Source organism: Podarcis erhardii (assembly GCF_964252035.2).
Source record: "Podarcis erhardii genome assembly, chromosome: 14".
In the NCBI taxonomy this organism is placed as follows: Eukaryota; Metazoa; Chordata; class Lepidosauria; order Squamata; family Lacertidae; genus Podarcis; species Podarcis erhardii.
The window spans coordinates 21,627,413-21,771,591 of record NC_138503.1 but is presented as its reverse complement, the minus strand read 5'-3'; the positions used below and the strand labels follow the sequence as shown (position 1 = coordinate 21,771,591).

The 144,179-nt window shown below is 44.6% G+C and overlaps 2 protein-coding genes across 3 annotated transcripts; both read left to right on the top strand.

The window, feature by feature from the left end:
- The first annotated feature begins 17,318 nt into the window (after positions 1-17,318).
- Positions 17,319-46,255, top strand: ALDH1A3 (aldehyde dehydrogenase 1 family member A3). Its single transcript, XM_081839039.1, has 13 exons — positions 17,319-17,507; positions 26,207-26,311; positions 30,606-30,746; positions 32,157-32,286; positions 33,219-33,280; positions 35,808-35,936; positions 36,230-36,343; positions 39,521-39,623; positions 40,742-40,926; positions 42,270-42,434; positions 43,796-43,953; positions 44,383-44,457; positions 44,910-46,255. The coding sequence occupies exons 1-13, from the start codon at positions 17,406-17,408 to the stop codon at positions 44,980-44,982; spliced, it is 1,542 nt and encodes a 513-aa protein (XP_081695165.1). The 5' UTR covers positions 17,319-17,405; the 3' UTR covers positions 44,983-46,255.
- A 15,430-nt stretch (positions 46,256-61,685) lies between these two features.
- On the top strand, positions 61,686-136,760 carry LRRK1 (leucine rich repeat kinase 1). Of its 2 annotated transcripts, none has more exons than XM_081838625.1 (33): positions 61,686-61,817; positions 79,582-79,745; positions 81,255-81,426; positions 83,390-83,569; positions 84,027-84,175; positions 84,988-85,214; positions 85,539-85,666; positions 86,793-86,956; positions 87,143-87,280; positions 90,782-90,894; positions 90,978-91,054; positions 94,061-94,190; positions 98,285-98,397; positions 99,404-99,618; positions 103,494-103,658; positions 104,890-105,062; positions 105,975-106,095; positions 108,249-108,408; positions 109,307-109,583; positions 115,075-115,246; positions 117,575-117,738; positions 118,122-118,261; positions 120,522-120,771; positions 121,477-121,643; positions 124,020-124,217; positions 124,364-124,641; positions 125,307-125,501; positions 127,758-127,909; positions 130,190-130,307; positions 130,796-130,912; positions 132,446-133,293; positions 134,800-134,901; positions 135,907-136,760. In XM_081838625.1, the coding sequence occupies exons 1-33, from the start codon at positions 61,751-61,753 to the stop codon at positions 136,082-136,084; spliced, it is 6,012 nt and encodes a 2,003-aa protein (XP_081694751.1). In that variant the 5' UTR covers positions 61,686-61,750; the 3' UTR covers positions 136,085-136,760. The 2 variants fall into 2 exon arrangements, with proteins under 2 accessions (XP_081694751.1, XP_081694752.1); XM_081838626.1 differs by lacking the exon at positions 61,686-61,817 and adding an exon at positions 64,937-65,105.
- Positions 136,761-144,179: the final 7,419 nt, after the last annotated feature.

Here is a 144,179-nt window from a genome sequence, read left to right as displayed (position 1 = left end):
AGCTCTGAGAATTGTAGCTCTGGAGACAGGGAAACAGGGGCTTCCTAACAACTCATAACAACCCATAGCAAAACTACAGTTCCCATAATTCTTTGAGGGAAGCCATGACTGCTTAAAGTGGTATAATAGCATTTTAAATGTGTGCTGTGAATGCTGTCATCATCCCGTGGCCACCTTGAAAGTAAGGTGAGCACACAAACAAAAAAACCTTGTGCCCCACTCATAAGAATTTCACCCACATACCAAAATAAATAAAAATCCTCCCTTTGATCATTATCAGATGTAATTCCAATTCCCATTAATTTCTTTTAACAAAATTTTATTGGTACTTAAACGAATGCAAATACAATAACTGTTAAACACTTATCCAGCAGTACAGCTAATGGTGTTTGTTTTATCCATTACAGTGGAACCTTGGTTCTTGAACGGCTTAGTTGATGAACAAATCGGCTCCTGAACGCCGCAATCCTGAAAGTAAGTGTTCCGGTTTTCAAACGTTTTTCGGAAGCCGAACATCCAATATGGCTGTTGGCTATTGTTTCTGGGGCACCTGCGCCAATCAGAAGGCACGCCTTGGTTTTCGAACATTTTGGGAGTTGAATAGACTTCCGGAAGGAATTGCGTTTGAGAACCAAGCTTCCACTGCATTTTGTTTCGTTTTCAAAAAAGAGGAAGAAAAAATACAGTGGGGGAGGACCAGCTATACTGAGCCTCCCCGGTCTATTCTTGGGCATGGCTTGGAAGACCTTCTGCAGCACCTTCAATGCCTATGAAGCCCAGGTTCAGACAGCAGCCTGTGAACTAGCCACAGTTGTCCCAATTGAGCTTGGGATTCCACATGTCTGGAAGTAGGCTTTCTACACCCCGATCCCTAGATGATGGAGAATTGCTTGCAAGTGGCTGCAGCTCCCACAGTTCCCCAGCCTGATCCAGCAGCTGTGGCTGGGCAATCAGCCCAGTAAACAAAGCTGGAATCCAGCTGTTCGGATGTTTGGGACAGGGAATAGGGGACAGAATCCAGCCCCCCTCTCCACCTCCTTCCTTCCCTGCCAAATGACCGATTTGTGGAATTTCAGGTCCTTTTAATAGGCTGCACTTGTTGAGGCCTGGCTGCTGTTTGCACACTCTACAGCAGCTGAGAAGACCACCATTTTTATTTTCTGCACTAAGCCCAGTGTCCTATTGCTCTGGAAGAGGAATTGTCCACCTTTTTTAAGCCTACGGGCAAACTTTCGAGTGATGGGCACCATCCCCTCTGGTCTCTCCCAGCGATTGCCACACACACACTGTAAATTCAAGATACACAAAGAGAAGAAGCACACAGACACATACTTCAGCTTTCCCAAGGATCTGAGTGACATAATTAACCCGAGCTCTGAAAAGCACAAAGGGGTGAAAGAGGAAGTGGGCAAGAGTGTCACCCTTCCCCGCTTCCTCCTTTGGCTCAATGTACTTTTTTCACTACCTCATGACCAAGGGGGCAGTGAATGGAGACTGGGGGGGGGGGACTAACAGGGGTTCATGGGCCCTAGAGGTAGACCTTGAGGATGCTATTGCACCCATGGGTGCCACATTAGTGCCACACGTTTCTGGGTCATGCTTAGAAATTAAAATGGCAGAGATTCCAGTCCTGTCTGCCCAGTACTCTGATGAGGTGTGAAATATACTCGGAGTCGAGAGTGGATTTCATGCTGTTTATTCAGCTCATAGTGGTGAGGAGGAATGAATGTTCCCCCAAAGTATCTGCTTTATATACATTATTTACACAATGGGCTGCACGTGATTGGCTAATTCCGGGATTCTCCTGTAGGCCAATCAGGTTGTGGATTCACTTCCATCTGGAGCTGCATTGGGTGGCTCCTGTGGACCAATCATGTTGCTGTATTGTTCTAGGACCAATCAGACTGCTGCATTCTGAATCCTATTGTTCTAGGACCAATCAGACTGCTGCATTTTGGATCCTATTGTTCTAGAACCAATCAGACTGCTGCATTTTGGATCCTATTCAACTCAGTACATAACAAGGTGTGTGTGTGTGAGAGAGAGAGAGAGAGACAAAGAGAGGGGGGAGGGAGGAGGGGGGAGGATTAACTGGGATCCAAAATCAGACATCAGCGGTAAGCCTTGCTGGGATGCTGAGGCCTGACAGTTGACCAAAAGTGCTACTTACTGATTCTGTCTTTTTAGCCCTGTATTTTTATAGGGCATGTTCCCTCCTCTGGGTTGTATCCAATGTTAGTCCTCCTCAGAGTAGAACCATTGAAGTTAATAGACATGAGTCACTTAGGTCGGTTTATTTTAATGGGCTTACTCTGAGTAGAACTTAGCCGGCTGCATCTGGACTCTGCCTCGTGCCCAGAACTGTGCGCACTAATCTCTGTCAAAATGTGTGTTAGAAGATGTTGCCCAATTCATATTGTCACAATTCTTTGAATGATACCATTTCAAACCAATGCTTACTTTTTAATTAGAGTTGAATTACGTTTTACTTCTTGACAGCTAATTAAAATCTATTAAAGGAAACCCTGGTCGCTAAAAAAGCCGTCGTTAAAACCAGTTGCTTTGAAAAATTATGCAAATCTGGAACTCATGAACTAAAATTGCACATATTCGTGCCTGTAATGAAAGTTCCCCTGCCCAACGCCCCAGACTGAGCCAACTTTGGGAAAGCTACACTATAAACCTGAAAATACTGCGGTTTTGCTAGAAAAAAGGAAAAGAAACACCAACACTGTCCCAAATTGCTGAAATAAGAATATTTTATATAAACTGTTACACCCAAAGGAAATACATGAAGACTTCTCCCCGGCCCCATGGCCAATTTTCCCAGTTCCCAGCCTCTGCCAGATTCATTTTAATGATGTGCTGCTTTGAGTGAAGGGAAGACCGCCGCTTAAAAGGTAACTGTGCTTGGTGACCCCTGCAACATCTCAGCTGGGAGTGAGGCCTCGCCCCTCCACACCTCTTCCCTCTTGGGGGGGAAATACTGCTTTTCCTTGCTGCAGTAAAATTGCTTTTGTGACGTCACCAGCCATGATACTAGTCCTCACTGTCCTCTCAAACCTATTTGCAGCCTTAGGAACCTCTATGTAAGGAAAGCAGGCCTGGGAGTGGGAAAAATATGAACGTGGGCATGTAGAACTCCCATCCAGTTACAGAATGGCCTATTCCCATTGCCACTTCCTGTTTGCCTTTAAACGCACACATGCAGGCAGACACGGACTGCTTGTTGGGTCAGCCACACCTCCATTCTTGACCCCTCTGTTTCTTCCATGGTGTTCAGGGCAGCGTATATGAGGTTGTCTCATTCCACCCTCATGACAATCCTAGGCTTCAATAGGATACTTAAACACATGCTTAAGAGCTCAGTCCAAACCCAGGCCACTACCCAGTGGGGCTGAACAGAGTGGGGGGGATGCACATCAGCTGAAGGAGTGGGGGAGGCAAATTACCATGCCAACCTGGAGCCGGTGCAGCGTACAGGCCTGGATGAGGCCACATGCTGCCTTGTGCCAGCACCTTGGGATCCAACGGATCGCAGGCTGGCACAGCTCCTCCCTCTCCTTGCCTTTGGAAAGTCCCTTGTAAAATGATCCTTGTAAAACAACAAATATTTTTTTTTTATATCTGACGAAAACAAAGAAAGCAATACAATAATTTGGAACTGTGTGTGAAAAAATAGTAGAAATAATAACACAATGAGTCTAATCAGAAGTCAAATGTGTTTCTTTTCTTTTCTTTTTTTTCCTTTCCCCCCTTTTTTCCTTTCTTCTTTTTCTTTTTCTCTCTCCCCCCTCCCCCTTCTTCTTCCTCTTCTTTTTTGTGCCTCCTTTCTTGGTCTTTCTCTTTTTGATTTGTTAAGAAAGAGATAAAGAGATAAAAGTGTAATATGAAAACTTCAGTAAGTTAAAAGTGATGTGTAATTTTTCTATTACTATTTATATATTGTTAAAACTGGTTAATTGTAATGAATTGATGTAGCAATTACTGTGGTCCCCCCCCCCCCATTCTTATTGTTGAATTCTAAATAAAGTTTTATTCTTTTTTTTTTAAAAAAAAGGAATGTTCCATTTTGGGGCTTTCCACTGGCTGCTCCTGCAAGAAATTGGTTCCAAGTTGCTCCTTGAAGTCTGGACACTCCAAAGTCATGGCCTGTGTGATTTTGGCCCTTGCACTGTGTCTTATTCATGTAGGCTATATTTGCATGTCCCATACCCATGTGAACATCTGGCACAGGTGCAGTAAGCATGCTAGGTGGTCAGGAAGAACAGGTGGGCACCAACTCCTCTCAGTGTAATGGGCTGGATTGTCCAAGAGTCACCGACTGATCTGGCTCTTTGTTTCCTTAAGGCGCCACACAACTAGGGATGGGAGAGGAATTCAGTTCAAGCTCAGGTGGGCCACAGGTTCCCTTAAGAATATTTCAGGTGTGTGTTTGTTTCTTTTACTTGAAACTTTTCCCCCCTCACCCTGCCTTTCCTAAAATTCTCAAGGCAGCTAAACAATTCAAGTACAGTGGTACTTCAGGTTACATATGCTTCAGGTTACAGATACTTCTGGTTACAGACTCTGTTAACCCAGGAATATTACCTCAGGTTAAGAACTTTGCTTCAGGATGAGAACAGAAATCGTGCTCCAGTGGCATGGCGGCAGCAGGAGGCCCCATTAGCTAAAGTGGTGCTTCAGGTTAAGAACAGTTTCAGGTTAAGTACGGACCTCCGGAACAAATTAAGTACTTAACCTGAGGTACCACTGTGTACTAGAAACGTGTGTGTTTGTGTGTGTATTTATATATTTTTTGGAACACACAAAAACCCAAACAAACGGCAACAGACCTTTCCCCCCTCTTCCCAGACATCCCCTCCTCATGTTGGTTTTGATGTTGGATATTATTTCATGCTTATTCTCAGCTGATGATGACTTAATTGGAATTTAATCGAGAGACAGTCGGGCGGCTGTGACTAGGTGACTGAAGCTGCCATCTGATCTTCAACAGCAAACGTGCGAAGTATAACTTCATCTGTACTGGAGATGGACTTTGATCAGATTGGGGTGTAGAAGGTGGAGACGCAGGATGAGAAAGTCAAAGCTGTCAGAGTCAACTCTGAAGTTTATCATTCCTATCATAGCACCATCTGCCAGGAGACAGGGCAAACATGTCAATTTCCATATCCCTCCGTCTTTACAGTCTTGTACGTTTTACAGTCTTATACGTTCAGCTCTCCACATTTCTACATCTGTTTGCAATTTTTTAAAAAAAGTTCTCATGAAAACCCATCAGCATTTTTGTGCAAATTTCTCCTACTACACATCATTTTATATGCAATTTTCTCTAAGATGCCTATTTTTGCAATTTCCCCCCATATTATAGAAGACATTAAGTGTTGTAAGTGCTCCTTTCTATAAACATGTAAGACCACACTCTGCCCTTTTGCTGAGTGGACACCCCAGGCAGCTGACCTGGGGCGGCATGAACTGGGAGCAAATAGCTGGTTACTTACAGAGCAATCCTACATTTTGTAGTCGCGGCAATCTGCTGAACAACCTCTGTATCCAAAGCACCCCTGGCCCGGGAGCGGGAGAACACAGAAAGAGAGTGGTGGAAGGCAAGGGAGAGCAATCTGGATCCGCTACTGCACTGGAGACAATAGAAGGGGAATTATTTATACTGTACCAGGTCCTATTGTGGCATTGTTTTCTCAGTCTTTTTAGTGTGGCAGCACCTGCACTTTGGGAACTCCCTGCTTATTTAAATCACTTATTTAAATCACTGTACCCTTTCTGTCAGGGACGCAGGTGGCGCTGTGGGTTAAACCACAGAGCCTAGGACTTGCTGATCAGAAGGTCGGCGGTTTGAATCCCTGCGACGGGGTGAGCTCCCATTGCTCGGTCCCGGCTCCTGCAAACCTAGCGGTTTGAAAGCACAAAGTGCAAGTAGATAAATAGGTACCGCTCCAGCGGGAAGGTAAATGGCGTTTCCATGTGCTGCTCTGGTTCGCCAGAAGCGGCTTAGTCATGCTGGCCACATGACCTGGAAGACAATCGCCGGCTCCCTCGGCCAATAAAGCGAGATGAGCGCTGCAACCCCAGAGTCGGTCACGACTGGACCTAATGGTCAGGGGTCCCTTTACCTTTACCTTTATACCCTTTCTGTCACCTGCTAAAAACATTGTTGCTTTGACAAGCCTACTGAGACTGGTAGAATACTGACCTGTGTTTCTTGCTTTGCACTTTCCTCTTTTTCTTCATTGTTGTTATTGCTATTATTTCGCCTAAATTAGTCGCGTCCCTTATTTTCAATGAGTCTACTCCGAGTAGGGCTAAGACTGGACACTAAGACTGTGTAAACCACTTAAAAGCTATGGCTGATTAAGTGGTGTGTAAGTCTTGTTAAATAAATCCAAATAAATAAGGAAACACCTGAGCTTGCGGTCATCAGCCTTCACCCCATCTACATGGTGGCAGTTAATTCTGGAAATGGAATACTGTAGCAACAAACAGTAGAGGAAAGAACTTCATTTTCAGAGTAACTGCTGGATTCTCTTATCAAAGAGGAATTTGCGTGGGAGAATCTCTTTCCAGTCTGTCCATCACTTTGGACCAGTGAACAGCTGCCCCGTGTGGTCAGCCAATGAACTGCAGGCAGCAGCTTCTTAGAGAGGTGCCTTCAGGCCCTGAACCAACTCCGACGCAGGCAAGCCATTGGCTGCTCCTGAGCAGCAAGAGATCTTCCTGTTGCTTGAGCTCTTCAGCCCCGATTGCTTGCCTGTCTGTGGCTAGTTCACCTTAGACTTCTGCTTACAACCTAGTTGTGACCTAATTGCCTTCTTGAACCAATATGCAAACTGAAACTAAACTACCCTTTGAAAACTGCGTTTATCTGAATTTTGCGGTGCAGTTCCTAACCAAGATGAACCAAAATGTGTATTTTAGGAGAATTTTGTGCTACAGTGTTGATGAATTTCCATTATAATTTTTTATTTTTTTAAAAAAAATTATTAATATTTGCAGATGATTATGGAAATGTGGAAAACTGAATCTGAGATTGAAAAAAGGGGGAACTAGTGCCACATCTGCACCCTATATTTAAAGTAGTGCTGAAGCACCAAGGCTTCTCCTGAAGAATCCTACTCACCTCACAGAGTTCCTTGGAAAAAGGGATTGACTGCTGAACCTGTCTGGGTATTGTAGCTCTGTCAGGAAAATAGGGGACTCCTGGTTACTCTCAGCACCCTGAGCAAACCGCAGTTGCCAGGATTCCTTGGTGGAAGCCATGACTGTTAAAGTAATATAATAATGCTCGAAATGTAGGGTTTGGATGTGACCTGAGAGAAACTGGATTTGACAGACTCATTTAATGTTAGTGACAAAGTCAATACCAAAATTTTACATCCAAATCTTTAAAAAATAGCCTTTCCTAAAAAGCATAAAGCAAAACCCTTGGACTTCCAAAAGTCTTCAGTGGGGCATGGCAACTGAAGAAATGCCATCTCCATCAAAACTCTCCACTCATGGTGAACAACTGTACCCATTTTCCATTGGACTCAACTTCCCCTGGCTTTTGTTTCCCTTCTGCCCCTCATTCTGCCACGGCTCAGTCTTGTCTGGTTGAACGCTCTGCTCATCTCCCGGCCGACCCCCTCCTCAAAGGCCCAGGGCTCTCCGAGACCCCTTCTCCCCTCGTTAGGGAAGTGTTAGGAAGTTGCTGAAGTGCGAAATGAGCCTGCAAAAACTCGTTGTCCTAATTAAACTTTGACAAGGAGAGTGACAAGAGGCATCCGAGGGGAAACAATGTGGGCAGTGTTTGGGAATCAGCCTTAAGCTGAGAAGGCCTTTGTCCCCGGAACAAAAGCACTTGTTTGCATGTGTTAAAGTCCATTAAACTTCATCAGGCCCAGGTGCAACCCCCTCCCCTCGCCCTGTCTCTCCCCACCCACCCAGTCTTCTTCAAGCCAAACCGCCGCACCTTCCGAGAGCCAAAGGCCCCAGAATCCTAACTTGGGAGACAGTTGGCAGGGCAGGCGAGAAGACCTCTCAGCTTCCTCAGGGGGCCGATATCAAAGTAAATATTTTGCTCTGAAATGAATTATTGTTGCTGTTTCCATCAGCCTGCTGCCTGGACGGTCAGGGTGAGGGGCACCGGCAGAGGACTTTGTTAATGAGGAGGAAGTGAGGGAAAACCTTCATTAACATGGGAGTAATATAATTGTTTAAAACCAGGGTGGGTGAGAGCAGAGAGGCCTGTGAGGGTGCACTGCAGCTTTTCATATGGGACTCTGGAATACAATTGTATGTGTGCGTGAGGAAAGTGGCTAGGGGAAAGTATTTCTCCTTCTCTCATAACACTAAGAACTTATGGACATCTAGTGAATGTTCAGAACTGATCAAAGAAAGGACCTCTTCTCCAGACTGCCACTAACTGAAGGATGGAAGCACTTGGTGCAATGAAGCAGGAAGGGCCTGAAGCAAGTTGTGCTATGTTTCGTTCATTTCTTTATTTTTATTATGACATTTATATCTCACTTTTCCTTCAAGGAGCTCAAGGTGGTGTGCATGGTTCTTCCCCCATCCATTTTATCCTCACAACAGCCCTGCAATGTAGGTCAGGTTATAAGGGGAATAAGAACATAAGCCTGCAGGATCAAGCTAGTGGCCCATCTAGTCCAGCAAGTTTTTCTCAAAATGGCCAACCCGATGCCTGTCAGAAGCCCGCATAACGCTGTTGTGCTCAGGTCCTCCTTGCACTAGAATTTGTCTAATCCTTTTTTAAAGCCATCCAAGTGCCTGGTCAACTCCCATCCTGAGTAACTGGCCCAGCTTCATGGCCGAGTGGGGATTTGAACCCTGGTCTCCCAAGTTGTAGCCTGACGCTCTAACCACTACGCCACCCTGGCTCTCAGACATACATACACACAGGTCTCAGATGGAAGGGGAGTGCCATACAGGGATGCCATTTTCACCAGCATCCCTGTGTTCCCTTTAAAGTATGGATGCAAATCCCATTGCATAAGCAGTTGGTTGAAAAAATATGCTCTGTTAGCCTTTGTGTAAACAACACAAGCAGAGAAGATGATGATTATGATTGCAAATTGTCCTGCCTTCCTGTCCTTCTCAGGACCTCCAATGTAGCTTGACAATTGTCTAAAAGAGGACTGGGGAAGCTGCAGCCCTCTAGATCAGCGTTTCCCAAATCTGGGTCTCTAGTTGTTTTGGGACTACAACTCCCATCATCCTTAGTTAGCAGGAGCAGTGGTCAGGGATGATGAACCTACCTAAATTGCACTTCCTGAAACGCTACATGAAGCACAGCAATCCTGCAAAATTCGGACAGGACTAAATTTTGTGGTGCTGTTCTCCAACCAAAGAATGTGTCTATATTAGGGAAAACAACATACCGAAATGCATTGTGTTGGGAGAAATTTCATACAACAATGTTTCTGAATCCAGATTTGATGAATTGGTCACATGGCACTTCTTAAGAGAGCCAGTGTGGTGCAGTAGAAAGCCTGTTGGATGAGAACCTGGGAGACCAGGGTTCAAATCCTCACTCAGCCACGAAGTTTACTGGGTGACTTTGGTCCAACCATTGCCCCTCAGCCTAGCCTATGTCACCAGATTGCTGTGGGGGTTAATTGAGAAGGGGGAGAACTGTGTACTTGAGATCCTTTGAGTAAAAAGATGGGATATAAATGCAAAAAATAACTAAAATTAAGGTACTCAAGGAAAGTGGTTGTAGCTCGGTGTTCCATGCCATAGGTCCCAGACTCAGTCTCTGGCTACAGGATCTCAGGTAAAAGGGTCTCCACACAGAGCAAGCAGGGGAGAACTCAACATCACAGAGTTTTGCCCTTTCGCTCAATGGGCACTACAGAACTGGCCATTTTAATGTATTTCAGACTTTGAGGTAGACATAGCTGAAAAGCAGTGACTGCTTCCAATGGTGCCTGGCACCCACTGAGACTAGTGGGGCAGAAAGCAGGGAAGTCAACAACAGGCCCACATGCACACCATACATTTAAAGCATTATGACATCACTTTAAACAGTCAGGGCTTCTTCCAAAGAATTCTTGGGGTGGTAGTTTGGTAGAGTGTTGAGAGTTCTTAGGGAACCCCCTTCCCATTTTCCTCACAGAGCTACAATGCCAGGAGTGGTTTATCAATCAATCCCTCTCCACAGAATTGTAGCTCTTTGAGGGGAATTGAAGTCACCAAACAATTCTTGAGGCCTTTCCCTGGTGCCCACAAAGCCTCTGAGCACCCCTTCCCCTTGCTTCCCCCTTGGTCAAGAGATGGTGAGAGTGGTTTTTTTATACCCTAGTGGTTAAGAGCGGTAGACTTGTAATCTGGTGAACTGGGTTCGATTCCCCGCTCCTCCACATGCAGCTGCTGGGTGACCTTGGGCTAGTCACACTTCTCTGAAGTCTCTCAGCCCCACTCACCTCACAGAGTGTTTGTTGTGGGGGAGGAAGGGAAAGGAGATTTTTAGCTGTTTTGAGACTCCTTAGGGTAGTGATAAAGCGGGATATCAAATCCAAACTCCTCCTCCTCCTCCTCTTCTTCTTCGTCAGGAGGAAGTTCGAAGAGCGTCTCTCTTTCCTACTTCATCTTTCAAGGCTCAGATTAATTCGGTTGGAAGTAGGCCAAAGAGCTGGTGCCCAGGAAATTTGGTAAAGAATCCAAATATACCCACAGGTTCAAAAAGGTTGACAACCCATGCATTACATCATTGACGGCCTGAAGGTATTTTCCCCCAAATGCATTCAGCATGTGACTTGCCATACTTTTCTGTGTATAAGACTATGTTTTTTTCTTTAAAAATCATGCTGGGGGTCGTCTTATACATGGGTAGTGCATAGGGTGGACATTTGATTGGCTGCTGCCACGGCTGTCAGCAGCTTCTGCAACTCTATGCCATCTCTCCCCCCCCCCATTTTCTTAAATTTGAGTCCCCCAAAATAGGGGGCGTCTTATACATGAGGGCGTCTTATAGACAGAAAAGTACGGTACTTGCCAAGTCTCCTGGTAAAAGACACTTGTGTGTGCTTTCAAGCTTGCATATCCCACACCTCTGCCCATGGCTAATGAAGGGGGCCAAATAAGAGCCTTTTGCCAAGTGTAGCAGCAACAGTTTGTTGTATGTGCTTGCCTCCTAAAGAATACATTGTTGAAGATAAGAATCCTACTCCCCGAGCGCCAAATGTGGTTTGAAAGAGACATCACTGCTTATGGTCTGTACCACTTTTACCACTGGCAAAAATAAACAAAAGAGGAAGAGAAAGGTCTGGCAGGTTTGCACTGTTTCAAAAACCTATGTAACCTGTTTGAACAGGGCCAGGAAAGGGGATAGAACAGCATGGAAATTTTTGATGCTTTCTCAAATAGCTTTCCACTCTCCTAAAAAATGATTGTCGTTCTCCAGTCTATATTGATGACTGCCCCTTTGCTAAGGGTAGCTTTTAGGTAGCAGCGAGAGGGGAGAAAGTAGGCGATAAATGCAAATGTGAGAGATGAGGACGAGATAAAACAAATGATTGCCTCACTTGCTACTGCTGCCACTTATTTGTTTCCAAAATGCCTTTGCTGCCTTTCTGAAATTCCATACTGATCTAGCATAGGAAGTTGCCTCCTTATAGCAGGTTACACCCACACCAAACCCAGTTTGGAGTCTTAGGTCCCATCCACACTGTAATTTAAAGCAGTTTCATGCCACTTTAAACAGTCAAGGCTTCCCTCATAGTATCCTAGGAACTGTAGTTTGTTGAAGCAGTTCACCTTCACAGTGCTACAGTTCCCAGCACGCTTAACAAACTGCAGTTCCCAAGATTCTTCATGACTGTTTAAGTGGTATAGTAGTGCTTTTAAGTACTTGTTGCAGGTGTGACCTGAGGGTGGGGGCTGACAACTGGAGAATAGAAAGCAGTGACTGGAAAAGGGAATGGGGAATGCCTTCAGATGTTTTCTAAAAGTCAGATAGTTGTTTATTTCCTTGACATCTGATGGGAGGGCATTCCACAGGGCGGGTGTTACTACTGAGAAGGCCCTCTGCCTGGTTCCCTGTAACCTCCCTTCTCACAGCAAGGGAACCGCCAGAAGGCCCTCGGAGCTGGACCTCAGTGTCCGGGCAGAACAATGGGGATGGAGACATGCCTTCAGGTATACTGGGCCGAGGCCGTTTAGGGTTTTAAAGGTCCTACTTTGAATTGTGCTCAGAAACGTACTGGGAGCCAGTGTGGTGTAGTGGTTAAGAGCAGTGAAGAGAAGTGATATGGGAATGCAAAAGATATGTTATAAGTTATAGGGATGTCAGAAAGAGAGGTAGAAGGAAGTCAAAGCTCACTTTGAGCAAATAAGATGTTGTGAAGATGTGTATTGAATTAAAATGAAATATGGAAAAACTCAATAAAAATTATGTGAAAAAAAAAGAGAAAAAAGAACAGTGAACTCATAATCTAGTGAACCGGGTTCACGTCTCCGCTCTTCCACATGCAGCTGCTGGGTGACCTTGGGCTAGTCACAATTCTATGACGTCTCTCAGCCTCACTCACCTCACAGAGTGTTTGTTGTGGGGGAGGAAGGGAAAGGAGATTGTTAGCCACTTTGAGACTCCTTAGGGTAGTGATAAAGCAGATATCAAATCCAAACTCTTCTTCTTCTTCTTCAATGTGGGTCTTATATGGTCTACCCACACAAAAAGACCCCAAATGGAGGAAGGACAACACACACCCAAAGAACAGGTCATTAAGGACTCAGCAAGCAAGTTCAGTGGGTATGAAATGCTGGCAGATTGAAACAGAAATGGAAAATGGGGGTGGGGTGGGGTGGGGGTGGAATAGAGAGGAGTGGGTGGAAAAGAAGCACTTCATGCTGCAACAATTTTGTCCTACTTGTAAATGAAGAAAAGGAAAGAGAATGTTGGGGAAAGGAATGCAGGAGAATGTTGGGAAGCCAAAGACAGTTAACAGAGTCTTCGCCCCACTTTTGATATCAGCTACAGGAAACATCCTAGATACTCTGGAACAAATCTTAAGAGTAAATATTGCATCCCTTACAAGGCAAGAAAATCGTCGTTTTCCAGACCAGGCAAATGACCAGGACATTCTTGAACACCTCTAGCCACTCCAGATGGGAAGTGGGGCTCGGGGAATTCCATATCCGTATCACATCCCAGCACCGAAATTACTGAGATTCCGAGAAATGGGAAGAAGAAAATAACAAATGCGACATAAACAAACAAACAAGGACATAATGAGGCATGCCTTCTCTGCAGAATCTCAGCTGTGCTTCCAAACACAAGTAGGGAGTAATCTTCCGTGAAACACAGTGAAATTTCCCAGCAAACTTACATTGGGTTGCATTGTTAATCATTCCAGCTTGTGAATCATACTCTCCCCCAACTGTACCTGTTCTAATAGGTACAATGGCTGCTTTTTCAGGTCTGGAAGCTTACTGGTGTGCAGTGAAACAGAACCTATTGCTGTGGGATCTCCCCTACAAGGGGTACTCCTCTGGCTGCCACAATGCAATCTCTTATACTGGAGGACTCCATCTCAACATGGCGACTGAATGCAGGATTCTGACCACTGGGGCCTGAGACCTTGCAACAACCATTTCTTTCATTTAAATTTAAATTTATATATATACACACACACACATATTAATTTCATAAAATTTATAACCCTCTTGTTTGTAAAACAACAACAACTACCTCTAAGAAGTTTACAAAAAGAATAAATTACCAGTAAAAAAAACCATTTAAAAACTATTTAAAACCTCTGCAAAACAATTAAAATCAGACATAAGCTAAAAGGTCGCCTCTGGCTTGTCTTTCATGCCAGGGTGCCTCAGAGCCGGTGCAGAGTGCTATTGGATTCATCACTGTGGCAGTAATTCCCAAACTGTGGGTTCAAACCTTTCATGTCCTCAAAGAGAACTGGTAGTGTGTGGTGAGAATTTGGTTAATTAAATACTGTAGTTAAAGAGTTATGTGGGCCAAAAGTGTCTGGACCTCCACAAAGAGGAAGCTGCCTGCTGGGTCTCTGCATGATTTATTGCCCTGAACAAGGTTCCTTCCATTTCTTTTCCCTTGGAGAAGATAGTTCTGTACCGTGTCTCTTTCAGGTGTGACAGGATCATGACAGCTGGCTTTATAATCTCTATATGAGCTTGGAGGCAAGTCCAGAGCGAGGACTCATGCAGAGGCATGGGGGCAGATTCCTTGAAGGGCAGACACTCAAAAAAGCTGCAATGTAAAAAGGTAAAGGACCCCTGGATGGTTAAGTCCAGTCAAAGGCGACTATGGGGTGTGGTGCTCATCTCGCTTTCAGGCCGAGGGAGCCGGCGTTTGTCCACAGACAACTTTCCAGGTCATGTGGCCAGCAGGACTAAAAGCAGATCATTCAGGGCTTCTGCAAACCTGAAGAGGAGGCTCCCTGTTGTGCCTCTGTATTATTCAACTGTGTTCCGATCAGATCCTTCCAATCATCTTTCACTGAGCAGAGTTAACTCTGTCATGTCCTTGCACCAGATTGTTCCACCATGCTTGATATGAAGCCAAATGACTTGCCTTAAGAAGTGACTGCCCCTCCTGCCCCGTTGTCTCTCTGCATGAGTCACTTGATGTCTAAGCTTGCTTATCAGGAGACACATTCAGATCAGTAACTTCCGCAGAAAAATAGGCAGTGGAGCAAGGGTTGCCCTAGACCAAATAATACCCCTTTCATTGTTCCTCTTCCATTTGTTCAACTGCCGAATACATTTTTAAAAGTTGCATTAAAAGCCCATTTCACAACTTTGACTCATAAATAATATGAAGAACAAGGTATCTCTGCCAAAAAAAATTAGCACACATAAATCTGACCACAATCACTTAGGCCCCTGCTGCTTTCTGAACAGGGAGTGAAGCTGTAAATTTCACATGAATCATCTTCATACATCATAAATGTTTAGTCAAGCATTGCCAGCTTCGCAAGCGAAGATGACTCCGGAAACTGTAACAGGATAATGTCTTTATTAGGATCAACCAAACCATTAGCAAATAGTGAGCAAGGTGTTGAGATCTGCAGGAATCTTGCAGAAGAGCTCTGGAACACTCAAAAAATTACTCATTCTTTTGTGACATCATGGATGGTCCTAATCAATCTATTGGCCTACTGTAGCTTTGAATCAACACACATTTTGCAGTAAATGTGAATTGTTGCCTTGCTTGTTTCAGCTGTTGAGTGGTTTGAGAGACTAGACCCACCAGACAAACCCACCCCAAATCTGACAGCCCAAGCAATTGCCAGGGTTGTTTGCATCGAAATCCGCCTTTGATTGGACTCCCGTGAGGGCAAAAGCAGCTTTCACTCTTAGATATTATAAAACTCAACAGATTTTAATCTTTATGGAGAAATAAGACTCTTACATACTCTAAATGTTGAGCAATTTTAATTTGGGGTGCATTGAAAAAAGTAACTCTCACATACTTAAAAATCAGTCTATTCTGAAATTTTGATATTTAAACTATCTTACACACTCTAACACTGCCATAGATTAACAGAATTGTAGAGATGGATGGGACCCCCAAAGGTCATCTAGGCCAACCCCCTACAATACAGGAGTCATAACTAAAGCATCCAAGATAGATGACCATCCATCCTCTGCTTAAAAAAGGAGAGTCTCCAACCTCCCAAGGGAGTCTGTTCCACTGTTCCACAGCTCTTCCTGATGTTTAGTTGCAATCTCCTTTCTTGTAACTTGAAGCCATTGGTTCGAGTCCTGCCCTCCAGAGCAGGAGAAAACAAGCTTGCTCCATCTTCCATGCGACAGCCCTTCAGATATTTGAAAATCAGCTCCTCTCAGTCGCCTCTTTTCCAGGCTCCTTCAACCGTTCCTCATAAGGCTTGCTTTCTTATACATTGCTACATGAGAGCAAGCCTTTTATCAAAACACAATCTTTCCTTCGAAGAATCCTGGGCGCCGTAGTCTACAGTTCCCACCAGCCCTTGGCACCCCAGAATTCTTTGAGGTGGGGCAAAATGTGCTTCGAATGTGCTTTACAGTATGCAGACCCCAAACTGCACCCGTAACGTACATTCAAAGCACACTGCCCTCCCCAAAGAATCCTGGGAACTGTAGTTTGGCATGGGTGTTGGGAATGGGGTAAACTACAGTTCCCATGATACTGGAGGTGGGGGGGAAGTAATGTGTTTTAAATCTATGGCGTGTACGTTTTCGACTCTCCCTCCCTGCTGATAGTGGCTGCAGAGGATCGCTCCCTGGGGCCCTACAGTAGAGCCGCGCTGTTGGTCCTGCTGGCCTGGGTGCAGGAGCATCCAGCTGGTGGGCCGAGCGCCAGAGTCGGGCGGGAGGGGCCCGAGGCGCGCCAAGCCCAGCCAAGCCAAGGCAAACAAGCCAGGCTTCCTTCGCGCTGCTCTTCCACGGCGAGAGGAGAGAGATGGACATTATGCACGCACGTTTTTGATTAGGAGGGGTTAATCTGATATGAGCTCATTCCATCGCGCTGCAGTGATCATAGGGGAGAAAAGGAGAACTTTAAACACACACACACACAAGCAGCAACATTATAGATGGATATGAAACGCTCTGCGTGGCAGTACAGCTGACCTCCTCGGAGGTTTGAGTTTTTTGAGACTGCGTGTGCTCATTTCTAAGGCAATTTTTAAAAAAACAAACACAAACGGGGACGGGGCTTCTTAACTCATTCCCAGCTCATCGAGCCTTTCCAGGAGGTTTTTTAAAACAATTACCTCCATTGTATTATTTTTGCAAGGGGTGGGGGGAGGTGGGGAAGAGAAAGAATGAAAAAATCTAGGGGGCTGCACAGCTGGGATAAATGAAACAGCTGCTGCTTCTTTGGAGAAAAAGGATACACACGTACACACATACATTGTATTTATTATATATGCACCAGCTGGCTGGGGCGGATGGGAGTTGTAGTACACAACCGCTGATGGGAGTTGTAGTAACACAACCCGGTTGGCAGAGGCTGATAGAGAAACAGAGACATTTTGTGTGTGTGTGCGCGCGCGCGCATGCACACACCATATATATATGTATATATACAAACACACCCCTTTCTGCTGAGGAAGCTGCAGCTGATCTTCCGCACCTGCTTGGGTCCCGCGCCTTGCACCCGGCGCCTTCTCTTCCTTCTTCCTTCCTTCCTTACCTGCCGCCTGTCAATTGCAGCCTCGGAGCGCCTGCATGGACCAGCAGCGGGGCGTGGCTTAGAGCCGCGCAGCCAATGGGAGCCATCGGCCCGGGACTCCCGCTGGAGGCTGAGAATTCATAAAGGCAAGCCCTGGGAAAGGCTTGCGCGAGCTCGGCTGCCTGTCACCCTGCCGAGGAGGACTCCGTCGGCTGCAAGGAAGAGGGAGACTACCCGCACCAAGGCATCCTGCGAGATGGCCGCAATCAATGGGGCCGTAGAAAACGGGCAGCCGGAGAAGAAAACGACCCCTCCGCTTCCTCACCCTATTAGGAACTTGGAGATCAAGTACACCAAGGTAAGTGGGCAGCGGTAGGTTTCTCTGTTCATGTTTGCGCTGTGTGGTTATCTCCTTCTCTGTCTACTTTTCTCTCCCTGGTGGGAGAACTAGAGGGATTTTAAAGTGAAATAAAGTCTCTAGTCCTTAGGAGGTCAATCTCTCTCTCTTCCTCCCGACCCCACAAAACCTGCTCAAAGGAGTAGACTAGAGAAGAATGCACACCTAAAAGTTGCTCCAGGATAAAAACCACAAAACACAGATGGCCCTGCATCTTACAGGGGGAAATGTAGAAAAGCTGACAGTAAAATGTTTAGGTTGCGATTTCCAAGAATTGTGTGTGTGTGTGTGAGTGAGTGTGTGTGTGTGAGAGAGAGAGAGAGAGAGAGAGAGAGAGAGAATCTGAGTTTGTTTTTAAATAAATATAGTGCATCTCAAGCATGCTGTGGGCAGCAAAAGCCGCATGAGATTACCTTGCCACTGTGCTCATTTTACAGCAGGGAAAACTGAAGGCTGGGAACTTGGAAGATTTGCCCTTGGTAACTTTGTAGCTAAGTGAGAATATCTTTTCTTCTTTAAAAGTATTCATGTGCTGTTTTTTCATAATATCAAAAGGGGCTCACAAACCAAATAACACAATAAGACATACACCAGTTTTACATTCCCATCCATCTATTTTTCCAGTTCCTCAGCAGTCAGTGTTTCAGGGCCGCTGAACATTCTGTCCTCATTGGGCAATCTTGGGCAGTTCCCCTGCTTCCTGGGGAATTTTTTCTTCTTCCAAAATGTACTTTTGTTAAACCCTGGGGTCTCCCTGAGCCTGCCAATGCCCTCTTGTGCGTGGATAACACTGTTTTGGCTGTACAAGCCACATCACTCATAGCCTGAACGCTTGAAGCTGAGGACATACCAGCTGAATAAACAACAAAAAACAGAAACATCGCAATAATGAAATCCATAGCCAGAGAGGAGAGCAGTTAACTTTCCAAAGGTTATATTTGGAAAGCTAGCAGAGATGAGGCCATGTATATTATGTTCCACAAGTCTGGGGCTTCTGCAGAAAAGGCCCTGCTCCTAGTGGAAGTTGACCTCACCTTCTCCTAGAAAAGGACTTCTGCAGTCATTGGAAAGTTTTGTAGCAAGGGGGGGGGGCTCATAGTGGAACAAGGTTTGCATGTCTAAAAGTTATTCAAAAAGTTCCCTTGGTTCTCCTTTAATGTATTTTATGGACATGACTAGATCCAGGTTCTTCCTGCACCTTGGTACCATAATATTGCTGCATTTCTAATAGTGTTCTGCTAATCCTTAAACCACCCCTGCAAGGTAGGTCGGTGTTATACCCTTATTGCAAATGGGGAGGGAGGCTGAAGATGTGAAATTAATGGCTTGTTTAACGCAAACTATTGATTGAAGTGTGATTTCAACTGGGGTACCACTCCATTGCACATAGTATTATTGCATACCTTCTGTTCAGTATGTGAATGATAGTGGCATTAGCCCACAGAGTCTGCCGGTGTGAGAATGAATGAAAGTGAAGCATCTCAAAGCATAGTAAAATTTCCGGGCGTTAATATTGGCTAGAAATTAGTAGAAGCAAAATGCTACCCTGCTTTTTACATTTTCTTCAAGAGGCTTGCTTGGAGTGATTGGTCCTGTAGCCATGTTGGAAGCAGAATGAATCGTATTTCATGTAAGTAATTATTTAAAATAATAATGAGCCAGTCCATCATTCACTATAGCCTATTCCTGTTCCTGTTCAGGACTCAGTTGAACAGCTGGGACTGCAAAGTTGAGCGCTTTCCCGTAGTGAATTGCATAGCTGTAGTATTACTCACTTTTAAAATAAGAATAATATTCAGCATATGATCTAGATTGCTGGTATTTTAGTCTGTGACAGGTTTTTGCATTTATGCAAATATCCTGCTGTATTTGACCACGAAAATGAAAACTGCATCTCCCAGTTACAACTTAGATTGACAGCAGGACACCGCCCCAGCAAAAATAGAACTCAGTTAGAAGAGTTTATTTGGCGACATTTCCAGCTCTTAAATTGTATAGAACGTCACTTTAAAGAAAAAAAAGACATGGAAATTGGAGGCATGATTAAAATTCAGTTGCAATGTTGCCTTGTTGAAATTTATAATTATTCCTTCTCGACGTATTTGTCTGAATATCTCGTCCCAAAGTAGTCTAAATCTGAGGTCCCAACAGAAAATAATACCTGAAATTGAGCTTACCCCTAATTAAGTAAAACAACATAAAGATGATGTTTAAAGTGCAAGGTTGCTGTGAATCTTCTGCTGAAAATTGCTAAGTGTGTATTTCTTTCTGTGCAATGTTAGGCAGCATGTGCAGCTAAAGTATAATCTCACTTATTTGAAAATGAAAGAATGCACGGATAATAAATGGAACATGTATACTTCCACCTATACAAAAATAAAGTGCATTAGTCATAAAACAGGGAAATTGATCAAGAAAGTTTAAAGAGTCTTTTGCACACATGCTTGGGAAATGTAGGAAGAAGGAGTGTGTTATTTGAAGATGGATTTAACTGTTATGCTAAGCAAGCTGTAGACTTTTACCACTAAAATTACTTTTAAAAAACCCAATTAGCTGTTTGGCCTCTATTGATGAACTAATCACTTTCAGTTACAATATCTACGCATTGCAGCCTTTAGTAAGGACTTTGAGTTGAGGGGGGGTGTCTCAGGCCTTTTAGGACTCCTTAGTAGAAGACTTCTGCCATATTATTAGCACATTCTCATGGCAAGTAATAGTCGGTCACATCCAGCCCTACCATTAGGTAAAATTAGGCAGCTAACTCAGGCAACTGAATTAGGGTATGATGAAAGTATAGTAAATTGTTGGGTCATTTTTTTTTTTATTATTCAGATTGGGTTGGCTTTTAAAACTTTTTTAAACTGGGGAATGAGGAGAGGAGCTTGGGGGATTTTTAGCTTCAAGTGCAAAAAAAAGGCCTTAGGGCCTTGTGAATACACCCTGCTTCTTCCACATCATCTTCATCCTCCTCTGAGTGACTCTGGAAAATTCCCACACTATATACCTTGCTTAGAGGTACCATTTGCTCTGTGTTGGGAAACAAAATGTTTTGCTAGGATTGCAGCCTTAACTGATCACTTTATTAAAGCTTGTGGGTCTTGCTTGCAAGCCTGGAGAGTTTGTGCCTCTCACAACTTGTGTTGGATCCTATAAGATGTGCATTGCAAAACGCAGCAGCCACATAAGATGTGAACAATGGCCTTATTTCCAGGAAAATGTTAAACTGCTTGCCTAGGGATTCGGAGAATCTGTCACTTTCAGTTTCTTAGGTCCAGTTCTCCACATTTCACAGCCGTTTGCGAATTTTCTTCTTAGAGAGCCCTCGTGAAAATTCACCAGCGTTTTAGTGCAAATTTCTACTATACACATTTGTATGCCGATTTGAAAAATGGTGCACATTTTTGCAAAGCAATGCTCCTTAATACATTTTTCTATGTGATTTTCACTAACGTGTGCATTTTTGTACACATTACGTGGCTGGAGAACGGCACTGCAAGGTTCAGAAAAGCGCTTGTTCCAAAAGATAGCTGCATTTCATAGAGTCATAGACATGCAGAGTTTGGATCGTGTATTTTTTCGTATCAGAAAGTAGAAATTGGGAAGGTTTGTCTTTAAATGTGAACTCAGTGGAGTTTGTCTGACATCCCTACTGTGGCCATAATGAAAGGAACTTCTCTTGCTTAACATAGGATCTTGGTGAGGAGACAGGTACGAATAGATGTTGTGTGCCTATATCTGTCTTTAAGGAGGCCTGCTTCTACACATACTCCTTAATGTACAGGCATATAGATATATACATAAATTTTAAAAACACTGACATTTTGGGTATCCATCCCAAAATGTGGAAAACAACAGATGTTGACCATCTCAAAAATCAAACAGAATGGATGAACGATACACATTATTTGGAAGAAGTATAGGATTCCATACACTCCAACATTTCTCCAGTGAAAACAGGGGCATCCTATTCCCTGATGATGATGATGATAAATTTTATTTATACCCCGCCCTCCCCAGCCAAGACCGGTCTCAGGGCGGCTAACACCAAATATAAAAACAATTGATTGAAATAGAGCTTTAAAAACAAGATTAAAATACAACATTTTATGTTGTATGATGATATTTTTTTTATTTATATTCCACCCATCTGACTGTGTTGCCCAGTCGATGTGGCTTCCAGCATACAGTGGTACCTTGGGTTACATACGCTTCAGGTTACATACGCTTCAGGTTACAGACTCTGCTAACCCATAAATAGTACCTCAGGTTAAGAACTTTGCTTCAGGATGAGAACAGAAATCGTGATCCGGCAGCATGGCGGCAGCAAGAGGCCCCATTAGCTAAAGTGGTGCTTCAGGTTAAGAACAGTTTCAGGTTAAGAACGGACCTCCGGAACGAATTAAGTTCTTAACCCGAGGTACCACTGTATATAAAAACCTAAGAAATCATTATACATAAAAAAAAACTTCCCTATACTGGACTGCCTTCAGATGTCTTCTAAATGTTGTATAGTTACTTATCTTCTTGGCTTGGGACTCACATAACTCCATACCCTCCAATGAAAATAGAGACATACTACCATACCTTCCAACATTTCTCTGATGGGGGAAAAGGGACACTTGGAGGGTCTGTGATTCCCATTGTGCCTGACTATTGCCTATGCCTTCTGGGCTTGATGGGAGTTGGAGCCCCACCATAGTGGGTGCCCCCAATCAGTTTATAACCACAAGACTGTCAGATCATGATGGTGATCAGTTACAGCTCCCCAAAACCATTCCATACTGTTCGTATATACCTCTGAATGAGTCAATCCCAAAACTGTTTCCTTGCAAGTATTATTATGGTGGTCTTACGTATTTAGAAAACACATCTATGTTAAATCCAAGTATGTAGAAAATGTGGAAGAAAGTAAGTGTAAATAGGAATGAGTTGGGCAAAGTTGTTTTCTAGAGTCTAGATAACAATCAGCAGCTGATTTTCAGGAAAAAAGTTTGTCTCCAATAAAGAAGAGGAATCCAGGAAGCTTGCATTAAATTTTAAGGGATGTTTCATCCATTATTTCATTTTTTTAAAAAAAAGATAGTAGATATCTAATGAACATTTTATAGGGTTATAGAAATCAGGAGCAAATGTGCTTAACATGCTTAATTCTCTCAAGTGTTTAAGGACATGGTATCTGAGCCTACCCAGGCTTTCTCAAGTACAAATTCCATCAAGGTCAATGGCGATTCCTGACAACTGAGGCTAGGATAGTGACCTCACCCTTCAAAGTGGTGTGTTTTTTTACTGCAAAGTGAATTTAAGGCATCTCTGCAAGTATTTGGTTCTGGTCTTGGATCTGTTCTACTAACACACACTCCAGTCCTAAAATTGATGCTGCAGCTACTTCAGGAAAAACGTGAATTTTGTCACCTTTTAAGGAAAGGCCTCGCCACCCTGCTTCGTGTTAGTGCTAGCCCTGACTTGGAATTGTGTGAACAGACATTTAAATTCATTGAGTTGATACATATTTGTTTGGATAGGTTTTCAAAGAGGTTCTTCTAAAATATTTGTGGCTTAAACAACTTTGGGCAAAGGAGGAAATGCAGTTCAGAACCAATAGTTAGAAGAAAGCAGAAGAGAATTATCAACAGGTGTTGAGAAATGGACTCTGTGTGATGCAATACTGTAGTAGCTCATCCCATTATGGGTAGCCCCCCACCCCGAACAACTGTAAAAACATCCGTGTGATTGCAAATAAGCTTTGATTAAAAACTGGGTCACTGGTATATTGCTGTTTTATGCTGATCTTTAAAAAAAATTAATTTGACAGTCATCCCCTCTGAATTGCTTTTTAACACAAATGTTTTTACAGTTGCCCAGTTAAAGCATTTCTGCAAGGGCTGTTTAACCAATTAATTGGTTTGTTAGATCAAAGCCCAGGCCTCTGAAAACATAACACAAATGGTTTTTTGGGATCATTTTTCTACCTCAAGCTAAATTCCAGCATATCTTGTGGTAGAAAAATGTCCCAAAACAAAGCCATGTGTGTTGTGTCAGAAGAAAGAAGGGTGTTTAAGTCTGTTTCCCTGGATCAGTTTTTGTTGGCGGGCAGGGAAGAGGGATGGAACTTTTTTTAAAAAAATCCTATAAGTTAACATTGGCAAACCAAAAGCAACAACAGCCCAGTGACAAAAAGTGGGATTTATTAGGATATTTTATTGCCACTGGCATTTTTGTATAAAAGAAAACTAAATGGCAAGTGGCTGAAATGTTGGGACAGCACTTGCATAGTAGTAAACAATATCCTAGAAGCACTCTTATCAGACTCCTGTGTGAATTGTGCAAATATAGTGCAGTAGTAGAGTAATTTACATTGCAGAGTCTCCTTACAGGGTTAATTTTATTTTTAATAAAATATTTGAATAAAAAGAGGCCCCAACAAATTGGGCACGGCACTTAATTTTTATTTTGTTTAATAAAATGTGAATGCCACTTAATTGTCAAAAGCGCTAAGGGCTTTACATTGCTTTACCCATATGCTTTTAGGTTGCAATCCCATGCACCTGAGAGTAAGTCCCATTGAACTCAATGGGCTTGCTTGTAGGTAGGCATATATAAGAGCTGTCCAGTCAATATGATTAGTCGATTTCTCTAATTGAGTAGCTGCTCTGTGTTTGTGGAAAACGTTTTGCAAAAATGTGACTATAGGGAGAAATTAGCACTAAAGTGCTGATTGCTTTCAATGAGGTCTTTAAAAAATAATAGCAAACTGATGTGGAACTTTAAGATTGGAACATCCCTTCCATGCCAACCTCTCTCAACTTTACAGTTCACTTTAAAAAAAGGTAAAGGACCCCTGACAATTAAGTCCAATTGCGAACGACTCTGGGGTTGCGGTGTTCATCTCGCTTTACTGGCCGAGGGAGCCGACGTTTGTCTGCAGACAGTTTTTCCAGGTCATGTGGCCAGCATGACTAAGCCACTTCTGGTGAAACCAGAGCAGCACATGGAAACAACGTTTACCTTCCCACTGGAGCGGTACCTGTTTAACTACTTGCACTTTGATGTGCTTTTGAATTGCTAGGTTGGAAGGAGCTGGGACCGAACAACGGGAGCTCACCCCGTTGTGGGGATTCGAACCGCCGACCTTCTGATTGGCAAGCCCAAGGCTCAGTGGTTAACACCACAGCGCCAGTTCACTTACCCATATGCTATAACAAAATAACACTTAGTGTGACATCCTTAACAAGCTGGGAAGCACAACTGGGTCAACACCAGATGTGGGGAACAGGTGTCCCAGCCCCCTCACTGTGTATAGGCTGATTCTTGGTAAGGTGGTTGTCTTAAGCACAGAACATGTTCCAGTCCCACAGCAGCTCCTGCCTTCTGGTTAATAAACCTTGTCCAGATCAGTTTGTGGTAATCATAGAATTGTAGCGTTAGAAGGGACCCTGAGGATCATCTATTCCAACCTGCTTCAATGCAGGAATATGCAACTTTCCCATTATGGGGTTTGAACCTGCAACCTTGGCATACGAAGTACCATGCTTTAACCAGCTGAGTTATCCAGGCAGAGTGCTTGACTTTAAAGGTAAGACAGATATCAATACCAAATGAATCAATCTAAATTTGAATGTTCACTGGCCTTTGCAGTTGACCAAAAGGTAGCACTTTAAGTTTGACGGGTACAGTGGTACCTCGGGTTAAGAACTTAATTCGTGTTGGAGGTTCGTTCTTAACCTGAAACTGTACTTAACCTGAAACACCACTTTAGCTAATGGGGCCTCCTGCTGCTGCCGTGCTGCCGGAGCACAATTTCTGTTCTCATCCTGAAGCAAAGTTCTTAACCCGAGGTACTATTTCTGGGTTAGCGGAGTCTGTAACCTGAAGCATCTGTAACCTGAAGTGTATGTAACCCGAGGTACCACTGTATATCCAAAGCAATGCCTGTGAAAATAATGCCAACAGGGGTGTGATCTGTTTGACTAGGCAGCAAAGATTCTTTAAGATGACACGTTAGATGAATATTCAGTATTTGATGAGTCTTTTTATGGTAAAATGTGCAGATGTTAGATGTTAGTGGGACTTGTCGGCTCAGTTATAATGTTTAAAATGAACATGTGAGCCTTTATAGTCCCCGTGAGGAGATCACGGCTTTTTTTAATGCTTCTCAGGCATTATTCCTGCCGCAAAGCAGCTTCAATCTCCTCTCTAGGCACCCACACTCTCACAGATTTACAGTAAACTGTGGTTTGACTTTGTGTTACATGTGAACTGGGTCAACATCTCCATTTGGACTGTATTGAGTGTGAATCTCCCACATGAGCTGAAAATGTTCATACTCCTACAACTTCCCATTGCAACATGCAGATTTGTACCTGGAAGTTGAATGTTTTGGTCCCTTGTGCTGCAAAGGTCCTGTCCTATGAAGGTCGTACATATTGACTTGGAGGGTAACTGCCTAGTAAGCAAGCAGAGGAGTGCAGTCTTACATTGCAACTGTGAGCCGGTATCAAGACTGCAAGAGGCAGCAGCACAATAAAATGCTCCTTCATTTTTTAAAAAATGAAAGGAAACAAAACGTAACAACCGTAACCTGCGCATGAAAAACATGCATGTTGGGGAGAAGATAAGCTTATTCTTCTCATGATGCAGAAACCTTTATTTTTCTCTTTTAGATATTTATTAACAATGAATGGCATGAATCAAAGAGTGGAAAGAAGTTCCCTACCTTTAGCCCTTCAAAGGCCGAGAAGATCTGTGACGTCGAAGAGGGGGACAAGGTTTGTTTCATTTCCTTCCTTGAACCTGGTTGTTGATAGCTACATTTTGGCAACGCAATTGAGCAATCAACCTGAGTTTGTTGTTGTTGTTTAGTCGTTTAGTCGTGTCCGACTCTTCGTGACCCCATGGACCAGAGCACGCCAGGCACTCCTGTCTCCACTGCCTCCCGCAGTTTGGTCAAACTCATGCTGGTAGCTTCGAGAACACTGTCCAACCATCTCATCCTCTGTTGTCCCCTTCTTCTTGTGCCTTCAATCCTTCCCAACATCCGGGTCTTTTCCAGGGAGTCTTCTCTTCTCATGAGGTGGCCAAAGTATTGGAGCCTCAGCTTCACGATCTGTCCTTCCAGTGAGCACTCAGGGCTGATTTCCTTAAGAATGGAGAGGTTTGATCTTCTTGCAGTCCATGGGACTCTCAAGAGTCTCAACCTGGGTTAGGCAGCCCAAACTCCAGCTTGCTCGCACAAACAAATAAGAAAAGGCATGATTGTGTTTCTTCATGACTTCTTTTTAGGTGTGTCTGATATGCATGCGACCACACACACATTGCGCTGAATCAAGAAGTGACCTGGAAACATCACAAAATGGGGAACGGGGTGGAATAGGGTGTTTGCAGGCTTTTTCAGCAGGTGTTCCAGTTATACGCAATTTCACACAAACATGCAGTAACCCAGAATGCCACCTTTGCGCAGACAGGGTGTTGCCTGTACTTGGTTCCACTTGAAATGGCAGAGTTCCTGTGACAGGGATAGGGTTCACTTTAAAGGGGTTTCTCCTGCTGCCAGATCTTCAAAATGGAGCAGGGCCTAAGGAAGGAAGAAGCCAGAACTGGCTTTCAACCCTCCCAGGAGGCGTGTGGAGGGGCACCATTAATCATTAAATACATTAAATTACCTATTATGTGACTAACATCAGTGACTGCTATTTGTATTTTTTGCACTGCGGACTCCATAATGGCTTGAGCTCATTTTGGGCATGCTTTTTTTTTTTTAAGGGGCTACCAGTTAGTGTGGAGTTGGGCACTGCAGGAGCTATGTCCTGATTTGTTTGCACACAACAGTTGTTGATCATTTGTTTTGATTTATTTGAAGAGAGAGAAAGAGAGAGATGCATTTATTTTAATGTCAAGTTGGCATACAGAGTTTTTATACATACATTCTATCAACAAAGTTAACAACATAGACTCTCATTTTGCATAACTAGCACCTAAATCTGATTAAAAAGGGGGAAAGTGACAAAAGGGGGGGGGAGAGAGAAGAAAGCTTCCCATTTTGTGCAGATTTTGTTTAATGGAAAGAGAGAGTGACCTCACATAAAAATGATTTACAGACGGGCAAAATAAAAGATTAAATAGGCTTGGTTTGTTTAGGTTTATGCCCTAAAGTGGGGAAAGAAGACTTTGCATCGCATCAAGCAACTGTTATCCTGCTGTTGCAGATTCCCATCGCTTTCCTTATCACAGAAAAACTGTTTGCTTTTTAAACAGAAATAGACTTCTGTGCAAGAAAGCCAAACCAATTTTACATGTGAAAAGGATCTAGGTATCTTAGTAGACCACAAGCTTAACATGAGTCAACAGGGTGATGAGGAGCAGCCCCCCCCCAAAAAAAACCTAATGCATCAGAAGTTTAGTGTCCTGATCAAGGGAATAAGAGTTCAAGTTCTATTCTGCCTTAGTTAAGCATGATTTGAATTGATTTTAGAATGTTGTGTTACTTTTATTGTTGTTAGCCGTTCTGAGCCTGGCTCCGGCTGGGGAGAGCGGGATATTTATTTATTTATTTATTTATTTATTTTATTTAAGCAAGCCCCAGCTAGAATACTGTATCCAGTTCTGAAAAGGATATTGGCAAGCTGGGATGTGTGCAGAGGATGACCAAGATGTTAAAGGGTCTGCAAAATAAAGCCGCCTGAGGAATGGTTGAGGGTGTTAGGTACATTTAGCCTGGACAAAAGAAAATTTAGAGGTGATAGGATATCCATCTTCAAATATCTAAAGGGGTGTCTCACGGAAGATGGAGCGAGCTTGTTTTCGGCTGCCCAGAGGGGATGACCAAAACCAATGGATTCAAATTGCAAGAAATGAAATTTTGAGAAAACATTAGGAAGAACTTTCTGGGAGTAAGAGTTGTTTGACATTATAATTGACTACCTGGGAAGGTGGTGGACTCTCCATCACTGGAGGTTTTTAAGCAGAGTTTGGATGGTCATCTGCCAGTGTTTCTTTAGCTTTGACTCCTGCATTGTAGGGGGTGGACTAGATGACTCCTGAGGTCCCTTCCAACTCTACAATTATATAATGGTGCATCCTGCATTGTTCAATAAGTGACATTCTGGAATTCCTCTTTGCCCACTGTCTTTTTATTAGGGATATGTACAGCATCTTTGAGAGATATACCCCCCACACCCACCCTGCAAATATTACACTGTTTTGCTTGCTGATTGACTTACGGCATTTTATTGTACTCTGTTGTACATTATATATTTACAAAAATATTGGTATACCACTGTGTCACGAAAAATCAAAGCAGTTTACAGCAATAAAAAACACAAAAGCATACAATAAAAACAACAGAAAGGTAAAAGCAGACACCAATTAACCATTGTGGAAGGACACATTCCTGCATAGACCAGGTGGAATAGAAAAGTTTTTCAGCAGGCATTTAATAGTGCCTGGTGACAGCTGTGAGGGATCTAGTCCTCCATTCACTAACCCCACACTTTAGCCTCATGTTTATGCCTCTGTATTGCAACATCCATGAAACATAACACTGATTAAGCACTGGGTGGGTTATGACTGGAATGTCTGCCCTACCCATAGAGTTTTCTTGTCTGTGCGGTTTTTTGCTTTGGGCCTCCTTCGTAGTCTTGTAACTGAGAGTTGATGTGGGCCTGACCTTTTCCGTTGAGGAACTTCAGCGGAGTGACTCCATTTCCGTAAATAATGACACTGCAGTATCTTGGACCACACAGAGGTATTCAAATAATCTTCTGGGAGCTATGAAGGTCAAACTTTTTAACCAAATGTAGTCACATGCCAGAGCAGGGATTGTTCACCTGCTGTGATTCTGCGAATGATGCTTTGAGAGTTGGAAGTGTATTTTGCTGGACGACCCAATCAATACGTTCACTGTTTTGAGTGGGTGGAAATATACTTCAGCTAGCCACTGAGGGCAGAAAAAGAATCTTCCAGTTCCCTCACCTAGAACATGATTTGGAAGAAACTTTCAGATAAATTTTCCTTTTTGAGGGTTTTCCCACAAACTGCTGGTGGATTTCAACGTTGCCTCCTTGACAACTCTTTCCAAATTTCTCTGCCCACAAATAGAGTGAAGGACTTTGAACATAGCCAACCAAATATGTATTTTAATATTGTTTATGGTGAAGAGGCCCTCAGTGGGCTTGCCCTGCCCCACTTCTGGTTCTCTCTGGGCCCATTGCTTTCTTCATCTGCTAGTATGAGCATCTAGTTTCGTGCAGAACTGAGCAAACTAAAAATTGTGCACATAGAGAATTTTCTTTTTTTTTCCTTAAAAGAATATTTGGCAAAATCCCTCTGTTGAATTTCACCACTCACAAATAGGGTGGACATTTCCATTTGATTCGCCTGTATTTGAAAACTTCAGAATAGGTTTGCCTGGTGCACCCCTACTATCTTCTAGGCCAGGAGTGGCTAAACCACAACCTCTGGGCTATATTGCCCCTCAGTGATTTTTGATTGCCTTCAAAACTCCCCCCCCCCCATTTGACTAGTTACCGTATTTTTCGCTCTATAGGACGCACCCGACCATAGGATGCACCTTGTTTTTGAGGGGGAGAACAAGAAAAAAAAATCTCCCCCTCTCTGCTCAGCGCCCCTTCAGCGAAGCGGCAGGAGAATCGGAGCCCCTTCAATTTCTCCTCCCGCTTGGCTGAAGGGGCGCTGCGCAGCTCTCCCTCTCTGCTGAAGCCAGGAGAGTCTTGCTCTCCCAGCTTCAGAAAAAGGAACCCAAAGCCTCCGGAGTGCAGCGGGAACTCGCTCTGCGCCCTGAAGGCTTCAGGCGGCTATCCCTGAAGCCAAGGCGCCTGCGTTCGCTCCATAGGATGCACAAACATTTCCCCTTAATTTTTGGAGGGGAAAAGGTGTGTCCTATAGAGCGAAAAATACGATAAACTCACATCAGCTTCAGACACTACAGCTGTGCTGGCTGTGGCTAATGGGAATTGTTGTCCAAAACATATGGAGGGCATTGGGCTATGGAAGCATCTAACAGTGTGTTCCTGTTTATTTTGTGTTTGGTCTTTTGTGTGGTAGCCTGATGTCGATAAAGCAGTAGAGGCAGCAAAAGCAGCCTTCCAAAGAGGATCTTTGTGGAGACAAATGGATGCTGTGAGCCGAGGAAGGCTCCTCAACAAGCTGGCTGACCTCATTGAGCGAGACAGAGTGGTGTTGGCGGTAAGTGATGTCTGTAGTGTGTCTGGTCTGGAGATTAAGGCAGAAAACATTAAGAGCCTACTTATGCTGCAATGCGTAAGCCATTGGATCTACAATACCAAGGGTGGCCAACATGTGCCCCCTACATGTAGTTGGACCTCAACCTTCCTCATTCCCAGCCAATAATCAGAGGTGATGGGAGATGCCTTCCAGCGACTTCTGGGAGGTTGTGGGTTGGCTTCCCAGTTCTTGGCTCTGTTTCAAAGGTTAGGCAACTTATGAGATTACAACTTTTCAGCTAACTTCCTTCCTTCATTTAGACCAGGTAGTAAACTCTAGGTTTCAGGAGAGAGTGGAATTAGTGAGGGGGAGTTGTGGAAACCTTTTTCCTTTACAGCCTGAAGAAACCTACCTATTAATGTATACACAAACTCAGAGTTATAGAATATTGCTTCTCTGTCATTGGAGACACATATACCTGAACAGGGATGGGGAACTTCTTGTTGTTGGACTTTAACTCCCATCCACCCTGACCGCTGGCCATGAGGACTGTGACTGATGGGAGTTGGAGTTGTCTGGAGGGCCACAGGTTCCCCATCCCTGAACTAAATGATGCTTTATTGAGATCCTCTAAAATATCACTTATCTGAAAATAGCATCAGTGTGTGGCCTTTTATGGCCTGAGGCAAAAGAGTAAATGATCCCCTCCCCAAGTAAAGGTTTACAGTAATCCAGACTAGCTATGTTACTTTGATACAAGACAGACAATACCACAAATGTCTCTCTGGGAGAGAAAAAAAATACAATAATAATAAATTCAATAACTACCAATTACTGCACATTCATGGCACCCAAATTGAGCCGCTTCACTCTGTCTAATGTTAGGGCCTACCCTGCAACTTTGGTCACCTACTGCTTCCACTGAAGGGGGGGGGATCTTCATGAGGATTAGACAATGGTAGTATGCAGAGATATGGAAGAAATTCAGTTCAGTTCACATTGAAAGGGGAACTGCTTAATTCACACTTGCCAAAACAATATGTGAAATGAAACGCAGCCATCTTTCAAAAATTGCAGTTCTCTGAATTTCTCCAGCCAAGTAATGTGTACAAAAAAGCAAATATGAAAGTGTGCATGAAAATGCACATCTTACTGAAAATAGTATACAAAATGCTTTATATTGTGGAAATTGCTTTGCATTTTAGGGGAAATTGCTTACAAATGACCATGTGTATATTTTAGGTGAAATTTGCACTAAAATACTGGTGAATTTCCAGAGGACTTGGGAGGGGGGGGAGTGAACTGATGTGGAAATGTAGATTGAATTTAAGATTGGAGGAATGATAAACCAAAATGGACAGGTTCACCCATCCCCAGTAATATACCCCCATAGCAAATAGAGTGGGGAATTGATATTTTGTTTCATTCCAGACCTTGGAAACAATGGACACAGGGAAACCATTTCTGCAAGCATTTTTCATTGACCTTGAAGGCTGCATAAAGACACTTAGATACTATGCTGGCTGGGCCGATAAAATTCAGGGGAAGACTATACCTGTGGGTAAGTTGGAGCTTGTGTCTTATACATGTAACTTCATAGGTCTGGCAAACAGAAGTAACCTGTAGTGAGGTTAGCCATGGCTAGCATATGGCTTTGGTTCACAGGAACAGTTCTCAGATTCCTTCCTCTTTGCCCTCGTTCACAGGAAACCATAATTTACCTATAAACCAGGATTAGAAATCCACTTCAGACAGGCTGCCTGAAGCCTACTGCTGACTGCCAAACCATAGTTTGGCCATATTGCTGGGTTTTCAGCTGCAATCTTCCTTTCATATGCTTAGGAGAGAGGTATAAAGAAGGGGCTGGTTCACACATAATATGAAGCTACTGTTTAAGAAGCCATAGTTTGTTCAAGCAAACATAGTGCTTATAGACTATGAAAATAACCCATGCCTTGTTTATCAAAAATTGGTTTTTCAACTACTCTTGCCTCCTGATTTTGTATTCTGGTCTGGGATGGAGTGGTCGAACAAACCATGGTTAAGGAAGGGTGCTTGGTTTACACATAACACCAAGTCTTAGTTAAAACAAACCAAGGTTCATAAGCAATGCTTCATCTTGATGTTTGTTGGCAGTAAACAAACCATAGTGAAGCCTCTGGACCAGATTTACATATAACGGTAAGCCATGGTTCTATAAACCATAGCTTAGTAACTCATGGTTTCGCATGATGTATGAACCAGGCTTAGTAATCCAGCCTTCTTTATTTTGGTGGGGAAACAGATGTAGGGTCCCAATCTGGTTGGGAGTACTGTACTGGTTTTATGGGTGCTATGGGTAGTAAACAGCAATTCCAAGGACAAAAAAGCCAGGGTGTGTGCTTTTTAGCATTAAAAATGCTTTCCCCAGCTGCATTGGATCTTTGATCCTATGGGATCATTCACATCACAACCATCATAGGTAGATGACCTGCATTCTCAAAACTTTTGCAGATGAAAACTTTGTCTGCTTCACCCGACATGAGCCTGTGGGGGTTTGTGGTGCCATTACACCGGTGAGTAGAATGTAGTCTTCTGCATTTCTGGGGAAGTATTCTGTACTGCCGACATCTTGATTTTTACCTGTTAAAGTGAATAATGTTAATGTATCCTTCAATATCAGAGATTTCAAGACAATCTAGCCAACACACTTACAAGTGGCTTTGAAGAATGGATAAATAAATAAAATCCTCATCTCCGCTCACAATGTCAAATGTGGCTGCTTGAGAAGTAAATTGGTTTCCTTTAAACTTCGAAACAAGTTGTGTTTCTCATTCTGGATCATAACCTTTCTCCCCAGAGGTTTAGGATACAAATGCCTTGCTTTTCCCAGTCTTGACACAGAGAGATCAAAATATTGGTGGTGGCCTGCTAGGTAACTGCCAGTGTATGGCCTGTTAACTGAGCCCTGAGCCCTAGTAAGGTCCTATTTCCTTTGTTCACAATTTTGGGTGTGTCCACTTCCACTTCCCTTCCATTGGAATATAGGAATCTGCTTTATGCAGAGTCAAGCCATGGACCCGTCTAGCTCAATTTTGTCTATACTGACTGGTAGTGACCTTCTAGGGCAGCCTTCCTCAACCTCGGTCCTCCAGATGTTTTTGGCCTACAACTCCCATGATCCCTAACTAGCAGGACCAGTGGTCAGAGATGATGGGAATTGTAGTCTCAAAACATCTGGAGGGCTGAGGTTGAGGAAGCCTGCTCTAGGGTTTCAGAAGGCCTATGTGGAGATGCTAGGAGGACTTTCTGCATGTAGATAGATGCTCTCCTACTGAACTACAGCCCTTACTTAGTAGCGGGAGAAGCTGCTGCGTTCTGAGCTGCAGGCGATATAAAGAGTCTAGTGCTAGGAGCTGCTTTTCCCGCATTAGGGAAAACTCCCAGCTAATTGCACCGCAGCTGAGACTTTGGAATGGCTGCGGCGCTACTCTGTCCCTTGCTTAGCATAATGGTTAATCCAGCGTATCATGGCCAATTCTGTTGATTATGCTGCTGGGGAAGATCACCACCCGCAATTAACTCTACTTAAATCTACAACAGGTATTTTTGTTGGCGGAAGATGCTTGTAACTAGGCTGAGAATGTTTACACAGCTGTTGGAATAAAATACCACTCTGGGATATTTCCTTACCACTGCTGGGAGGTGGCCAGTATAGTGTTAGACTAGACTAGGGTTGACATCTGATGTCTCCAGGAAAACAAATGCATAATTTCACTGGGTAGACTGGAGACTCTACTGAGGTTGAACTTATTTTTTGCCTCCCTTTGGCCAGATGAAAGGATTAGAAGGCGCTCCTAGCGATTGTGGAGAGATTTGATTCAGTTCACATTTGCAGCTGAATCGATTGAATTCGCACTTTCTGGAACAATATGAGAGCCTGAAACACAGCTATCCTTCACAATTTGCACTTATCTGAATTCTGCCTCAAAGATGGTTATTGGTGAAAATAATTTGCAAAAATGCACAATATTAGGGACAGCTACTTGCAAAGCTAAGTACGTTAGTCAAAACTGCATATAAAATGCATTAGAAGCACTCAAATGCTGATAGATTTTCATGGTGTGTGTTTTTAAATAAACTAATAAATAAATTGCAAATTGCTGCAAAATGTGGAGAACTGAAGATTGGAAAAATGAGAAATGGGGAGAACCAAAAATGACAGGTCCTTCCATCCATAGGAGCTACTAGTACTCCAACTAGTCTAGAAGAGTGGATTCAAACCAAGCAGGCCAAGGTTATTTCCCAGTTCTACCTAAGAACCAAGGCTATAAACCTGTGGTCCTCCCAGTGTTGCTGGACTACAACTCCTATCATCAATGGCCATGCTGAGTAGGGCTGATGAGAGGTGTCCAGCACTGAGATGATCACAGGTTTCCCAGCCCTTCTTTAAAAAGGGATTGTTAGGGATTGTGTCTGAAATGTTTATGCATGCAAATCATGTGTTCAGCTAAGGGAATCGAGACCTCTGTGGATTTATTTATTTTTAACATCACATTTCCATGTCGTCCTTTCACATAGTTGATCTATCTTTCCACCTATAGTTCCCTTCCTCTGTAGATTCCCTCTGGTCTTACAGAGCTGGGAAGATCTGCCTCACTTGCCCTTGATTAGGATTTTAAGAGCAGCTGCTCTGTGGTACTTGGCTATGATCTGCCAGCGTTACTGGTATAATTCTGTTTGTCTGTGTATATGCGGAGACAAGTAGCACTACAGCGACACCTGGGGACAGGATAAAGTATTACAACGTCAACAGAAAAGGCAACTACGTGTTCTGTCTTGAGAAGAATCACGGTTTTAATATAAAAAGGGGGGCCATAAGTACTTGACAAAGTATATAACAATATGTACATGTGTTACAAACTCAGCTTCAGTGTGCAGGAATTGCCAATGCTACTTAGGAGTGTGTGGGTTTTTTTGGAGGAAGAGGCTGTAATGACACAATTGTGAAGCCGCCTTCTGAATTCCTAGAACAAGAGACAAAGTATAGAAATGGTAGCAATGACATGCTCATAAGGTGAATGTCATGATCTTCTGTTTCAGTGGAACTTCCCATTGCTCATGTTGATTTGGAAGATGGCACCTGCTCTGTGTTGTGGAAACACCTTAGTTGTTAAACCTGCTGAGCAAACCCCACTTACTTCACTATACATTGGCTCTTTAGTCAAGGAGGTGAGTAATGTAGAAGCCAGCCAAATGAGCTTATGTGGCTTTACACACTCAGTGGGTGGGGGGAGACTTTTGAGACCCTTCCCTGTAATTCCAAAGGAATGGAGGTTTGATGACTGGCAAGGAGTGGATGTGCTCTTTGTGCTTAAATCATACATCCCAGTGGCACCCACTCACCCTAACAAAGGGCACAAATTCTCCTTTGCATGCCACCCCACTCCCATGCAATGAATGGAAGCCATGCCCTAATTTTTCTTATTCTGACTCTGGAATAAAAGATCTCCCCCCCCCCCCAGGCAGGATTTCCTCCAGGTGTGGTTAACATTGTGCCGGGATATGGTCCCACAGCTGGAGCTGCTATTTCTACGCATCCTAACATTGACAAAGTAGCTTTTACTGGGTCAACAGAGGTAGGTGATTTTCAACATTTGTGTTTGCCTCTCTTCTTGCCACTCTACAACCCCCAGTTAGTGAACTCTGGAAAGCACAGAAATTAAGCCTACATAGGATGCTTCCTGTCCCTTGACTGGCTCTCACCAGTATGTTTTGGAAGCGTTTTCTGAGGCCGGGTACACACTATACCTTTAAAGTACGTTCAAAGCATGCTATTTCCTTCAAATAATTCTGGGGACTGTAGTTCTACCCTTCAGAGTGTTACAATTTTCAGCAACCCTTAATAAGCTACAGTGCCCAGAATTCTTTGTGAGAAAGGATATGCTTTAAAAGTATAGTGTGAGAGCAGCTATAATTTTTGTTGGGTGGTGTGGCTTGCGAATAGGCAGGCTTTGCATTGCTGTATATGAATAGTTCTTGATGTAGCAACTTCGTATTCTCAACAAGGCAGTCTCAAGAAAAATGTTGAGTTCTGCATACTCTGTCTGCCATTTGCCAGAGAGTATCTCCTTAAATTGGGACGCGAGTGGCGCTGTGGGTTAAACCACAGAGCCTAGGACGTGCCGATCAGAAGGTCGGTGGTTCGAATTCCCGCGACGGAGTGAGCTCCCTTTGCTCGGTCCCTGCTCCTGCCAACCTAGCAGTTCAAAAGCACATCAAAGTGCAAGTAGATAAATAGGTGGGAAGGTAAATGGCGTTTCCGTGCACTGCTCTGGTTCGCCAGAAGCGGCTTCCGGAAGAGGCCAGCTGGGTCAAGCCAAAGGCCCATCCTAGTCCCTTGTCTTTCTAATAGCTAGATGCCAACGGGAAGCCCACAAACAGGACCTGAATGCAACAGCACTCTGCTCACCTGTGATTCCTGGCAGCTGGTACATTCCCTCCAACAGCAGAGGCATAACCCAGCTATTTAATGTCCATGAACTTATCTAATCCACTTTTAAAGCCATCACTACCTTTTATGGGTGGGCGTTCCCAACTTTAACTATGTGCTTTGTAAAGAAGTATTTTGTCTGTCCTGAATCTTCCAACATTCACTTGCTGGTCCCAAGTTTCTCATGAGCAGAGAAACAACTTCTCTCTGCCCATTTCTCCATAAAGGTAAAGGGTAAAGGAACCCTTGACCATTAGGTCCAGTCGTGACTGACTCTGGGGTTGCGGCGCTCATCTCGCTTTATTGGCCGAGGGAGCTGGCATACAGCTTCCAGGTCATGTGGCCAGCATGATTAAGCTGCTTCTGGCAAACCAGAGCAGCGCACGGAAACACTGTTTACCTTCCCGCTGGAGTGGTACCTACTTATCTACTTGCACTTTGACATGCTTTTGAACTTCTAGGTTGGCAGGAGCAGGGACTGAGCAATGAGAGCTCACCCCATCAGGGGGATTCGAACCGCCGACCTTCTGATCGGCAAGCCCTAGGCTCTGTGGTTTAACCCACAGCGCCACCCACATCCCTTCCATTTCTCCATACCTTCCACAGTTCTCTAGCATGCCCTCACCCCAATGTGTTTTGCTCTTGCGTGGTTTGTTCATACACCCACGTCACCCATGCAGCCCCCAATATGACATATATTTGCAAATTGCACCTTGCTTATATTCAGTCTAAACAGTGATTTCGTCAGATGCCACTTTAACAGAATCCCTGATCCACCCCGTGCATTCAATGTTTGTGGTTCAGAGCTTAATACCCTCCCTGGCGCACTGCCAGTGGCATCTGTGGTGGCATTCTCTGCATGCTTGATATGACCTTGTATAATTATGGTAAATTGCTGTCGGCACCGAAGGTCTCTCTCAAACGTCTAAGAGCCGGACAACTGAAGACCTTGGCATGTCACACCACCTACTGGTTGAGTTTGGCATGGCTCTTCCTGGTTCCTGCAATGGTTTGTGGACTATTCCATAGGGGAGCATAGGAAGCTGCCTTAGAATCATAGAACTGCAGAGTTGGAAGGGACCCTGAGGATCATCTAGTCTAAGGTTGCCATATTTAAAAAAGTGAAAATCCAGACAAAAATGTTTGTTTTTTGTTTGGTTGTTTGCTTTTTGCCAAAGTTGTTCAGCCTTTTATTTTTGTTTTGGCCAAAGTTGTTGAGCTTTTTATTGCAAAAACAAAAAACCCACCACCCTGTTTTTAAGCTATTTTTAAAGGAAATTTGCACACACAAAAATCATCACTTCTGACATGGGCTGCCATTTTAATCAATTTTCAAAAATTCCACCAGGACACCATTTTTGGTGGACAAATCCTGGCTATGTCCAGGAAATTCCAGATGTATGGCAGCCCTAATCTAGTCCAGTTGTCCTAAATGGGGATCGAACCTGTGACCGTAATGTTATCAGCACAATGCTCTAACCAACTTGTGCTATCCTTTAAATGGAGTCAGACCTGTCGGCCCACCTAGCTTAGTACCTTCCATGCTGACTGACAGTAGCTTTCCAGGATTTCAGGCAGGGTTCTGTCCCAACTTTAACTGGAGGTGCTGGAGATTGAATGTGGGACGTTCTGCATGCAAGGCAGATGCTCTACGAAAGCACAACGCTGTAAAGAGGTGTGTAGAGAAGAACAGATTAGGACACAGAGCTAGTGTGGGGTGCTGGCAAGGTTTCTCGTTGTGAGATGGACCCACATTTCTGAACCTTCACCAAACAGTTAACGCAACCAAGAAAAATCTCTGGCTTTTGTGCTACTTTTACCCACAACTGAGTAACTTGAGTCCTGTTCCTTTGCAGGTCTGCTTGAAAGATATCTCTACAGGGTTTGCAGCCTAGAAAATATTCTTAAGCTTACTTCCTTGGAAGGAAGTCCCATGGAATTTCATGGTGCTTCCTTCCAGTAGCCATGGGTAAGATGGCTTTGTAAGGGTGCTTCCAAAGGAGAACATAGTTTCTGTATTATTTAATAATAATAATAATAATAATAATAATAATAATAATAATAAATAAATAAATAATAATAATAATAATTGTATACCATAGATCTCAGGTGGTTCACAATAGAAAAACACAATATAAAAAACACAAAATACATACATAATAAAAACAACCCAATATTCCCTCCCTTCCTCAACATATTTTAAGAGGGCATCAGATGTCAATCAGCCAAAGGCCTGGTTATTTTAAACTCCTTCTGCTCCATTTCCACATGTGAGAAAAGGGTGATTTGCCTGTATTTCATGGCTGCTTTCTTCCTGGTGCAGGTTGGAAAGCTGATCAAAGAAGCCGCTTCGAAAAGTAACCTCAAGAGGGTGACGTTGGAGCTCGGTGGGAAAAATCCCTGTATTGTCTGTGCAGATGCTGACTGTGAGTGTGGCTGCTGCCAATAGTGCTAATATTGAAAGGGTCAAGCAGAAAGTCTGTACTGTGTTTGGAGAAGGCCTTGGAAGTGGGGGGGGGGGGATAGGGAAGACCAAATAATGAGACACTGTAAGCCAGTGACATAGCATGGGTTACCAGTGCCCGGGGCTGTGCAGAGGAGGGTAGGAGGGAGGGAAACAGATGGAGTACACATGCACATTCAACTGCAGGAGATCGCAGCCACAGAGATAAGAGTTATTCTGTTGTCTGGAGAGGTCACTTTTTGGTTTGCATGGAGAAGCCGTTTTCAGTGGAGCCCAGTGATGGAAGCACACAGCTATGTTGAGGCAGTACAGCTGTTGCTCCCCCCCCCAACAGTTTTGTGCCCTGGGCGACTACCACTGTGGCCTCTCCACGCTATGTCACTGGTGTAAGCAGTAGTGTAGTGGCAAATTCAGAAGTGCAGGGTTCCTTCACGATAGTCATAGCCACACCTTTCAAGGGTTATTCAATAATCTTATACCTATCTAATAAAAATTAGGGATGCATTTCAACAATCAATGCAGGTCTCTCTGTGTTGCCCTTCAGCTAAATCTACTATTTTCTGTGCACGTACATGGGTGAATGATTTAGAGTGTTCTAGTACCTTATTTTGGCAAGACTCAAGAAGTATTTTCCTTGAAGTTCCATTGTGTGAAACAGAACTTGCACACCGTTCTCCTGAAACTGAAGCACCTTATGTGTTCCTAAATGCTTTGCTCAGGAGCACACAGAATAACAACTCCTTGGTGTTCTTCCTGTTTGCCTTCTCCAGAGTGACCCTAGGAGCCTATCCTCAGTAGCTTGTTTCCTTTCACTCTGACTGTAATCAGCAAAGGGTGAGAAGACTTCTTCTCAGTGGCTCAAAAACTTGACACTGTGCTGTTTGGATGGCTCTAGGCCACCGGAGACAGAGACCTTACTGCAGAAACAGTAACAGTCTTTGACCCACTGCAACCCTGGACCACTGGATGTCCAACAGAGGTCACCATGTTGGCTGTAGGTAATGCAGAAACCAGTGAAATGGTCTGGCTTGCTTATAACAGCCTGCTTTTTCTCTCTTTGCATTCTTTCTGGCTTTCCAGTGGACTTGGCGGTGGACTGTGCCCACCAGGGTGTCTTTTTCAACCAAGGGCAGTGCTGCACAGCTGCCTCTCGAGTCTTTGTGGAAGAGCAGGTGTACCCAGAATTTGTCAAGCGCAGCGTGGAGTATGCAAAGAAGCGGCTTGTGGGGGACCCATTTGATGCCAAAACTGAACAAGGACCCCAGGTAAACTATTGTTTTAATTTTAAAAATGCCCATCTTTTGCTGCCTCCTTTCCTGAGGTGGAACAACAAATGGCAACTCCAAGTATCAGATATTCCGTTTCATCCAATAATTTAGGAAAGGCAGGCGAAACAGATAATGTCAGAGATAACTCAAGTGGAAAGTGGTCACTTTCAGCTCTAGGAATTATCCTGAAGGTATCTCGGTTAATTAGATGTCACATTATTAGATGTTAGGATATAATCTATGGTGCTAGTAAATCCTCTGGGGGAGATAAAAGTAAAATAACCCTCTTGATCCCCTTGACCATGCCCATTACATAACAAAAGATTATGCTTAATTATAAGTTCACAAAGATATTTCCCAGCGTGGTTAGAGGTGGTTGTTCACCCTCCAAGTTTAGTCCAGAAATGGCAACTCCACTTCCCAATTTAACTGGACTGGTCCTGGTTTTTATGGGTTGTATCCAAAGTATCACTAAGTGAAAGGTAAAGGTAAAGGTAAAGGGACCCCTGACAGTTAAGTCCAGTTGCGAACGACTGAGGTTGCAGCACTCATCTCGCTTTACAGCCCAAGGGAGCCGGCGTTTGTCCGCTCCAGACAGTTTTCCCAGGTCATGTGGCCAGCATGCGCTTCTGGCGCAATGGAATACTGACACCAGAGCAGCGCACGAAAATGCCGTTTACCTTCCCGCTGGAGTGGTACCTATTTATCTACTTGCACTTTGACGTGCTTTCGAACTGCTAGGTTGGCAGGAGCTGGGACTGAGCAAAGGAAGCTCACCCCATCATGGGGATTTGAACAGCTGATCTTTTGATCGGCAAGCCCAAGGCTCAGTGGCAGTATACTTGTTCCACCAGTGGGATGTTTTGCACCAGTGGAAGGCTGATGTGCAAGAGCAGGTTTCTGGTGATGTTGTCGTGCCATAGTCTATGTTACACAGCACATTTTTGTCAACCCAACTGTTGTGTTGTATTCTTCTGTTGTTGAATATTTAAAGTTGCCCGTGGTTTCCAGGAACCGGTATTCAGAAGCATTGCTGCCTCCAACTGTGGAAGGAAAACATAGCTGTCATGGCTAGTAGCTGACAACAGCCCTCTCCTCCACGAATTTGTCTAAGCCTCTTTCGATGCATACAAAAGTGTGTTGATCTGGAGAAAACTGCACTAAAATACTGATGGGGTTTTCATGAGGATTTTGTTAATAATTGCAAATTGGTGCAGAACTGTGAAGTGAATTTAAGATTAGGGGGAAAAATAGAAACTGAGAGAACAACAAAAACGACATATGCGTTGATCTCTGCCCACAACAACTGTGCTGCTTTCCTTTTCCCCCCTTTCTGACAGATTGACCAAAAACAGTTTGACAAAATCTTGGAGCTGATAGAAAGTGGCAAGAAAGAAGGAGCCAAGCTGGAGTGTGGTGGTTTAGCCATGGGAGACCGAGGCCTGTTCATAAAGCCAACCGTATTTTCAGAGGTCACAGACAACATGCGCATTGCTAAGGAGGAGGTACAGACATTTTTATTTTAAGACTGGACTGTCATGTTATAAATTTGGGGTGTTCATCTAGATGTCACCTTTGGGTTCCCCTCTGAGCCTGTGATTTTATATTTCTAGGGTGGAATTTCTGCACATGTAAACAGACCATTTTTTATTGTTTTTGCTAAAGTCATCAGCCAGACTCCTTCAGGTTAATTACTCTAGCCAAGAATCTTCAGGTAATATTTTCTGTGGAACACTTTGACCTAAGCTTAGCATAGCAAAGCCTGTTAAATACTGCCCTTGTTAAGTTAAACAAAGTGTTCCATAGAAACTATTATAGCTGAAGATTCTGGAAGGAATTTTGGACTGAAGGGAAGTGCAGTTTGCTGAGAATTGTTGGGAGACCGCGTTGATCATGGCAGCTACAATTTGAAGAGTTCCCTTGAAAGACGGATGGACTGTTGAATTGTTGTGTGAATTGTAGGCCCCGGGATTCTTTGGGAGAAGCCATGATTGCTTCAAATAGGATACTACTTCAAATGTCTAATGCCGCCTCAAGGTGGAAGAGGGGCTGGACATGGGGGGTGGGGCTGTAGAGGCCTCAGTCCAATGGAGTTGACATGTCTGTTAAGTAGCGCAGATGAAAAAACTTTCTGACAGTAAGAACTGTGGACTCTCCTTCCTTGGAGGTTTTTAAGCAGAGGTTGGGTGGCCATCTGTCATGGATGCTTTAGCTGAGATTCCTGCATTGCAGAGGTTTGGACCAGATGACTCTCAGGGTCTCTTCCAACTCTATGATTCTATGAAATAGAAGGTTCATTTTCCAGCTTATTTTACTTTATCCTCTTAGGATTTGTATGATATCTAAATGACTGACAATTGATTAGAATCAATATGATTGATTAGAATGGGTAAAGTATTAAATGTAACTGTGTATTACTGTAATACACTGCATTAAGCACATCTGTGAATTGATATCAAGACCATTACATAAAAATATGAAAAAGGAAATGGTTTTTGGAGGGGAGGAACCAAATTTGCGGATGTTCTTAGTGTGAGCCAAAGAAGGGACCTTCCTGTTGTCCCATTTCTCCCACTGCCAGATTTGTGACTTCTGCTGTTACTTTGGCTTGTGTCTCGCCTTATTTGTATCACTTCTCATTTTGAGCTCTGTAATATCAAACGAACGAGCCACCGTAAGAAGGAATAGGGATGTGGCGACCTGTCAAAGAGTTACGGCTGTTGTAAAATTGCGGCATTTCACATGCTCCATATCCCAAAAGGCACTAATGTCAAAGTAATCAGCAACTTTTATTTCAAAGGCAGGTGATCGATTCAACTAAACTCATTCATCAGTTGACGGCCCTGACTCTATAATGTGTTTGCAGATTTTCGGACCCGTGCAGCCCATAATGAAGTTCAAAAACATAGAAGAAGTGATAGAAAGAGCCAACAGCACAGAATATGGGCTTACAGCTGCTGTGTTTACAAAGAATTTGGATAGAGCCCTAACGCTGGCATCGGCACTGCAGTCTGGGACAGTCTGGTGAGATTTTTTTTTAACAAAAATTGCTCAATATTTAAGGTGGGCAAAACACTGCACTGACCTTTATGCCACCTTGCTCCTCTTCCTTTGTTATAGGCAGTGACCTCTATGTTGCTATGGGCAAAGAGGGTTGTGGGTGACTCATAGCTCAGTTGGTTAGAGCGTGGTCTGATAATGCCAAGGTTGCAGGTTCAACCCCCGTATGGGACAATTGCATATTCCTGCATTGAAGGGGGCTGGACTAGATGATCCTCAATGACCCTTCCAACTCTCTAATTCTATAAAGTGTCTTGCAGGCTTGGTTTACCACCCCTGCTTCACAGGGGTCTACTGAGCTGATGTATAAAGGCGCTTGGAGAATCTGAAATGTAATGTATGTTGCTAATATCTTTGCTTCTTAACGGGGCTGGCTTTCTTCCTCTCCAATAGGATCAACTGCTACAATTCCCTTTTTGCACAAGCTCCCTTTGGCGGCTTTAAAATGTCAGGAAACGGGAGAGAATTGTAAGTAGTTTTGTTTCTTTCGTTTTTTAAGGGGCCTTTTCATTTATTCATTTCTGAAGCCAGCTTGGGGAAAGCCTTAACTGTCGAAGTGCTATCCTTTAAATATATATATATATTCATTTTTCTTTTTCATCCATTACATACATCTCAGTTCCTTAATATTTATTATATATTCCTCCCTCCAGGGCTTCCCCCAACTTCCGCTTCTGGTTTGTTTCTCTTTTCACCCACTTTGCAATCTCCTAACAGAAAAAAGTTATGAATAACATAACATCAAGCTTAAAAACATAAAAATAAAAGTAAATACACTATAATATTTCACTAATAATGTGAAGGTTTATTTAAATAACTGTTAAGAGCTATCCTAATGCTTTAAATGTACAGCATGGCGCATGTGTCATGTGGAAGCACATACACTGAAACTTCAAAGATATTTCTCTCTCTTCTTGCAGAGGTGAATATGCTCTGACTGAATACACAGAGGTGAAAACGGTCACCATTAAACTGTCGCAGAAGACTCACTGAGTGAGGAATGCCACGAGACCTAAAACTCTGACGCTCTGAATGTTAATGTATAGTGGGGGGTGGGGGTTGCTTAAATCTCGCCAGGGGGAGGAAAGTAGCTAAACTCTTTAAAAAGCAAACCATCTATATAACATGTTCGGGTTCTTTAAAATTCCAACCACTTTGTTTAGACATTTGTTTCAGGCCAAAACGGATGCATGCTGAAGAGTCACAAAATAATGAATGTTGATACGCATGAGCCATGCTCTGCAGCCAGCCCTGCTCTACTGGCACCACATGCGCTTCAGTAGCAATTAGAGAGGCAACAAAAGGCCTTGCGGTCGGAAGCAATCCCTTCAAATCACACACGGCACTTGGTCCAAATTCTGCATCTTTGACATGTGCTTGGGGGCGGCTGTGGTTGTGTGGATGTGCGTGTTAGTTGATTCACCAGCATGGCTCCTCATAGGACCCTCTCTTCTGTTGTTGTTGTTGTTGTTGTTGTTGTTGTTGTTGTTGTTGTTGTAGTAGTAAGAAAAGGGATATAGGGCACACAGGACCCACTTATATGCCCAAGGAACTCACAGCTTACAGTGATTTCGCTTACGCAATTGCAACTTTATGCAGCTGGCGGGAAAATAAACAAATGCAGAGCCCCGAAAAGTGCTTTATAAGCCTCTCTGCCTTGCTTCCCAGGCCCTAGGAAGTTTGTGTGTATGAGCTCTGAGATGCTCCAAACAGGGATGGTTCCACCGGGGAGCAGGTCAGGGGGGTTCCTGACATTATGCAGTTATGTGGGGACCTCCAGAACCTAACCCTCACGTAATCTGCAAATTACCTATGCACCTTGTTCCCTAGCACAGCACCTACAGAGTCACAGATCCCTGATGTTTAATGCTGCATATAAAACAATGGGGCAAGAAAGTTTTTAGAACAAGGTGCTGAGGGCAAGGAATAAAAAGATTGGGCCACGCCCACACTGTATATTTCCCTCGTGTGGGGGCCTTGGACCCCACACTGTATATTTCCCTTGTCGCTTGTGAGAAAAGTCAGCTCAAAATTTCCTCCTTAGGAGATGGGGCTGGTTTTTTGTGGGTCCTTCCTCAGGCGGTTTGAGAAGACTTTGAGGATAAAATAGCCAGGCTTCAGCTGAAGTTTCAGCCTACGTGACAAGTCCGTAATTTCTGACCCGCTCATTTTGATGGACCACGTGCCTAAAGTGTGCACAAAATTAGAGGCCTTATTTGCATTTTTTTTACAGAGCTTCTGTAGTCAGGTCATTTTATTTTATTTTTTTAAAAAACCCTCTCCTTCCCCTTTGCTAACCCTGTGCACTGTATTGTGTGTGTGTTTGTGTGGAGCAAATGACTGCAGATTCTGAGTTTTGCAACTCCTCAATGTTGGGATAACTGCTGCATTACAAGCAAACCAAGGCTGCTGCCCTTGTACAGTTCTCTCCAATTTTTGCAAGGGGTTGCACAAGAGAATATACCACTGGATCCAGGCATGGCTGATCTTCTCGGCGAAATGGAGCATTGCCCCATACAAAACTGCAAACACTCTACCTGCTTGTCGTCTTACTGACAAGCAGCCCAAGGGGGAGAGATGTAAAACTGGCTATCAACTTCTTTCTCCTTGGTCTCAATGTTGCCCCCTTGTGGAACTTGGCAAGGGTGAGGATGTTGACAAAATTAGACTCAATTGGCTCTGGCTCCCCCTACTGTTGGGCTCCTTGTCTTCTGCCCTACCAGCCCCAATGAGCACCAGCCACTACTTACTGGATCAAGTAAAACTGGTGTGAAGCCTTTGGCTTGCAGACCCTCCTCCTTTGACCCATGAGATCCTTTTGGCCAAACCACTCCTACTTGCACTTCATCAGAGGCGGTACATGACATCAGGTGTAGGCTAGATAAAGATTTGGCTCTGGTATTTGGTAATCGCAGAGTGCGGGCTGGTTGTCAGGGGCTGTGGGGTGCTTTGCAAGGGGCATCCCAAGACCCTGAGAATCAGCTGATTGTGAAAGGAAAAGAGAGGCAAACAGTAAAACAAGGCTACATGGGGAGAATTTTGATTCAGTTTTTCGTTTAAAGATGAAGGTCCTAATTTGCACTTTCTGGAACCATACAAGAGCCGAAACAGGCCTCCTTTGAAATTTGCCAGTTCTCCAAGTTTTGTGATGCAGTTCTCAAGCAAAGGAATGTTTACAGAAATGAATCTGTTTGTGAAAATAGAGTATGGAAATGTATTATGTTAAGGGGGATTGCTTGCAAAAAGTGTGCATTAGTCAAAGCTGCAAAATGTATTTTATTTTGGAAAAAGCTGCATAAAAATGCCGATGCTGATGAATTTTAATGAGGATTAAGGCGAAAACAAACCACCACAATTACTGCAGAAAAGTGGAGAACTGAACTGAAAATTTGGAAAATGAGAAACGGAGCCACAAGTCCCTCACTTCAGCGATTATTAGTTGACCTGTCTGCTTCTTCTGAGTTTAAATCACTACAATCATCATGCCATTTGAGATTCTATTTTCTAGTGGCTGAGAATATATAATATATATTCATTCCAGATCAAGTTTTTTGACTTGTAACTACTTACTGTAACAGGGTTTCAAAAAGAAATTGTATACACTGAATTTTTCTACATTGGATTATTAAAAGCATCATTAGGCACTAATTGTAAAGTACAATCCAGTAGAGCCTTTATATTCTTTCATTGCATGTTAGTGCTTTTTTTTGTATGAAATATTACTTAAAATGTTTAAATATATAAATATATATATTTATAAATTAGAATGCAATTAATCTAATGTATTTTTAATTGCCATTTGTACATGGAAATGCTTTTTTTTTAAAAAAAAAGGGGGGTTCTCTCTCTTGTAATATTAGCTCTATAATTAAAATGTTATAATTTTGTGATATGGCTCAGAGTTATCTATATGAGATGATTTCCATAATGTTGAAACAGTTGAGCAAAATTTAAATTCTGGTGCCGGGTAAGGATGCCTGAACAATTTGATTTTTTCAAACTGATCTGCACCTCATAAGAACATAAAATTAAAACTTGTCCGCAACCAAAGGGAAAACAAAACGGTTTATGACACTTCACAGAAAATGCAAAAAGTATGGATTGGGAATGCCTCGTGTAAAACCTGATTTTGAGGCATTTCAATTGAAGCAGCTCTTAAATCTGGTCTGAAATTCATTGAGATACCTTGGGAGCAGGAATTAAAAACTGGGAAACCTGTCACATTTGGGTTCAGGATGAGATGCTATGGAAAGCATTGCTGGCATGTATTTTAGACCACCCAAGGTTCTGCTACACAGCCAAGAATAGGCAATACAAAACAATGGGCAAGAGCACAAATAGTCAGGGTGTGGGGACATCCTCCCAAGGGGGTGCCCAATTACTGAGGAAAATTTAAAGAAATAATGTTTCATCTAACTGGTTCCACATATGACAAATTTGTTTGCTTGCTCATTCATAACAAAAAAGGGCTCTGATCCCAAATGAAGTTGAAAACTTTAGGAATTAGATCTAAGATGGAGATAAAAGGCAAAGCTTCTCTACTTTGTAGGTCCCACTTGGAGCTGCAAATGGGCAACAGACAGCAGTTGACCTCTCCAGACAATGGAACTCTAGAATTGTAGAGTGGGAAGGGACCATGAGGGTCATTTAGTCCAACCCCCTGCAATGCAGGAATCTTTCCCCAATGTGGGGCTCAAACTCATGAGATTATTCACAGGGTTGAAGGGAGGTGAAGCACTGCCAGCTACTTATTGAAGAAGAAGAAGAGGAGGAGGAGGAGGAGGAGTTTGGATTTGATATCCCACCTTTCACTCCCTTTAAGGAGTCTCAAAGCGGCTAACATTCTCCTTTCCCTTCCTCCCCCACAACAAACACTCTGTGAGGTGAGTGAGGCTGAGAGACTTCAGAGAAGTGTGACTAGCCCAAGGTCACCCAGCAGCTGCATGTGGAGGAGCGGAGACACGAACCTGGTTCCCCAGATTACGAGACTACCGCTCTTAACCACTACACCACACTGGCTCTCAATTGGGAGCCAATTGTCCCAATTTTCTTTGCGGAGAAGTTAGACAAATGCAAATGTTATCCCCCATTTTCCAGCACGTCTGCCTTGAGGTGTTTGCAAACAAAACAATCTAGCATTGTATCAATCTTATGAAATTTAAAAACAAATCCCCCCCCACTTTCCTTATCGCAACAGGCAGGGGGCGGCTTTGTAGTGCAAGGACCCCGAACATCTTTCAGTGCACAACCAGCATTTATTTGAACGACATCCAAAACTGGCAACTGTCTGGAAAGGATTTACACACATATGAAAAAGAAAAGCGGTGAAAATGCTTTTTTAAAAAAAGTTTTGAAAAATACATTGAATTTGGCATAGCTCACTGTCGCCATCTAGCGTCTCATTTGTAATATTGCACTTCGCAAAACATTTGAAAACTTTTCGTTTGCAGCTGTGTAGCTGAGGACTACTGAACAACGAGAGGTATCAGAGTGCTTGGAAAGCCCCCTCCCCGCCCATTTGCAGAAAAGTACCCGCCCCTTAAAAGGACCTTTGGGGGCACAAATACAGAGAGGACTGTGAGCAGATTCGGAACTAGCCCCTGCAACTCCGCAGGGAGCTGCTGCTGCAGCCTCACCCTGCAGGACCGGGCTGCGCTTTCGCTTCCTCTAGACTGAGCGCGCTCTGGGCGCCGCTCCTCCCTGCTGCCTGGCGCGCCGCCGCAGGAGCCTCGGAGAGAGCAAAGACCCGCCTCGCCGCCTCCCTGCCCTGCCCACGCCCAGCGCCGATCGAGGAAGTTGCGACCGCCGCTAAGTCCGGACCCTGGAGAAGGAGGAACCCCCTACCCTCGCCGGTTAGCAGCAGCTACGCTTTTACGCGTGCGAGGAGAAGAGCAGGGGGGCTGCTTTCCCCAGGATAGCAGGTACGGACGCTCAGCCCCTTAAGTCCTCTCTGCACCCACCCACCTTTTTTTTTAATTTTTAGGTTGTTTCATCCTACCTCGTCGCCCCCCTCTCATTCAAGCAGAGCTGCACCGTGCAAAAAAACCAAAACTACCAAAAGAAGGGCGATGGAAGAGTCATTAAGAACGCGCTGCAAAGTTCATGGCAACTCCCTTTGCTCCCAGCAAAGCGTGCCTGGCGTTGCAGCTTTATTATGGAGGGACGCTGCTTATTTGTTTGTTTGTTTGTTTGTTTGTTTGTTTGCTTGCTTGTTTGCTTGCTTGCTTGCTTGCAAGGAGTTCCTGGGTAGGATTATGGTTTTTTGCATGGGCGGGATGTTTTTTCGCTTCAAGGAGGGAGGAGGACGCGGGCAGAGTTGCTGGAATGGGGGGACAGATTGCGCCCAGACCCGCAGCGCGCGTGTTGCTGGCTGCTGTTGCTTTCTCGTAAAATAATATTTTGCTCCGGCAAGGATCGGGTTTCCTTTGGCCGTTCTTCCACCTCGGTTTCTGTAACTTCGTTGTCTCCGCCCCCCCCCCCCCTCTCCGCTTTATTTCTTTTTCCACTTTTCCATCCAAGTTGGCCAGACGGGCGAGCTGTGTGCAACTTCTTGGAAAGTTAGGATGCTCTCCTTCTCCTCCCGCCCGCGCCCCACCCCCGCAACCAATCTGCACCCGAGGTGGCTTTGGATTCACACAGATAAGAGGGGAGAAAATTCCCCACCCTACCCCAAATCGCTTAGGTTTATGCCAGGGAAAGGCTTCATTTGCGTTTGTTCACGTCGGTCTCCCTGGACAAGTTCACGCAGGGAGAAGGCTATCAAGGCTACTAGCCATGATGGCAGTGTGATGGTGAACTGGAAAGTGCAGAAGAGGAGAGAGATGTATTGGGGCATCTGGTTGGCCGCTGTGAGAATAGGATGTTAGACTTCTAAGATAGGCTATTGGCCTGATCCGGAAGGCTTTTCTTAAGGTAAGGTATCTTTGCGGTGGGGGTGTTGATAAGTGCTGCATGTACAAGGTACGCTTTGTGTCTGTCAGCTTAGACCAGGGGTCAGCAAACTTTTTTCAGCAGGGGCCGGTCCACTGTCCCTCAGACCTTGTGGGGGGCCGGACTATATTTTGAAAATAAATAAATAAACAAACGAATTCCTATGCCCCACAAATAACCCAGAGATGCATTTTAAATAAAAGCACATGTTCTACTCATGTAAAAACACCAGGCAGGCCCCACAAATAACCCAGAGATGCATTTTAAATAAAAGCACATGTTCTACTCATGTAAAAACACCAGGCAGGCCCCACAAATAACCCAGAGATGCATTTTAAATAAAGGGACACATTCTACTCATGTAAAAACAATCTGATTCCCGGACCATCCGCAGGCCGGATTTAGAAGGCGATTGGGCCAGATCCGGCCCCCGGGTCTTAGTTTGCCTACCCATGGCTTAGACTGTCAACAGCTTCCCAATTTTATTTGCATGCCTCAATTTCATGTGCTGAATTTTGCCAGTGGCTGTTTCTTCGTCTGTTTCGTGGCAAGTACTTTTATCCCAATCTTCATTTGCGGGTGGGGGAAGACCCCAAAGTGGCTCTCAAAGTTCAGTCGTAAGACAGTGCTGTCATGTTGACATCCTAAAAGGAAAGGCACAAAAGGAAACGGGATTTGGAGGGAGAACGAAGGAAAGAAACTCAAGCACTCAGTTGCACTTTGGATTAGCTTGTTTTTGTAGTTTTAAAATTATCGTTTTCAGAGGCTGCTGCTACTGCTGTCTTGCTGGTGTGGAAGTGAGAGGGTTTACTCAACAGGTTTGACCAGAAGTATTTTTTTAATGCCTAAAACCTTGCCTTGTGCAACCTGATCAGACTATGGATATTTGCTCAATAATAGGCACTGCTGTGTTCAAGGGTTTTTTTACTCCCAGGTAAGTAAGTGTGCATTGGATCAAGGCCTTGATTATGATTAAATAACGGATAAACCACATAAGAAAAATGTAACAGTAAATGAGCCACAATAAGTTTTGTAGATACATTAAAACAAAAATAACATGTAGCATAGTACATGCTGGTGGTTTTCAGTTGTCCTCTTTTTCTGGGTATGTATCCAGTGAAGAGTAGAAGAATCAAAAAGTTTCCCACTGACTTGAGACAGCCAAATAGTATACATTGTAAGCTTCTTCCTGACATCATGGATTTTTGTTTGTGCTGGGATTTGGCAGCAGAGATGGGCAAATAGGTCAATTTCAGTTCCTCTGATTTTCTCATTTTCCCAGTCTTAAATTCGTTTCTCTGCAAATTCACATCACTTCACACTAAAATGCTGGTGAATTTTCATGGGACTGTTTTTTGTTTGTTTGTTTTAAGCAAATTCATCAGCATTTTTGTGTGAAGTTATCCAAATAAATAATAAGCACACTTTTGCAGAGCAATGTTCTGTAATATAATTCTTTGGTATGTTTCCCCACCTACAAATATATGCCTTTGTATGCACACTTTACACTGGTAGGTGCATTTTTGTACTTGGCTGAAGAGCTGCATTGCAAAATTAAGAGAAGCGTGAATTTCAAAGGATGGTCGTGTTTTGGTTCTCCTACTGTTTTGGAAAGTGCAAACAATAATAATAATAATATAATTTTTTATTTGTATCCCACCCTCCCCGGCCAAGGCTGGGTTCAGAGCGGCTAAACATCATAAAAACAACACAATATGCATTAAAACAGACATCGGTTAATTAAAATACATCTTAAAATTACTTCAGACAAGTTAAAATCTGGGCAAGTGACAATTATCAGGTTGGAATTGAGAGTGGTTAATACTTGCCAGGACCACTGATCATACAAGGACCTGTGAGCGGGTTGGGGGCCTCCTTTGGGCTTGTTTTATACAAAGGAAAGTACCGGTAAGTCAAACTGCATCCTGCCCAAAGCCCTGGCAGAACAGCTCCGTCTTGCAGGCCCTGCGGAAAGATGTCAAGTCCTGCAGGGCCCTGGTCTCTTGCGGGAGAGCGTTCCACCAGGCTGGGGCCACGGCCGAAAAGGCCCTGGCTCTAGTCGAGCCCAGTCTAATTTCCCTGGGGCCCGAGAATCATGGTCTTCCTTTACATAAGACCACAGGAAGAGCTGTGCTGGATCAGGCCAGAGCCCATCTGGTTCAGCTTCTTGTTCTCACAGAAGCCAACTAGATGCCTGTAGGGAGCATGCAAGCAAGCCTTTAAATTCTAACAGAATCCAATGTCTTTCCCATCCTTAGTGTGTATTTGTGTATTTTTAATCTCTTCAAACATGTGGTTCCTCATCCCTGCACCGTAGTCTAAAACAGTCCTGTTCAGGAAGTGGTATATTTGCATTTTTGAAGAACTAATGCTAGGTCAAAGCATTCAACCCAGGCTTTAAAAAAAGTATTTCTTGGGGGGTGGGGTAGAAATGTCCCAGAAAATCAGATCTATCTTTGAAGGAGTCAGAAAGTGTGTGACTTTGGAGTGGGTTTACTTCTAAAAAACAATCCCCACCCCCTGCCCTTTTTCTTCAAGTGGGTTGAGATTTTCTGCTGCTTCAAACAGTGGTTCAATTGATCTTGTCAGCCCAGTGACATCCCCCTATTAATCCAGGCAAGATGCTCCATGGGAATAATGGGTATCCCTGAGCTTTGCAGAAGTTTAAAAAATATTTACAAAAAACCCTAAGGGGACAACCACCACCCCCTACAAAACCAACCCAATGAGGACAGAGCTTCCTGAGTGTCACTTAGAGTAAAATGGAAAATGGAGTATTTTGGAGAGGGTATATCCAGCTGACTGCTGGCACCCCGAAAAGAAAAAGTCCTGCTATAAGACCAGGATACACTGCAACATTTTGTTGCAGTTCCCACTTGTCCTTTCTAACTTTGATGTGGGCTGCCATGGAAGTCAGTCTTGTGGCTATTGAAAATAACAAGCGCTTTTACTTTCTGGATCATGGAAGCTGCAATACTTCTTTTAAAATGGAAATGGCTGTTATTATTATTATTTTGTTGCAGCTCCTTGTTTTTGCTTTCCCCAAAATGAAGAAACAAACAAACCCCATGCCAAGGGTTTTAAGATAAGCTATAGGTGGAGCTTACAATTGTGAGAGGCAGAAGGAATGTTTGAAAACTGTTTGCCAACTGTGAGGCTTTTAGTACCAGACTGAACCTCCTATTTATTGCAAAATGGGACTGACCTTAAGGTTATTGGTGACTACTCTTTTTATACTCTTTATATTACATAGGATAATGAGCTGATTATGTCTGTTACCTGTTTTTCTATTTACAGGTAGGTAGCTGTGTTGCTCTGCCGTAGTCGAAACAAAATAAAAAAATTCCTTCCAATAGCACCTTAGAGACCAACTAAGTTAGTTATTGGTATGAGCTTTCATGTGTGAAGAAGTGTGCATGCACACGAAAGCTCATACCAATAACTAACTTAGTTGGTTTCTAAGGTGCTACTGGAAGGAATTTTTTAATTCTGTTTTTCTATGTTTATTGTACATTCATTTCCAGTAAAAGAGCAGTTTTCCCAAACTTGTTATAACCTACCAAGGCTAAGCTATGTAATCATTGTATCAGAAGGAGTCATAGAATTGAAGAGTCGGAAGAAGTGGCCCCTAAGGGACTTCTAGCCACAGCCTCCTGCATTGCAAGAACTTGGTTTGAAACTCACTGCGCAGCAATTCAGCAAGGCTTTTGCTCTCAGCTTTGGCCGTCTGTCTGAAGTTTGGGGAACGCTAAAACTGGCCTGCCATCCGGGGCCAGTGTAAGGATTGTTGTTGGCGTTCGCATGCACCTGTCTTGGAGTGTGCCTCTGGGGGTGAAGTCAAACTGCTGTGTTAACAGCACCAAAATGACATCCCCGAGGCACAAGCTTGGGCAGTGTATATGGAGGTCCTGGGCTGCCCACATGACAAGACTCCCCTCCCTCCTCACCCTCCCTGATGTGGTCCAAAGGAAAGCAGAGCAATATGCTGGACACCAGCATGGCTGCAGGAGTTGCCGGAAGGAGCCGTACAAGGCTCCATCCATCTTAGCGACTCCGCTCTGAATTTGTGTTTACTCCTTAACCTTCTCTTCTCCCAAAGATATCCCTCAAGGCAGTGGAGGATTAGGATCAGAGTTTTCCTTCTCTTAGATCACCCTTTCTCAACCTCTTGGTGCCCAGAAGTTGTTGAACTACAACTCCATCATCCCTAGCTAGCAAGCCAGAGCTCAGGGATGATGGGAGTTGTAGTCCAACAACATCTGGGGACCCACAGGTTGAGAACCGCTGTCCTAGATGGACTACCTTCCCAGGTTGACAAGCCCCACCTGCCCCTTATTTCTCTCTATACCATGTGCAGAAACCGCTTTCTTGACCGTTGGTCTCGTCCGCTCAATTCTCCAGAGTCTGTCTTCGCAGGCAGGGGAAGTCTCTAACTCATCGAGGGTTTGAGACCCATCAGCTACCCTCACCTGCTTTAGCACTAATATTATCACCATTATTATTTGTTAGACTTGTTTGCATCCCAGAAAGGTCACTTCAGTGTTGGGAGCCCTCGGCCCTCAATATGTTACTGAACTACATCTCCCATCATCCCTGGCCACTGGCCTTGCTTGCTGGGGCTGATGGGAGTTGTAGTTCAGCAACATCTGGAAGGCCACAGGCTCTCATCTCCTGAACTATATATGCTAAATTTTGTTAGATCCAGAAGTAACAGGCATTTTAAGCTCAACCTGAAGCAAGAGAATTAAAAGCAAGAGAACAAGTTATTGGGTAATTGGATGAATTACCTTGTAGTGGGATTAGGGTTGGCAGTTTCCCCCTTCCCCTGTGCCTTCAGGAATAGTTTTGACCTGTATTAATTAAGCACCTGAAGGTCCCTCCCACTTCCCGCAAAGAAAATCACTTTATCTCCTTGTTAGTAGGGATGAGGGTAAAAGTTGTTCAGTTTGCATTTTAATATGAACCCACCGGTTTTGCACTTCCTGCAGCAATGCATGAACTGAAACACAGCTTTCCTTTGAAGTTCACACTTCTCCAAATTTTGTGATGCAGTTCTTCAACCCACACATGTGCGCGAAAATGTATATGTTATTCAATCTAATGTACAAAATGCATTCTTATCAGGGGGAAATTGTTTGGGGAAATACATACACACACACACACACACACACACACACACAGTGGTACCTCTGGTACAGTGGTCGCGAACGGGATCCGTTCCGGAGGCCCGTTCGCAACATGAAAAGCCCGCAACTTGAAGTGCTGTATCTGCACAGGTGTGCAGCGCGATTTGGCGCTTGTGCGCATGCGCAAAGCTTAATTTAGCGCTTATGCGCGAGTGGCGAAACCCGGAAGTAATCCTTTCCGGTACTTCCGGATTGCCGGGGGAAGCAAACTGAAAAAAAAGTAACATGAAGCAAATGTAACATGAGGTATGACTGTGTGTGTGTGTGTGTGTGTGTGTGTGTGTGTGTGTGCAAGGTTGTCAACACATTGCAGTTTGTGTGACTGCCAGTAGATGGCCATGCCAACTTTAGCACAATGACAGAACAACAAACAGGTAGGTAAATGAGCAGGTAGCCTACTTCAGACAAGGCAACGTTTACATTTGTTGCTCCACCCACTTTTGCTTCTGGCCCCACCCACTACTGACATGTGGCTGCCTGAAGGCTACACAGAGGGGAAGGAGCCAGAAATTCAACAGGTGCAGTATTTTCTTGCACGGAGATGCAATGATGGGGGGGTGGATGTGCATGGATTTCTGCTGAATGTGTGGCTGTTTTCAAAACCAAAAACAAAGGTGCCCCCTTAGATTAAAGGGGGCGACCTTGTCTTTCACCCCCACCTCTTTTTGCACCCCCCAAGGAATGGTAGCAAATTGAAGCTGCCCTTTGCCCACACAAACTGGATTTCCCCACTTCCCCTCTCTGCCATCTGTCTTGCTACTTCCTGCTACACTTTTCAGCTGGGCTTGTGGTTGCCGTGGAAGAGCCAGCCAGATGCAGGTTGCAGTTTGCTCCAGCACCTCGGAGATCATCCTTTGACCTCTGCAAAGCTTCTTTTCTGTCTTTTCTCCTGCTTCCCAGAATATGTGATGTGAACTTTAGCAGTGCAAATGCTGAAATATGGAGGAGAGCTATACAGTTGTACCTCGGAAGTCGAACAGAATCCGTTCTGGAAGTCCGTTCAACTTCTGAAACATTCAGTTTCCAAAGCGTGGCTTCTGACTGACTGCAGGAAGCTCCTTCAGCCAATCGGAAGCCCTGTCAGACGTTCAGCTTCCAAAAGAATGTTCGAAAACTGGAACAATCACTTCCGGTTTTCGATCATTTGGGAGCCAGAATGTTCGATTCCCAAGGCATTCGGGAGCCGAGGTATGACTGTAGCTTAGTTGCAATGCTGCTGCTTTACATACCAGAGGTCCCAGGTTCAACCCCCAATTTCTCCAGGTAGGACTGGGAGCGCCCCCTGCCTGAAACACTGGAGAGCAGCTGCCAGTCAGTGCAGACAATACTGAACTAGATGGGCTAACAATCTGAACAATAGGCAGCCTTGTACTAGATCAGACCATTGAGCCATCCAGCCCAGTACCCCCTACAGTGTCTGGCAGTGTTTCTCCAGGGTTTCAGAATGGTGTCACTGTATAAGGCAGATTTGTCGGTTCCCACTATGGCTTTGGGTGACCCAGTTTCACACCTGCACACTCCCCATTGGCTGCCTGCAACATCAGGTGACAACTTGCCTATGCACCCAGCTAAAGAGATCTTAGTTGTTTATCTTTGAATATGAGGAAACACAGTACAATAGTTCTAAATAAAGAAAGCATCTGTTTTTTATATGCTGCACACTGTGCAGGAGCAGATAGGGTCTTAAAAAAGAATTTCCAGAGAGGGAGCCATGTGAGTCTGCTTGTCACATTAGTGAAACGCATTTTATTATGGCGTGATATGTATTTGTAAAAGGGACGCGGGTGGCACTGTGGGTTAAACCACACAGCCTAGGGCTTGCCGATCAGAAAGTCAGCGGCTCAAATCCCCGTGATGGGGTGAGCTCCCATTGCTCGGTCCCAGCTCCTGCCAACCTAGCAGTTTGGAAACACGTCAAAGTGCAAGTAGATAAATAGGTACCACTCCGGCGGGAAGGTAAACAGTGTTTCCGTGCGCTGCTCTGGTTCACCAGAAGCGGCTTAGTCATGCTGGCCACATGACCCGGAAGCTGTACACTGGCTCCCTCGGCCAATAAAGCGAGATAAGAGCCACAACCCCAGAGTCGGCCACAACTGGACCTAATGGTCAGGGGTCCCTTTACCTTTAAGTATTTGTGAGCTACGGCCTACTTCACTAGATGCACAGAGTGTCACTCTCAGTTGTCAAGTGTATATACACACACACACACACACAAAATGTAAAGAGCTGTGCCGTTCTTGCTCTGCTCACTAAGCCCCCCCTGCAATTCCCCCACACACATTTACCCTCCAGAGCTTCTCCTTCCCACCCCATGCAACTACTAAGCTCACATTTCCCTTTTCCCAGTCCACTTCTTCATGGAAAATCCAGGATTGTGATGCTGTGGCACTACAGATGAGGGCTGTGTGATGACGGCCTTATGTTTTTATGTATATAGGAAGATAACGGGGGAGGGGAGGAAATGCAAAGGCCGGAGCTGAATGGCAATAGAATGCAAAAGTACAGTCTGTGACAATTAGGTTCAATCAGGGGTAGCCAATGGGTTTGCTGGAGTCCAACTCCCATTGGTTTCAACTGGCCAGGGTTGATGGGTATTGAGGTCCATCAGGGTCTGGAAGGTGCCACATTGGCTGCAAATGGATGCAAAATGACCACAGCAGCAGTAACTTTTCTTTAAAAAAAGAAAGTTTGTTGAGCAACAAAAACAGACAATGCACACAAAGAGAAAAACAAGCATATGAACAACAAAATGATATAGTTCAACATAAGGAGCTTTCAATAAGAAAGTAAAAATAAAGAATCAGGAGTGAGTGAAATAGATACAATTATAAAATTATAATGACGTATAAAAACACAACTTACATTCTTTTTTTTTTAAAAATAATTTTTATTGATTTTACAACATAAACAAAAAACAAATAAACATAACACGACTTCCCCAAACCTCCCCTTCACTGCATCCATATTTTAAAATTTTTAGCAATTCTTCATCCCATTTTTATATTTAATTCTCTTTAAAGAAAAAATTCTATTTTATAAATTTCAATTTATAGCTGTAATTCTTTATATCCAATCCCTTGACATCTTAACATTCCGAAATTTTACAACAATTTTTAAGATAGATTTTAAATTTTTTCCAGTCCTCCTCCACTGTCTCTTTCCTCTGGTCACGGATTCTGCCGGTCATCTCTGCCAGTCCCATAAATTCAGTCACCTTGGTCTGCCATTCTTCCAGAGTAGGTAATTCTTTAGTCTTCCAATACTTCGCCAAAAGGATTCTTGCTGCTGTTGTTGCATACATGAAAAAGGTCCTATCTTTCTTTGGTACCAATTGGCCGACCATGCCCAGGAGAAAAGCCTCCGGTTTCTTTACAAATGTCCACTTAAGGATTTTCTTAATTTCATTATAGATCATTTCCCAGTAGGCCTTAATCTTTGGGCAGGTCCACCAAAGGTGATAAAAAGTTCCTTCACATTCATTACACTTCCAACAATTGTTATTGGGCAAATGATATATCTTTGCAAGCTTGACTGGGGTCATGTACCACCTATAGATCATTTTCATTATGTTCTCTTTCAGGGCACTGCATGCCGTAAATTTAATACCTGTGGTCCATAACTGCTCCCAGTCAGCAAACATAATATCATGACCAATATCCTGTGCCCACTTAATCATGGCTGATTTAACCGTTTCATCCTGTGTATTCCATTTTAGCAGCAGATTATACATTCTAGACAAATTCTTAGTATTGGGTTCTAGCAATTCTGTTTCTAACTTTGACCTCTCCTTCTGAAATCCTAGTTTTCTGTCCTGCTTAAAAGTTTCATTGATCCACAACTTACATTCTTCAGCGGAAATAGGAATAAATGAAAAGGGATTGCCTGTATTTATAGATACCACAAAATAAAATCACATCTTGAAGGCAGCCCATGTGACAACAGCAGTAACTGGTGATACTGTAAACATAGAATTGTAGTGTTAGAAGGAGCCCTGGGGATCATCTGGCCCAACCCCCTGCAATGCAGGAATATGCAGTTGTCCCATATGGGGATGGAACCTGCAACCTTGGCATTATCAGCACCACGCTCTATCCAAGTGAGCTATCCATCTTGGCATCTGAGCAAAGTATAAGTGTAGCAAAATGAGCACAATGGTCCTTCACACTATTTGTGATTGGTGATATCACCTGTTGGCAGTGGTGAGTATATTAACATCTGCCATAGAACAGTAAACCATTGCCTCTGTTCACACCCAGATGAATAGAGTTGAACTTTTTGATAAGCTACAATTTATGAGCTTTAGCTGGAGCGTCTTTGTTCTTTTTTCCAGGATACACACCTTAAGATAACAGGAAGGAGCGGCTGTCTTAAAGCGATCTTTGCTCTCTGTGGGTTTTTTTAAATAGTCAATATTAAATACAGCTTTAAAATGTTCTGGCCAATTAACTGGGGCACCCTTTGTCATTGTACAAAATGCTTTTCAATTGATCAAATGTCACAACCCTGATTATAAATGGACTCATAAATTAACTCATAAATTCCTCCTCCATCTCTAAATAGGGAATTACTAGGTAAGGCTTTCCCTTCCGAGCACATTATCTGCAAAACTTTATTCCAGCATTGGGAAAGAAGCTTCATTTACTGTAGCCAGTGATTCTGACCTCCAGTTACCCTTCCATTTGCTTCCTCATAGCTCATTTTTGCTTCTTTCTTTGGGTTATTTAAAGCCTGCCCAGTCTCAAAGGTTCTTTCCCACCATTTCAATACATATAAAAGGTAAAGGGTAAAGGGACCCCTGACCATTAGGTTCAGTTGTGACTGACTCTGGGGTTGCAGCGCTTATCTCGCTTTATTGGCTGAGGGAGCCAGCGTACAGCTTCCAGGTCATGTGGCCAGCATGACTAAGCCGCTTCTGGCAAACCAGAGCAGTGCACAGAAATGCCGTTTACCTTCCTGCCGGAGTGGTACCTATTTATCTACTTGCACTTTGAGGTGCTTTCGAACTGCAGGAGCAGAGACCGAGCAATGGGAGCTCACCCCGTCGCGGGGATTTGAACCGCCAACCTTCTGCTCGGCAAGTCCTAGGCTCTGTGGTTTAACCCACAGCGCCACCCGCGTCCATCAATACATATAGGCAGTGCTTTTTGGGGGCAGGGGATGCAGAGCTACGTATACCCCTAAACATTTTGTGAATCTAAGTTTGGCCTCATCAAGGGGCAGTATTTCAATATGAGTAGCCAAGCATCCAAGCATTTTTTATAGAAAAAAAGCACTGCATATATGCACCATAAAAATAGAATAAAAATTAGACAAGAATGTAGAGCGTGAAACTCCAGAGAACCTGTTGCTGCAATGTATTAAAGCTTCTGCGTAAGGAAGTTATTTATAACTGTTTTTAAGTGATGTACGGAACAAAGAATCCTGAGGGACAGGAGAAAATGTGGTGTTTTTAATTCCTGACCTGCTGGAAGGATTAATTTAGATTTTTTTTTCCTTTTTAAAGAACAACTCTCTTCCAAGCTGCATAACGAGGATTTCCCAAGTCTCCAAGCTGGACACTCGCCTTTGAGTTTTGACAACTTCATTTTTGGATATTAAATGTATCAGAAAGTAGATTTCTCGAAACGCCCGAGCAGCAGCCCAGAATGTACTGGTGCGTGGGGACAGAGGACTCTGAGGACGACAGCAAGAGAGACATGGCGGCACAAGACGGTAAATGAAACATCTTTCCTGCCTAAGGCAAATTCTGATAATTCCATGCAGCTGTATGCAAATATGTATATACTAGGGTCTTTGAAATACCAAGCCCTCATAGCTCACAAACGGGATGAGATAAAAAAAAACAATTTAAACTTTGTTTGTATCATTCAACAAGTATACAAAATATTAAGAAAATTGGATGATGGGAAATGATCCATAATGAATTGGAAAAAATGTTTAAAAGTACTTTCCCCCCAAAAAAACCCCAGAGTCCTTTCTGTTGGGGATAATTCAGACTGAAATTCCCAGGTGTCAAAAAAGGTTATTTATGTATGATACTACTGCTGCCCGTGTTTGGTTAGTCCCAAAATGGAAAACGAGCGAGGTCCCAACCAAAGAAGAATGGCAGCTTAAGTTGACAGAATATGCACAACTTGCAGACTTTAACATATAGAATAAGAGAACAAGAAGAACATACATTTAAAAAAGATTGGAAAAGTTTATTGAATATATGGGAAATAATTGTGTACGGCTGAAAACGCTGGCAGCATTAAGATATATTCAACAGTGTAAGTAAGTTTTGATGGATGCAATAATGGAATACTGAATGGTATAGTTTTTATAAAATATGCAGGGATATATATGATTTGTAAAATGAACCATGGAAAGAGAAGAAGGGAAGCCATATCTTAAGGAAGTAAAATGAATATTTTAAATTGTAAAACAAAAAAGTTAATTAAAAAATTATATACAGAAGAAAATTGGATGACACAAGGTAAAAAAAAAATCAGATCCCTTGATATATAACAACCTAACTTCATCATCAGTCTCCTCTTCCACAACCCTTGGGGTGAGGTCTTTTACTGCTGTCAGTCTCCGGCTCTGGAGACTGCTGACAAAATCACGGTGGAGAATAGAAGCGGAGGAGGCAGCCCTGTCTGTCTCTCCACCCTTCCTTCCAGTCTCACATCACTGCCCCCCTCAAAAGAAACCCATAGGGAAGGGCCAGCCAAAAAGCCCAGCCCAGCCCTCACCAACAGCAAGCTTGATTGCTCTTTCTGGCCACTTTCCAACACAATGGACAGCTTGCCCAAACCACAGCCCAGGTGAGCCACAGAGGAACAGGGAAGGCAGCCTAGGGCATCTGTAGTTTGCTTAGGGTGCTGGGAATTATAGCTCTCTGAGGGGCCTCCAAGCAACTCTTGGCCCCATTAACTAACTACAATTCCCAAGATTATTTGGGAGAAGCCACAACTCTTAAAGAGTGCTTAAAATACGCAGTGCTGATGTGAACAAGTTCTTCATAGGGCTTCACCAAATGACCTATTTATTGAGCATTAATTCTGATTTGTTTGCCAGGAGGCTGTATGATAATGATCATCCTGATTTGCTTGTGGGGTGTTTATACATCTTCCCAGTAACCATCTGTTCATTCCACGCTCTTCCACCCCATTTCCTTGTCACTTTCCCAACAGCAAAAAGTCCATTTCTTTGTACAGTGGTACCTTGGGTTAAGAACTTAATTCGTTCTGGAGGTCTCTTCTTAACCTGAAACTGTTGTTAACCTGAGGTACCACTTTAGCTTAATGGGGCCTCCCGCTGCTGCCGCCGCACCACCGCCGCCTGATTTCTGTTCTCATCCTGAAGCAAAGTTCTTAACCCGAGGTACTATTTCTGGATTAGTGGAGTCTGTAACCTGAAGTGTCTGTAACCCGAGGTACCACTATAAAAGTGGATTTCTTTAATTCACTTCAATTGTGCAAATCTAAATTTCATGGCATGCCCTTGAATCCCTCCCACAAGGTACTGACAGTCCAGAGGTGCCCTTGTGATGTTCTGGCCCGATGCTAGAACTCATAGGGAAACAGCAAGGCGGGTTGAAGGTTGTCCCAGCTGAGCAACTTGCTCCAACAAAGGTCGGGAGCACACTGAGGCCTTTTATACCTCTGTCCCAAGACTGCCTCCTCTTGGCTCCACCCCCTTCAGAGCCTTAAAGGGCCAACCCTCTGGCTTGAAGGCAGCCACTCCTCCTCTGTTCCATAGCCTCCCTCCTAGTGCACTCTTGAACTGCTGGAATGCAGTGGGCAGCATATGGCTTTTCAGGGAAAGATGGATCAGTCTTGATGGTTTTGGAGGTTCCTCTGGGAGTTATTAGGATGCGGGGTGGCGCTGTGGGTTAAGCCACAGAGCCTAGGATTTGCCGATCAGAAGGTTGGCGGTTCAAATCCCTGCAACAGGGTGAGCTCCCGTTGCTCAGTCACTGCTCCTGCCAACCTAGCAGTTCAAAGCACATCAAAGTGCAAGTAGATAAATAGGTACCACTCTGGTGGGAAGGTAAATGGCGTTTCCATGCACTGCTCTGGTTCACCAGAAGCGGTTTAGTCATGCTCACCACATGACCCAGAAGCTGTATGCCGGCTCCCTTGGCCAATAAAGTGAGATGAGCGCCGCAACCCCAGAGTCGGTCACGACTGGACCTAATGGTCAGGAGTCCCTTTACCTTTACCTTTTACTGGCAGTTACTGTCCAGCTACTTAATGCACACTGGTCTCTCTTTTTCCCCCAGTCAGCCTGAGCCCTTAACCCAGCACTCCCATCTAGAGCCCCTGTAGCCTCCAACTCAGTGTCCGGTTGACTGTTGGGTACAGGGATCATGGCACTGCCCATAGGTTGTGCCTCCAACCCAAAACACTCCCAAAGCCCTCTTAAGGCCCCGTTTGAACTAGCCCTAATTTCAGCCCTGCTCCATCAAATCCAGATCCATTTACCTGCTCCCCCTCATGCTTTAATCAGGCACCGACCTTACAAGCTGTCAGTCTCCCTCCCCACCTCCAGGAGAAGCCAGCAGACATCGCAGTCTGTGTCACAGCACCAGTGTGCAACGTGGGTGTCACGTTATGGAAACCATGGCAGAAAGACGTTTTGTCTCGGCTCTGACAACGAAGGTCCTGCAAGAAAGCCATAAGGAAACCTGGCCAGCTGTACTTCTGGTGTTTGTGGATACGTCTCCGTTCTCACTCCTTTGCAGCCTGCCGTTCGTTAACGAGATATATTTATGAATGGGGAAGGGATGCGTTTTGGATGCTTGTGAGCCAGGCATAAATGAAAGCTCGACAGTGGTGCAATTGCAGATTTCCCTGAGCGATCGCAAAGAAATTCTGACTGGTTTTTATCCTGGTGCTTTTTAGCTTTTTATCAAAGGTCTTTTCTCACCGGGGATCACAGAGGGCTAGGGCAAATCCCTGTGTCTCCATGAGCGTGGATGGTATTTACTTTCTAGGCTTCTGTTTCCACCTCGCAGTGAGTCTATATCTTAAAAACTCATTTTGGGGTGTCTCTCTGTGTATGTACGTTTACGTGTTGAGCCATGAACGTAATAATTACTGGATGCCTTAAAACAATAAGGTACTCTGAAAAAAAGGGAACTTATTACAAAGCATCTGACATTGTTATAACAATGAGCACTTTTTTCCAGGGGGAGAATCTCTCCCAAATTTAGTGTTACATAGCAGGTGTGTTTCATCAGGGCATGACTGAGATTTGTTTCACTTTGAATATTGCTTTGTTAGAGGAATAGAGGACAAGAAACGATCAAGGCTGTCACTCTGTGTGCATTTACCTTAGACTTAATCCAGTTTAACTTTGTGGGAATTCCTTTCAGATAAGCATATGTGGGATTGGACTGTATAACTGGACTGCATCAGCAATTAGCAGCCACAATGGCTAGGCTCTGCCTCCGCAGTCAGAGGCAATATGCCTCGGAATACCAGTTGCAGGATACTACCGTAGGAGGGGAGAGTCCTGCTTATGGGCTTCCCGTAGGCATCTGGCTGGTTGTTTTGAGAACAGGATGCTTGGCTAGATAGGCCAGTGGCCTGATCCAGCGGGGTTCGTTTTATGTTGAACATCTCTGTGTATATCTGGGGTTGTTACCATTTGAACATCTCTTTGTATATCTACAACTCCCATTATCACTGACTATTAGCCACACTGGCTGAGGCTGATGGGAGTTGAAGTCCCAAAATCTGGGTGACACTGCATTGGCTATGCCCTGGTGTGCTTGATGCGGAATAAAATAGTACAGCTATTGTACAAGCAAAAGATGTCGGCACTGCAGGGCCTGATCCTCATGGTCCCGTCCCTACAGTTGGATGTGATTCTATGATTCCGTGACAATGTTTGCCATGTTTGTTCAGTCACGCCTGCACTTTCCACTGCCAACCACTTACTGTCGCCAGGTTTTGCCCCAGGACAGGTGAAAGTGGAAGGTGGTCAAGGAGATTAGAGGATAGCTCCCAAGGGAGCTGAAGTGGCTGTCTTGAAGCATTTAGAGAGATGGAAAGAGGCTCTCAACATGGTCCTGCCAGTGCTATTTTTTCTAGGAAAACGTGCCGGAGCTCATGCATGCCTCCTTTTTTCTTATAATAGCAATGGTGCCCATCTGAGAGGTGCCAGAACTGAGTTCTGGGTGAGTTCCGGCTGGAAAAAAAAAGCCCTGGGTGAAACTAATCTTTGTGCTGACTCTTTAAATGAGGATGGAGTTGATTTCTGTTCCACTTGCTGAGCTGTTTCCGTTCGTTAACTTCCTCCAGGCGGCTTAATATATAATTTCCTGACAATGTCCCAGGCCCAGCTGTCGCTAAGCAATGTGTGAGGGCTCTACATCTTTAGATTACAGGTGTGAGTGTACATTGGTGGTTCTCTCCATACAAAATTAGCATTTCACAGAGAAAGCTAATTTAGAACCCTAGGTTTCTAGGGTTCCTGTGTGCAGGGAGGATTTTTGCATGGAAGAGAGTTCAGTCATGTGAGACTCCCATCTGCAGCCTCAAGTGGTAGCAGCCCAGATGCAATTTTACACCTCCATAAGAACGAGAGATTGAGGTTGGCAAGGTTTTTTTTAAAGGCAGAATTTTTGCAGATTTGTGTTAATTACATAGTACCCGTATGTTGCTTTAGAGTCCTCAATACTCATTACAAATTCTTACAGCAACCCTGTGAGGTAGGTCAATAATAACATTTGAAGAGGGAAAATGAGGTGAGGAAATGAGGTTGGAGCTTAGAGGGAGCAATCGAGGGAGCTCACAGCTATTGTGAGATTTTTTAAAAAACTGGGAATTTCCTGGCTGTGGAAATTCACTTTGATACTGAGCTGGGTTTACTTGGAGCAGAACGTTTTGATCATTATTCTTATTTAATTATCACAAAGTACTGCTTAACTGAAAATCTGGAGAGAGAGAAAACCCTGCCCTTTTGCAGCCTGGAAGTGTTGTGTACATTTTGGAGTATGATCAACCGTGACTTGTGTTACATAAAAATTATCAATTTGAATTGCAAATTCAGTCAACCAGGGAATGCAAAGAGAACATTGGTAATCACTCCAGGCAAGAACTCTCTGAGAATCCCTATTTGTCTTGTATTAAAGGGTTTGCAGAACTTCTGAAAAAGCTGTGTAACGTAATTGCATTGAATCCTGCCTTCCCTTCCCCACCTGTGCTTTGAGTAATGGTCAGAGCCCCTCAAGAGGTCCTTTTCATTGTGCATTCGTGATTATTTGTGCTCAGGATGGTATCAGGGTGGTTATATGCGGCCCTGTTTTCAGTACTGTTTCTGCCTGCAAAAGTTCCGGGGCAGGCATGCCACTTCGTTTCCAATCAGTTCACGTCTTGTAACTTCCTGCTGAAATCCTGCAAGCTTTCATGCCACAAATGCTAGGCGGTGAGAGTGGGGATCCAACTTTGGTTGTACTGTAGCTGAGTAATGCCCTTCTGGATGGTGGCAATACAATAGCATCGGGGCAGCTTTGCAGAACAGCTAAGGAAATGGAATGGCGTGTGGACAGCCTGGTATAAATCCAGCACTAATGCACTGTTATTGTGTCAAAGACACAATAGCAGTGTGTCTTTGCAGGATATACCCACCAAAAAAGAGAGAGGGAGAGAGAGCTACCAGTCTGGAGGGTGTTTAGTATGTGTATACAGTCGTAGTGTGTATGTATTTATTTTGCGCCCATCTGGCTGGGCTTCCCCAGCCACTCTGGGCTGCTTCCAGCAAAATACTAAAATACAATAATTCATCAAATATTAAAAGCTTCCCTAAACAGTACCTTGGATCTCAAACGCCTTGGCTCCCAAACAAATCAGCTCCTGAACGCCACAAACCGGAAAGTGAATTTTCCGGTTTTCGAACGTTCTTTTGGAACCTGAACGTCTGAGAGGGCTTCTGTGGCTTCCGATTGGCTGCAGGACCTTCCTGCAGCCAATCAGAAGCCGCGCTTTGGTTACCAAACATTTTGGAAGTCGAACGGAGTTCCAGAACAGATTCTGTTTGACTTCCAAGATACGACTGTATTGGGGTACCGGAATGGAATTATATTTGAAGTGGGGAGCTAAGCATGGTGGTAGCAGATCCCGTGTTTATGTGTTATGTACTGAAGTTCTCACCCTGGACCAGCAGGGGGATACTGTAGATAGTTATGCAAATAAGGAATCGAAAGTGATGTTCAGTAATTGGATAGTTTTAGAAAATTGTTACAGTTACGTTGTACTGGAGCTCTATATAAGCAGGCTGACTGAACCCTTCAGTTCAGTTCTGTCCTGGCCTGTGAATAAACAAGAGCTGTTTGAAGAATCGCTGTGTCATCTGATATGTTCACCCACAACTTAACATTATGTATGTACAGTGGTACTTCGGGTTAAGAACTTAATTTGCTCCAGAGGTCCGTTCTTAACCTGAAACTGTTCTTAACCTGAAGCACCACTTTAGCTAATGGGGCCTCTTGCTGCTGCCACCGCGCCACCGGAGCACGATTTCTGTTCTCATCCTGAAGCAAAGTTCTTAACCCAAGGTACTATTTCTGGGTTAGTGGAGTCTGTAACCTGAAGCGTCTGTAACCTGAAGCTTATGTAACCCAAGGTACCACTGTATTTATTTAGTTTATATCTCCCCAAAAAGCTAGGGCTGCAAACACACAATTGAAAGATATTAAAATGATTGAAACACAATGGCATTCTGGGGAAAATCTTTGCATAAGATAACTTGCTGGCTGTTAACAAGGCACAGCAAAACTGGGATAGCTGTATAAAGAACAGGCTAAGGAAACCATCTCCTATTAAAAATATTCAGAGTGGCTTAGCAGTCAGTTCCTTCATCCCAGAAAACTCTGGGAATTGTAGCTCTCCCAGGCGCAATAGGGGTCTCCCAACCGCCCTTCACCAACTGCAGTTTCCAGGATGGGGCATGTGAATGGAGAGCCATGAGTGTTTTAACTTGTACCATGTTGCTTTAAATGTATCGCGCTCCTGACAAAAGCAGTGTCCAGTGATTTGAAGAGGTTAGGGTCTCCTGGGGTCTGAGTGAGGGAAGTTGGTAATGAATTTAGCCGCAAAGGTTCAGGCTGAGGTCGAGCTCCGGCAACTGATGACTGACTACTTATTCCAATGTCCAGCAATTGCCTTCTCCATATTTGTATTTTTATTTTTTGCTGGCTACATTTTCAGGGGCTTTGATCCCCTATTCCCTTTGTGCAGGCAAATCTGCCTTGGAAATGCAACATGAAAGGGTTTGTCAAGTGAAGAGCTGTTTACCTTTATGCATATTTCATGAATGCATCTGAATTTAGGGGCGGGAGGGGAGAACTGACAGTGACATTGGAACAGGATTTGCTTACAGTTTTAAGAATATTTGCAGACTCCCAGGACTGGGCTGAGGCCAGGAGGCAAAATACACAGCCTAACTTCCACCCCAGAGCTGAGTCATTTTCAGTTTTTTCATCACCTTCTTTCTTGACATTTTATTAAGAAAGCAAGCTGGGATGTGGGTGGTGTAGCCTGGCAACTAGCCGAAGAGATCAGGAAAATTCCCGGAAAACAGACCCATGGAGATTTGAAGTTCAGGGCGGGTCAGGCAAGCAAGAACAAAGCAAAGAGAGGAGAGCATTGCTGAGGAACCTGCTAGCTTAGGGTTGAGGATCCACAAGTATTATTGAAAAGCACTGAAAGTAACTGAGGTTATTACCCCTTCCCCCAGCCCACACACCCTGGCCTTAAGCCAATTAGATTTATATGTCTGGATTTTCCCGGACACGACTGGGTTTTCAAAGGCAAAATTGACGTCCGGGGGGGATTTCCGAAAGGCGGCACTTTTTCCTGGATCTTAGGCAAATCAGTTGAAAAAGCTCAACAATTTTTGGGGTACCCTGGTTTTTACATTTTTGAAATATGGCAACCCTAAATTAGAATGTTTTCACTGTTTTAGAATATTTCTGTTCTCTCTTTGTTTCCTTAAATTGTGGATACATTCACTGCCCTGGGCTCCCTTAGGAGGAAAGATGGGATAGAAATTCAATAATAATATTATTATAATTTATTATTTATACCTCACCCATCTGGCTGGGTTTCCCCAGCTACTCTGAGCGGCTCCCAACCGAATGTTAAAAACACAATACAGCATTAAAAACTTCCCTAAACAGGGCTGCCTTCAGATGTCTTTTAAAAGTAAGACAGTTGCTTATTGCCTTGACATCTGATGGGAGGGCGTTCCACAGGACAGGTGCCCCTACCAAGGCCCTCTGCCTGGTTCCATTTAACTTTGCTTCTCGCAGCGAGGGAACTGCCAGAAGGCCCTCGGCGCTGGACCTCAGCGTCTGGGCAGAACGATGGGGGTGGAGATGCTCCTTCAGGTATACTGGACTGAGGCCGTTTAGGGCTTTAAAGGTCAGCACCAACACTTTGAATTGTGCTCGGAAACATACTGGGAGTTTTAAAGTACAATAAGAGTTTTAAACATGAGCACCAGCATTTTGAATTGAGACTTGTTACAGGCCAGGAGCCAGCACAGTTTTAAAGCACTGGTGGCAGTGAGATAAGTCTCCAGATCCCCAATTCTGCCCCAATTAGCAACCTATTTTGAACAGTTTCCAAACAAAATGTGTGCCTCGGGACAGTGCCTTCTATAGTGGTAACTTGGGTAGAGTACTTAATTCGTTCCAGAGGTCTGTTCTTAACCTGAAACTGTTCTTAACCTGAAGCACCACTTTAGCTAATGGGGCCTCCTGCTGCTGCCACGCCACCGGAGCACGATTTCTGTTCTCATCCTGAAGCAAAGTTCTTAACCCGACGTACCATTTCTGGGTTAGCGGAGTCTGTAACCTGAAGCATATGTAACCCGAGGTACCACTGTATCTGCATCTCGCAGAGGGAAGTGGAGCAGCGATCAGGCAAGCTGGCGTGTCTGTCATAACTGCCTGTAATATGCCTGAATAGGCTTCCAAACAGCATCAAGTATTCCAAACAGCAGCAACAACAACACCTTGGGTTTTTTATTTTTAAAAAGGGTGCTGGGAATTGTAGCTCTGCGATGGGTGAACTACAGTTCCCAGGATGCTTTGTGTGGGTAGTCATATGTTTTAAATGTATGGTGTGTGGTCAAGTATCAAACATTTGCTGGTCAAGGATCAACATGGACACCTACACTTCGCTAGAGGAGCCATGTATCATCTGGGGATATTTTAATTCTACAAGGTGGGGGACATTGTTTTGTAGGTTGTTTCGTTCTTGTTTTCAATCATGTATTTTGTGCTTTTATATTGTATATTTACATTGTGAACTGCCCTAAGAGCTGCAGATGAAGTTCAGTGGTACCTCGGGTTACATACGCTTCAGGTTACAGACTCCGTTAACCCAGAAATATTGCTTCAGGTTAAGAATTTTGCTTCAGGATGAGAACAGAAATTGTGCTCCGGCGGCGTGGCAGCAGCAGGAGGCCCCATTAGCTAAAGTGGTGCTTCAGGTTAAGAACAGTTTCAGGTTAAGTACGGACCTCTGGAACGAATTAAGTACTTAACCCGAGGTACCACTGTATACAAATTAAATAAATAGTCAAACAAACAAACAAACAAACTACAAAGAAGAGCATCAACGCAACAGTCCAGCTACAGTTTCAGGAAGTTTATAATGTTCGAAGTTTTATTCTGTTTTTAATGTTCTGTTGAAAGCCGCCCAGAATGGCTGGGGAAACCCAGCCAGATGGGCAGGGTAGAAATAATAAATTATTATTATACATTATTATTACAATTCCAGATACAAAGTTATCCAGAATGCCTTCCCACTTTCATTATTGTTATTTTAAATAAAACTTATCTTTAACCGTGGTCACAGCTATTCCACACACCTAAAGCACATGGCTTTTTTGAAAGCATCCTGTGAACTGTAGTTTGTTCAGGGTACTCGGAACCATAGAAGAGTTTGGATTTGATATCCCGCTTTATCACTACCCGAAGGAGTCTCAAAGCGGCTCACATTCTCTTTTCTCTTCCTCCCCCACAACAAACACTCTGTGAGGTGATGGGGCTGAAAGACTTCAGAGAATTGTGACTGGCCCAAGGTCACCCAGCAGCTGCATGTGGAGGAGCGGGTAAGCGAACCCGGTTCACCAGATTACAAGTCCACTGCTCTTAACCACTACACCACACTGGCTCTCACAGGGTAAACTACAGTTCCCAGGATTGGGGGGAGGGGTTCATGCGCTTTAAACAGATTGCATGTATGCAGCCAATTTCTGTTGCCTTGGGAGCATTTGCAGAGCAGGGAGTGTGCATGAAGAACCTGCAGAAATTGCCTCTGCTGTTGTGCAATTGTTTACAACCTGCTGTTTTTTTGGATGCTGTAATTCAAATCTTATCGAAACAGTCCTGCCCAGTGATGCCATGCATTTGGGACAGAAGTCCAGGGCACCACCAGCAGAATGTGAACCTAACAAGAATGTGAACCTATCCTCTGAACCTAACAAGACCAGCTTCCCAAATTGTGTGGAGTACATGAAGCAGAATGGCGCCAGCTAAAGGGGGGGGGCACGAGACCCGCCAAGTCCAGAGTTTATATTTGCCTTTCTGCACCACTAATCCTTCTCATATTTACTCAGAAATATGTTCTGTGTGCAACAAGGTTTACTTGCCAGGTAAGTGTGCCTGGGATTTCAGACTCCCTATGCAAATCATTGCTTGGAAGTAAATCTTGATTAAGCAAACTCCTTAGTAAGTGGTTTGATATTTTTTTTTAAGGGTTTCAGCCTAAATCTAGTTTAATTTTCATACATCTGCATCAATATACTTTGTTATTTCTTGAAATCCGTGAACACACCCGCTGCTTTCTTTTTCTGGCTTGCTCATCTTCTGATCAATCAAGTATCGGAACAGGAAAAGGTTAATCCAATAAATTGCAGCCCCAGCCATCTGGTGTCATGCAGGACTTTGATGTCTGAGGTAACCCTGCAAGCTCTCCCTTCCGCCCCTCCACCCCACTCCCATTTTTCTGCAGCTTATTTATCTCAGAACCCACAGCTTGGGTTTCACTGCAAGGGGACACAGAGATGTCCATTAACCACCAAAGCGAAAAATTATCTGTAATTATTTCAGACCAAGGTTTCCTTTTCAGCCACAAGGTGCTAAGAGCATGGGAGAGCGCATGGGGAGTGTTCCTTGCAGTATGTGATGGGTTAATGGCCTTTTAGCTTACATCGGACTTTGCGGATTGCGCTGCCTCAAATCTGACTTAAAATTCAGAGGGGTTTGGAGCTGCTTTTCCGAATAATGACAAGGTGAGTTCCCTGCGCGATGTGGCCATTGAATGGAGATTGCAATGGAAGCAGCTCCATTTTCCTTGACTTTGTGTTTTATCATATATATAGTTATTTCCTGCAAATAAAAATGGGGGGGGGGGAATTGTAAATCCATCCAGAGAAGCATTCAGAGTGCTAAAGAAAGGCAATAAGAGATGGTGATAAAAGCCTTCAAAGTGGGTATTTCAGAACTCTAGAATTCTTAAAATGACTCGCATTGATGTCACACAAATCAAGAGTTATGCTTTATATTTAGAGAATGACAGACAGTTGGGCTTTTCCCCCACTAAAGAATGCTACTCTGTCATTTTAATGTTCATGCATAAAGCGGGGGGGGGGGGTGCACAGATTTCAGGCATAATAGGGAATGTTTGCTTGGGTTTTTGTTCGTAGAACCCCATGTTCTAGCAGAAGGCATGCAGTTAGATCAGGGTGCCTCTGAGCACATTCTGAGCTGAGGAATTGGTGTTCAGTACCAGAACTGAACCATTCTCTCTCACACACTCACACACACACACACTCCTGGTTATTGTCCTTCATTTTAGCAGCATACTTTAACTGGGAAAAGTCATTTTGTTGGTGTTATTGCCATTGTTAAACAGTTGGGAATCAGGTACTTTTCCTGACCTATTGCACATCACCGAGAGATCTACCACCTACTCCCAATGTAAAGAATATGTGAGTTGCAATGTGCAGTTTATCACAATTCCTCTATTTTTTGTCCCTTAGTACACTAGCATTAAGGATAGCTTGCAAAAGAAGCCAATCGATATAAGATTCACCTCATCCTTTTGGCTAAAGGGGGCTTCTTCAAAGCCTAGTTTTAGTCAGAAGATGGGACCCTGCAGACACTAAGGAACACCTCTGCACAAGAGTTTTGCCCACAGATGCCAGCTTTGCAGTCCATGAATTAAGCTCTATAACAAAATTTTATTTCTTTCTGTGTTTGCATAATGCGTTTAATTATGCTTTAACATAATTTTTTCAGCTACTGTTTGAGATTCATGCAAATGCTGTTGGGTTTTTTTGCACTGTTGAAACTAGGTTAAACGCAGAGCTGGAGCACAACGGAATTAAAAACTGCTTATATTATCAGAGGGGTTTTTTCCAGGAAGTGGGGGAATATTGCATTTTAAATCCTGTCTCTTAAAACTCCGTGCTCAAGTTTTTCCTCCTGCCTATCACTGTCTTTGGGTGTGCCGTATAGATCAGCCTTCACCAACCTAGTACCCTCCAGATTTCTTGGGCAGCTGAATGTCTGAAGGGCACCATGTTTGTATAGGCTGCTATAGACCAACAAGTACAATGGCATGTGTAGAGAGAGAGAGAGAGAGCACTGTGGTAAAGGTAAAGGTAAAGGTAAAGGGACCCCTGACCATTAGGTCCAGCCGTGACCGACTCTGGAGTTGTGGCGCTCATCTCGCTTTATTGGCCAAGGGAGCCAGTGTACAGCTTCCGGGTCATGTGGCCAGCATGACTAAGCCGCTTCTGGTGAACCAGAGCAGCACACGGAAACGCCATTTACCTTCCCGCCGGAGCGGTCCCTATTTATCTACTTGCACTTTGACGTGCTTTCGAACTGCTAGGTTGGCAGGAGCAGTGACCGAGCAACCCCATCACGGGGATTCGAACTGCCGACCTTCTGATCAGCAAGTCCTAGGCTCTGTGGTTTAACCCACAGCACCACCCGCGTCCGTGGTAGCTGCCCCCAAATGACAGGTTGTCCTTGGAGGCTCACCAGAATCTGGGCCTGATCAACTTCTGTAGCAAACTTAAGATATCTGTTGATAAAGCTTTCAGTATGTAGGGTTAATGTGAGGAGCAAGAGAGGAATGGAATTTTGATAAGCTTTCATTGAATGGAGCTATGTATCCTCATAAGATGCATCATATTACTAGAGTTTATTTTATGGCTCTCCTTACTTTGCCCAATTTATTTTTGCTTCTTTACCAACAGAGGGGGTGAAGGATTTGTTTCAGATGCTGAAGTTCATTGCAAATTTTAACATGCTAGATCCATTATATTACTGGTAATATTAATAAAACCTCAGCCTCCACCCTCCTTCCAACCCACTCTCAGTCAAACCCTGGAATTTAAGATTTCACCAGGCATAGTTTTGCAAATGAATACCAGGAGCCCAGCCATCTCTTAACCTGCCCAACAGAGCAGAACTTTTTGCCTGCTGCCCAGCCTTAGATTTGAGTGCCCCTTTTCTGTCAGAGGGACTGGGGCTCTTTTATGTTGTGTCAGCTGTGGGCAGAAATAGCAGTTAGAACCTGGTTGAGTGACAGAGACCTAGCTACCATATAAATTTTCAATAATGCCCCACACAGAGATACTACATCTGAGGCATTGTGGGAAATTGGAATGGCAGATAGACATGGCCACCTGGCACTGTGTTGAATACTAAACTGCAAGAAGTGAGCTTACAGGGAACTGGGCACAGGGCCTTCTCGGTAGATGTCAAGGAAATAAACAACTACAGTGGTACCTCAGGTTACATACACTTCAGGTTACAGACTCCACTAACCCAGAAATAGTGCTTCAGGTTAAGAACTTTGCTTCAGGATGAGAACAGAAATCGTGCTCCGGCGGTGCAGCAGCAGCAGGGGGTCCCATTAGCTAAAGTGGTGCTTCAGGGTAAGAACAGTTTCAGGTTAAGTATGGACCTCCAGAAGGAATTAAGTACTTAACCTGAGGTACCACTGTATCTGACTTGGAAGACATCTGAAGGCAGCCCTGTTTGGGGAAGTTTTAAATGTTTGATGTTTTATCATGTTTTTAATATTCTGTTGGGAGCCGTCCAGAGTGGCTGGGGAAACCCAGCCCAATGGGTGGGGTAGAAATAATATTGTTGTTGTTGTTGTTGTTAACTGGAGGAAAGGAGGGCAGACATCAAGGGTGGGCCCTTCCTTGGACCCCAGCATCTGCCCAATAATTCAGGGTAAGGTGGTGCTGGCACCCCGCTGAAGCCTGCACCCCAAGTCTAATTCCTAGTGTGGTCATCTACTTCCTTGGTTCAGCTCCCTGGCACTGGATTCGGATTCCTCCTATAGCTGTCAACGTTTCCTTTTTTTAAAGGGAAATTCCCTTATTCCGAATAGGATTCCTCGCAAGAAAAGGGAAAAGTTGACAGCTGTGGCCTGGCCTCTCTGGGCATTAATCTACCATGCATAAAGACCTGGAGCCAATGCCAGCTCCCCAGCTTGGACCGATCATCCTGTCCTTCCCACGTTCTATAAGTCCTGGGAGGGTCGTGTGGGAGATTATTGATGCCTTCACAGCTTAATGGCACAAATCCCAGGAGCCGTCTCGGCTTTCTCAGCGACCTGAGCTCCGTTTTGAATAATTGACGAGTTAGTCAGACTTTATGGGTAATCCAAGATGCCTTATTCAAGGGTATTTGTGGACAGTTGCAGATGGAGCCCAACTCTTCCCCCTGTTTTAGGGTGTGCTTTATGAGGGTGGAGAATACCCCATATGGCGGTTATTGCTTTGTCAGTAGGGGGCTGCACTTAAGCTGTTTCTTTCAGCCCATTGAGTGTTTGTGGAAGGTTACCAGACGGGTAGCCGAGTCAAGTCTTTAGCAGCAGCAAAACCAATCCAAGAGCCCTGTAGCAGCTGACATGCCACTATTACAATGGTCCGGTGGCTACTGCCCTGCTCACTCTTCTCTTCCAGTGGTGTAGCGTGGGGGTGCAGGGGGGCCGGCCGCACCGGGCGCAACATCTGGGGGGGTGCGCTCGCCGCCTCCGGAGTCGCCGAAGAGCCTCGGGCGCAGGCTGTAGCAGAGCCCCATGTCTCGCGGAACCGACGAGCTGTGTGCGCATCCAGGCTGAAGGCGTCCGGCAGGCAGCGGCTCTCAGCGCTTGCCGCGGTCCTCGCGCATCGAGGGCGCGCCAGGCAGCCCCTCCTCACAGCCCCGCCGCCGCCGCCGCTGCTGCTGCAGCTGCTGGGCCATGTTGCATTTTCCTTGCCTCTCTGCCCTCCTCCTCCTCCGGGCAAGCGGCGTCGTTTGGGCGGCAGCGCCAGCGGCAACTCGCCTCAGATCACCTGACACGGACCCGCCGCCGTGGCTACCTTACTGTAAATACCCCAGCCCAGGCAGCAGCAAGAAGAAGCTGGCAGTGGCGGCAGGTTAGGGGTTAGGGGCGCAAATTCCTTGCCTTGCCCCGGGTTAGGGGGCGCAAATTCCTTGCCTTGCCCCGGGTTAGGGGGCGCAAATTCCTTGCCTTGCCCCGGGTGCTGACAACCCACGCTACGCCGCTGTTCTCTTCCATCTCGTCTCCCCACCAACCCCTTTGGCAGTTTCCCTTGCCCCACACCTCTCACACCCCCTCACCTATCCCCTCACAGCTTGCCCCTCTCCCTTTTAAGGGACGGCAGGAACATTATACTGATTTTTTAAAAGCTTTTTTGCCATGGTCTTCCCAGTCCTGGTGCCCTCCAGATGGGGCTGTTGTAGGGATGGGTGAATCTGTTGACTCAGGTTCTCTTTGTTTCTCGTTTTTCCACTCTTGAGTTCAGTTCCCCTTATTTCAACGACAGTTTGCAATTTTTTAAAGCCTTTATGTAACTTTCTTCTAATATATGCATTTAGGAATGCACTTTTGCCTCACATATACCTTTTTGCAAAGCATATTTCCCCCTAGTAAAATGCGTTTTTGTTTGTTATTTTCACAAATATATGGCTTTTTATGCACCATTGGCCTAGTCTATGCATTTTTGTATATATTACTCTGCTGGAGAACTGTATTGCAAAAGTTGGAGAAGAGCAAAGTTCAAAGGATGTCTACGTTTCAGTTCTTGGAATGTTTTAGGATGTGCAGTTTAGATAGATCTGCCTTTAAATGTGAACTGAATCAAATTTATCCTCCATCCCTAGACTGACAGGATTTGTAATCCAAATCAAGCCCAGCTAATATGGCTGTGCTGGCTGGGGTTAATCAGAGTTGCGTTATTATTTCTTGTTTATAATAATTAATTTATATATGACTTAATTGCCAAAGTGTCTTCTAAGTGGTTTACAATAGCAAATGCAAAATAAATATGTGTAATTAAAATGTGCAGTACAAGCAATTCCATCAAAACATTAAAACAAACACCCACAATTGAATGCACAGTAAAACAAGCCTGTCAAAACAGCCCAGTAATTAAAACTTTGTGTCTCTAATACAGAACTATGCTAAATATGAATACTGGTAGATGGGAGTTGTAGTGCAAACATATGGAAAGCACCAGGTTGTGGGGTGGGGTGTCTTGTCTCATTAGATATCATTGGTCAGAAAGTACCTTTGTTTAAGGAAATGTCACCTACAGTTTCGTGTCCCTACTTGAAAGTGCACACATTTATTCCTTTCTCTCAGCTATTGGTCCTCTTCTCCCTCCCTCCCTCCCCAAACACTCACCAAACTTGATAGCTCAGTGGTGGACCATCTGCTATCTAGTAGCTCCAGGAAGGGGTGGGAAAACCTCTTGACTGAAACCCTGGAGAGCTACTTCCAGTCAGTGTAAAAAGGTAAAGAACCCACGGATAGTTAAGTCCAATCAAAGGCGACTATGGGATTGTGGCGCTCATCTCACTTTCAGGCTGAGGGAGCCGGCATTTGTCCACAGACAGCTTTCCGGATCATGTGGCTAGCATGACTACACCACTGCTGGCGCAGCGGGACACTGTGACAGAAGCCAGAGCACACGGAACTGCCGTTTACCTTCCCGCTGGAGCAGTACCTATTTATCTACTTGCACTGGCGTGCTTTTGAACTGCTAGGTTGGCAGGAGCTGGGACAGAGCAATGGGAGCTCACCCCGTTGCGGAGATTCAAACTGCCAACCTTCTGATCAGCAAGCTCAAGAGGCTCAGTGGTTTAGACCACAGCGCCACCCGTGTCCCTCCAGTCAGTCCTGAGATGTACTGTCCTGAGATGAACCAAAAGTCCAACTCCATATAAGGCAGCTTCCTATGCTCCTGCGTTGAGATCTTTTTACCTGCATGTCTTTCCTTTCTGCATGTTGTTGTTTTAACCTGCTGCTCTGCCATTTTTTAATTTGCAGTTTTATATTGTCATCTTGCCTGTATTTTTATTGCATTTTTAGTGTTCTACATCAAAAGCAGCCTTCTAAGTAAATAAAAGTTCTCTCCCCTTTCTCTCTGTGTGCAGATCCCATGGGCATGGGGGCCAGACAGTCCTCCGCTGGAGGTCTCTCCATCGGCCAGGGTGCAGCAACAGAGACTGTGGAGGGCGCTTACAGAAGTGGAGAATTCGGTAGAGCCCAGGAGCTGATTAAAGCAGCGTGTCAGGAGAATATCTCGGCAGTGGAGAAGGTAAGGGCACAGCCGTCAAAATTCTGCGCCAAAATGAAAGATGAGAAGAGTACATTCTGCAAATCAAGACATTTGCTATGGGATCTCCAGCATAACCTTGCAGTCGCTTGAATCTTGTTTCCTAGGAGACCCCTATTCCTCTCACAGAGCTGCAGTTCCCAGAATGCTTTAACAATCCCTCTTCCCAGGGAACTTGGGGAATTACAGTGGTACCTCGGGTTACATACGCTTCAGGTTACATACGCTTCAGGTTACAGACTCCGCTAACCCAGAAATGGTGCTTCAGGTTAAGAACTTTGCTTCAGGATGAGAACAGAAATCGTGCTCCGGTGGCGTGGTGGCAGCGGGAGGCCCCATTAGCTAAAGTGGTGCTTCAGGTTAAGAACAAACCTCCGGAACGAATTAAGTACTTAACCCGAGGTACCACTGTATAGCTCTGTAAGGTGAATAGTGTTCTCCTAACAATTCCTTGCACTCTTAACAAACTATAGTTCCTAGGGTTCTTTGTGGGGAAGCCATGACTTTTTAACATGGCCTGATAACTGTAAGGTGGAAATGAGGCCAATATCTCACGATTCCCCCATGCCCATTTAACTTCACAATGGTTGCAGTTAAGAGCAGCAGGTCTCCCATTTTGTTCACAGTAGCAGCATTGTGGAAAGGGTTAACCACCCTTCCCACCGTTGACCTGTTATTTTTCCCGCTGGGGAGCAACTCTGAGGGAGAATATGATTGAGATCCAGAAAACAGCAGGGGTGTATGCGGGGAAAATACCCCTCTACCCTTGTGGTCAAAATCATAGGCTAACCCTGCTAAGATCTTCCACAGTGGGTTACTTTGGCCTACTCGCTTCCAGATTCTTCTCTAGTGACCCCTCCACCAAGGATGAGGAACCAGTGGCCTTTCAGAAGAGCTTGGACTCCAACTCCCATCAGCCCCAGACAGTGTGGTCAGTGGTCATGGATGATGGGAGTTGTAGGCTAACAATACCTTGCGAGCTACAGCTTCCTCATGTCAGTATATCCCGGTGAGATCAAGAAGGCCATTTTATGAAATTCTGGGCCACGTCACCATCCCCACAAAACATCTTATGGAGAAAGTAGGTAGTGAGACAAACAAAGCATCCGAACTTGTGGGCATCCAGCGAAGCTGAATATTGGAAGATTCAGGACAGATATTTAAAAACTGTGGAACCTCCTTCCATACAAGGCATTGGTGGCCACCAACCTAGGGGGCTTTAAAAGAGGATTAGACAAATTCATGGAGGATACTACTAGCCATGATGGTTATGCTCCGTCTCCACAGGAGGGGAGAAGCTCAGGTGCTAGTTGCAGGTTCCCCAGTGGCATGGGAGTGGCTACTGTGGACTAGGTGGGCCACCAGCCTGATCCAACAGGCTCTTATCTTTGATATATCTTCACTATGGCTTGTGAATAACAAAAAAAATCTCTGTGTTTTGGTTCATTTGGGCTCATGTGCTATGTATTCCACACCTCTTCTCCAAACCAGGGCTTCCTATTGAGTCTTTCCACTGCCTATGGGGACCTTGAGACCGTGAGGTATTTGCTGAAAGAAGCATGTGTGACTTTGCCCCTGGAACCCAACGACGATAACCCAGCTGTTGTGGCAGCATATTTTGGGCATACAGACGTTGCTAAAGAACTGCTGGATTCTTTTCATGGTAGGTTATTCTCCTGCCCATCCCATTAGCCTTTAAGGTGCTTGTTGAAGCTACTTTGCCTCTCGTACCTTCCATTGAAGGGCCATAGCTCAGTGGTTGAGCATCCACCTTGCAGGCAAAAGGTCCCACATTTAAGCCCCAGCATCTCCAGGTAGGGTTGGGGGAATGTCTCCTGTCTGAAATCCTTCACAGATGCTGCCCCAGTCAGTATAAACAATACTGAGCTAGATGGACCAATGGTTTTACTCAGTGTCAAGCAGCTTTCCATGTCCCTATGTTCCATCTTTCTGAACCCTAGGAGCTTTCAGAAATGGGACCTTGGGAACTGTTGTTCTGCCAAGCGGCCATTTTATTTTATTTTATTTTATTTTAAAATTATTTATACATTTCAAATTTATACATTTCACTAATTTTATACATTTCACTATTTTTTTCAATCATTTTGACATTTCAAAATTTGACTTATTTCCCCCTCTTTCTACGGTTCCTTAAATTTGTTTTTAATATCATCTGCATATCTGGATTAACTTAATTTGCTCATTTATTCATCTTCTTTAAATATATACTGTTATGAAACTACAGGTTATTACAATAATCCTGCCAATGTTTTTATCTGTTTATAATTTATCTGTAATTATTCAATAAACCATTTCCATTCTTTTATTTAAAGAATTGTTAACTTGATTTCTTATTCTTCGAGTAAGTTTCGCCATTTCTGCATATTCCATAAGTTTTTGCATATATTCTTCCTTTGCTGGAACTTCTGCTTTTTTCCATTTTGGGGCAAGTAATATTCTTGCTGCTATAGTAGCATACATGAATCAGTTTCTATACATTTTAGATAGTTCTGTCCCACCAAGCAGCCATTTTAAGCATTTTAAGCATTCTACCATTTTAAGCATTAAGGATTTGAACCTGCTTGGGCCCCTAAGCTCAGCCTTGGAGGCCCTGCTGCCTGGACCACCACTAAGTTCAATGAGATTGATAAATACCAGGGTTAGGCAGTGGCGTAGCATGGGTTGTCAGCACCCGGGGCAAGGCAAGTAATTTGCGCCCCCTAACCCGTGGATTTGCACCCCCTAACCCTAACTCCCAGATGTTGCACTCGGTGCGGCCGGCCCCCCCTGCACCCCCATGCTACGCCACTGGGGTTAGGACCTTTTTCGTGGTGGTCCACATAGTAGAAGTCTTTCTATCCTAAAGCTCTGATTGGCCACCTCTCTTAACACATTTAAGTGGACCCGCTGACTTAAAACAACAACAACAAACTGTCAAGCACTTTATTTATTGAAGGACTTATATACCACCCTCTCCATAAAATATCAGGGAGGTTTACAACAGTATGTATACCCTAAAATATAAAAACCATTTAAAGCAGAACACAGTAGTCATTAAAATGGCCGGCTAATAAAAAGGTTGTAAGCAGCTGCAATAGGCCTTTTGGCATGAAACTGGTTTTATTTGTGGCCCCTTATGTATTATTGCACCTGATACTGTTTTAGTTTTAAGTTTTACCTTCCACGCTGTGAGCAGCCTTCCAAGGGCTTTTCCTACAAGGCAAGGTATTTATAAACAGTGCAGCAATAAATTGTAATAACAGTTTAATAGGGAAGCTCCTTCACAAAGCAGCCGTTCCCAGGATTCCTTGGGGAAAGCCCGTGACAGGATAGTGCTTTAAATTTTACCATGATCATGCCCTAAAGCTAGACGTCGTATTTATTTAAATTGAAAATCAAGTTTCACAGGGCTCCAGACTCCATGCCTGATAACCAGACTATTCTGTTGACTGGCAGTCCTAGGGCTACTGAGATGGCAAATAGCCCTGGGTGTCCTGTTACAAGATAATTGACAGATGTGCTGTTTATGGGCGATGTTGCTTAAAGCCACCCCCTTGCGTTTTCTTGCCTGTAAATTGCTCAAGAGGCTGACGTAGTTGTGCTTGTGCTCATTTTTTAAAAAACAGGTCCTGCAAACATGTTGCAGCTCCTGAACTGGATGCTGGCCATTGCTTGCCAGCAGGGCCACCTGGACATAGCCAAGCTCTTAGTGCTGACATACAAAGCAGACCCCGACAGCTATGCCTTGAGAAAGAACGAGTTTGCAGCTCTGACACGTTTGCCACTCTATGCAGCTATGAAAGCAGGTACTGTATGTGAACACGGGATCTGTGGTCTCCTTTCCCTTTTAAAAACTTTGCATTCCCACTTAGGGGCAAAAGAAGAGATGGTTGGCAGCTGGGGCTGCAAAATTGCACCATTTCCCATTCCGCACTGTATTTGACACATAGAGGTTTCTTTTTTTATCACCGAGCCTCTCAGTTGGTGTTTTTGAATTACCTGGCTGTGTTCACACCAGACATTTAAAGCACATAACTTCTCTCAAACTGTAGTTTGTGAAGGGTGCTGGGAATTGTAGCTCTGTGATGGGTAAACCACAGTTCCCAGGATTTTTTGGGGGGGGAGGGAAACCTTGTGATTTAAATGTGCTTTAGCTATATAGTGTGCACGCAGGTCTTTAGGATATATGGCAATTTTGTTTTAAAAATAGCCTGAAATGTGCACGTGGGTGTTAATTTTCTTCCCTTCCATCTTCTTTGCTAGGACATGAAAAGGTTGCTGCCTTCTTGCTTGAGAATGGATCCTTCTTTTCTTCCTACGTCCTGGTGGACTGCCCCAGCACAAGCAAACAAGTACTTCGTAAATACTTTGTAGAAACAATCAAGTTACCTGGGAATGCCCCAGCAAAGACAGTGAGTAGGTGTTTGCATATCACAAGACAAGGGGAACTAAGTGACTTGCACTTGGTAATGCTAATAGCATGCCTTTCTGGCCTCAGATACACTCCATACTGCCCCTCCCCCCCAAAATAAGTGTCTCTTTAATTCATTGCTTTAACACAGCGTGAAGACTTGAGCGCACAGTAGATCAGTCACGATGCCCCATGATAGGCCTATTTTTGTCCTGATAAGCTGGAATGAGTCAGATGACTTTCCCTGGCCTCCATTAAGGCTTGCAGCTTGGGCAGGCTGGCTGGCTGACTGGCTTGAGCAGGCATAGGAAACCTTTGGGCCTCTAGGTGTTGCTGAACTACAACTCCCATCAGCCCCAGCACTTGTGGCCAGTGTTTGCCATAGTGAGCATCCATCTCCCTACTGGCGATTGTGATGCTGAGAACAATCTGTTTGCATGTCCGTCTGTGGTCCAGAGCAGAAATTACTCAAGTGTATTCAATTGACATTTGTTCACATTTTTAAATCTACAAGTAATTATTGTGTTCTTTGCATTGTTCTGTTGTTTCCTTTGCACTGAAACAAATGTGACTTCCACATACAATTTCATAAGTTAAATAGCAGAACAGTGAGACACGTAACTTAGTGGTTGTCGGGAACCAAACTAGAGCAGCATGAAAACAGTGCTGATTATGATGGTTGGAGCAAAATTGCAGCATTCTTACCAAACAGCTGAACGGCCTGGACGCATCCCAGAGATTCAACATTTTATGCTTTTCAGTCAGAGTCATTGATGATTCCCATTAAAACCTTCACCTTTCTTTCACATTCAGGCTCTTTCTGTGAACTGGTCGAACCTTGGGCTTCCTTGGGTGGATCTCGAATGGTTGATAGACATTTCCTACCAGATAACTGAGCTGGACCTCTCTGCCAATTGCTTGACCTCCCTCCCTTCTGTTATCCCTTGGGGACTGATAAACCTCCAGAAACTAAACCTTGCTGAGAACCGGTTAAACCAACTTCCTGATGTACATTCTTCAGATGGAATCATCTGCACAAAGTACGTACCATGTCTTGGTTGGGGAACCTGTATCCCTCCCACTGCTGTGGGACTCCAGCTCTTCTCATCCCTGACAACTGCCTCGCTAGATGGGGCTATTAGGATCTGGAGTCCACTAACATTTCTTGGTCCCACAGATAATGAAAGGGACCACATGATCTCGGGTATGCCTTTTGGTAGCTTGGTAAATCTTAAGAAACCAAACCAAAATGCAGCCTTGAACTCAGTGGTTAAAATCAGTGCAGTCCTAATTCATATCAAACAGACAAACAACTTTCCAAAATATATAGCAGATTTATCTTTTGTGTTTATTTAAATCCACAGGTTGCTTGAGATCGACATTTCCAGCAACAGGTTCCTTATTCTTCCTTCTGGATTCCTGCACCTTTCCAGACTCCAAAGGCTTGTGGCTTCCAAAAATTATCTCGAAAAGTTATTAGATGCGGAGAATGGTGGGTGCTTCTTAGCTGAGAATTTCTGGTTGGCCTAGCCAGTGGGTGGGAACCAGTAAACCTTGCTGCCATTCTCACCAAACCTTGTGGATTTGTGACGAAACTGTCTAGCCAGAACTACCTGTGCAGAGTGACTTCTGAACTGCCGATTCCTTGTCAAGAGTCCTCTGCCACATACCCTACTGTGCTGTGTGTTCCCCTGCTTCTCATAAAAACATACGACCAGCTTGCAGAATCAGGACAAGCAGCTGATTTGATGCCTGTGTGAAGCCCCCCCCCAAAAAAAAAGCAGGACCCAGACACAAGAGCACTCACCCTTCCTGTGGCTTCTGTTCATCAGCATTACTGCCCCCAAACATGGAGGCAGAGCATAGCCTCTGTCATGGCTAGTAGCGGTCGATAGTCTTATCCTCAGTCCTCTTTTAAAACCATCTAAGTTGGTGCTCATCACTGCCTCCTGCAGGAGAGAGTTCCATCGTTTTAACTATGCACTGTGTGAATAAATCGTTTCCTTTTTCTGACCTGAATCTTCCAATATTTGGCTTCCAGGGTCTACTGTTCTAAGAGAGGGAGAACAACTCCCTATCTCCTTTTTCCGTGCTACTTTATAAACTTCTTTCATGTCACTGCTTAGTTGCTTTTTCTCTATAAAGAAGTCCCAAACACCTTACTTCATAGAGGGTTTTGTGATCTAGCCACCAGTAATTCAGCCCCAGAGCTCAGCATTCTTGTGCTATATAGTACAGTGCAATGAGATGTTTCTCCTCGTCCCCCAATTCCTTGCAGGCTACCAACTTCCTTTTAGTTTAGTTTCTCTCTCCACTCCTTTTGTATGTCCTGTCTTTTTTTCTTTTAGTTTTGTAAACCTGATGGCACAGCTAGTCTCATTTATTTATTTTTTACTGACACAAGCTGCTTTTAGTAGACACCAGTTGTCTGAAAATCAGGATACAGATAATTGGAAATAAAGAAAATGAATAATTTCACTGCCCACTTATGACAATTAAGAACCTCTCATAAAATCTTCCTTTCTTCTTCCTCTTCTTCTTCTTCTTCTTCTTCTTCTTCTTCATCCTCCTCCTCCTCCTCCTCCTCCTCCTCTGATTCTTCTTTTTCTTCTTTTTAGCAGTTAACTGGATTGGATTAAGGAAGCTGCAGGAGCTGGACATCTCTGACAATAAGTTGTTGGAGCTGCCCACCCTTTTTCTCCACTGTTTGAAATCCTTGAATGTCCTGAATGCATCCAGGAATAACCTGAAGGTGTTTCCTCAGCCATGGGCCTGTCCCTTGGTAAGTCTGAACTGCAGTCGTGGCAGAGGCCTTGTAAGATGGCACATGAATTTCTTGGCATGGCTGAGGGATGCCACGTCTCTTGGGCTATAATTGGGATTCTGCCCAGTGAGCTCCCTTGAAGAGTATATAATGCCTTGGGGATTTCTGTCCACATACAGACTTTCTTTTCCCTCTCAATTCTAGAAATGCTGCAAAGCCGCTAGAAATGCAATTGAATTCCTCCCGGATACTTTGGCTGTTTTCTGGAAAAATCATCTCAGGGAAGTGGATTTTTCTGATAATTCCCTGAAAGAAGTTCCCCAGGGTCTCTTCCAGCTCGAAGTAAGTGTCACTACGCTTTTGGTTGCCTTCTTTATTTCAGAGAGTAAATGTAGATATAATCACTTCCCCAATTACTTTTGTGTCCCTAGAGTGGCAGAGGAACCTAGATGGAATTCAGTCGAAAGGGTGCGCTGCGTGATAGGATTCCGAACGGACCTTTTGAACCGGCTACAAAATCTAGCTTGCTAAAGCCACAATACCAGTGTAGTAGTTAAACCACAGAGCCTAGGACTTGCCGATCAGAAGGTCGGCGGTTCGAATCCCTGTGACGGAGTGAGCTCCCATTGCTAGGTCCCTGCTCCTGCCAACCTAGCAGTTCGAAAGCACATCAAAGTGCAAGTAGATAAATAGGTACCGCTCTGGTGGGAAGGTAAACGGCGTTTCCGTGCGCTGCTCTGGTTCGCCAGAAGCGGCTTAGTCATGCTGGCCACATGACCCGGAAGCTGTACACCGGCTCCCTCGGCCAATAAAGCGAGATGAGCGCCGCAACCCCAGAGTCGGCCATGACTGGACCTAATGGTCAGGGGTCCCTTTACCTTTTAGTTATAGAGAACCAGTGCAGAGTTAGTGATTGGAGCAGAGGTAGCTAAACTGTGGCCCTTCAACTTGAGCTGTACTCTACCTCCCATGAGCCCTGTCAGGAATGATGGGAGTTGTAGTTTGGCAACAGCAAGAAGGCCATGGGTTAGCCACCACTCTGAAAATCAGACTAGGAATGGGAAGAACCAAAATCAGGGCCTCAACCCAGACAGTCACTGGGTGACCTTGGACCACTCCTTATCTTTTGGTCTCACCTGCCTCACAGGATAAAACCAGGTGAAGGGAGGAGCATGTACACCTCCTCAAACCTCCCTAGAAAGCGGGCAGGATAGAAATGTAAGAAATGAATTCCTGCAGGAGGTTTTTTGTGTGTGTGTTCTCAGACCTCCTTCAGACAGCATTGTTCCATTTGGCTCCCAGCTGTCCTTTGGGGGAATTAATTGCTAATTGGGATTGAATAGTCCACTCTGGAACAAGAAATGGTGAAGTCACTCATGGTGGTTGTGGCGACTGAAGCCCTTGTGTGTTGCTGATGTGGGGAAAAGCTACCCCCTCTCAGAATGGTCCAGTATATGCCTGTATTTCCAGCAGGGATGTCAGAAGGCAGCTGTCTTTGTCATAATCAGTGCTGTTTCCGTTCCACTGCAGTTTGATCTCTGCCAAAGAGTACATTTTCCCCCCATCTTGCTTTCCACTATTTAACATAAATCATGAAAGTTAGAGATTTAACATAATTAAGGAAGTCATTAGTTCCACACCATTCATTTCAATGCAAAGGAAAAACAAATTTAAAGGGTGGGGAGGAGTCATTGATTGTGGATTGTTTACAGACTGAAAAACAAACAACAACAGCAATTGATATTCTCCGGCCTGATTCCCACTTCAGATGTGGGACAAACAAGCAAACAATTTTCACTTCTGTTTTCGTTCAAATTCTCCAGCAACCATATTTTCCAGTTAACCCCATACTTTCCTGCTAGTGGTCCAGGGAAATCATGAGTCTGATATAACTACAGTGAATTTTGCGCCATCAAATGTGCACCCTAATTTTTGTGACATAATTTGGCAAAAAAGGTGTGCATTACCTTCAAGTAAATATGGTATGTGGGGGCTGAAGTTGGCTGCATAAACTGGCTTTGGATTCCTGAGCATTAGACAGCATAGGATCTGAGCAGCTCTCATAAACACGGCTTTGTTTCCCTGAAGGAATCAGATACATGGCTAGGAAGGCACATGCCAGTCCAGCCTTTGGAACACTAGGTGGTGCTGCTGTGGCATCTTTTCCTGGGCTTATCTTTTCTCTGTGCCACCACTCTTGCTATGCTGTCATACATTATGCTATTGGAACAGTGCAGCACCACAAGAATCGCAGTAATTTAGAAACCAGAGTCCCTGGCAAGCTTGCAGTGTCTCACCAGCTGGGGATCCAGGGAAATCATGAGTCTGATATGACTACCGTATACCGTTCATATAGGAAGTTGCCTTAAACCAAGTCAGGCCATCAGGCCAGCTAGGTCAATATTGTTGACACTGTCTGGCAGCAGCTCTCATGGTGTTTCACCCAGGAGTCCTTCCCAGCTGGAAGTGTGAAGGATTGAACCTAAGACTATTTCTTTTCATAGCATGAAGTTATACTATCGCTCTTCCCCAGAGATATTCTTTGCTGCTGACCAAAAATATAGGGTCATTCTGTAGACGAAAAGACCTATGAAATCAATGGTTCAGGGGCAGATGTTGACAGCTGTGAAATGGAATTTGAATTTCCTGAGAAATTTGTAGTTCAAGCACAAGTTAACCTATTGTTGAACTAGAATATGAGTTTCCTAATTCCCATTGCAAACTACCAATGCTGTTACACTTGTATAAAGGTAAAGGTAAAGGGACCCCTGACCGTTAAGTCCAGTCGTGGACGACTCTGGGGTTGCAGCGCTCATCTCACTTTACTGGCCGAGGGAGCCGGCGTTTGTCTGCAGACAGCTTCCAGGTCATGTGGCCAGCATGACTAAGCCGCTTCTGGCGAACCAGAGCAGCACACAGAAACGCCGTTTACCTTCCCGCCAGAGTAGTACCTATTTATCTACTTGCACTTTGACGTGCTTTCGAACTGCTAGGTTGGCAGGAGCTGGGACCGAGTAAGGGGAGCTCACCCCATCGCGGGGATTCAAACCACCGACCTTCTGATCGGCAAGCCCTAGGTTCAGTGGTTTAGACCACATGCCACTTAGTCCATATGCCTAACCAAAATGAACCATAAGGGTTCTGCTCTTTGTTGGGGCAGGGATCATTCCTCCCTTTCTGTGTTCTTTGCTCAGGTCATTCCATAAAACACCATACCATATAAATAAGTGTTAGCCAACGAGGTGCCCTCCAGATGTTGTTGAATTACAACTCCCATTATTCCTGATCATTGACTATCCCAGCTGGGGCTGATGGGATTTGAGGTCCAACAACATCCAGAAGGCTAAGCACAAATAGCCTTCCAAAATTCTCCATTCTTTTTGTGAGAGGCAAATTCTGGAGCGAAATATTTGGAAGGAGAGAAAGAGGTGCAATTTTCTGATGGTTTTCCCTCAGAAAGCTCTCTCTGGCAAGATTTCAGCTCGCTTAACAGAGATTGGAATTCTACCGTTATTTCAACTTGGTGGAAGGAGGAAGTGGATGAGCTAAGTCATGGTGAAGTCTGTTGCTTCCTTCAACAATGTTTAAAGCGTATTAAAATTGTTGCACCCACACATCTTGGATGGCAAGATCAGGTAGTCCAGTTTGCCAAATAATCTCCAGGCGTGGACTGAGATTCCTGCAATGGTTCAGGATAAGCTCAAAAAAAGTTTCTTTTGTTGTTGTTGTTTTTGTTTTGTTGTTGTTGATAATTTTCAGCTCTACCTTCGTTGTGTGAAACTACTGGAACTTTTAACCGATTATCCATTACTGACCCCTCAAAACTGTCGCTTCCCCTTTCAGGCAATGGTGTCCTTGAAGCTCTCAGGAAACCGCTTAGTCACATTACCTTCTCAGGAGAAGTGGACTTGCAGGCAGCTGAAATCACTTGATCTCTCGAGGAACCAGCTTGGAAAGTGAGTTCTTCGTGTTGGTTTTGGAGCAGTCCCACAGAGGAGGGCTCTCTGGTTCATTGGTCTTTGTTTGCATTTGCCTACAGAGCTGGCGAAGGGTGCAGAACTAAGCGGATTTCATTTTTCACTACAAGGAGCAGAGCACGTTCTGGCACCGATTCGGGTATGGAATGTGGGGAATGAAGGGCTGGGTGGGAGCTTATGAGGAGGGGAGGGCTGGTTGCAATCCATTGGTCATGGCAAGAAGGATCCAGCATGCAAATTATTATCATCACTATTCTTCTCTTCATTATTGCTCTTCCTCTGCTCACAGAGAGTTGTGTCCAACTAAGTCATTGCATGAGCAGAATGACTTCTGCCTGCACCATGGGACTTCCACTCCATCCTGCCTGGATAGCTCAGTTGGTTAGAGCATGGTGTTGATAATGCCAAGGTTACAAGTTCAATCCGTGTATGAGACAACTGCATATTCCTGCTTTTGCAGGGGATTAGACTAGATGATCCTCAGGGTCCCTTCCAACTCTTATGATTCTATGATCCCCTACTTCCTCCAAAAGGGGAAAAAATCTGCTCTGCTGATTTCCCTAGCTCCCCAGAGCAGTTGTGAAGGCACACAGTGGGAGGAGAGGAAAGAAAGTTCAATTGTGCAAGCAGAAGCCATTCCTCTTGTGCATTGACTGAGACCCCATCCGCATCACACGTTTAAAGCAGTATTACACCACTTTAAGAAGTCATGGCTTCCCCTAAAGAATCCTGGGAAGTATCTTAAAGAGGTCAAGGGTTGTTAGGAGACCCCTATTCCCATCACAGAACTGGTGTTCCCTCTTCCCAGGGAACTCTGGGAATGGTATCTTTGAGAGGGGAATAGGTAAAGGTAAAGGGACCCCCGACCATTAGGTCCAGTCGTGACTGACTCTGGGGTTGTGGCACTCATCTTGCTTTATTGGCCGAGGAAGCCGGCATACAGCTTAGTCACGTGGCCAGCATGACTAAGCCGCTTCTGGCGAACCAGAGCGGCGCACGGAAATGCCGTTTACCTTCCCGCCAGAGCAGTACCTATTTATCTACTTGCACTTTGAGGTGCTTTCGAACCGCTAGGTTGGCAGGAGCAGGGACCGAGCAACTGGAGCTCACCCGGTTGCCGGGATTCGAACCGCCGACCTTCTGATCGGCATGTCCTAGCGTCTGTGGTTTAACCCACAGCACCACCCGCATCCTGAGAGGGGAATAGGGATCTCCTTAAAACACCTTTCAAAACACCTTTTTAAAGTTTAAAACGCCTTTCAAAACACAGGAATAAGGTGGGTCCTTAAAATATACATCTTGAGTATCAAAAGTCAGGGGAAAGAGGTACATCTAGAGCATTCGCTGGAAGTTATAGGCTGAAGGGAAGGAGGCGGTCTTTCTGATATTTGGGACCTGAGTCGTTTAGGGCTTTAAAAACACCGACATGAGCACCTTGAATTGGGCCCAGAAACAAACTGACAGGCAATGCAGCTGTTTTAATATGGGGTTATATGAGATGTAGATGGAACTCCAGCCAGTAATCTGACAGCTGCATTTCCCCGAGTTGTCTTCAAGGGGCAGCCCCACATGGAGCGCATTGGAGTAATCCCGTCTGGAAATTACCAGAGCATGGAGTACAGTGGCCAAGTCATCTCTGTCTGAAAAGGGCCGTAGCTGCTTTGAATGCATGGCGTAGATGGGGCCTTGGTTGGATTCAACCCAGAGGCATGTAAAATCAACTACCCTGTGAGCAAGGGGAGAGAATGACAGCAAGGCGATCTGTCATTGTCTCCACCTCTTTAAATAGGCCATTTTAAAGCCCACATTCACTGCTAATGATTTGCTGTTGTTTCTATTCATCTGACTTAAGTTGCTCAGGGAGCCTTGTCTGTGGAAGAAGACTGCCATAAAAAATGTGTGATGTTCTTGTAAGCATTCGGAGGTTGAAACAGGCTCTCCTGTGTTCTCCTACTGTAGATTTTTATCAAGGGGTTAGAGAATGCATCGTTTATCCTCTCTTGAGGCAGTTTCCTGGTCTTTCCATAAATGTTCTTTTGTGTATCTTCCTTGAGAAGACTGATCTATTACCGAACAGGTGGCAACATATCTGAGGCAACATGTCATCTCTCTCAGACCAGTTATGATAAATTAGTTCCTACCTTGTCAGTGTCAGTAATTAATTAGTGCTACTGACATTCTGATTTAGGATTGTAGCCAGCTAAGTTTTACTCAAGAGTAGACCCACTGAAATTAATAGGCCCAAGTAAGTGGTGTTCATTAATTTCAGTGTGTCCACAGTGAGTGCATTTTGCATTGAATGCAACTCACTAGTGGAAAGGCAAAACGTGTCAGTTTTACTGTTGCACAACAGTTGAATCCATCACATTGGTTTTGCTAGTAGAAACAAACTCGTGGCACAACAGACAGAACAGTCTATTGTGCAGTGAAGTTACCCATCACCTGCTTATGTATTTGCTTGTGCTACATCGTTCCACCAGTGCAAAACATTTCACCAGAGGAGCAAGTGTGCTGTTGAGGTTAACTTAGCATTCCAGTTGAAGCAGCCCCCTATGTTTTGGGCTTTGTTTTTTGGTCAATCAACTGTAATGAACACAATGATTGACAAAAAAATAAATAACACAGGAAGGTGCCTTATGTCAGTTCAAACGATTTGCTGTACTGTTTCTGGAGCCTGCTAAAATCCTTTTTTGTCTACCCAGATCTGTAAAGATGATACATGTTTCAGTATGTAATTTTATTATGCAAATATTTTAAACTGCTGGTTTTTGTCTATATTTTGCACAAAAAAAGTTAACTTGTTTTTAACTCTCAGCTTTTGTCAACAGTTTCAATGGATAGTATTCAACTAAGTTTTACTCAGTGTATACCTACTGAAATGAATGGCCCTAATTTAGCCATGTGTTCATTAATTTCAGTGGGCTGCTCTGGAGTAGAACTTAATTGAATACCACCCAGGTATTCTGTTTTAGTTTACATAAAACATATGTTTTAATTTACATCAACCACCTAGACATTTTTACAGCTAAGCGGCATGCAAATTCTGTTGGCTAAGTAAAATTCTGTTAAACAAACTGCCCGCGACTTCATACTTCTGCATTCATCTTCCACATTTGCTTGCTGTTTGCCTTTTTCCCCTCCCCAGGTTCCAACTTGGAGTTTCCTGAATTCCTGTGCGAGTCTCTGGAAGTCTTGTGTCTCAATGACAACCATCTAGACTCCGTCCCGCAGTCAGTCTGCCTTCTGAAAGGCTTATCGGAGCTTTACTTGGGAAAGTAAGTTCAGGTATTGCGCACTGTGGGATAGGTGGCTGGTGTCATGGAAACTCTTGCTGCTATCCCTTGATAATCCTTGAATGTTTCATTTGATCCTCCCTGTGTGCTCTGCAGAGGCTGTGTGGTGCACTGGCTAGAGCACAGGGGCACAACCTGCACCCCTCAGCTTGTGCCTCTTGGTCTAATTTCAAAAGCCCTCTGCCAGTGAGCAGTTTAGGAGATATCTGACTGACTGCTGGAGGAGAGAGAGGGAAAGGGTTGACCTCGCCCACTTTCCTCCCTCTGGCCCTGCACATCTCTGGCCCTTGACAGATGTTATGTACTGAGCTGAATCCTAGAATAATAGGATCCAGAATGCAGCAGTCTGATTGGTCCACAGGAGCCACCCAATCCAGCTCCAGGTAGAAGTGAATCAGCGACCTGATTGGCCTGCAGGAGCAGCCAATCAGGCTTCTGGAGGAGCTGAATCCGCAACCTGATTGGCCTACAGGAGCAGCCCGGAATTAGCCAATCACACGGAAGCCATTGTGTAAATAATGTATATATAGCTTAGACATTTTGGGGAAAGTTTCTTTTTTCCCCCTCATCATCTTGTTGTTGTTTTTTTATAAATGATATTTATTAAAGTTTCAACAATTACAAAAAGAAAAAATGAACATACCATGTTACACAAAAACCAAACAACATACCACAGTATAAAAAAAGAAAAAAACAGAAAAATAAAACCCATTAAACAAGAACAAAATTAGAAAAAAGAAAAAGCATCATATCTCCTTTCTATTCTTTCATTAGCTTGTTTCCATGACCTCCTCACACCTCCCTTTTTTGTATTCTAGATTAATTATCCATTTCAGCAAATCCTTTCCCTCTTTTTAAAATTTTAGTCCTGTAATTTATCTTAATATAATGTAACTTTACTTTTCCTCCTTTCACCAATTAACAGTCAGTTGTTCCCAACCCCTTTATATCATTCCTGCTAAAATCATATAATATCCTTCAAACATCCTTCTAACAATTATTAATTTTGCAATGTTTCTGCTAAAAAAAATTTTTACGTTACTTTATTTGACCTTATCTTACCGTAAAACACCTTGAGATTTAAAATTTAATGCTTATTTATACATAACTCCTTATATCATTTCTACTAAAGCCAAACAGTTTCATTCCAACATTTTCCCTAATATTCATTAATTTTACACTAGTTCCCCAAATTAAAAAATTTTCTTTATAGATTTTCCAATTTTCATCCAACGTCCCTTTTTCCTGGTCTCGGGTTATGTCAGTCCTTACTGTCCATTCCATCTTAGTCCATCAACCTGGAAGTCTTATGTCCGAGGCTCTTAAATCTCTTCCATGCCCCTTCTGCAAATCTTCTTCTTGTTGTTTATACTCATTGAGGAGCAGATCTCTGGGGGATTTCAACCCATAATTATCTCCATCTCCTCTCATCAAACCAGCCCATTCCCCACAGTCCCACTCCCCACAGTCATCAATATAATCCAAACAATATTTAACAACATATTTCAAAGTCCCTCCAAGTTTAAGAGCCTCCTCAGCTCCAGACTCCCTCTGGCCCATTCCAAATTCAATCTTCCAAAACAACGGCTTATGATCCTGCAGGGCCTCGGGTCTCTCCATTTGTATTGCTTGAGGTACAATCGCAACCTCCTCCATTATCATCTGCCCTTGCATTTGCACAGTCGAACCAATTTCCTGAGTTGGTCCCTGTATAATTTCTGAGTCAATATTCCCTGTTTGTTCACATTCCCTGACTACAACAGTCATCAAATCCAACTTCTCATTCATCAAATCCATCTTCTTATGCAGCTGCTCCAGCAAAGCGCTCGTCTTGCAAAAGGCAAGCACCAGAACTTTTTCCACACACATTTTTATTCAAGGTCACAGTCTGTTTCCACGATCTTAATCTTGCAGCTGTGAGATCCTCAAGTAAGCTGCAGCAACAATTTGACAAGCTCCCTCTAGAGGAGACAATTTCTATTTGTAACCGTCTTTTTAAAGCAAATCCAACAAAAGAAAGTTACTTTCAGTTTCCAAGTATTTTGTTTCTTTAGAATGCAAAAGGCAACATTAAAATCAATTTGTTTCTCTTTTTTAGCTATCTGTCAAAATGTTCCATTCACAGTCAATGGACGTCTCAGACAATTTCTGTCTCTGACCCCCGTTCCCAGGTTTGAGACGGTGGAAACTTATTTTTCTTTACTCCCTCTCCTGCAGGCTTAAACGGTCAAGTTGGGGATTTTAGTGGTTATAAATGAAGGAAGTTTCAACCTTTGCAAACCAATTTTCCAGGCTATTAGCTTACAAGGTTTTTGCTTCAGTCTATTTACAAAAAGCGGAAGGCGGACTTCCTGTTTTGAACCTTCCCGCTTCGATGCCAAATTAGGGTGTTTCTTGATCCAATTTTCCATTTCTACTCACGGGTACTTGTTTAGAGTCCAATTGTCAACAGGAAAAAGTCAGCGCTCTCCGGCAATGGCAATGCGGCTTCCCTCCGTGAAAGTAGCAATCAGTTCGCAGCACTGCGTCGCTCACCCTACTTCGCTCCGGAGCCCCAAAATGGGGTTCCCCACAAGCAGGGGAGGCGCTCCTGGTGCTCTGCCGAACCCCACGTTCCCAGGCTTCCTCCACCTGGGATTTCTAGCAGGTCCCCGCCTTCGCTGCGGCGGGAAGACCCAGTTTCCACGGAGCCCGTTCCTCCGGTCGGAAGAACTCCACCATTTGCCGATGGCGCTAACCCGGAAGTCCATTTTGGGGAAAGTTTCATTCATTGCTACTATGAGCTGAATAAAGAGCATGAAATTCACAATCGACTCAGAGTATATTTCAACAGATTATCTCTGAGGGGGATTGCAGCACTCTGCAAAAAGAAAAAAGGTTGCCCGCCCATTAGTCAGCGTGTCTGACTAGGGCTTAATTCACACGGAACATTTAAACATGATACCACTTTGAACAGTCATGGCTTCCCCTAAAGAATTCTGGGAGCTGTGGTTTGTTAAAGGTGCTGAGAGCTCAGTCAGTAGAGCATGAGACTCTTAATCTCAGGGTAGTGGGTTCGTGCCTCACGTTGGGGAAAAAAGATTTCTGCATTGCAGGGTGCTGGAGTAGGTGACCTACGTGGTCCCTTCCGACTCTATTCATTGGTACCTTGGGTTACAGACGCTTCAGGTTACAGACACTTCAGGTTACAGACTCTGCTAACCCAGAAATAGTATCTCGGGTTAAGAACTTTGCTTCAGGATGAGAACAGAAATCGTGCGGCGGCAGCAGGAGACCCCATTAGCTAAAGTGGTACCTCAGGTTAAGAACAGTTTCAGGTTGAGAACAGACCTCCAGAACGAATTAAGTTCTTAACCTGAGGTACCACTGTAATTTTATGATTCTGGGAGTAGTTAGAAGGCCCCTGTTCCCTTGCAGAACTACAGTTCCCAGAGTTGCATGTGGAGAGGCATTGGTTGTTAAACCACCCTGGGAACTGTAGTTCTGTGGGGGGGGGGGACAAGGGCCTCCAATAACTCTAGGACTGGGGACTCACAGGTTCAACTCAGCCCTCAGCCATGAAGCTCACTGAGTGACCTTGGGCCAATCAGAATCTGACCATGGGCCAGGCCTAACCACCTGATAGATTTGTTGTGAGGTAAAAAGAATAAAACTGAGTGAAGGAGAACTACTTGTGCCACTTTTGACTCATTAGTGGAAGGTGCGATGTAAAGCAAACATAATTTCGCTTTTAGGTGAAAATGGGTGGTAATTCTCGGTTTTGCCCACTCCTCCAGAAATTTCCTCACCTGCCTCGAACTTTATCTAACAGGACATCCAGAGTTTGGCAAGGGGCAGGTTGGCCAACACATTTACATTAATGCTTTCTGTGTGGCCCCAAACCCCAAGAAATTTCATTAGTTCGATCACTTCTTTCCAATTGAATTCTTTAAAGGTTTACACCCAAGCTGGAGCCCTTTACGTTTCACCTCAAATGTTTGCATTTGTCAAAATTTGGTGGCCACCATCATGTAGATGCCCCTCTCAAGGAAGGCCGTTGATTGGCCGGTGGGTGTGTTTGTTTATTTTTTGCGCAGTAACGCCGGCATACAAGAACTTCCTCCTGAACTTGGCCAGCTGGTTAATCTTTGGCAGCTGGATATTGAAGAGCTAAAGATTGGCAACCTTCCTGCAGAGATCAGAAAAGAGGGTGAGTCTGCTTCCTCCCTGTGGTTTTATTAATATCAGCTGTTTGAAGAGAGAGAGAATCCAAACTCAGCCTGGGTGAATTTATTATTGAATGGTGGAGAAAACAGGGTGGAATCTGTCCAGGCTGCAGTTGTTACAAAGTGGAATTGTAAACCTTTCCATGCAATCCAAATTCGGCTTGATCGGTTTGTTCTCGGGGCAACCTTTTTCTGTCATAGTTCATAAAGGTCCCTTTTGTGTTGCACATATTTTGTGTCGCACATGTGGCAGTACTTTTAGGGATGCTGCTGATGTAGTTATGCATGTTTTATTTTGCACTGTTATCTGTTGTCTGACTATTTCTGTGAAAGTGTTTTTAAAAGTGACATATCAGCGATATGGTGGTTAGGGATGGAGGAGACTGGTTTGAACTAACGTACACATTTCTTTCAAAGCTGTTTCTCCTGATGTAATGCATTTTTGCATGTTGCTTTCACTGAAATCACTTTTACTCGCACATGAACCTGATATATGCATTTTTGTACACATTGTTTTGCTTGGAGAGCTGCATTGCAAAATTCGAATAAGTGTGGGTTTCAAAGGATGGCTGTGTTTTGGATCTCATATTGTTTCGGAAAGTGTGCATTTGATAGATTTGCATTTAAATGTGAACTGAATCAAATTTCTCCCCTACCCCTATGTGGCAGCATAAAAATACTTTTATAAATAAGTCCACAATTAGAAATTACAGTTCCTTGGCCTGGATGAATTAAGTACGCATTCATGTTCATTTTTAAAGGTCATGTTAGAGCATCCACTTGAGATTTCCCTCCCACCCCCATCATTTTAATCCAGCCTAATCAGCCCCAAAGGCTATTTGCTTCCTCGTTAAAAACATTTCTATTTGAATTGGGAATTGTTGTCCCCACCTGTGCTCTTTAATTCAAGGTGTGTTAAAACAATCCTTGCAAATCCCTCTTATACTGCTGTGATCAGTTAAGCAGTTTTTCCATCCCTTCACTTGCTAGGCCCCAAGACCATTTTAGCTTACTTGCGAGCCCAGCTACGCAAAGCAGAGAAATGCAACCTGATGAAAATGATTGTGGTGGGTCCTCCGCGCCAGGGCAAGTCCACACTGATTGAGATCCTGCAGACGGGGAAAGCTTCCCATTCGATGCCCAGCGACGGCACCATCCAGACCACAAAGTGGGAGCTTCAGAGACCGGCTGGACTCAAATCAAAGGTAAATCAAAGGTAAAACAAAGCTTAGACTTGGAGTGTCAAGCTCAAGGCAGAGCAGGACAAGGCTTCCTCCTTGTCAAAGTGACAAACCAAATACAGTGGTTCTTTGGAAGTCGAACAGAATCCCTTCTGGAAGTCCATTTGACTTCCAAAGCATTTGGGAACCAAGGTGCAGCTTCCGATTGGCTGCAGGAAGCTCCTGCAGTCAATCAGAAGCCACGGAAGCTGTATTGGATATTCAGGTTCCAAAGAACATTCGAAAACCAGGACAATCACTTCCAGTTTTCGATCGTCCGAGAGCCAAAGCGTTCGACTCCCAAGGCGTTTGAAAACTAAGGTACGACTGTAGATAGATGGTGGGGGACTGTAATCAGGACATATTCACCCCTCCAAACACATGTTTGTGGCATCCCAAGATACTCCCAAAATTTGTAATTTTAAAACATTTTAAAATGTTTTGAATGCTCCTTTGGGTACCCCACTGTGATGCCATGATACCAGCAGGCTTTTTTTGCCCTTTTGCATTTTTTAATTTTAAAAACTATGTTTTCCACAAAGGTCAACGAGGCTTCCGGCTTCCTTTTCTGTTGCCTTTCCAGCAACTGGTATTCAGTGATCGACTGCCTCTGGACGTGGAGGTTCTGTGTAGCCCTCTAGGCCTGGGGTCAGCAACCTTTTTCAGCCATGGGCTGGTCCACCGTCCCTCAGACCATGTGGTGGGCCAGACAATATTTTTTGGGGGGGGGGATGATGAATGAATTCCTATGCCCCACAAATAATCCAGAGATGCATTTTAAATAAAAGCACACATTCTACTCATCTAAAAACATGCTGATTCCCAGACCATCCGTGGGCCGGATTGAGAAGATGATTGGGCCACATCTGGCCCATGGGCCTTAGGTTGCCTACCCCTGCTCTAGGCCAATAGCTGATTTGATAGTCCTATCCTCCTTGACTTGGTCTATCCCCCATAAAGAGGCATGGATGTGTTCACCTGGTGCTTATTACCTGATTTGTTTCCCTGTGTCTGCAACCTTTAAAGCTGCCTAAGCTAGTGACCATTGCCACATATTCTGGCACTGAATTCCATAAATTAGGAATGTGTTGTGTGAAGAAGCACTTGCTTTTGTCCACTCCAAATCCATTGCCAATCAATTTCATTGGGTCACACACACACACACACACACACACATATTCTAGCACTATGAGAGAGGGATGCCCTATTCAAGGCAGTTTTTTTCTGAGTCAAGCCAAAATGTGAGGGGGAGAACAGGGACAAGCAAGCTAGCTGGGACCTCTGCCACAGTCCCTGTTGCTCTCGAATTTGTGGAGGGTGATGGGGATGGCATTAAATGGAGTTAATGCACTCATCCCAGGATACCTGAAGAAGTGTCCCCACCCCCATCGTTCAGCCCTGACACAGAGGTCCAGCTCTGAGGTTCTTCTAGCGGTTCCCTCACTTCGAGAAATGAAGCCAAGGGGAACCAAGCAGAGGGCCTTCTCGGTATTGGTGCCCGCCCTGTGGAATGCCCTCCTATCAGATGTCAAGGAGATAAACAACTACCTGACTTTTAGAAGACAACTGAAGGCTACCCTTTTTAGGAAAGTTTCTAATATTTGATGTTCTATTGTTTTATTATTTTTAATATTAATATTCTGTCAGGTGCTGCCCAGAGTGGCTGGGGAAACCCAGCCAGATGGGCGGGGTATAAAATTGTTGTTCATAGAATCATAGAGTTGGAAGAGACCACAAGGGCCATCGAGTCCAACCCCCTGCCAAGCAGGAAACACCATCAGAGCACTCCTGACATATGGTTGTCAAGCCTCTGCTTAAAGACCTCCAAAGAAGGAGACTCCACCACACTCCTTGGCAGCAAATTCCACTGTCGAACAGCTCTTACTGTCAGGAAGTTCTTCCTAATGTTTAGGTGGAATCTTTTTTCTTGCAGTTTGGAACCATTGCTCCGTGTCCGCTTCTCTGGAGCAGCAGAAAACAACCTTTCTCCCTCCTCCATGTGACATCCTTTTATATATTTGAACATGGCTATCATATCACCCCTTAACCTCCTCTTCTCCAGGCTAAACATGCCCAGCTCCCTTAGCCGTTCCTCATAAGGCATCGTTTCCAGGCCTTTGACCATTTTGGTTGCCCTCCTCTGGACACGTTCCAGTTTGTCAATGTCCTTCTTGAACTGTGGGGCCCAGAACTGGACACAGTACTCCAGGTGAGGTCTGACCAGAGCAGAATACAGTGGCACTATTACTTCCCTTGATCTAGATGCTATACTCCTATTGATGCAGCCCAGAATTGCATTGGCATTTTTAGCTGCCGCTGTTTAGCTGTTGTTGTTGTTGTTGTTGTTGTTGTTGTTATCATCATCATCATCATCATCATTATCATCCCCACTTCTCCCTTTCTTTCGTTGAACTGACCCTGAAGGCAAACACTTTAAGAGGGTTCCATGGCTCAGGTCATCCTTCTACTCACAGAGGGCAACAAGGATGGCAATAGAGATGGAGTTGGCACACTTGTTCTGCCCTCTCCCCCTCAACCTGGAAGACAAATAGGCCTGGAGAGAAAGAGAAGATCTGTATCGGCTTTTTTCCTCATTGTTCCATGTGTGAGTGTACACACATGGAACAAGGACTCCTTTTGCTGGACATGGAATTGCCGCTCTGGGGCATTTTGGATAGGACCCTTAGTCCTGTCATCTGGATCCACTCTGAATTGGGCTCGGCCTTTTGAAGCCTCTCAGCCCTGCAGCATGATGATGTCATCGCTGCAAGCTTAGGGCCAGCTCTGACTTGAAGCCAGTCCAGAATCTGGGCATCCAGATGGAAATTAATTTGGCTTATGTATTTATGTATATTTAGATTAAGATGTCAAAATAAAACACCTTTCAGAGCACAGGTGCCCTCACAGCAGAGTGTGTGAAATTCCACAATAAACCATAATAATGTATAACAGCGTCAAATCAAAACCACATTGCATCCCTCAAAAATGAACAGGGCCAGTGGTTAATACAATGCAGATTAAAGTGCTGTATGACTCTAGTAGTAGTTGTTTTTTACAACTGACAATGATACAGCCACGTATATTTCAAGGGGGGAGAGTTCCACAGACATGGAACTGCCACCAATAAAGTCTTGCTCCTGGTTCCCCTCATTGCAACATCTCTTGTCAACAGACCAAGGAACAGGGCCTCAGAAGCTGATCTTAAAGCCGGGGCATACTCCTACAAGCTAGGCAGCCATTAATTAAACTTGTCTCAAGCTAGGTCATTGCAGATTATAGCCTGAATATATGTTTCTCTGTGTAAAAGTTCCTTTTCCAGGCATCTCCTTTCACACCTTGAGCATCTTTTTACCTTTATCTGAACAGATGTTAGGCAGTCCTGCTTTGCTTCATCAACAGATTTTTTTCTTTTGTAAAATGTACTGGTCGGTTTGAGGGAAGTGGGGTGTGGGTTGATGGCAATAATATTCCTCTCCCCTGACATATGAAGGAAAGGAGAGGGGCCCTTCCCAGCCAAAATTAGCCGTGCGCTCTTGAGAGACAGAAAAAGGCCAATTGATTTAATGAAGGAACGGGAGCACTGCTTCTTCCCCAGTCTCGGCAGATGACGCCTGCCTTAGCAGTGAGCAATTAGCTTACATTTCCTGTGGAAGTGATAGCCGCCCTTGACAAGATCTTCTTTCTTCAGCTGGAGCATGAATACGCATTGATACCCTACTGTCGAACATTATGAAGCTACTTTGCGGGAGGGAGGGGCGGTGCACGAGTTTATTATGCATTGACTATTATCTTCATGTGATTTACTTTTAACCGCTATGGATGTTGTCTCTCTCTTTCAATGTTTCTCTTTGTCCAATTAGGTTGATTCAGTTGAGTTTAACGTCTGGGATATTGGAGGCCCTGCCAGTATGTCGACAGTCAATCAGTGTTTCTTCACAGATAAGGCATTGTATGTCGTCGTCTGGAACTTGGCACTGGGGGAAGAAGCTGTTGAAAATCTTCAGTTCTGGTTGCTAAATATTGAGGTGAGTAAGGCGTCACTGCTGCCTTGCAGGACTTCTTTTTATGCACTGGTGGGAGAATCCAGTGTACCAGTGGAGGTAGTGCAGACTAGTGTCAGAATTTCATTAATAAGACTTTGGGGCTATGTACGCATTAGCAGCTTGAAACGCTGTGAAGTGACTTGAAACAAAATGGAGGAAACTATTCTCCTTGTGTTTCAAGTCACTTGTTTTATGTCACTGTACATGCCAGAGAGGAGGTGGAGATGTCTTCCCCTGACGCACATTACCTGATTTGTTTCCCTATTTGTGCAACTTCTCCAAACGCCAGTTCAGTGAAAGCTTGTCATCTGAGCGTGTGCTGTCATCTACGCAGTGGCTATCTGAAATGTACACACCTCAGCTTAACTGCAGCTTACGTTTTGAAATCGGCTGAAAGCTGGTTTGAGGGAAAACCCTTGGAACACTTATCAAAAGACTTCAGGGTATATTGATTGTGTACTCTACTTCATACACCAGCAGTGGGAGCACACTGGAAGCTGAAGTAAACACTAATGTGTACACAGCCTTGGCTAAAACCACCATTCACTTTTACTGTTCCATCTTGAAACTCTAATCACTTTGGACTGAAAACAGACTTTCTCTGGACCTCATGTACGCCAACTGTTTACTTCACAAATATGTATTTAAACACTTCCAGTCTACAAGACATGCATCTGAGAGTGGCAGTGTTCCTCTTGTAAACATTTGCCTGCACATGGTAGAGCCAGGAGGTCCTATTCTCTTCTTTCTGATTTCTTACTGCGTCAAGGATGAGCAAGTTCTGATGGATGTAATCCAGTCTTATGGACAAGTCAACGAGAGTGACTAGGGCCAGGTCCACATCATACATTTAAAGCACATCCAACACACATTTAAAGCATGTGACTTCCCCCAAAGGATCCTGGGAGCTGTAGTTTGCCCCTGTAGTTTGCTTTTGGGGTAGCTGTAGTTTGCTTTTGGGGGAAATAACATGCTTTAGATGTGCATTGGATGTACTTCGAATATATAGTGTGGATCTGCCCTAGTCCTCAAAAAAATGTTACTTTTCTCCTGCAAACAAATCAGAATGAATATGCAATAAAGGAGAGGACATAAAACTTCTGTGCAAGCTTTGTGCAAAGGAATCGGGATGGATGCTCAATAAACAGGTCACTTTGCATTTGAACCCGGTGAAGCTTGCTTGGGCCAAATAAAAATTAAAAATTCTTTCTAGGCCAAGGCTCCAAATTCAGTTGTGCTGGTAGTGGGGACACACCTTGACTTGATCGAAACTAAATTCCGCGTTGAACGGATCGCCACCCTGAGAGCATATGTCCTGGCTCTCTGTCGATCTCCTTCTGGCCCGAGAGCCACTGGCTTCCCAGACATCACAATGAAACACTTACAGTAAGTACGATGTCACATTCTCCCACCCACCCCAAATTGTAAATGCAGTGAACTCTCTGCAGTGCTTAGTATATAAAAACCAATAAATTGGGATAAGGTTGCAGCTTGCATTGACTCGCCAGCCACCTCTTTCCAGCTATATTGATGCTGGCTCTGATACCCAGCCATTTGGAGACTGAATCAGAATACTACCATGGTTACACCCATGCATCTGGTACTTAGGCAGTAGATGAATTGGGTCCAACAGCAATCCATACCAGCTAGGATACTTGCAGCCCAAGTACAGCATCCTCAGTACAGATTCTTTGTGTTCTTGATGCTAATATATTGCTGCAGACTCACCAGTGCCTTGGCCAAAGCCCTTTTTCTTTTTTGCAACTCAGTTGTATTGTATTATGGGTTCAGTGTCTTGTGCTTGTGTGAGCTGTGTAGACTGATTTCTCTCTCGGAAAGCCTTTCCCACTTAAACATGCAACTTTGCCGGACCACTCACCATCATGGAGCAAGACTTGTGTCTTCTGTCTCTAGGAAAATTCCGCTCCAAACTATTGTCCTCCGAACTCGACTGAGGCTTCTTTCAGAACCTTCTTCTAAAGCCCAGTCAAGTCTCAGCAGCCCTGATTCTTTATCCTCTACTGCCATCTCCTCGTGTACTTCCTAAGAACGTAAGATGAGCTCTGCTGGATCAGGTGAAAGGCCCATCTAGTCCGACATCCTTTTCTCAGAATGGCCAACCAGATGTGTATGCAAAGCCTGCAAGCGTGACCTGAATTCAGCAGCCCTCCTCCCACTGCATATCTCTTCAAGGGGAGTGGTGGAATGGAATGGCAGGCAGATGGTAAAAATGGCAGTGTGAAGAAACAGCCATTTAGTTGAGTAAGGATATCTTATCTTCGTGTTTTCTCTTTGCAGTGAGCTCTCCTGCAGGACTCTGGAAGGCCTGGATGGGCTGCGCCAGCTGATCTACACCATCACTTGTCATATGAAGGACGTTGGGAGTTCTATTTGCTCACAGAGACTCGTCGGGAGATTGGTGTGTACCTTTCCCTGCAGTAGAAGACCGCGTCAGCTTTGGATGGTTAAAGGTTTCCCGTATGAGCCCTATTCAGAATGAATGCTACTGGCTGTGATGGCTGTGCTCTGCTTCCGTACCTAGAGGCAGTAATGCTTCTGTATACCAATTGCTGGAAAGTACAGGAGGGGAGAGTGGTCTTGTGCTCAAGTCTTGCTTGTGAGTTTTTGACAGGCATCTGGTTGGCCACTGTGAGAACAGGATGCTGGACTAGATAGGTCATTGGCCCGATGCAGCAGGACTCTTCTTCTGTTCTTTCATACTGGGGATGTGGGTGGCGCTGTGGTCTAAACCACTGAGCCTCTTGGGCTTGCTGATCGTAAGGGCGGCAGTTTGAATCTATGTGACGGGGTGAGCTCCTGTTTTTTTTGTCCCAGCTCCTGCCAACTTAGCAGTTTGGAAGCATACCAGCACGAGTAGATAAAGAGGTACCACTCTGGTGGGAAGGTAAATGGTGTTTCCATGAGCTCTGCCACTCGTCACAATGTCCTGTTGTGCCAGAAGCTGTTTAGTAATGCTGGCCACATGACCTGGAAAGCTTTCAGCAAACAAACGCCAGCTCCCTCGGCCTGAAAGTGAAGATGAATGCTGCACCCCTTAGTCAAATTCTACTGGACTTAACAGTCCAGGGGTCATTTAACTTTAGCTTTAATACGGTTCAGAAGCAATATGTTGATCAATGTTCAAGTGGGGGCTGCACGCTCACCCCTGATGTCACAAACAGCAGCTTATACCTGTGAAGGTTTCCTCGTAGCAGAAGTTTGCACTGAATGCACAGACTTTCAGATTGGAGGTGGGAGCAAGGAAGACACCTGGGTTGGTAGCTTGGTGCAGGCTGCTCAGTGTAGACCTGCTCATGCATCAATTTACTTCTGCACAGAACTGTGGTGTAACCTCATTCTCATGTACTGTATTTTTCGCCCTATAGGACGCACTTTTTCCCCTCCAAAAATGAAGGGGAAATGTGTGTGCGTCCTATGGGGCGAATGCAGGCTTTCGCTGAAGCCTGGAGAGCGAGAGGCATCGGTGCGCACCGACGTCTCTTGCTCTCCAGGCTCCAGGAAGCTATCCGCAAGCCTTACACACCCGGGGGGAGTTCCCCCAGGAGCGCAAGGCTTGTGGGCGGCAGCCGGCAGCGCGGAGCACAGGGCGCCCTCCGGAGGACGCCCCGTGCTCCGCGCAGGTGTCGGCAAGCCTTGCGCACCCGGGGGATCTCCCCCCGGGCGCGCACGGCTTGCGGGCGGCAGCCTGCAGCGCGGAGCACGGGGTGCCCTTTGGAGGATGCCTCATGCTTCACGCAGGTGCCCGCAAGCCTTGCGCACCGGGGGGGGCACGTGGGGTGCCCTGAAACAGAGGGCTCCCCATGCTGCAGACAGTAGCCTGCCGCCCGACGTGCGGGGCGCCCTGAAATAGAGCGCCCCTCGCGCCAGGCAGACATCGGCCAGCCCCACAAGCTCGGGGGACAGCGGGGAGGCGCAGCGCCGCCATCCCACTGTTCCCCGACCTGGTTTTGGGGGGGAAATAAAGGAAAAAAAATTTTCCTTTATTTCCCCCCCCCCCAAAAAAAAGTAGGTGCGTCCTATGGGACGGAGCGTCCTATGAGATGAAAAATATGGTAAATGGGGGCAGGAATGTTTCTGATTGAATTGTAGCAGTAGAAGGAAACTTCTCTTTCCCTTCTCCATGTTAAAGAATTCCAACAAAAGGAGCAGCAGAAATTGCCAATGTTCACTTATTTGTCCCATATCCGGAACTTAAGTCAGTGCAGCAAATATGATCATCCTGTAATGATTAGGACAGAATAATTTAGTGACATTATAACTAATGTAAGTAATATAATTTTGTCACAATGGACAGTGACATGAATAATGTTTTCTTGGCAGAAGGCATACTGCAGTGGAAAGGAAACACTGATGATGATGAAGAAAGTGGGGCAGAATGAAAAACAATGGCTTCTTTATTCACCATTTCCCCCTCTCAGTTGCATATTCTGCTTCAGAAACATTTGTTGGGAATTTGTTTCTGAATCCTCAAATGAATAAATGAAATGCTATATACAAATGAAAAGAGACACGGCATTCAGAGCATAATTGATTTTCAATGTAATTTAACAGATCCCAAGGAGTTACTTGAGCCTCCAAGGATCCATCATAGCTGAACAACTGAACAGAAGTCAAAACGACAACGTACAGTATCTAACAGACAAGGAAATAGAGCAAATCGTAGAGAACACTCGAGGCAATGACATCAAAGACTATGAGGACTTGCAATCTGGTATTCCTGCATGTAGTAACTTATTGGAAACCAGCATGTTCGGTATTTGTGAATGTGTGTCTTTTCTTGTGTGCATACACTTTGCTTGAGGATGCATCACCCTGAATTTACAAAAGGACTGCCTGAAACATTATTTCACAGCTTGACGACTAAGATAATCCACAGGAGTGTTATTAGCCATTCAAAGAGTTGGTGGATAAACCATGGTGGCTTCAGTTACTTACCCAACGGAGCTTTCTCATGTGGTCAGCTGGCTAACTAATCATGGGAAACCCTGCATTGATGTCACTCATAGGAACATAGGAAGCTGCCTTATACTGAAACAGACCATTGGTCCACCTTGCTCAGTATCATCTACACCAGCGTTCTTCAATGCTGGGTCCCCAGATGCTGCTGAACTACAACCCCCATCATCCCCAGCCACCTTAGCCCAATTGTCAGGAGTGATGGGAGTTGTAGGCCAACAGAACTAGGGACTCAACGTTGAAGAACAGCAACGTTGGGTTTCCCAAACATGGGTCTCCAGCTGTTTTTTTGACTACAGTTTCCATCATCCCTGACTACTGGTCCTGCTAGCTAGAGATGATGGAAGTTGTAGTCCAAAAACATCTGGAGACCCATGTTTGGGAAACCCTGGTCTACACAATCTGGCCCTGCAGGATTTCAGGCAGGAGTCTTTTCCAGTTCTACTTAAGAGATGTCAGGGATTGACTTCTTGTGTGTAAAGTGAATGCTGTAATGCTGAGCTGCAGCCCTTCCTACAGCCCCCCAATGTCTCTTATATTTTCCAGAATCAGACTTTCAGAGCTTGCGGATAAGTTGAATACAGCCCAGTGGAGAGGTTGATAAACCTCCTTCCTGTGTTCATAACTTACCTGGCGCCTTCCTTTCTCCGCAGCAATCAATTTCCTGATCGAAACAGGGACACTTCTTCACTTCCCAGACACGAGCCACGGATTGAGAAACCTTTATTTCCTCGACCCGGTTTGGCTGTCAGAGTGCCTGCAAAGGATCTTCAACATCAAAAGCTCAAAGTCGGTTGCGAAGAACGGTGTGATTAAAGCGGAGGACCTCCGGATGCTGCTGGTCGGGACAGGGTTCACCACACAGACGGAGGAACAGTATTTCCAGTTCCTTGCCAAATTTGAAATTGCACTGCCGGTAGCCAACAACAGGTACACTGGTAATTGTCGCCGGGGCATGGCTAATTCAGGCAGTTGGAGACAAACAGAGACAAGCCACATCCTCACCATACATTTAAAGCAGCATGATACCATTTTAACAGTCATGACTCCACCCCCCCCCCCCCCAGAATTCTGGGAACTGTAGTTCATCAAGGGTTCTGAGAGTTGCTAGGAGCCCCCTATTGCCCTCATAGATGCTCCTTTTATGTCAAATCAGCGCTTCAGTTCCCAGAGTTCCCTGTGGTATTGATGGTTAAACCACTCTGGGAATTGTAGCTCTGTGAGGGTCTCCTAGCAACTCTCAGCACTCTTGACAAGCTACAGTTCCCAAGATTCTTAGCGGGGAGCCATGGCTGGTAAGGTGTTATCACGGTGCTATATAGTGCGGCTCTGGCTAGAGAGAGGTGGCCTCAGGTGTTCATTGCAGGTGTTGGCGCAATAGATTCCAAAGTGTGCATGTCAGGTGCTGGCTTTTGGATGGCCTTCAACTAAGCTTTACTCAGTGCAGACCTATTGAAATTAATGACCCTTGCGTAGTCATGTTCATTGCTATCTCTGGGTCTCCTCTGAGTAAAACTGAACTGAATACCACCCTTTTGTGTCCAAACCCTTTGGATTCAGTTCGATGGCAGAGGTTGGATGGCCATCTGTCATGGATGCTTTAAGCTGAGATTCCTGCATTGCAGGGGGTTGGACTAGATGACCCACAGGGTCCCATTCAGCTCTTTCTATGATTCGGTGATGAAGTGCTGCAGCATACAGGGCAGTGATGTTCCCTGGATCCCTCACAGCTCTGGTCTGGGGAAAACGCTGATCAGGCCACCATCAGACTCCACCAGCTGTGCTCTGCCCTGTCCTTGAATGCTTAACTGTGACAGAGACACTGGTGTCTGTTGTCTTTTTTTTTTTAAAAAATAATTTTTATTGGGTTTTTACATTTTATAACAACAGACACACACACAAAGACAAAGACAAACAAACACACAAATACAATTACATACCCTAAGTTTCTTTACCCACTTTCATTGACTTCCCCCCACCCCCTCCTCTTACATCCCAATTCCAAAATTAATTCAGCAAGTTCTTACCTAACCTCTTAAAGATATTCACATTGCTTTTAAAAATTAAATTCTTTTGTTTATCTATATTCAACTATCCAATTCTCTTATAATCATTAATTTCTTTTTTTTTTTTTAAGGTCGATCTAACTTCCCCTTCACAAATTTTCCCTTTATTATATTAATTATAGGTCACATTGACCAAGTAAAACAAAACATAACATTTTATAATTCTATTCTCTCCCCCCCCTGCCCCGGTTTCTGTCCCTTCCTAGACAAATGTCCAGAAAACAAACAAAAAATATTTCTAGCCCGGATTCCTCACGTCCGAGGCGTCTGATTCTCTGTCAGTCCCTCTCTGCCAACTATATTGGTAGTCCTCTTTGATGGTCCTAAGACCCCGAAGGAGTTCAGTCAGAGTCAGATCATATTTTCTTTCATTCAGAATGTTGAAGAGTGTTTGCTGCGAAAGACCATCTAGTTTTCCATACTCAAGAGAAAAGTCCCAATCATATTGCTTTGTTCTTTCTAGTTTTAATATTCCAAGTACTCCAGGGGCTTCTCTCTTCTTCTTTCTCATCTTTCGCAGGTCTGTAATCCAGAGGTCTTCTTGCTCATACTCTAACGCTGCAGATTCCTGGTTGATATTTTCCACTTGTAGTGTCTGAACTCCTTCTTTTTTCTCTGTCAATTCCAAAGGCATCTCTTCCTGCTCAGCTGCAGAATTTTTATCATGCATCTCCTTTGTGCATTCAGCAGAGTTGTTTGTTTCAGGATTCAAGGTCATAAAAACTTTACTCAGAGCCATACTCTGCTCCTGCAGGATTCCCACGAGAAAGAACATTTTTTCTATCTCCGCCAGTAATTTTCCCTCTGCAGCCATTGTAATGTCACTAATTCCCCCTAGGGGGCTTTCAGTTATTTAGTAGTCCTTTTCCAATAATCTGTTACTTTGTTATTATCAATACTTTGTTTCCAATCGCCTCAGTCCAAATGTATCAGCTTTAATTCCAAGAGTTATTAAATAGCAAAATTCTTTACTTTATCCGCCCGTTTGACAGCTTCTTTGACAGCTGTCAAACTCCTTTCACTTCTTCCTCCGGGACCCAAATAGGACACTCCCGGGTTTTTTGGGGGGGATACACACAAAGTTCCAAATTCCCTTTCTCTCCAGCACAAAAATCTTGTTCTATCAAATTTGTGAGAAACTTTTAAATCATCAAAACAGTATTCATTCCGCCTTAATTCTCCGTTCCTTGCTTTGAAACGTCTATAAGTAGAGGGGGTGCGGACTTCCCTTTAACACATCCCCCGATCGTGCCGAATTCACAGGATAGAAATTTTAAAGTCCAAATTCCACTACTCACGGGTCCTTTGTTATCCAGTCCAAATTTTGGGAAGAAAGTCAGCGCTCTCCGGCCATGGCTTGCGGCTTCGCTCTACTGAGGTAGCGGTCTACTCTCAGCACCACGCCACTCTCCGTACCCTCTCCGCAGCCTTTAAAAAGGCTCTTCGTGGGTCGGGGAGGGCGCTTAAGGTGCCCACCGAGTCACCAAGTCCGCAGGCTTCCGCGCCTGCGGTTTCTGAGGGTCCCCGTGTCGCCGGCACGGCAAGACCCGTCCTCAGTAGAGCCGATTCCCTCCGGAGCTCGGAGGGAATCCGCCATTAGCCGTTCGCGCTAACCCGGAAGTCCCCACTGGTGTCTGTTGTCAAGTGTGGATGCTGTAGTTGACATTCCTGCATTGCAGGGGGTTGACCCTCAGGGTCCCTTCCAGTTCCACGATTCTATGGTCGTTGTTTAGTCATGTCCAACTCTTCGTGACCCCATGGACCAGAGCACGCCAGGCACTTCTGTCTTCCACTGCCTCCCGCAGTTTGGTCAAACTCATGCTGGTAGCTTTGAGAACACTATCCAACCATCTCGTCCTCTGTCGTCCCCTTCTCCTTGTGCCCTCCATCTTTCCCAACATCAGGGTCTTATCCAGGGAGTCGAGTCTTCTCATGAGGTGGCCAAAGTACTGGAGCCTCAGCTTCAGGATCTGTCCTTCCAGTGAGCACTCAGGGCTGATTTCCTTCAGAATGGATAGGTTTGATCTTCTTGTAGTCCATGGGACTCTCAAGAGTCTCCTCCAGCACCATAATTTAATTTACACGCATATACAACCAGAGCATAGAATGGAGGGACTCACAGCATTAACACTAACCATAGATCTGGTTTCCCCATTAGGTTTCCAGCACAGAGCAAGACGAGTCTAGGTCTTCCAGCATCAGCCAAAACTCACAGCTGCACATACACAGCCCCTCTTGGCCTGTTCTTCATCCTAGGATGAAGTGGCATTCAGCCAAGTAAGGTGGGCAAAAGCTTGCCCCTTTGTCACTATGGCAACAGAGCAGACCTCTTTGCATATGGTAAATAGCAGTAAGCTGGCCTGTCAAAGCCATTATGTTCCCAAGAAACTTGTCTGGCCCTTTTAGGGGGCTCTTCTACTAGATTCTAAACATGCCTTGGAAGGGAACCAAGGCATCATCCAGACTGATTCCCCCCCCCCAAAAAAAAACCCCTCCAAACTCATAACAATATATTAGTAGGCAGCATGAGGAAAGTTGGTTAGATTTGCTAAGGTTCTCACCTTCACTGATGGATCATGTCCTTATCACAAACACACACACATCCCTCAGATTTGTCTGTTTTGGAGAGTTTCTAAAAATAATTACAAGGAACTTGCTCTCGTGAAAGACATACCAGCCATTGTTTCTGCTGAGGAAATTGGGCCTTAGACCTTTGGGTCCGACCAAAAGGAATTTGGGAAGATCTGTGCCAGACATGTCCTGGGGAAAGGAGTTCTTAAATGATGACATAACGAGCCTATGTGAATTAAAAAAACAAAAGCTTTGCTTGACACCTATGAAGCTGGCAGCTTATCTGTGCTTCAGAAGCATTTAGATTTCTTTGTAGGCTTGCTTCTCTCTCTTTCTTTTCTGCAAAGGCAATTCCTGCAGGGAAACAGGTTATTACATTGTCCCTTGCCCCCTCAGCACTCTCTTCAAGCCCCCCCTTATTTTGCTGCATCTTTAGGCAAATCTTGTTGCCATTTATTTATGCCGTTTCTATGGTTAGTTACCTCTGACAGGCTGCTAGCAATTACCGTCTAGATTGCCTGACAGAATTGCAACCCTGTCATTGGCCAAGAAGGGGAGGGCAAAGCTGCTGTCAGCTGAGAAATGTACTCTGGAATGTTCCGGGCCATTTACAAGCAGCTGACGCTCAAGCACAGAGTTAAATCTGCCCCTGCACTTTGATGCTGTTATAGCAAAATGTGCTGTTTATTTATGTATAAATAAATTCGAGGTCCATCCTCCCTCCATTAAACAACTCACCAAGGCCCTCCAACCATTCCTCATGCTGCAGTTGGGGTGTCCTCCTCTTGGTGGCCATGCAAACACAAGTGTGTGACGACACCTTACATTTTTATGCCCATAAGAAGAAATGGTATCCTTAGATTCCCAAGTTTGAGAGGTGTAGCCTAATCTATTCCACCCAAGTCCCATGGGGGGAATTTATCAGGAAGTATAAACCTGCACAGGGACGTGGGTGGCGCTGTGGGTTAAACCACAGAGCCGAGGACTTGCCGATCAGAAGGTCGGTGGTTCGAATCCCCACGACAGGGTGAGCTCCCCTTGCTCGGTCCCTGCTCCTGCCAACCTAGCAGTTCAAAAGCACATCAAAGTGCAAGTAGATCACTCCAGTGGGAAGGTAAACAGTGTTTCCATGTTCTGCTCTGGTTCACCAGAAGCAGCTTAGTCATGCTGGCTACATGACCTGGAAACTGTACGCCAGCTCCCTTGGCCAATAAAACGAGATGAGCGCCGCAACCCCAGAGTCGGCCACAACTGGACCTAATGGTCAGGGGTCCCCTTTACCTTTTATAAAACTGCACAGGTAAAGATGCCTATGGCAACATGTTCCTCAGGTAGCTGTTGGTTCATTAGAAGTTTCCCATGAGCCCATTTTTACCTCGGCACATTGCTGGGCTTAAGGGAAATCAAGAAATCTTTCAGCACCTGATCGTGTTTTTAAAATAAAATAAAATAAAATAAAATAAAATAAAATAAAATAAGGGAGTTTGTTTTTTGTTTAGTGACGCAAACATCCCATATTATTACAGTACTCAAAATCCATTCCAACAGACGAGCCTCTAAGCTACGTCTGTTCCTTGCTTGTCTCTTTCCATGGCATAATTTTAAATGCAGCAGCCCCCAGTGCCACAATATCATACTGCCCTGTGCTGCTCCGGAAGTTTAAAACGTATATGATTTTGGCTGTGCTGTTTACAGCAAAACTAACATGTTCTATCAGGCAGGCCAAAGGCATTTGTCACTCTGAGAGCCACAACTCAGAATCTGGACGTTTTGTTTGGTTTCAGTTACCTCCTTCCCCACCTGCTTCCTGCCAAGCCAGCCCTCGATATCCATGGCTTCCGCCATCAGACAACCAACACCATCCAGAGGGTGTTCAAGATGAGTTTTGTTCCCGTTGGCTTTTGGCAGAGGTTCATAGCCCGGATGCTCATAAGTCTGGCAGAGATGGACCTCCAGGTAGGTAGATGCAAACAGCGGCAAAAAAAAAAACCTCCTTAGAAAATAATCCTAGTATATGATGAAACCTTACATGACAAGATTTGTCGCTAAAATGCCCACCTGCCATTTCCTGTTTGTGCTATGTTGCTTCTGTCACTCTCTAGTGTGACCAAGAAACAGAACGCAGGGTTAGACCACACAAAGGACTATGGGCTCAGTTCTCAGTGACTTTACTAAGTATTTATTTATTTAAGGATTTCTATACTACTGTATCATAAAATATCAAGGTGGTGCACACTGTAAAACGTAAAGCACAATTTAAAGTTGGGTTTTTTTAAAAAATTAATAATTATGGGTTGAATAGCTGCAAAAGCATTGCCAGAGAGAAAACTCCGGAAAATGTGTTGTCAAGGCCACGGGACAGATTTATTGAACTTTGGTATGCAGCATATGGCTTGTACATTTGGCCAGAGAGTAGAATTTACTTGTTGCAACCACACAGGGAGATTTTGGTTAAGAGAAATAAGCAAGTTAGTTATTAGAGCAAGCATGTAACTAGGATAGGAAAGTTTCTGGTTCTGAGCTAACTAACTACATCTAGAGAAAACAAAGGAAGTTGTGCTTGCTCCTTTATTATCCAAGGATAAACCCAAGATTACCTCTCATCCTGTGGTGTTGATAAAGGAGGAGGAGGAGGAAGTTGTATACAGGATGCATCCTTTGAGGTATCAGTCTAGATTTCAAAGGAAGGAGAGATCTTCATAGCTAGGCTAGGAATCTGAAGGTCCCTTACTCTCTGTTTTAACTCTTTGCAGGACGTGTTCTGCAAGCTGAGTTGCACCCAAATTTCCAACATTTATGCCCACCTCAACTGCATCCCCTATATAAGGGAATGGTTGCTGTGTGAGAACAGGATGCTGGAATAGATGGGCCACTGGTCTGATCCAGCATACTCTTATGTTCCCTCTTACTCCTCTGGGGAAAGGGGGGAAAGGAAGGCAGGGCAGCGAGACACTACCTGATGGGGGTCCAATTGTCTCCTGAAGGGTCCTTGCGATATACAAGCCATATGCATGTCTGATACCCTCCCTTCACCTTGCACAATGACAGGCATTTTGGGAGCAGTCTGACACAAGTTCTAGAATGTGTGCTAACAAGTTGGAGTAGACTTCTTTTGTTTTGTTTATCCTCACGCAAAGATTATTCCAACATGATTGTCACCACCAGTTTGTTTTGCTTAAAACTCTCAGTAGCGACGCATTTGGCACTAGTTTAATTCTCGACACACTGATTACATTAGTATTAACTTCATTGGCAATCTGTGTAATTACCCACCCAATCTTGTTATCTTGTTGTTATCCTGTCATCGCATCAAATTGTTCAGCTGATTTGTATCAGTGCTGATGACAGGAATGATGCCAGGGGGCTGCAGGAGCTTATCAGGCTCCTTATGAATATGCAGTTTTTTAAAATAAAAAAAAACCAACTGATGCTAAAAATAGCTTAGCATCGTTCCTGACTATGGTGGCTATGCAGAGTGCAGTCCAGCTCTGTTACATTAAATGGAAAATTGGTCATTCATTCCAAGGGCCACATTCACCTCAGGGCAACCTTCGGGGGTCCACATGCCAGTGGTGGGCGGGGCCAGAGAAAAGTAGGTGGGGCAACAAAGGTAAATCTTACTTTTGTACAGTATTATAGTTTCTGCATGCACCTCTTCATTCTCCATCCTGGAAAACAACCTCTTAGATGATATTTAAATATTTGCAATGTGTAGGAGGAAATTTGAACTCTGTATAGAACACTAGCGGGGAGTGCCCGGGGCTGCCCAGGATTTATTAGAAACCCCAAAATACTGTGTTTTTTAAATGAATATTGTTGTTAGCGGGTTTGGACCAATCACACACAAAAAACGGATGGAGTCTTGCCAAAGTCATGTTTTGGTCCACTGGCTTGATTCAGAATGGTGCCTGACATCCTCACCTCAGGGACCTTCATGCTGAGCTTGGCAACAATTTATCTAGAAGCCTCTGGACACATAGAGAACAAATGGCCATAACAGACAAATATGCAAAATATATAGTAGTTAAGGAGCTGCTTTATGCTACACCAGACCCATGACTGCTTGGCTCAGCACTGTCTTACACTGAGTAGCCAATGGCTCTCCAGAGTTTTGGGCAGCAGTCTCTTTCAGCCATCCCTGAAGAGACAGCTGGGGCATTCTGCACCAAGCTAGGGCCATTTTATTGATTCCAATTAGCAAATGTGTGACTGGCAGCAAGAGCATATGTGTGTGGATTGGGAAGACTTTGCACCTGATTCTCTGAATTCTTTCTCATATTCCAGTTTGTTGAAAACAAGAAGACGGGCAAGAGCAGGAATAAAAGAGCCGCTGTCTACAGCTTCACAGGCACACAGCGCAACAGATGCAGCACTTTCAGGGTGAAAAGAAACCACACCATTTACTGGCAAGAGGGGCTGTTTGTCACCTTTGATGGAGGCTACCTGAGGTAATGGTTGAGGTGCAGCAGGTACAACCAGGGGCATTTCTCACAAGACCCAAAGCAATCTCAGTGTTAAAATGTTGGATTTATTTCCATTATACTGTTTAACAAAAAAAAGGGGGTGAGCCACAGGGCCTATATAGGATTGCCTCCAGGGTTGTATCGGGTTGCTGGGTCATCATGAGTCCAAATTTTATTGCTGTGAATCACCTTGGGAGATAATACCTGGAGATGCCGGGGCTATAATCTGGGCCCATCTGCAGACGCAGCATGGGCTCTTCCACTGGGTAAGACCCCAGGCAGCTGTAACTCAACAGGAATTGCTGTAACAATCCTGCTCTCCCGTCCCTTTCTCAAAAGCGCATCTTTCGGATTTCTCCTCCTTGCAGTGTAGAGTCTTCCAACGTAAACTGGAAGAAGAAGAAAAGCGGCGGCATTAAAATCATCTGCCAGTCAGACATGAGAGATTTTTCAGCAATGGCTTTCATCACCGATCATGTCAATTCTCTAATAGACCAATGGTTTCCAGGTAAGAATTATTTCTGAAAAAGTTGGCTTACAGCAATGATGACTTGGCCACGACTCAAAGAACTGCACTTCAGGCATTCTTGAAGATCTGGGAACCCAGGGTGGTGTTTTCAACTTCTTCTCCATTGAGTGGATCAGTTTTATGCCACATCTCATAATCTGATCTTAGAACAGCCTTCAGGTCTCTATGCTGCATGGGAGGGCTTGGATCCGCAGAGTGGAAGAAAACACAAATGTTCATGAAATGCATATCTAAAGCCACCTTGGGAATCAGAAGCTGGTTGTGCAATTTTCTATTATTGTTTTGCATTTTGTTGTTTAGTCGTTTAGTCGTGTCCGACTTCTTTGTGACCCCATGGACCAGAGCATGCCAGGCACTCCTGTCTTCCACTGCCTCCTGCAGTTTGGTCAAACTCATGCCGGTAGCTTCGAGAACACTGTCCAACCATCTTGTCCTCTGTTGTCCCCTTCTCCTTTTGCCCTCCATCTTTCCCAACATCAGGGTCTTTTCCAGGGAGTCTTCTCTTCTCATGAGATGACCAAAGTATTGGAGCCTCAGCTTCATAATCTGTCCTTCCAGTGAGCACTCAGGGCTGATTTCCTTAAGAATGAAGAGGTTTGATCTTCTTGCAGTCCATGGGACTCTCAAGAGTCTCCTCCAGACCATAATTCAAAGGCATCAATTCTTTGGCGATCAGCCTTCTTTATGGTCCAGCTCTCACTTCCATACATCACTACTGGGAAAACCATAGCTTTAACTATACGGACCTTTGTCGGCAAGGTGGTGATTGTTTTGTATAAGTACTATCAAAAGCAATATTTTTAAATAAAATCTGCTGCCTAATTAATGCCTAATTTGAAAGGTCTTCTAAGTAATTAATCTCACTAAGCAGTCAATTAATCTCATTGGGCAATCGATCAGATGTTGCTGACCAACAAATAATTATTCCAGGCTAGTGATTTTCTGACATTAGTACATCCTCAGGGATATAAAAATATTGTTTGTTGAAACACTACTTTTTTAAAAAATAGAATAAAGTTAATTGTTTATTATTCTGTACTATTAAATTATGTTAATAAAAATCATGTTAAAAATTATTAAAAACAATCAATGCTTGCCCCTTCCACCAGGTGGGCAGCTGTTGCACTTGGTTGCCATCCCGGGCAATGGACAGGCAGCCGTTGAGGGAATTCCCCTTGAGTTCCCGACAGCTGCTGAAGTTCAAACTGGCCAGTGAGTTGCCTCCTCTGGGGTGTGTGCCTCACTGGCTGAGAGGGCATTGGCTGCATGCATACCCTGGCAGCCAGCAGAACAGCAACAGCAGCAACAACTTAAATATAATAGGTAGACTTCAGTTAGTCTGCCATTGCTTTCAATAATCCTATTCTAAGTAGAACTAACATTAGAGACCACCCACTGTTTTTGCTTGTGTACACATTCATGACATTTAATTGGCTGGCTAAAATCCACATGATTAATTGACCTGTGATTTCTTTAATTGGGTGACCTTCATGATAGCTTATGAATGTTGCTAATGCAGGGTAGAGTGTAAAACAATTTTTCAAATCAAATGCAAATTCTGGTCAGTGTGTAGGTTTTGCATTTGAATTGTAGGCAAGAGAAGGATGAAAACCAATACAAGCATCCCCTATGAAATCGGACTAAGCAGCGAGTCTGTTATTTCACAATTATGTAGTTTTGGCAAAAACAAACTGAAAAAGAGGAAACTGCTATGCTAATTTGCTCTGTTTTACAAGCAAAAAGCCCTGATTTAAATGTCAAACTGTGTAACACAAAGCCCTCCCTTTATGAGGTTGAGCTCTGTGCATACCAGAGAACTCATTTCATAAAAAGACTTTGTCCTGTCCTGTGAATTTTTCCATTGTGATTCCCCTAAAAAAGACATTCCTTTCTGGAAGCTTGAAATACCCATGCTGCAGTCTCATCAATGGGGTCCAGTTAGCTTTGAGTAAAAGGTGTTTGATTTATGTTTTTACTTTTGTAATTACAGGCATTTCCCGTTTTGCACACTTTGAACGAACACACGAGCATGCATGTGCAGGTTGTTTTCAGACCCAGAAGAGGGCATAACGGGGCGTGGCGGGCTTATGTGCACTCCACTGACATGTGCAATGACCACAAAACATGTGCACAAAACAGGGGTTGCATATACATAAATGTTTTCATGTTGTAAGCCACCTTGAGCATGGTTTCAGCGATGATGATGATGATGATGATGATGTTGTTATATCCTCCTCAGCACTCACAGCCACAGAGAGCGACGGGACTCTGTTAATGGAGCAATATGTCCCTTGCCCAGTCTGTTCCACCCCTAAAAGTCAAGAAGGAAAAGGCAGCCAGGAAACGGAAGACATGCAATACTTCAACATGGAGGATTGTGTCCTAACTGCCATTGAGCTGGACAGCATCACCTGTGCTCACCACCCGGCCATACCTGTCCCTTTACAGGAGCTGGTCCCTGAACTTTTCATGACAGATTTCCCTGCCAGGTAATACTAATGTCCCTTTTCCTTTTCCCTCCCCAGAGCTACAATATCCAGTTCTTGTTCCCATACCATTTTCTGCTGTAATCATTACTCAGATTTACTCGTTTGTGCATATGTACCGCAAGCAGAGATGGAGGAGAAATTCAGGTTTTGAATTTAAAAGCGAACCTACCCAATTTGCATGTTCCAAAACACATGACACAAACTGAAACAAAGCTGTCCTTGGAAATTTTGCACTTCTCCGAATTTGGTAGTGCAGTTCTCCAGCCAAGTCACCTGTGTGCAAAGAAAATTTCTTATACTAGAGTAAAGCGTGCATAGAAGTGCTTAAATGGGTGAAAACAATATACAAAATTGCATTATTTCAGGGGAAATTGCTTTGCAAAAATGTATACATGGCATACACAAATGTGAATTTGCATGAGGACTTGAGGCCACTGGTCCTGCAGCTTGGCTCATGAGTGAGAGAGCAAATAAGACAGATGTTTTGTTTGACACAGCTCCAGGCAGCAAATAGCTGGGCTGAAAGCCCCATCATGACTGGGGACAGCATTTGCTGTCTTTTCCCAGAGAATTTGGAGATGATGTGGGTGATCTTAAAGCCTGACGTTGCCTTCTTGCACACAACTCCATGTGTGTATCTCTTCATTCCCAATCGTAAGGTTTCTCTCTGTCCCTTTTCCCTTCTCTCACATGCGTGGCCGGCAGATTGTTTCTAGAAAACAGAAAGCTAGAATACACTGAAAATGAAAACAATGTTCTTGGCCAAGGAGGAAGCGGAACGGTTATATATCAGGCACGGTACGAAGGGAAGCCAGTGGCCGTGAAGCGATTCCAGATTAAAAAATGCAAGAGTTCTGCTGGTTCGGCTACAGGTGAATATGCCCTTATTTATTTATCACATTTTATTTTTACATTTGTATCCCACCTTTCATCCAAGGAGCTCAAGGTTGCTGTTGTGCTTGATTCTCTTCCTTCCCATTTTATATCCTCACAACAACCCTGTGAGTTAGGTAGGGTTGAGAGTGAGCGACTGGTTCAAGGTCACTCAGTGCGTTCCAAGGTTGAGTGGGGATTAGAATCCTGGTCTCCCAGGTTTTAGTCCAACTCTCTAACCTCCACACCACACTAGTTCCTTGTGGGTCCTTCTCCCTCGCCACCCAAAGCTATCCATGCTTACCAGCAAACAAGCTTCCATACTTGAGGTACCAGGAGCACCTGTTTAAATACAGCTTTTACAATGTACAAGAAAGAATGTGCATCTTGGTGTGGGGATTTTTTTGTGTGTGTATGGAAGGGGTGGAGAGGTTTGGTGCATTCTAATAAATCTTTGTGCAACATGCACATGTGAATAAAAGCAGCAAGCCTGATCTAGTATGCTACAGGGCAGAGGTCTGAGCAATGCATGGAATTGAGGTGTGGAGAAATGAACACAGGGGGTTATTTCAAAGGTGGAAATAGTTGTTGTTGACCCTTTTGCCTGTGGGCTTCCCAAAAGAATCTTTTTTTAAAAAAAATTAATTTTTATTAACCGACCAATCAAATCAAATCAAATCACATCACATAAATTCCGAATTACAAAGCCGAATTTTAAATTTTTGTTGAGGGGACCCATATTTCAAGATCCGAAGGGGGATTCTGATCATCTTCTTGCTACTGCGTTCATATCCAAATCAGTCCAAATAAAGTTAATAATTCTATCCAGTCTTATCTTGCTGTTTCCACATCTCATCTTGTTCGTATATTTTTTCTTTTTTCATTAAGATCTCTTCTGATAATCTCCTTAAGCAGAAAAACACCAATTATATCCTGTGTGGATTTTTCCGTTCGTCCAATCCTCATATCTAGATGGTTTCCATATATCATCACTTTCATAAATAACATCGCTCTTTCCATCATTAATCTCAGGATCTGTCATTCTTAAGTCCCACTGAGGAGTCTCACCCACAATATAAAGGCAGCTCTTTTCCTCCTCCCAGACTCAAGTCCTCCGACAGAGCTTGCCAATATGGCGACGGTATTTTTAACTGCGTCATTCCAGAGCTCTTAAACCTTCCACGCTCTTCTTAAAACATGCTTTGGTTAGAAAATTTATCTCCACACAGTCGTAAATCCACAGCTTAAGTGATTAAAACGGCATTTCTGACTTGTGAGGGGGGGATTCTTGTGTAATCACATAGAGGAAAGAAAGGAAAGTTTTTTTCCCCTCCCCCATCCAGTCCCTTTTGCCATACCGAGTCTTGGCATATCTTCTCATGATTGATTCTTGTTCCTCCGACTCGTCTTGTTTATCAGAGAACTCTTCAGTTAGCAGTCTTTACTCCCCCTCCTTCCTTGAAATATGTGCATTCGCTTCTTCCTAATTGTTCCTTTTGAAGTTCTTGCAGCTAGCGGCGCGGATCAGAGACAGCATCCAGGAGCACCGAGATCCACAGGAGGGCATTCTGCCTAGTGCCCCCATCCCCACAAATTCAGGGGTGGTATAGGGCACAGCAGGCAAGGGCAGCCCCCCCCCACAATCTTGGGGGGGTAGGGAGGCTATTTACTCCCATCACAGCCTCCTAATTACCCCCTGTAGGTCAGAGAGATGTTATTGTCAGCCATCTTCCGATGCGCCCCTAGTGGCCCCTCCGGCTTCCCAGAAGAATCTTGACTGCTACTCAGTCAGAAGCAGGATGCTGGATTAAATGGACTCTTTTAAAAAAATATATTAATTTGGTTTTGCAAATTGCAGTTTTACAATCACATATCCAATATACAACAGAAGAAACAAGATTCCAAGGAATCTCCTGGACTTCCCTCCTCCCCTTTGTGGGTCCTATTGTTAGTCATTTCCTCCTGCATCTTTTATACTAATCCAAATCTCCATTATATCCAAAATTCACCATTAAACTACAAGTGTTAATCCAATCCTGCTAACAATTTTAACTGTTTACAATGGTTTTTAAGATAAATTATAAATTTCCCTCATTCTTTTTTTAAAATTTTGGTCGTCCTGATTTCTTATTCTTCCGGTCATTTTTGCTATTTCGGCATAATCCATCAACTTAATCTGCCATTCTTCTCTGGTCGGGATTTTATCTTCTTTCCATCTCTGGGCCAATAACATCCGCACAGCCGTGGTCGCATACATAGTCTTTTCTGCTCCAAAGGACTCTTGATCCGGCCCAGCAGAGCTACTCTTCTGTGGTTGTGCCAATGCCCTGCAGCATAAAATAATGTAACAGCAGCGTGTTGTCTCCTCTGCTTAGACTCCATGTTGAGACACCTGCAGGCCATGGATGCCATGAAGAACTTCTCCGAGTTCCGCCAGGAAGCCAGCATGCTCCACTCACTGCAGCACCCATGCGTCGTCTCCTTGATTGGGATTAGCATTCACCCGCTCTGCTTCGCCTTAGAGCTGGCTCCTTTGGGCAGCCTCACCACTGTGTTGTCAGAAAGCTCTAAAGGTAATAACTTGGATCGTCCTTCTGTGGTTTAAGGTTGGGTCCATATGATCCTTTTGAATGGGCTATGGCAGGTCTTTTGCAGGAGCAGAGGGCTGCAGTTCTAGCCATCCACCCCAAGTGATATTTTCTCCCCTGTCTTTCTATAGGGGCATCCTTTGTGCCACTAGGTCACATGTTGACCCTAAAAGTAGCCTATCAGATAGCAGCAGGCCTTGCCTACCTCCACAAGAAGAGCATCATTTTCTGTGACCTGAAGTCAGACAACATTCTAGTGTGGTCTCTAGACGTGAAGGAAAGCATCAATATCAAACTATCTGACTACGGGATATCTCGACAGTCCTTTCATGAAGGCGCTCTGGGAGTGGAGGGCACACCAGGGTACCAGGCCCCCGAGATACGACCTCGGATCGTCTATGATGAAAAGGTAAGTCTCAGGTGTCTGCTTCTGTGGAAGAAATTCACACCTAGAACTGAAGGGCCAATCTTAGGCATAGGAGCCAACTCCTAGGGGCTAAGGCTCCTTCATCGACCCCATAAAATGTTTCAGGGGGCTGGGGACTCCCAAGTTGATGGGCATAGCCATTCAAATGGTATGTGATAGATTGTGCGGGACAGGGCTTACCTGGGTCCCCCCCAATATTTTATTCAACTTGGCACCCCTGATCTTAGTTAGCTATAGAAACCAGAGCCAAGATGTTTCAAAAATGATGGGTTGTATCCAGTGTAGTCATTTAATGATACACTTGTTCCAAAGTAAGCTAAATGTTTTTGCACCAACAGAGCAGCTGGTAACTTTGTCGCACAACAGATTGTAAAATCTCTTGTGCAATGGGTTTCTGATTTTAATTGTTTTTTGAATGTTATAAATATTTATTTTTGGCCAATACATTATTTATTATTATTATTATTATTATTATTATTATTATTATTATTACAAACCACTTTGAGGTTTTAGGACAATCAAGTCGTATACAAAATTTGCAAAAATAAAACAATCAAGAATACAACTGTGCATAGTATTCAAAGTGTGATTCCAAAGCTTACCCGAAATGCAAAGATCTCTGTAATGGGCACGTATTTTACTCCTAGGTGGACATGTTTTCCTATGGAATGGTGCTCTATGAGGTGTTGTCTGGGCAGCGGCCTGTGCTTGGCCAGCACCAGCTTCAAATTGCTAAGAAGCTATCCAAGGGGATCCGGCCTGTCCTGGGCCAGCCCGAAGAAGTACAGTTCCATCAAATGCAGGCCTTGATGATGGAATGTTGGGACACTAAGCCAGAAAAGGTACGAGAAGGTTGTATTGGCACAACAGGGTCCTTTTTGACCATTTTCTGAGTTACAAACAGGGCTCTTCATACATTTTCATCAGCCTAAAACTTTACCTAGGCCAGCATCCTGTTTCAAATTATGTTAACTCACAACAAAAAAAATAAATCCAAAATCCACGTCAACTTTTATTAAGCTACCCAAAATGTGAAAAAATAAATAGCGTGCAAGCTTTTGAGTTTCACAGAATTCTTCATCTGGTGCTGGAATGAGAAGAGCCATCTATGCTCAGTTGGGTAGATAACACCAAGGTTCGATCCCCGTATGGGACAGCTGCATGTTCTTGCATTGCAGGGGGTTTGACTAGATGGTCCTCAGGGTCCCTTCCTACTCTTCAGTTCTATGATTATGTGTCTGCTCTTTGTTTAAGATGGAGCATGGGAGGCAGTAGCAGACAGTCAGGTGTCAGGTGCTCTGCTGGTTTCAGGTTGCAACCAGACCTCCTGGGAAGGAGGAGAGAGCAAATAATGAGGGAGCCCATCCTCCCATTTCTGCAGATACAATAACCAGCTGCGCTGGACCATCAAGAAGGCTGATTGCCGAAGAATTGATGCTTTTGAATTATGGTGCTGGAGGAGACTCTTGAGAGTCCCATGGACTGCAAGAAGATCAAACCTATCCATTCTGAAGGAAATCAGCCCTGAGTGCTCACTGGAAGGACAGATCGTGAAGCTGAGGCTCCAATACTCTGGCCACCTCATGAGAAGAGAAGACTCCCTGGAAAAGACCCTGATGTTGGGAAAGATGGAGGACACAAGGAGAAGGGGACGACAGAGGACGAGATGGTTGGATGGTGTTCTCGAAGCTACAAACATGAGTCTGACCAAACTGCGGGAGGCAGTGGAGGACAGGAGTGCCTGGCGTTCTCTGGTCCATGGGGTCACGAAGAGTCGGACACGACTAAACGACTAAACAGCAACAACAACAACCCAGTTCCAGCTCTGTCCTTAGGGCAAGTTCCTTTGGTAGGCAGAGAACAGGAATGAAGAAGTAGTAGGCAGCTGTTCCCAGGAGGCTGCTCTGCAACCTGAAACCTGCAGAGCACCTAAAAGGGCCTCATTTGAATGTCTGCTGCTGCCTTTCTCCCCCACCCCCCAAAAAACAGCTTTAAGGCTGTTGCTAGATGCAGACACAGATGCCTTGGCCAACAGACGTCTCTCTCCCACCCCCTTTGTGTTGCTTTTGCGATGATGAATTCTGGGTAATTTTATAACCCTGCACAGGATCCTGCGACATTTTGGTTGAGCTAATGAAAGTATTGCGCTAACATGGATTTTGGAATTTTTGATTTGTTAATGCATTTATATTTGGCCCTGCTTTTCCTCCAGGGAGCTCAGGGGAAGCGTATCATGATTCTTGTAATTTTATCCACACAAAAGCCCTGTGAGGTAGGCTGGGTTCAGAGAGAGTGGGGCCCCACTTCAGATCACCTAGTATGGGTGCGGAACAAATTGGATTTGTTTTGCGCTTTAATTAGAAACTGCTAATTCGCACTTCTGCTGGGCCCAGTATTTGATCCCTTCCGCAATGTTGCATTGCCCGACAGCGTGTAAAAGCAAGCCTAGCTAATCCATGCTTCCCGAAAATATGCAAACCAGATTGTTAGAATTCACACTTCGGATTTTGTGATGCAGTTCTCCAAACAATGTGCTTATAAAATGCATATATTAAGGGAAAGTGTGGATGAAAATACATAGGTTGGTGAAAACGGCATGCAAAAATGCATTGACTGGGGGGAATTGTTTGCAAAGAGCTGCCCATTCACACCATATATGTCAAACACCTGCAAAACAATTTCATTTGGGCAACCCTAACCAGATATGTAGAATGTCAAGGTGTATTTTAATCTGTTTTTAGTTTATTGCTGATTTTAATATATATATTTTTGAACAGTTTTTACGATAAATTGTTTTTTCTATTTGCAAACCACTTTGCGGTGTTTGTTTTTACAACCAAGCGGTGTGTAAATTTTATGAAATAAATAAATACATTTTGAGCACTATGGTACCTTTAAATAATGCTTAGGGGGCTCCTGTTTCCCTCACAGACTCATGTGTGCAGCCCCTTGTGTCTCTGTTTGTTCCAGTGGAGTAAAGAGCTCCCTGCATGGTGTGTGCCTCAAAGGAGACACAGAGTTCTGAAGGGGACAGGAGGTCCTTTCATATATACCATCATATTTCATAGACACATTACGCTGTCCTCTCTTTCACACAGCGCCCATTGGCCACCTCTGTGATAGGACGAATGAAAGAACCTACTTTCGCTACGTTCATGTACCTGCTGCCATGTGGGAAGCAGTTGTCCTTCTTCTCTTCCCAAGGGGAAGAGTGCACAGTCGTATTCTGGGATGGGAAAGAAGACGCAAGGTTTGTGTATTGTTGTTTTTATTTTTAGATCCTTCTTGTCATCTTTAGTTCAGCATAAACAAAGCCGTCGCTCAGCATCCCTTGAGCTGCATACAGAAGATGCTCACTTGTATTCCTAGGGAAGGTTGGGTATTCTCACTTTGCAGATGGAAAACAGACCCTTGTAATGAGCGCATTACATTGGATAATGTAGTAATGGAGATCTTGTGGGATCCACCACAATGAGAAGGTTTCAGTGGTCCAGTTTAGAGTTCATTTGTAGACCAAAGTAGTGTTTGGGGGCCATCAGAAAAAGGACTATTTACTATTTACCATTTTGAATCCCTGAGTCCAGGGCATTTGATGAACTAGGATTAGAAGAGTGTTTTGAATTTGAGATGTGAATCTTCCACTCCACTAGTGACACCATCTGATCCTTCCTGCGAAGGAGGAATCTCCCTTCCAGCCATAGATAGGTATATGAGAGCCTTGGGCCCATCTTACTAATTTATCTATATGTTATAAATAAATGCTGTGGTAAAATGGAAGTTATGTCTTGGGTTTGACCAGATTTTTGATGCCCGGGCTTCTCCTTTTTGTTATAGGTAGGGTTGTTGCTGTTGTTTCGTAACACTGGTTTTGGGGGTGTTTTTCCGAAAGGCAGGACAATAACGGGAAAAAGCACATCTGGTTCAAATTTTTAATGTGTAACGTTTTGTGCTCAGGCTGGTTAAGACATCCAGCATTCAGTGATCAATTTATGGATGCTTTGTGGCTTTTCCTTTCCAAATGCAAACAGTATCTTATTGTGAGTAGCAGCAAAATTAAAATTAACTCTCTGTTCCTCCTTGGAAATGTACCCCTGTGCCATTGTTTTAAAAACATTCTGATCCAATTGCCATGATGGCTTTCCCTTAAGCAAACAAATGCAATACTAAATGTGTGGACCCTTTGCATTTGTGAACCTTTGGTTACCTGCTCACTTATTTGTAAATTCTTGTTTCGCATTGCAATGTACATATATTCCTTACATAGTTTAATGAACTTTTCTTGTTTAAAATTGTTGATGCATTTTGCGGAAAACTGTAGAAATCTTTAAATAGATAAAATAAGGGACCCAGAATACAGAGGGAAGGAACGGGGGGGAAACCAGTGCTAGGCAAGTTGCTGTTGTTTTAAGAATGTATCAGATCCTCTGGCCTCTTCAAACCAAACCAACTTCACCATCTTTCATTGTGCTAACTAGGCCTGGAGGATCCAGGTGTTTGGTAGCCAAATGGAATAAAAATGTATTTGCTCATTGATCGTCCCTTTTCCTCCAAGGAGCTGAAGGCAGTATTCATGATTCTCACCTTTTCCATTTTATCCTCACCAAAACTCAGAGATAGATTAGCCCTGGGAGACAGTGACTGGCTTAACCTCATCCAAGTGAATTTCATGGATGGAAGGTTGATGATTTGTTTGAACCTGGGTTGTTGTCCCTCCCTGGTCCTAGTCTTCCAGTCTTGCTTCAACACCACGCTGGCTACGGTTTTCTTCTCCAGAAAGAACTTTTTTTCCTTTCCCATCCTTCCAACTTCCAGCTGGGAAGGTACTTCAAGTGGTACCTCAGGTTAAGTACTTAATTCATTCCGGAGGTCCGTACTTAACCTGAAACTGGTCTTAACCTGAAGCACCACTTTAGCTAACGGGGCCTCCTGCTGCTGCCGCGCCACCAGAGCACAATTTCTGTTCTCATCCTGAAGCAAAGTTCTTAACCTGAAGCAATATCTCTGGGTTAACGGAGTCTGTAACCTGAAGCATATGTAACCCGAGGCACCACTGTATCTTGACAACACCCACTGTGGGGAGCCCCCAAACACCGGGGCTGCTTCCAGGTGAGCACTCTACCTGCTTTGTCGGCACAAAGCTTGTGAAGAGGTTTTACAACCTCGGCTGTTTTGTCGAACAATTGCTGCGATTGGTTTGCAGGGAAGGTACACAAACAATTTTTACCTACCCCACCCCAGTGTATTTTCCTATCACTTTCCTTACCACAAAAGGTCTGGTATTATTATTATTTTTTTAAAGTGAGCTAGTTACACACGAGCGCCAAATCCACTTTAATTGCATAAGCTGAATTTGGTGGTAGGTGTCTGAATCCTGCCCTCATAATATAGCAACAGTGTGGAAGTTACCCTGGGAGATAGAATTTGAGAACCATCCAAACACACAGCCATGATTTTTCTCCACTACTCATGGCTGTTTCTGGCTTTACTTCTGGCGCTGTTGTTAGAATGAGTTCTGTTTTCCTCTTTCCAGGAACTACACGGTAGTTAACGTAGAGAAAGGAGTGGTCGAAGTTGCAAGGATGAGCTGCCCAGGAATGAAGCTGTGCTGCCAAATGAAAGTTCAGAGTTATCTATGGACAGCCACCGAGGTATTTCTTATTCAGCGAGGTATTTCTTATGTCACCTGTTTTCGAGCCAGAGTTTCTCTTCTGCTCACTTGCCGGCACTCCATTGCTTCAGACATCAAACGCATTAAGCGGGTGCCTGCTGTGGTCTGTTAATTGGAAGGGTTGAAGGGCACAGCAGGGCTTCAGATGGGCAGCCTGACATCTCAGGTGGCTCTTCTCCCCCAGATGGTATTTTTAAAAGGGGCCTAAATCCCAACAAACTAAACACATGATTTTTAAAAAAAGGATTGTAATAAAAAAAAATAGCTATTATAATCTAACAGGAATAGATTTGGTATATGAAATACTTTTGCATGAGTTAAAAACAGACAATATGTTCCCACCTATTTCAGAAGCAAGTTGAATTTTTAAAAAGTGGGTACAACATGTTTTCTTCTGTTTCTATATTGTCATATTCTATATATGCCTAATTGTTGAGAAAAGGTTTCCTTTATTTTGTTTGCATACAGGATCAAAAGATTTACGTGTACAGCTTACAAGGCATGTGTCCTCTAAAGGTTCCACAAAAGGGTGTGGACACTCCAGCTGTTGTCACTTGTTTCCTTGCAGTACCTGTCATAAAAAAGGTAAAGCAGAGTGGTTTTCAAAGGTGACTCTTTCTTCTTTTTTAAAACAAAGAATTATTCAGAATTATTCAGATTAGTAAAGCATGCTGGAGGAGTTGTTAATAGCAGAAATACAACTATAGCTCCTGCTGCTGGCAGTTTTAGGAATAACCATTCCCTGTATTTCAGCGCACATTCAGTGCTGTTAACTCTAATACATTTTGAATCAAGTCAGGAAAACTGCCAGGTAATGATGCTAGGCATTCTGGAATTAATGAAAATACATGCTGGTTATAGAGGTCTGAGTCGCTGTAATTCAGAAGGGAGTTGAGGAGCTGCACAAAGATTCCTTCCACTGTGTTTCTAGACAAGATGGTCTACCCTAGCTACAAATTTTTATAACTTCCTCAGAACTTTTAGCAACCTTAATCTAGCTTTCAATTACATGACCGGAGACTCTTGGACTTCCATGCCTGCAAAAATATGAGCATCTTCCTGCAGTGCCCCGACTTATTTTACATGTTTCCACCAATTAGCTATTAAATCAGCTGGAATCTGCTTACATTGGTACCCAATCAAAACTCTTAAAAGGTCTCTGGTGTTGCAAGATACATATTATTGGATCTTGGCTGATGAAAAATGTAGTTCTGTAGACAATTCTATGTCCCATGGGTGGGAACCTTCAGCCTGCAAGCTGATATTGGCCTGCCAGAGGGTCCACTTGCCTGTGAGGCCATTTCCCCCAGACCTCACCATTTGTCAAGCAACTGTCCTCACTCATGCCATCAGCTGATGGGTGGGAAGGTGGAGTTCACTTCTGCCTTATCTGCACACGCCTGTTCCCAGAAGAAAATAGGCACTTGCAGCCAAAGCAGCAGGAATTCACTCCCCTGCTCATCAGCTGACATGGAGGAGGTTAAATCCTGCTCAGTTTGGCTTTGCAAACCTGTTCCTTGCTGGGAACAGGCACGCACAGCCGAATCAAACAGCCTTGTTTCTTTGCAGGCAAAGCATATCTTTCTTGCCTCCCCATCGCCTGATCTCTCCCTGCTGCCAATGTTGGCCTGCAGGATGGAGCCTAATAATTGAACAATGCAAACAGATGAGCAAATGGCATTTTAGAAAGGTAAATGCTGGGCAGGAGGAGGGGGAACTTTCCATCCCCCCCCCCGGCAGTTACCTTTCTAAAATGCACTTTGCTCATCTGTTTACATTGTTACACTGATTAAGGAAATATAATTGTTTCGCTGTAGGGTGGATAGATCAGCTAAAGTAATCAGAACCCTGCAGAGTTTTTGCTGCGTCGCTAACAAAAGCGAATGGATTAACGGATACATTTTACCACTAGGAAACCTGGAATTTTTACCTGCCCCTGGAAAAGTTAATGCATCTCGCAAGAGCTTTATGAATTCCCCTGCTTAAATACAATGGCGTTGTTGATATATTTCTTATAACACTGTATCGAGGTTGGGAATCTAGAATTCTAATTTACTGCCCCCCCCCCCCCAAAAAAAAGACCTTTTAAAAAAGCAAACAACTCTCCTGCCTTTTTAGAATGCCTACCTTGTCCTGGCTGGTTTATCAGACGGACTGATAGCTGTTTTCCAAGCACCTCACGGTATCCCTGAGGACGGCTGCTGCTACCTCTGCTCCCACACGGCCAACCGCTCCACCTTCAAGATCAGCGACGACGACCCCCGCCAGAACCCTTACCCCGTGAAAGCGATGGAGACGGCAAACAACGGGGCCGAAGTTTGGTACAGCAACGGCCCTGGGATCCTCATCATAGACTGTGCCAGTATGGAGATCGCCAGGAGGCTGGAGCCCTACGAACCACCGTCCACGGTTGTGTCCATTGTGTGCAGCTCAGAGTGCAACGGAGAGGAAGTGGCCTGGTGCCTGGACGACACAACCAACCTCCTGGTTATGTATTACACGGCCACTTACCAGCTGTGCGCAAGGTACTTCTGCGGGGACTGCAGCCCCTTGAGGGACATGTTCACCATTCAGCAGCCCTCGGCCTTGATCCCCGCCGAGCTGGCTACAGACAGGAGCCCGGAGCCCGGGAGCAATGCTTCGGCTGATGTGGGGATCCTCCGCAGCCAAGAGCTTGGCATCCAGATATTAAACCACCAGGACTCCTTGACAGACTATTGCTCTGTGTCCTCTGTCTCCTCCTCGTCGGTCAACCGCTTGATGAGGTCTGCCTCAAGCATGCCGAGCTCCCCTGCAAGCTATTCCAGCGCTCCTTTCTCAACAGACTGTGAGGAGCCCGACAAGACGCAGGAGCCTAAGACTCCCTGCGAGGGGCCTGACAGTGATTTGGAACCAGTCAGCACTCACGCTGGCTGCCTCCAGGCTGTGACAATCCTACCTGTGAAAGACCTCCTCTGGATTCCCAGGTAAATTGCACTGGAAGCCTCTCTCTCTTGCAAAGATTTGAATGCCTTTACGTTCGAGGTTCAGGATCCCACGCTGATATCCTGACTTGTCTTCCCAGTTCTTCCTGTTTCTCATTTTTCCAGTCACAAATTCAGTTTTCCATGTTTTGCAGCTGTTTGCATTTTTTTAAAAAATAAATCAATTTTTTGGGAAAGTTTGCCTGGCGCCTTCATTATACACCAGGCATAGGCAAACTCAGCCCTCCAGATGTTTTGGGACTACAGCTTCCATCATCCCTAGCTAACAGGACCAGTGGTCAGGGATGATGGGAATTGTAGTCTCAAAACATCTGGAGGGCCGAGTTTGTCTATGCCTGCTGTACACCTTTAGGCGCCAGGCAAAATGTTCCTTTTTAACCAGGCCTTTGGTTGATCCGATTTACATCCTATGCCCTTTTAAAATATGTTGGGGGTTTTTGTGGAGTTGTATTGGGTTGCTGTTTTTATTCTTATTAGGTATTTTGTGGGTTTATATCTTGATTTTATTCTGTGAACCACCCTGAGACCCCCGGGTATAGGGCGGTATATAAATTCAATAAATCATCATCATCATCATCATCACATGAAAATTTAACAAGTTAGGATGAATTTATCCTAATTAACACAGTTTATATGCAGTTTCAAATAATGTACACATTTTTGCAAGCAGTTTTCCATAATATATTTCATCTCCATCTCTATCTCTGCAAGTGTCTGTGTGGTTTCCACCAGCCTATCTGGTGAAATCTGCACCCTCCAAAGGGCTCAAGGTAGCGTATATGGTTTCTTCCCCACAACAACCTTGTGAGAGTAGGCTAGGCTGAGAGACAATGACTATCCCAAGGCTACACAGTGAGCTTCGTGGCCAAGTGGGGATTTGAACCCGGTTCTTCCAGGTCATAGTGTGGCACTCTAACCACTACACCACATTGGCATTTTATGCACAATTTCCCCCAGTATGCACATTTTTGTAAACAATTCTTTGGCTGGGAAGCCACATAGCAAAAATTGAGTTAAGTGAAAAGGATCGCTGTGTTTCAGTTCCCATATTGTTTTGGGAAATTGACATCTAATAGATTCGGCTTCAGGTGAAACCTGAGTTGAATTTCTCCCTGCTCTCTAATAGCCTCCCAGGCTTTTGAACTACATCCTCTTTGTGCTTCCTACCTGCTTGGCTTGGGAAGCTCATCAAGGCCACAGCTCATCTTGAGAGATTGGAGGCTGCATACAAACACCCTGGGTATGTTTTTGCTCCTCAGCAAAGCCTGACAGACTTCTATGATCCTCTAAGAATCCTGCTGGAGTTTCAGGAGTTCAGGTTTTCTCCTTGGCCTTTTGGATGACTGCTGCTTTGGCCGCTCCAAGGCATCCACACACTCCCGCAAGGAACTTTTCAAACGTCTGCATTTTTCCTGCCGTTGAATCGCCCCCCCCCCCGCCCCCCGCCGAGCTGCATGTAACGGAAATCCTCCTGCTTTCCCTTTCCAGGCGAGGTGGAGATATCATTGTGATCGGCTTGGAGAAGGAAGCCATCTCTCAGCGGGGGAGAGTCATAGCGGTTCTGAAGGCGGCAGAGCTGGCCCCTTATGGGTAAGGATGAATGGGAAAGGGGGAGGTGGCAGGGGACAATTTTGGAAAGACCTGCCGCTCCTCACATGGCAGGCACAGAGAGCCCAGTTCAATTGCTGACATTCCCACTTGTTAACAGTATCTCTGGGAGAGAATCAAGGAGCAGTTCAGAAGAGGCATGTGCACAGGCAGGCACCTTCTCTTCCTTTGCTCATGAGCAGGATCAGATCAAACGCAGCTTTGCTCTCAGCCGTCTGCTAGATCCTGCAAACCTCTTTCACTGGCATGAAGGTGAAGGAAGTTCACTTCAGGCAGGCGAAGGAAAAGGTGGTAATGTGCTGTTCACAACAAGACAAAAGCTAAAGCAAGCCTGGAGCAATTTGGGAGAAGGGATGCATGTATACCAAGGCAAGATATAATTCTGTTAAATAAATAGGCTAGCGTTGCTATAGCGTTTCTATATTTCTGCAAGAGTAGAAGGGTGAAGATTGAAAGGCTTCTCTGTTCAAGAAGAGCATAATTTTTCAATAATTAAATTGAGCAGGATTGCATTATCTTCTTTCATTTTGCGTAATTTATTCTGCCTTTTTTTTTTTTAAACACCCTCATATAAGTTATTCCAAATTAGCTAGTTACAAAGAGAGGGGCAATGAGGAGCTATGCAAAACATGGAAGCACCACCCCTCCTACCTGGAAATGTTGTTTAGCTGCCTTTTTTGGCATATAAAAATTGGGGCAGGATTTGTCCACACCCTAAAACAGATGTGGGGGGGACTTTTGTCCCTCCAGATGTTGCTGGACTTCAACTCCCATCAGCCCCAGCAAGTGTGGCCCAGCAAGTGTGGCTGATGGCCAGGAGTGACTGGACTTAGTTTAGCAACATCTGGAGGTTCCTCAAACCTGCCCCAGAAGAGCTAAAAATTTGCTTTAAAATATCCTTGCAATATACACTGTGCAAAAGGAAATTTCTGTCTTCTATTTTTTCTTTTCTTTTAAAAAGAAACCTCTTTTTTCTTGGTTCCCCAGGACACTGGTGGATGCTGCTGTGCTGACCAAGGACACAGTTGCATGTTGCTTCAAGAATGAGGCCACAGAGTGGTGTTTGGCCGCCTGGAAGAGCTGGGGTGCCAAAGACTTTGACATTTTCTACCGGTCCTATGAAGAGCTGGGAAGGCTGGAGGCTTGCATGCGAAAGAGGAGGTAGCAGCTGTGGCACAGAGGCAGAGACTGGATGCCGGGCGAACGACGCAAAAACTGACACACAGTTTCAGTTCCCAGCAATCTCCGTATGAGGATCTCCAAGGACACTAGATGTTTGCTGTTCAATTTTGCTGCTAAAGGACATTCTAGGTGGCTACTAGCCGTGATGGTGATGCTGTGCTTCCACAGTCAGAGGCAGTACGTCTCTGAATACCAGTCACTGGAAACCTCAGGAGGGGAGAGTGCTGTTGCGCCCATGCTTGGGGGCTTCTCATAAGCATCTGGTTGGCCACTGTGGAAACAGGATGCTGCACTAGATGGCCATTGGCCTGATCCAGCAGGGTTCTTTTTATGCACTTAGGTGGTTCCCCACCCCACATTGCACGTAGTCTATAATGCATTTGGATTTTCAGCTAGCTAAGCAATAGTCCATGGGAAGACCACTCCCGCCCTTAATCTATTCACGCACGCACGTGGATAAGGGCAGCAGCACTTCTTCAAGGTCAAAATAGTGCTGTTGGTTTTGCGATGCATCGCTGACCCCGTAGTTAGCAAGCTTTGTCTTCCGAAACACAGAGGGTGACCCCAAAGTCACACATCAGGTTTCCGATTCCATAGCAATAATAAGGCACGGAATCGCTGCCAAGAGAACACTGCTGTAGATGGAGGTAGCTTCTTCATAAAATGAGAGCGATGAATACAGAATACCACTCTTGATGCCATTTGCAAGCTTCAGGATGGACATACTGCTTCGTTTCTAATCCGTGCATGTTCTGTAACTGCCTGCTGTAATTTTTCATGTCACCAATGTTCCTGTGGGTGGGTGGGGCGGTGTTGGGAAGTCGTGTCCAGCTTTCATTGCAGAAGAACAAAAGAGTGCCCCAGTAGATGGCAATAATGACCATCACAGAACAACAGATAAAGCATTAATGCACTATTATTGCATCAGTGACACATTGCAGAATATGCCCAACAAAAACCCAGCCCCCCCCTTTCTGTAGGGGCCCTTGGTTACGTGGAATCAAGTTCAAATTAACCCCGTTTAGTTTTTGTAGCAAATTACCTCAAAACAAAAAGAAGTGCACAACTCTTAGAGCTTATTGGACTTGCACACAAGCATATTGTTCTGTTGGTTTCAATAATACTTTAAGTGCAGCTATTACTTGTCTAAGGGACTTAACCAAAGGACTAAACAGCTGCAGTACTTTGTTGGTGCTGTGCCCCAGCACTGCACAGGGTTTAAAAGCAGCACCAGGACCCTGCCTGCTGGTCAGGCTTCCCAGAGTAAAACAAAAAATAGTTCCAGGAGAACTTTGCCACTTGCTGGAGTGGGGATGGGGAGCAGGGTAGGCACTATTGTGAGCCCAGCCTTTTCCCCTGCTTGCTTCACCCCCCCCCCCAATCCTACTGATTTAGTGTGGCAATCATTCTTTGGATGGGTGTCCAGTTTCATTATGGGAGGGGAGGATTCTCTGAAAAGATTTTTTTTTATTTCAGCACTACCAAAATAGATTAAACATCAAAACACAGTTTTCTATTTCAAAAATAGACATTATCTCCCCTAAAGATAAGTTTTTTAACAGAGGGATGCACAGGCTTTGGAGGGGGGGTATTTTAAAATGGGGAAATGCATTTCAGATCCAATTTTTTGTGTTGCCTTCATTATAGAATCCCAGCTGCCCTTCCTGCAGCAGACTTTTGCTTGTTTGTTTTTACAGTTCAACACTCTACAGCTCTTCTTCTGTGCTCGAGGAAGAAGTCTCAGTTAACTCCTAACTCCAGTTTCTTCCAGCAGGAGAAGAAAAAAATGCATCCAGCCAGAATTCCAGAGCCACTGAGTGTACAACACTCTGTATAATAACGAGCTGTTTAATTGCACTACTGCAGCTTCAGTTGCCAGTGTAAGTGCAGAATCATGCAAACAAAGCTTCTGGTTGCTCTGAGGAGAATAGGGAGCAACAGCAATCAGTTGCAATGCAGACAATTCCTGGTTAGGTCATCTTGCAAATCTGTGCCACTTAAGGTGTTGTAAAAATTGGGCACAGTGGGTTGGCCGACTTTGAAAGCAGTAAAGCAGAGGTAAGGAACTGGATCTGGTCAGGTCCTTACTTTCCCCATCCACCGCCTGTAGCCACTTGTCAATCAACTGATGTCATAATGACATCAGGTGATTATTATTTTTTTTGCCTGCATGGTTTTGATGCACTAAGTGCCTTTCAGAGCACATTGCAAGACCTGACAATCAGCTGGTATTTGGATCTTGCGGGGCGCTTTGCAGCTGGACTAGGTGTTCCCCAAAACCGACATCTTGGAGCAGAGTCCCTCTCCCACACTGCTTGCCACTTACTCAACTCGCTCCATCTCCTGACATCAGTATGTCATTCATTCCCCCATGCATTGGTTGCCACTGATGCAGGGAAATGCACATTATAAGGACATTAGGACAAATTGGAATAGATGTTGTGGAGGAGGGAAGGAGGAGGTTGACAGGGTGTTCTTTGTTGTATGTCACTTTTCCCTTAAATGTCCTTCCACCCCCATCAACTGACAAGTTCTGTACAGGCGCTGTACAGAAAAAAGAGTTTACGGCTATTTTTATGTAAAACCCTGAAGAGAAGAGTTTATATGACATGCTGAGAAGGCCCCTGGGGACTTAGCTTTGGCAATTATAAAAATGAACTTTCTGTTGTTGCAAGCATGTACAGAGGAATGTTTTTATAAGCCATAATAACAATAAAAAGCAGCTTCCCCAAATGCCATTGAGATGTGCTGAAAATATGAGCTGCCTGGAGCCTCTTTTTTCCCTCCTCCTCCTCCAAATGGGGTGCTTGGTTTCGACTTTAAATGCTCCAGAGCCTGTTGCTTTCCAATGACCTTATTCCAATGCGAAATGTGTTTCAAAATAGACAGGCTGTCCCAAGGATTAAGCCATGCTGCTGTCACTCTCAATTGGCAGCTGATGGCTGCATCCACTCTTAGGTGTTGTGACACCTTCCAAAGCAGCTCAAGAGTTTGCTGCAGCCGGCTGAAAAATTGAAATGAGCTTTAGCACCAAGCTGTTGGTTTGGAGCAGTGTGTGTCTTGCCACTTTTATTGAATTTCACACATTTATTTAAGTATGTGTCTGTGTGCCTCTGCATGCTTTTAAGTTGTTTAATTAGTAGATAAATGCACTAAACCTTCAGCTGCTTAACGGGGGTGGGGAGTGGGGTGGCAGGTTGGCTGTGGTGTATTACACCAACAGAAAAAGAAAGGGGAAGGGGAAATCTTCCTAAAAATAACTAGCAGCTATTGTTAACAGCATGCATGCATTCTTTTACTCTTCCATTGGTACCTGAAAAAGCATCCCACTAAGGTATTTGGTGGCAATACAATTTAAATTGTGTAAGTGAAAATGCAGCTAAATCAGGGGTCAGCAAACTTTTTCAGCAGGGGACCTGTCCACTGCCCCTCAAACCTTGTGGAGGGCCGGACTATTTTGGGGGGGGAGGGGGGGAAATGAACGAATTCCTATGCTACACAAATAACCCAGAGATACAGTCCATTTTAAATAAAAGGACACATTCTACTCATGTAAAAACATATTGATTCCCGTCCGTGGGCTGGATTTAGAAGGCGATTGGACCGGCTCCGGCTCCCAGGTCTTAGTTTGCCTACCTATGAGCTAAATCATCAGCTAAATTATTTACTCACAGGGAAATAAGACCCCTTGAGCTCAGTGAGCAATTTAGAATTCCAGTGCTAAATATATCAGTCAACCCTTTAAAACAAAACCCCCAGTATACTGTTAACACAAAGGTGGTGGTGTTTTTTAAGCTGCCACCTCTCAGGGGAACTGAACACATTGCAGAGGAACCCTCTATATTGCGGAGTATCCTGGGTTATATGTTCCAGGGCACACACCTCATTCGCAATGGCCTCATTCACACAATAAACCAAGGTTTGTCTTAAACCATGGTTTAATTTTCAGTGGCTCTGCTACCATGCCCATATGACTTCTCACTCCCCTTGGCTTGCTTGTTGGGGAATGACCCTAGCTCAGGGGTACAACATTTGCTTTGCATACATAAGGTCCCAGGTTCAAGCCCCACAAAGGGCTGGGAAAGATCCCTTCCAACTCTATGATTCTGTAAAAGATCCCCTGCCTGAAACCCTGGAGAGCCACTGCTGGGCAGAGGTAGAGACAGTGCTGAGCTTGATGGACAGTGATCTGACTTGGCCTAGGCATCCTTCCTGTGATCCTAACCTGGACCGTGGTTAGCTGCTTCCTACAAACAAACCACATGAAGCAAGCCAGAAACAAACCAAGGTCTGTTCCTCATGTCATGTTCAGGCGGTATGACAAGCCATGGTTAGTCTGAGCAGCACATGTGCTGGGGGCAGGGGAGCCATGCTGCCAATTGAATCATGGCTTATTGTGTCAAGCAAACCCTGCCAGTGGCTGGTGGCAAGGTGCATTGAGCTTAGCCAACAGAGCAATGCTCCCAATGCTCCTCTGCAGCATTTTGACAGGGGGAGGGGTTAATTCTTAATGTACTTTCCCCATGAAGAAACAACTTAATTGTACAGTCATACTTCGGGTTACAGATGCTTCAGGTTGTGTTTTTTCGGGTTACGGACTGCCGAAACCCAGAAGTACCGGAACAGGTTAATTCCGGGTTTCGGCGGTCGAGCATGTGCAGAAGCACTAATCGCGCTTTGTGCATGCGCAGAAGCTCCGAATTGCAACCCACATGTGCGCAGACACGCAGCTGCAGGTTGCGAACGTGCATCCCGCACGGATCACGTTCGCAACCCAAGCATCCACTCTACACACCAGCCCATTGTTTGCAGCAACACAGATTAAAAGTGGCTGTGTTGAATAGACAGTGAACATAACTATGCCGTACCTTCGTAGCTCTGAATTCCTGCTGGTTATTGTGCTTGAATATTGGTGTTCAGAGCTCAGCGTTGTCCCCCAGATCTAGCCTCAGGAAAGCATGAAGATATCTCAAAGGAGTTGCACAGCAGGAAGAACATTCATGCTTCTCTGCAGCTCACGTCTCTCCGGTTCTTCATGGTTTCTGTTCAGCCCCACATACGGGTTCTGCAGCTACAGGGGGGGGGGGAATACAAAGCTCAATTAGAGTTGTGTTCTGGGTGCCTCACTCTCTGTTCACATACACCAATGGGCATGGTGCTCACCTTCCTCCACAGGTCAGCAATGGAGCAGAAGAAGGGTTGCAGGGTTTGGGCCTTCTTGGTTTAGAGCAAGCATATCCAACTCCCAAGAGACTGATCTACTGCCAGTATAAAAAACAACAACTGGCGGTGATCTACCCATTGTCATTGGAGGGACAAAGAGTGTGCGTGGGGTGGGTGGACTGAGCTTTTTTTAGGAGGGAAGTACCCAGAGTTGTTGAGCTTTTTGGGGGGAGGATTGCAAAGAATTTTTTTTAAAGTTTTTTCCACATAACTTTTTGTACACGATAAGGATCCCGTGATCTACCAGGATCAGCTGGGGATCTACCGGTAGATCACGATCTACTGGTTGGACATCCCTGGTTTAGAGAAAATAAGAGAGTTAGAAGTGACATAATAAGATGGAAAATTATGCATGGCATGGAGAAAGCAAACAGAGAAAAGGGTTTTCTCTGTCGTAACACTAGAGGAACATAGAATAGGAGAATATACCTGTGTTTAGTGCCAGGACATGTAATACTGGGGGGGGGCAGTTTTTGATTGTTTGTTTGTTACAATGGTATGCATTTTTATATTGTAAACCACCCTGTGGTCTTCAGATGAAGGGTGGTATCAAAAACAACAACAACAATTAATAATAGTGTATCTGACCACATGCAGAGCAGCTTTCTCTAGCCTCTGGATAAGATGAGGCCTGCCACTCCACCCACAAGTCCCCAAGCCATACATTGGGGTTAGGGAATCAAGACTTCTAGGCAGAAGCTAACTATGGTCCTCTCACCCAATTGTGTTCCTGAAATATACTCAGAGTCGCAAAGTGATTTCATGCTCTTTATTCAGCTCATAGTGGTGAGGAGGAATGAATGAATGTCCCCTCAAAGTATCTGCTTTATATACATTATTTACACAATGGGCTGCACATGATTGGCTAATTCCAGGATTCTACTGTAGGCCAATCAGGTTGTGGATTCACTTCTATCTGGAGCATGATTGGGTGGTTCCTGCTAACCAATCATACTGCTGCATTGTTCTAGGACCAATCAGACTGCTGCATTCTGAATCCTATTGTTCTAGGACCAATCAGACTGCTGCCTTTTGGAGCCTATTGTTCTAGGACCAATCAGACTGCTGCAGTTTGGATCCTATTCAACTCAGTACATAACACCCCTCCCCTCTAAGTTCCAGTCCTGCCCGGAAGGTCGCATTCATAGTCCTCAAGGTACGCCGGTGGCCTACGTGTGCGTTGCGGCCTGGGGTGTTCCCTGGTCCGGGGTTCAGGTTCTGGCTCGTGTTCCAAGGATGGGGCTGTTTGGTCTGGCGCAACCGGCTCGCTCCGTCGTGGTTCTGGTTCCGGTGTCCTTTCGGCCTCGCGGGTCCTCTCTGTATTTACTGATTCTGCCTCTCCTGCTTGCCCCTGCTGCTCTATGGGCCTCACTGCCCCACTGTTCCCTTGGGACTCCTCTGACCTGTCCTCCTCCTCCTGGTTTTCTCCCGGGAATCGTCGCCGTATCTGGTCGCAGTGGCGGCGCCAGCATTGCCCCCCATCTGTTAGCACCTCGTACGACACGGGGCCCGTGACCCTGGTGACTGTGGCAGGTACCCATGCAGGGCCTGCCCCAAAATTCTTTGCGTACACTGGGTCCTGGGCCTCGAAGGTCCGGGGGTTCCTGCCTTCCCCCACCACTACCTCATCCTGAGCTCTATCGGGGTGAAGGCGGTCCAATCTGATTGCAAGGCGCCGACCCATTAGTAGTTCAGCGGGGCTCCGGCCAGTCGTTGAGCTGGGGGTGCTGTGCTGTGCTAGAAGGAATGTGGCAAGGCGGTACTCCCAATCCCCTTGCGTCATGCGGCGAAGGGTGTCCTTGGTGGTCCGCACCATGCGTTCTGCTTGGCCATTGGTGGCAGGGTGGAATGGCGCCGAACGGATGTGGCGGATGGCGTTCTGCACTGTGAAGGTTTGAAATTCTCCTGATGTAAATGCAGTCCCGTTGTCTGAGACGAGAGTGTCAGGGAGCCCGTGGGTTGCAAACAGCCTGCGTAGTACCCGGATGGCTGCGGACGTAGAAGTGGACGGTACCAGTGCGACTTCCAGCCATTTGGTGTAGGAGTCCACCACTATGAAGAATGTTTTCCCCTGAAAGGGGCCAGCGAAGTCCACATGCAGGCGTGACCATGGTGCTCGGGCGGACTCCCAGGACTGGACTGGGGCCCTTGGGGGATCTGGGCGGGATTCCTGGCAGGCCTGGCAGTGTTTGACCCAGGCCTCTATCTCTCCGTCGATCCCCGGCCACCACACATAACTCCTGGCAAGGGCCTTCATTCTTACTACCCCTGGGTGTGTCTCGTGTAGGGCTGTGAGGACCCTTTTGCGGAGGGGTTGGGGAACAACGACCCTGCTTCCCCATAACAGGCACCCCTTGTGGGCTGACAGTTCATGTTTGCGGGTTGTGTAGCCGGCGAATTCTGGCCCGGGGCTGCGGCTGGGCCATCCCCTCCACACCCAGTCCAGGACCCGGGAGATGACCCTATCTTTCTTGGAATGGTGTGCAACTTCTTGTGCCTGAATGGGGCGGTCAGGAAGCAGCTCCAGGCTCATAACCTCTTGTGCAGGTGCTGGGTCGGGGCCTGTTTCCGGTAGTGGTAGCCTGCTGAGGGCGTCTGCATGGCCCATCGCCTTTCCAGGGCGGTGAATCAGTGCATACTGGTAGCTGGCAAGGAAAATTGACCACCTGAGGACGCGAGGAGACAGCACTTGGGGGGTCTGCTTTTCGGGGGCAAACAAGCCAAGCAACGGCTTGTGGTCAGTCACCACGGTGAAGGGCCGCCCGTACAAGAAATCATGGAATTTTTTTACTCCCTTCACGATTGCCAGACCCTCCTTGTCGATTTGCGAGTAGTTCCGCTCGGTTTCGTTGAGT

Bases quoted from the DNA above. Each gene is read 5' to 3' on its own strand.
- LRRK1 (XM_081838625.1), top strand. From the start codon at position 61,751: ATGTACTGGTGCGTGGGGACAGAGGACTCTGAGGACGACAGCAAGAGA. The intron at 83,570-84,026 runs GTACTGTATGTG...CTTCTTTGCTAG, and splicing joins CTATGCAGCTATGAAAGCAG to GACATGAAAAGGTTGCTGCC. The intron at 91,055-94,060 runs GTATGGAATGTG...TCCCCTCCCCAG, and splicing joins ACGTTCTGGCACCGATTCGG to GTTCCAACTTGGAGTTTCCT.
- ALDH1A3 (XM_081839039.1), top strand. From the start codon at position 17,406: ATGGCCGCAATCAATGGGGCCGTAGAAAACGGGCAGCCGGAGAAGAAA. The intron at 30,747-32,156 runs GTAAGTGATGTC...GTTTCATTCCAG, and splicing joins GAGACAGAGTGGTGTTGGCG to ACCTTGGAAACAATGGACAC. The intron at 36,344-39,520 runs GTAGGTGATTTT...TTCCTGGTGCAG, and splicing joins CTTTTACTGGGTCAACAGAG to GTTGGAAAGCTGATCAAAGA.